This window comes from Eschrichtius robustus, chromosome 16 (assembly GCF_028021215.1).
Source record: "Eschrichtius robustus isolate mEscRob2 chromosome 16, mEscRob2.pri, whole genome shotgun sequence".
Taxonomy (NCBI): domain Eukaryota; kingdom Metazoa; phylum Chordata; class Mammalia; order Artiodactyla; family Eschrichtiidae; genus Eschrichtius; species Eschrichtius robustus.
Window position 1 is genome coordinate 11,995,633 of NC_090839.1, and position 130,710 is coordinate 12,126,342.

General features: G+C 43.7%; 1 protein-coding gene across 1 annotated transcript; it reads left to right on the forward strand.

Annotated features, from left to right (window-relative positions):
- Positions 1-744: 744 nt before the first annotated feature.
- B4GALT5 (beta-1,4-galactosyltransferase 5) lies at positions 745-78,980 on the forward strand. The gene is made up of 9 exons (XM_068524626.1): positions 745-977; positions 60,589-60,723; positions 70,414-70,527; positions 71,502-71,626; positions 72,647-72,763; positions 73,392-73,579; positions 74,313-74,435; positions 77,304-77,405; positions 78,334-78,980. Exons 1-9 carry the CDS (start codon positions 863-865, stop codon positions 78,479-78,481), a joined length of 1,167 nt encoding a protein of 388 aa, XP_068380727.1. The 5' UTR covers positions 745-862; the 3' UTR covers positions 78,482-78,980.
- The last annotated feature ends 51,730 nt before the right edge of the window (positions 78,981-130,710 follow it).

Genomic DNA, 130,710 nt, shown 5'->3' on the forward strand with positions numbered 1-130,710 from the left:
TTAACCTCAGGACCTTTGCATCTGCTGTTCACCGTTTTATGTCACCCCTCAGTGAGGCCTTCCCTGACCACATTAGTCTGCCTCAAACATATTCTCCTGTTTTATTGTATTCATATCACTTACCAGTACCTGACATTATGATTTTTTTTCTCCTCCCATTTGAGTGTTAGGTTCAAGAAGACAGAGATTTTGTCTGTTTTGTTCTATGTAGCATCCCCAGCGCCAAGAACGGTGGCTGGCATATGTCTGGCTTTCAATAAATGGTGAACTGAATGAATGAATGAATGGAGGTGCATACCGAGCCCTCCTGCCTACAATCCCTGCTTTTCTGTCGCAGTGGGTGGCCAGCCGAGTCAGACATCGCATACGGTCCCTTGGCTCCCAGGTTGGGGGCGTCCAAGAGCGGACCGACGGGCACTTGAGCGACGCTCCCCAAAAGCCAGGGCGGTGGCCGCGCCGGTAGAGGGGCTGTCGCCATTTGGCGACTTTCCCTGCGGGCCACTGCCCCGCCGCGGGGGCCAAACAGGGGATCGCTCTGTGAGCGCGCGCGCGCGGGTCTTTTGCGACGGTGCCCGGCGGCGCTAGCCCCGCCCCCGCCCCGCCCCCGCGGCCCTGCCCGGCCCGCCCCGCCCCGCCCCCGCCGCTGCGCTCTCTACCGGGCCGCTCAGGCCCCCGCCCGCTTCATGTGGCCCGGCCCGCGGCGGCCGGCGGCTGGGAGCGGCGAGGCGGCGGCGGGCGGCGGCCGGCGAGGCCCGGGAGGTGGCCGAGGCCCAGGCGGCGGCGGCGGCGGCCCGGGAGGCGGCGCACGGAGAGCGGCGGGAGCAGGCCTGGCCCGGCCCTCGAGCGGCCGCCTGGCTGCAGCATGCGCGTCCGCCGGGGGCTGCTGCGGCTGCCGCGCCGCTCGCTGCTCGCCGCGCTCTTCTTCTTCTCGCTCTCGTCCTCGCTGCTCTACTTCGTCTATGTGGCGCCCGGCATAGGTAGGAAGGGGACCTGGGACCCCGGGGGTGCCGCTCTGGCCTCGAGGGGACCCCGGGAACCCCCGCCCCGCCCTGAGGGGACCCCGCCTTTCAGAAGACACCCGGCTGGGAGGCGACCCCGAGCCTGGCCCTCAGAAGACTACGGGTACTCCGGCCCGACCCTCGGGAGACCCCACGCCTGGCCCTCGGGGGGCTCCAGGACATTCCAGTGCCCTGCACCCCGACGGGCTCCAGAACCCCCCTCCCCCCGCCAGCCTCCCGCCCACCCCCTGCTCTCCTTTAACCCCTTCCCCGCGGGAACCCGACCATGCCTTCACACACACACACACACACACACGTGCTGGGACGCCCCCTTTTTTGCCCTGGCCTCCCTAGAACCCCCACTTTCCGCTCCTCGGCTCGAGAACTCTCGCTCCCCCTCCTCCGGGGTCTCCTCCATCCCCGGTTCCGGGCATTCCGCGGCCCCCGAACCTCCGCGGCCCGCCCGCCCCTCCTCGCGGAGCCCCTGTGCTGGGGTCTCCAGGAGTCCCACCTTCCCGGTTCCCATCCATCCTTCCCCTCTCTCCTCCCCGGTGACTCCACCGTTTCCTGCTCTCCCTCCTACCCTTTTTTCCCTCGACTTTCCCTTGTTACATCCACCTTCAGGTCCTCCTCCCCAACACACACATTCTCCTCTTCCAAGTGGCCAGATCCCTTTCCTAGCAGGGTGGCATCCCCCACCCCGCAGGGAGGTCCACCCCCCCCCATTCAGTCTACGAACCCCTGAGCGTCCCACGCCTCCTCTCCATCCCCTCCCCCTGCCCCGCCTACCCCCAAGGGCACTCCCTGTCATCTCTGCTCCCTTATCTCCTATCCTTCCCCCGAATCCTCAACACCCCGCTCTGGTCATCAGCCACAGTTTCTTTCTGATTGAAGACTTGGGGAAGGGGTGCTGTCTAGGCTCTTCCTTTCTCCCCTTTCTTTCACTTCTGCCCTCTCCTAGCCTTGAGGGTAGAAGGTGGCCCTTCAGTATCCTACGGGGCCAGGGCGGGGGGGGGGGGGGGCATTTAAATTGGTCCTAGAGGAGGAGATATGACAAAGGCCTTGGGGAAATGGTGCAGGTGGGAAGGAAGAGCATGGAGAAAAGGTGGAATGGGTACTCATTCTTCTCAAAGGCATGTCCTTTAAAGGAAATACAGCCCTGGAGAAACTGAACCCTGCCCAAGCATAGGCTGTCTAAGAGCACAGAGCAGACATTTAGGACGTGAAGAAAGATTAGAAGGAAATAACAGCATGAGGGTTAAGGTCAGAGGACATGGAAGTCAGACTTGGATTCTAATCCCTGCCCTTCATGACCTTGAGCAAGTTACTAAGCCTCACCTTTTCTCCTCTGTAAAATGGGGGTACTCATCCTAACCTCATAGGTTTTTAAGGATGGAAGTAGATAAATTCCCTTTTAAAGCACTTATCATTGTACCTGATGCTTAGAGAATTTTCAAAAAAAAAAAAAAGCTATTATATGTAGCTTTCAAGAAAGAAGGGAGTAGATGGAAGGTTTAAGGTATGTATTTGCCTGACTTGGCATCACCATGAGGCCCTAGAGAAAACCTCAGTTTAAGGTGAAAAATGATCAGAAAATGCTGTTGGGGGTGGGGCAAGGAGAGTAAATTTTGCTGTAAAAAGTCTGGATCATTTGGATGTTAGGAAAAGGTTGATGGTTTAACTCTAGGGAAATACCCTTTAGGATTGTAGTAATGATTAGTGCCATTCTCTGTTGACCTGTCAACACTGAACTAGCTGAAGAGAGAAATTTCCAGATAGAGCTGGAGATTGTCTCCTGATTTTTTTAAAAAATAAATTAATTTTGTTTATTTATTTTTGGCTGCGTTGGGTCTTCATTGCTGCGCTCGGGCTTTCTGTAGTTGGGGCGAGCGGGGGCTACTTTTGCGGTGCGTGGGCTTCTCATTGCTGTGGCTTCTTTTGCTGCAGAGCACGGGCTCTTGGCATGCGGGCTTCAGTAGTTGTGGCACGCAGGCTCAGTAGTTGTGTCTCGCGGGCTCCACGAGCGCAGGCTCAGTAGTTGTGGCACACAGGCTTAGTTGCTCTGTGGCATGTGGGATCTTCCCAGACCAGGGCTTGAACCCGTGGCCTCTGCATTGGCAGGCGAATTCTTAACCACTGCACCACCAGGGAAGTCCTCTCCTGATTGTTTTTTTTTAAGAGCATATTTCATTTGATGGTTAATATTGATGATTTGTAGTACAAACTAGATCTAGTTTGTACTACAAAGATAGAACAGGTAACATCCTACTGCCGTAACATTTTATGAAATGTCTTAGGAAAAGCATCCCTCTGGGAAGGTGTTGTATGTGGCCTGATGGATTGGATGAGGGGATAGGAGTCTGGGCAGAATAAGAACAGGTGAGTAATTAGTGGAATTAATTGAGAAAAGAGTTCATTAGCATATTGGATATTAGACTCTAATAAAAATGGGTGTGAAATGATGGATTTGAACCTAGAGGCAGTCTTGAAGCCATAACCCCTTTTGTGAAAGTGATGGGTTTTTTCTGGTGCGGGTGCATAAATCAGCTATGTCTAAATGGAAAAATATATCCCACTGGGATAGTAATCACCCTCTTGATTAGAAAGATTAGAAGCCAGATTCTAAAACAAATGGAACGTACAACTTAATTAAAATTCTTCAGCAGTAGATTTTTAGGTCAGTGGAACCCCAGTGTAAGGCAATGGGCTTGGGGCTTCCCTGGTGGCGCAGTGGTTAAGAATCCGCCTGCCAATGCAGGGGACACGGGTTTGATCCCTGGTCTGGGAAGATCCCACATGCCGCGGAGCAGCTAAGCCCGTGTGCCACAGCTACTGAGCCTGCACTGTAGAGCCCGCAAGCCAAAACTACTGAAGCCTGCACGCCTAGAGCCTGTGCTCTGCAACAAGAGAAGCCACCGCAATGGCAAGTCCGTGCGTGGCAACGAAGAGCAGTCCCGCTCCCTGCAGCTAGAGAAAGCCCGCGCGCAGCAACGAAGACCCAACGCAGCCAAAAATAAATAAATAAAATAAGTAAATTAAAAATAAAATAAATAAAGCAATGGGCTTCTACCACACTTAGATTCCTACATCACTGATAACTGAGAAAGATCAAAGCACTTAAATATTCACTAATTTCTTCTTAAATGTGGGTCTTCTAAAGGGCAGATCTACTTAAGATTCATGTTCTGTTAGTTGGAAAGGGGAGTGGTGGGAAGGATGTGAAGTGGTTTTAGAATGGGTACATTGAGCAGTTTGGCGATTTTATTTATCTTGGCTTTCCTGTTTACCAGCTTAATTTTTTAAATAATCAGCTTTGGACAAGGGGTGGCAAATCTTTTCAAAAGGTTAAGGCAGTCTAGAGAAATAGAAGGTTTTATATGCCTTGGATTATGAAGACGTTATTTGAGACAATTGTTAAAATGAGCTTAGAAAATAATACTGGGTTGAACCACATGAAATTTCCATTTTTTGCAGGTCAAAACCAGTTGTATGTTGGCAGTTTGATATAGCTCAACCTAATACATTTCCAAATAATGACAATCCTGTTTTCTGGCATAACGGGAAGTGTCAGACTTGTATTTCCTTCCAGGTTTAATATTTTTCCAGTCCTGCTTTTGATTTACTTTGTATACCCTGTGGCCACGCTGTGCTCTAGGGCTGAAGAGAAATCAACCCGAGAGTGTGTTAACAGCTATATTCGGAATTAGGTAGACTTGAATTTGAGATATGAGAAAAACCATGTTAGTTATAAATGTTTTCAAGTTGCTCATGTGTAATATAGCCTAGCTACAATTTCAACCTAACTATTGTTGGTATTTTTGAGATCTAATGCCAGCTCTTAATGTTAGTGTCCCATAGTCTAACAGCAAAGGGAAATTTTCCTGGACTTGAGGGTCATCTGAAATGGAGGTAGTGGTACCATTTGACTTAGAAAATTGGATGTGAGGAATATTACTAAATATGACTATAATGTGTTTGTAACAAATACAAAGTGCGCTTAGCTACTTTAATAATCCCCTGCCAATCCAGTTAAGTAATTTAAAAATATGACTTCATTGGCCATTATGTTTTTGTTATTAAATCAAAAGTAGTGTTTTATATCAGCATTTTAAAAGTAGAAATGAAAAGGATGGGGCAGAAAGTGTGAGGGAGGTGGTGGATTTGAAAAAGGAAGAGGAAGGGAATATGGTTATAAAAATGCATACGTTCCTCTTCTCTGTAGCCCCCTGCCCTCCACAGCCTGAGTGATTATCATTTATTTCATCACTTGTTTTACCTGCACTGTTGAAATATCCCTATTCCTTTCAGGGTTCCGAAGAGAACTTTGAACTTATTTATGATCCTTTAACTTAAAAAATCTAAGAGCTCGGAGTACCTCCATATTCCAGTCTGACCAGGTCTTTTAGAAGATAAGAGAAGTGAACTATTTACGGATGGACGTACATTTGAAGGGCTGATTTTTAAAATCTTCTTAACTTTATGGTGCTGTCACATGGCAAGGTTGTATAGAGGTTACTGACCTTTGCAAATTGTTTAGTTACTGATTTTGAGAGAGATGCCTGTGCATGGTTAGAGGCAGTAGTGTATATACTGAGGAAATTTTATTAAAGTTCCACTATTTAAATTAATTTTTCTTTTGTCTTGATTATTGAGGAAAGGAAATGGGGAATGATTTTTCCCTTTTGGCCTGCTTGGTTCCAAGAAAAGTTTGATTCATGGCTGGCTTTTGGAAGACAGGAATCAGTAATTCTAATTTGACCAAATGACCTTGAGCAAGTCACTTGATTCTCTGATCTTATACTTGGCCAGAAAACAAAGCTGTTTGAAAAACTAGAACTGCATCTTAGCCAAACTTGTAGTGAGAAGTTTTTACGTATAGAAAGTTGATAATTCATTCACATTCTATGCAAATGTTGGACCTAAGATTTTAGATAGGATACATGTTTTATATAACTGAATGCAACTTTTTCTAATAACCCCAGGAAAATTTCAGATTCCCCCCTTGTTTTAAATATATATATATATATAATATATATATATTTTTTTTAAATAAATAAAATATATATATATATATATATATATATATATATATATATTTTTTTTTTTTTTTTTTTGGCTGCGTTGGGTCTTTGTTGTTGCGCCTGGGCTTTCTCTAGTTGCAGCGAGCGGGGGCTACTCTTCGTTGCGGTGCGCGGGCTTCTCCTTGCGGTAGCTTCTCTTGTTGCGGAGCACCGGCTCTAAGGCGCGCAGGCTCGGTAGCTGTGGCGCACGGGCTTAGTTGTTCCGCTGCATGTGGGATCTTCCCAGACCAGGGCTCAAACCCGTGTCCCCTGCATTTGGCAGGCGGATTCTTAACCACTGTGCCACCAGGGAAGTCCCATCCCCCATCTCGTTAAGTGTAGTATGAAAATAGCCTTTTTGTTGTTGTTGTTCCTCACATGACAGTGTCCTCTAAATGCTTCAGTGCGCTTAGCTTCTGAGCTTTTCTGGAGTGAAATACGTCGTATTGTGAATGTGGGTTATTTTGTTTTAGAAAATTAAAAAGCCTCACCCTGTTTAAGGACCCCCTTCTCCCCACGCGTGCCTGTACGGACTCACTCACTCACTCAGATGTTTCCTTTGAGTATTGCATCGTGTCAGTCTTAGAAGGAAACCATATTTGGAGAACAGATTGAAGTTATAAAACTGAACAGCACCACTTTTGACCAGGATTTTGGTGATGTTTTAGGTCCTTTCTGCAGCAGTTTGCTATGTCGGAAACAAAGTCTTGGGTTTGGAGTTGAAGTCTCTTGAACAGTGAAAATGTGCTAGTCTTGGACAGTCTTTGGAAGCAGCCATTTGGCCAGTATCAGTTGCCGTTCCAGGGCATCGCTACTCTAGCCAGTAGATAATTCTGCTCCAACCCTGACATTTCCCCCCAGAGCGTGACAGGCCAGTGAGAGCAGCGTATAACATCGCCAGGAAGGAGGGTCTTCTTGTGTTGCCATGACTCTTTAGAGCTCTTCAAGAGAGTAGAAAGCCATAGAAGCCGAAGTGCTACTGACTTACTTGCTTCCCTAATTTTGTAGCGTTTTAGATCATGGAAGATACGTTGTACACATCCAACTATATAAGCAAACAGAACTTTAGTAAGCAAGAAGTAGGCAATGTGATGCTGCAAAGGCCTGTCAAAGAACTAGAGAAAACTAGTGGTTAACATTGGTCAAGATAAAGGTTAATCAGAAGCAAACAGATTGGGTGTTGGCTTAAAAGAAGTTAAAGGAGTTATCGTGAGAAGAGGCAGGCCTGTGTGTACTATTAGTGAAAGGGCAGTTATTCTTTAGTTTCTAATACTAGCTAAATAAGAGTATGCCTTCCTTTGCACACTGTGTGTATTTTTGTAGAAAGCTGTGAGAAAATTAAAGGAATTTAAGATCTGTGGGTCAATAATAATCCAGTATTTGAGCATCTTCCTATCATGTTACCAGCTATGGGAGATATTTGGATTCTAGACTTTTGACTGCTTCTTTCATTTTACAGATGATTGTATAAGCCCAGGTTGAGTCATTAACTTGCCCAAAGTTGAGAATTATAAAATAGCTGTAAAAATAAATAAATAAATAAATAAATAAATAAATAAGATAAAATACCTCTGCAGCACATACTATATGGTTGAAAATACAAGATTAATCATAAGAAATAACTAGAGAAAATAGAAAATAGTATGTAATCAATTGCTGACTTGTATGATACTGATCCTTAATGAGGTGGGAGATTCAGACACAGGCACTCATTCCTTTATTCAATAGGTAGTTTCTTTGGAGTGCCTCCTCTTGTCAGATACTCTTTTGGGTATCGGGCAGTCTAGAAATGAGTAAGGCAGAACGTTTCTTCCATCCTGGTGATTTCATTCTAGTGGGACGTTTTTGCCCTTTGTGGTGCTTTTATTCTGATGGGGAGACAGCCAATATACAATATAATTTCGGATAGTGGTAGGAGTGACTGAGGGTCTATTTTATTATTTATTTATTTATTTATATTATTTTATTTATTTATTTTTGGCTGCGTTTGGGTCTTTGTGGCCGCGCACTGGCTTTCTCTAGTTCTGGCGAGCGGGGGCTACTCTTCGTTGTGGGGCGTGGGCTCCTTATTTCGGTGGCTTCTCTTGTTGCAGAGCACAGGCTCTAGGCGCGCGGGCTTCAGTAGTTGTGGTGCATGGGCTCAGTAGTTGCGGCATGCAGGTCCTACAGCACATGGGCTTCAGTAGTTATGGTGTGCAGGCTCAGTAGTTGTGGCTCTCACGGGCTTAGTTGTTCCACAGCATGTGGGACCTTCCCAGACCAGGGCTCGAACCCGTGTCCCCTGCATTGGCAGACAGATTCTCAACCACTGCGCCACCAGGGTAGTCCCGGAGGGTCTGTTTTAGATAGGGTAGTTAGGGAAAGCTTCATTAATGAGGTGCTATTTGGCTTGAAGGGGTAGAACAGGTCACAGGTCGGGGGATTGGGATGGTGATGGGGGTGTCAAGCATATGTAGAGGTCTTGAGGCAGAAATGTACTTGAGGGAAGGTTGACTGGATTTTTGTAAGTGAGAAATGGTAGGAAATGAGCTTAGAAAGATGGTAGGGGTCAGGCCATGTAGGACCCTATAGGCCATGGTAAGGGCTGTAGGATAGGAGTGAACATTAACTTAGAAATCAGCCACATCTGGGTTTGAATCAACTCTGACTGAGTGGGCACACTATTTTCAATTTTCTTATCTGCCCAGTGGAGGATACCATCTTTCTCAGGGTTGTTGTGAGAATTGAGTGGGATATGCATGTTAGAGGGCTTAGCACAGAGCTTGACACAAAGCTTCATATGTTAATAATTATTATTTATAACCATAGGAGATGTCCTCTTGGCCTAATGCTAGTGCTAAACTGAGAGGAGGATTGAGCTCCAGTTCAGCTTTACCAGTAACTAGATGGAAACCTTTACTTCAGTTTTCTCATCTGTAAAATGAAGCAATGGACTAAAGTACAGATTCTAGGGTCCCTCTCAGATCTGAAGTTCCACAATTCTGAGCAAGTGTGAGTTGAACCTTGAAGGAGAAGAAGGAATAATGAGTTCTGTCAAGTAAAGACACCCCATTTAAAAAAATTCAGATCTCCCATTCACTTAGTGTCCTACCTTTAGTGAAATACTGAGCCATGGATTCTGTGAAGTGTCGGTGTATAACCATCAGACTTAACAGTTTCACTCTGTAAGGTGAATGGAGAAATTCAGACTGTGCAATGCTATTGTTTGAGGACATTTGCCCTAAAAATGAGACAGACGTAGAATGTCTGCACTGAAGTCTATCTTTGAAATCATTGTGGCAAAGAAACAACAACAACAAAAAAGAAATTTGTGTTGTCTTGGTCAAAGGAAAAAAACTAAAAGAATTTTATGGAAATATCTTTGGGATGTTAAGACTTTTTTTTCCTCTTTTTTTCTCTGCTTTTTGTCCCCTGGGTAATCCTTTTAAGTTTTAATCTGCTAAATCAGGTTTTTCCTCTAGCCTCACACTTTTGCTTTTAAGCATGAAATAGAGCCCTGGACTCATTAGCTCCTGCCCCATCTTCATTCCTCTAGGTAATTGGATGTTAAATGAGAAATGAATATTACATTTTGACCCAGTAATTCTTTTTTTTTTTTTTAACATCTTTATAGGAATATAATTGCTTTACAATGGTGTGTCAGTTTCTGGTTTATAACAAAATGAATCAGCTATACATATACACATATCCCCATATCTCCTCCCTCTTGCCTCTCCCTCCCACCCTCCCTAACCCACCCATCTAGGTGGTCACGAAGCACCAAGCTGATCTCCCTGTGCTATGCGGCTGCTTCTCACTAGCTATTTTACATTTGGTAGTGTATATATGTCCATGCCACTATCTCACTTCATCGCAGCTTACCCACCCTTCCCCCTCCCCGTGTCCTCAAGTCCATTCTCTACGTCTGCATCTTTATTCCTGTCCCTCCCCTAGGTTCTTCAGAACCACTTTTTTTTTTTTTTTTTAGATTCCATATATATGTGTTAGTATACGGTATTTATTTTTCTCTTTCTGACTTACTTCACTCTGTATGACAGTCTCTAGGTCCATCCACCTCACTATAAATAACTCAATTTCGTTTCTTTTTATGGCTGAGTAATATTCCATTGTATATATGTGCCACATCTTCTTTATCTGTTCATCTGTCGATGGACACTTAGGTTGCTTCCATGTCCTGGCTATTGTAAATAGAGCTGCAGTGAACATTGTGGTACATGACTCTTTTTGAATTATGGTTTTCTCACGGTACAGTAATTCTTTTTAATATTGTGGCTTATATAGAAGAGCATTCATACCTCCTCTACTGATCCCATGAATCCAGTGTTTTCCCAAGCCTGGGAATCACATTGAATAATTTAAAGTGCTGTCTCTTCTTAGATTCCCTCCCCCCACCCCTTTTGTTAGTTTGAGTAATTACTAGACTATAAGTATTGTTCCGCCTCCTTCCCAGGTTACAAAGATAGCCAGGTACTTTGCAATGACTAGAAGGGAAGCTGGGCATTGTTTCTGAGGTACCTTAGTTACCATCATCAATTATGAACAGTTCTCTGAGGGTTATTAGTGGCATAATTATGATTATGAAAAATGTTGTGGAGTGTCACGTACAGGGAAATGCAGATTGTAGGAAAGCTCAGTGTTGGGTTTTAAAACTTAAATTAGAGGTGCGCTAGTGAGCACAGCTGTTTATTATTTTTATTAAAGAGCTGTAAAACATTTAAATACCAGTAAAGAGGGAACTTTTTTCACCCTCTAAAAGTATGATTAATAGTCATTTAAACTTTTTGCTTAATTCTCATGTGTTGAACAACTGTATGCTTGGAAAAATGGAAAAACAGGAGTATTTTTTTTACTCATAGAACTAGTTACCCCATTTTGAGGAGTTGTGCTTTTAGGCACTAAGCCTAAATTATACTCATGATTGTAATGTATGCGTTTTCAGATTGGTAGACCATTGGCTTTTGAAGGTCAGAAAATAGTATTTTCCTAAATACTGTGTTGGGGTCATGTTTGTGTAGTTAAAAAAAAAAAATCCTTTATTCCATTGCAGAAAAATGAAAACATTGCCAACTTAGGGAAGTTAAACTAGATGGATCAGAGATGATAGTAGACTGACTTTAGCATTCTTGATGTACTTATTATAAATCTTTATATTTTAAATAAAACCATTTAATCGTTTAACTTTTAAAGAAAAACTCATTTTATCCATATCATCATAATCTATAGAGTAATGATAGGGAAGTTCTCTGGGTTGTAATGTCCTTGTGCCTAGCACATTATATGCACTTAAATATTTATTGAAATGAATGAAGAAACTATTGCCTGGTCAAGCTAGCCTCTTTATTGTTGGATTGCATTTAATCTGGGGGAAGGATTGCTTCTTCTGTTAATCCTGATTTTGAAGTGATTTTGAATTCATTTTGCCCAAAACTACTTTGTCTTTTTTTTCCCTTTCTATTTCTTCGTGGTAAAATATAGCATGAACTTTGCCATGTATTTTGGTAATTTAAATGTGCAATTCAGTGGCATTAATTACATTCACAATGTTTTGCAACCATTGCAACTATTTCCAAAAATTTCTATTGCCCCCAAACAGGAAGTCTCTTCCCATTAAGCAATAACTCCCCATCCACCGCCCCCCCTCCCAACTGCTAATCTACTTTCCATCCTGTAAGTTTGACTGCTCTAGGTACCTCATATAAGTGTAATCATACAATGTTTGTCCTTTTGTGTCTGCTCTATTTCACTTAGCAAAATGTTTCCTGGGTTCATTCATGTCATAGCATGTGTCAGAACTGTATTCTTTTTATGGATGAATAATATTCTATCTTGTATATATCACATTTTTTCTCATCTGTTGATGAACACTTGAGTTGCTTCTACCTTTTGGCTGTTGTAAATAGTGCTGCTGTGAATGTGGGCATACAAGTATCTGTTTGAGTCCCTGCTTTCAATTCTTTGGGTATTTACCTGGGAGTGGAATTGCTAGGTCATATGGTAATTCTATTTAATTTTTTGAGGAATTGCCAGACTTTCTACAGTGGCTGCACCATTTTACATTCCCACCAGCAATATATTCCACATCCTTGCAGCCAACACTTATTTTCTGAGTGTGTATTTTTTTTTTTAAAGTGTAGGCATCCTCGTAGGTGTGAAATGGTAGCTCATCGTGGTTTTGGTTTTCATTTCCTTGATGACTAATGAGGTTGAGCATATTTTCATATGTTTATTGGCTATTTGTGTATCTTGTTTAGAGAACTGTCTATTCAGGTTCCTTTGCCCTTTTTAAATTGGATTGTCCGTTGTTAAGAGATCTTTATATTTTTGAATATTATACCATTACCAGATATATGATTTGCAAGTATTTTCTCCCATCCTGTGGGTTGTCTTTTCACTCTCTTGGTGGGGTCCTTTTTTTTTTTTTTTTTAAACATCTTTATTGAAGTATAATTGCCTTACAATGGTGTGTTAGCTTCTGCTTTATAACAAAGTGAATCAGTTATACATATACAATATGTTCCCATTTCTCTTCCCTCTTGCATCTCCCTCCCTCCCACCCTCCCCATCCCTCCCCTCTAGGTGGTCACAAAGCACCGAGCTGATCTCCCTGTGCTATGCGGCTGCTTCCCACTAGTTATCTATTTTACATTTGGTAGTGTACATATGTCCATGACACTCTCTTACCCTGTCACATCTCACCCCACCCCCTCCCCATATCCTCAAGTCCATTCTCTAGTAGGTCTGTGTCTTTATTCCCGTCTTGCCACTAGGTTCTTCATGGCCTTTTTTTTTTTTTTTCCCTTAGATTCCGTATATATGTGTTAGCATACTGTATTTGTTTTTCTCTTTCTGACTTACTTCACTCTGTATGACAGACTCTAGGTCCATCCACCTCACTACAAATAACTCAGTTTCGTTTCTTTTTATGGCTGAGTAATATTCCATTGTATATATGTGCCACATCTTTATCCATTCATCTGTTGATGGACACTTAGGTTGCTTCCATGTCCTGGCTATTGTAAATAGAGCTGCAATGAACATTTTGGTACATGACTCTTTTTGACCTATGGTTTTCTCAGGGTATATGCCCAGTATTGGGATTGCTGGGTCGTATGGTAGTTCTATTTGTAGTTTTTTAAGGAACCTCCATACTGTTCTCCATAGTGGCTGTATCAATTTACATTCCTTGGTGGGGTCCTTTGATGTGCAAAAGCTTTTGACTTTAACGAGGTTCAATTTATTTATATTTTTCTTTTGTTTGTACTTTAAAAAATATACTACTTGGTAAGTTTTATGACTGAACTTTTGCTCCCTGCATTGTAGTCATTTACTTTTTCTGCCTGTGAAAGGTTTCCGTAAGTTACTAATAGGCATATCTTACACAAGCTATTATTGAGCTGATTTCTGAGAAAGCAGGAGGCAAGGTTTTTTGGTTTATCTTTCTCTTACTTGTTTAAGTTTGATGCTGGTTTCTTGATTTCTTTTTTTTAATTAATTAATTTATTTTTGGCTGCATTGGGTCTTCATTGCTGCGCATGGGCTTTCTCTAGTTGCGGGGAGTGGGGGCTACTCTTCGTTGCGGTGCGCGGGCTTCTCATCGTGGTGGCTTCTCTTGTTGTGGAGCACGGGTTCTAGGCGCGCGGGCTTCAGTAGTTGTGGCACGTGGGCTTCAGTAGTTGTGCTCGCGGGCTCTAGAGCGCAGGCTCAGTAGTTGTGGTGCACGGGCTTAGTTGCTCCGCAGCATGTGGGATCTTCCTGGACCAGAGCTCGAACCCGTGTCCCCTGCATTGGCAGGCGGATTCTTAACCACTGAGCCACCGGCGAAGCCCTGATTCTTGGTCTTTAAAATGGTTACTCCCTTTGCCAAACTTGACATGCTCTGCAGATTCCATTGAATATTTCAAGTGTTTGAAGAGTCCTGTGACTCTTCTGATGAAGGGAGGGATCCATATCTTATTGATGTCTTTGTTGATTATTTTGTTCAGTAGGACTGAAATGTAACTTAAATTTAAATGTTTTCTGTTTCTAATTGCAGTTCTCTGATAGTCCGTGTAAGACAGGGCCAGAAGTTGGCACACCACATTTTTGGTGTTGGGGACAATACAGTTTACTGATTAAACATATGATATAGAAGAGAAATTTAGAAAATTTTATAGATTGATGAATATAGTCCATGAAACACTGGGCTCATTTTTTTTTTTCCATACAGAAATGAAAGTATATGATGATTTTGAAGACAGGGAAAAGTAAATATCACTTGGCATTTTGTTAGCCTCCAATCTCCATTAACCAGCACCTTTTATGTTTTGCTGTTTAATAAGTGGTGATACTCAGAATGTAGACCCGGATGCATGACTTTGAGTTCGGTGTTAAGTATGATTTTTTCCCTTCTGAATGTTTGAAACAGAGCACTGTTTCCCCATACCTCCCCAGGCCCCCGCACAGGCACAGGATGGCAGGTAGTGATGAGGAGCAGCCTGCTAAGATGCTGCCTGGCTGACTAGGAGGTGTGTGATGTGAACACAGGATTTGTTTTCTCCCTTTATCACATTTTTTTAATTTTTAAAATTATTTTATAACATTTTCCCTTTATAACATTATCAGAAAGTGAAGAGACTGTTAAAGAATGAGGAAACAGAAAAGTCTAATGTGTAAAAAACCTGCTGGACTTCTGCAACTGTGACATGGTAAAATTTGGCACTTCGATTTTTTTTTTCCTGGTATCAGCTGAATTTCAAATGTATTTATCTAAATGCGAGTGATAATGGTAGTGATTAAAGACAGGTGGGTGCTTAGAAAATTTTTGTGTTTTGGGGCCTGTGATAAAAGAAAAAATCTACAAACTTGCCTTTGCATTTGCCTGATTTGGCTGTTTTCTTAGAGCTAACTTAATCTCTATGTGTTAAACCCTTAGAGTGTGCTAGGTTTGGGGGTACAGTGATGAATGATGTGGACACCGTACCTCTGTCATTTTTTAAGTCTTCAGCAAGGGAGCATGGCTTCATTTTAGGAAAAAATTTTCAGAATTTTGAGTGATTTTATATTCCCAGAAGATGTGTTTAATTGAGGGTCAGTTCAGTTGATGTTAACGTACCTTAATTGCCAGGAATAACAGTGAATGTATTTTAATTGTAGACATTTAAGACAGCAAAAAAATTTTAAAGAAATTCTTGAAGAGGCATTTAGTTTAATTTTCTACCCCACTGGGCCCATTGGCTGTACATGTTCTTGGTGGTATTCATATTTACATGAATGTTTTTGCTGTTTATCTCCTGAACAGAGTCATGGCAATGGTGGTGAACAGTGACCTGAGGTTTCTTAGTAACATAGATGCTCTCTGGACCAGTGGCGGAAGGATGCATTTATATGCTGAGGCCTCTTCCCTTCCACCTGGAAGAGTGTCAGTCTTAGAATAGAGGTCTGGCACTGAGCAGGTGCTCAGAGAGCATTCGTCAGACAGGATCAGTCTGTCTTCTACCCTTCCATGGCTTTCATTGCTTTTAGGATGAAGTTCAGATTCCTTATTGTAGTTTATAAGAATTTTTGTGATCTGACCTCTACCTCCCTCTCCAGCTTCATTTATGCCACTTCTCTCCCTCCAGACACAAGGGCCTCCCCACCTGGTTTCCAGTGTAGACTAGGCTCTTTCCTTAAGCTTTTCACTAGCTAACTCAAATATTCCTGCCCATCCTCAGACCTCTAAATCAGTGGCAAATGCATGGGCCTCATTTCTTGTTCATTGTTGTATCCCTGCCTGGAACGCTGGTCTGGCACACTGTAGGTGCTCAATGAATACTTATTTGTTAAATAGGGAAGTAAGGTGGAGGTGGACAGATCTGAGGTCCTGAAAAGTACAACTAGCCAATTCCCTGCTCATTTGGGTATGTTGAAGGTTGCTGTGCTAACTACCAGGACTTCAAGGTGAAGAACTAAAAAGGATCAAATAAAAACACAATGGATTTGTAACAATATTAATTGTAATTGAAAGTATGATTCCTAGCTCAGTCTCAGATTAATTATGTCCAATCCAGTCAGATGTTTGGTTTTGTGGGGACCTGGTTTGGTGGGCAGATGACAAGTAGGAATTTTAAAGTTTTACCCACTTAAGATTCAACATGGATTTTAACCCTTTTAAGTGCTTTTTGTATCTTACATAGTATGTGTATGATAATGTTTTGAAATTGCAGATCACAAATGAATGTATTAATGGTTAGTCTTGTTCCTCAATTTGAAATCTAGATGAAAAAATGGATAAACAGGGAATTCCCTGGCAGTTCAGTGGTTAGGGCTTGGGGCTTTCACTGCTGTGGGCCCAGGTTCAATACCTGGTTGGGGAACTAGGATGCTGCAAGCTGTGTGGGGTGGCCAAAAAAATAAATAAAAATAAAATAAAAATTAATAAACAGGAAAACACTCAGTCCTGATTTAGGAAGAAGTAGGTACAATAATTCTTATATATTGCTAGGAACATTGTGTCTAATTTTTAATTAGACAGATATTTAGGTTAATGGTTTTGGTGTTTTCAAATTTATGATAAAAGCTATACTTTTATGTCTTGAATATGCTTGTCAGTCTTTGAGAGGTAGTCTTTGCCTAGGAAATGAGAAATTGTTGTATATTTTACTTCTTCCAAGGAGCAATGAGGAAGAAACAATTTCTGGAATTGGAAGTCCATATGGATGGTATGGAAATTAAGTCTGTTATTCATAAACAGCTAGTCTCTTGTGCTCTGTGCTGTTGGATGGAAGGTGGAAATAGCCTTGCCTCTGTTGCTGAGATTATTTTTGAGCTGACTCGTGCTAGGCTGGCACCCATCAGTTGCTTTGTCTGGAAGGGACAACTGGAATCCTTCATTTTGTGTATGTGTGTGTGTGAATGTGAGTGGGAGGAAGTGAAATGTTTGGTTTTGGTATTGGCTTGATTTTTCTGTTTCATTGTTGACTTGGCATGCCTGGCTTTTTCATTCTGCTTTTAAGTATTCAGAAATCTTAAGATATGTGTGAATTAGAAGATTTGGATTTATTTGAATTTCATTTGGCACTACGGGAAATTAACTTTAGGTAAGAGCTACTTTTTGGGTTGGCTTTATGTTAAAGATAATTTTTTCCCTTAATTATTTTATTTTATTATAGAAAATTTCAAACATATACAAAAGTAGAGTGAATAGTATACTGGACTCCCATGAACAAAGGTATTTTGATGTGACCTTTATATTTGTGAAAAATATAAATGTGAAAGGGCCCAAAGACAGCCCCCATTCCCCCAACAAAACAAAACAAAAGTACAAGCTTAGGCTAATTAATAACCTGTATTTTTAAAACCTTTGGATAATTGGATTTCATTTTTGTTCAGATGTTTTGCTGATCCATTTACCTCAATGAGAGTTTCTTAATATGTAAAAAGGGAAGACTAAAAGTATATAAACATAGGCTTATTGTGAGGATTAAAGGAGAGAGTATTTGTCAGATGTTTGCATGGCTTGGTACCAGTTAGATGCTCAACAGGTAAATGTCCCCTTGCCCTTTCACAGTTCCTCAATCACAGTGCTCAATTGGAGTAGAGAGGGGAAGGGACACTTGGATGAACTGGTACACGGTGGAGAGTTGATTACAGCGAAGTTTCCAGAGGATTTATTTATTTTTTCTATTACCCCGTCCTTCATTTGAACCCTTGAAGTTTAGAACTGGAAAAACAAGGGTCAGATGTTTGCCAAGAATAAACCTTTCTGTACTGTGGTGGTACCTCTAAGGCACTCCTTAGCTTGAGGAGCAGGTGCTCTGGCTGAGGATGCTGAAGTCTCGGAGGTGCCCTGGGAGCAGATGATTACTGCTCGAGTGTGTAACACCTGTGTTCTTTTGCTTCTCTTGGCCTATTTTTCTGAGAATATATTGCTGAATTCTGTCACGATTTACATCAGCTTTGACCAAAGCCAAGTGCCAAGCTTGCAAGGGAAAGAATGGCAAAAATACCTCTTTTAGGATCTGTGTTGGCACAGATTTTGTGCTTTGTGTTTAGTAACAGGTGAACAACACCACCGATTTAATTTTAGTATTATTAGTTATATTAATTTATTAGTTCTATAATTAAAAAAGTAAAACACTCTGCATAGATTGAAGCTATAGTTTTGGGTTGTATGTGTGAAAAACTGACTCTCTTCATTGTGAATTTTGAACAAACTTACCAGTAGATTATTTATGTAAGCTTGTGTCATCAGAAGCATTCCAGAATGAATCATGTTTAGTTAGGATCTAACAAATGTTACCACCTTGTTCTGTTAAGCAATATTTTTAAACTATTAAATCAACTTTAAGGATAATAAAGGAAATTACAGTAATTTATTCATAATCATCTTTTCATCACAGGTGTTTTCATTTCATTGTTTCCTTCTCATCTTTGTATACACACACAGAAATTTGAAAATTTTGTACCTTAGGAATTGCTAGGCTGAGAGAATTGACGTTATAAGGGTGGCAGCAATTTAGTAAACGCTATGAGTGTTTGATTTAGAATAATCTTGTACAGTCTCTTTGCTGTAACATCTTTTCCTGGTTAGTTCTGTTCTCCTCACTATAACTAAACGTAGTGTCTTTTTTTTTTTTTTTTGAATTTTATTTTATTTATTTTTATACAGCAGGTTCTTATTAGTTATCTATTTTATACACATCAATGTATACATGTCAGTCCCAATCTCCCAATTCATCCCACCGCCACCCCCAACGCCACCTTCCCCCCTTGGTGTCCATACGTTTGTTCTCTACATCTGTGTCTCTATTTCTGCCTTGCAAACCGGTTCATCTGTACCATTTTTCTAGATTCCACATATATGTTAATATACGATATTTGTTTTTCTCTTTCTGACTTACTTCATTCTGTATGACAGTCTCTAGATCCATCAATTTCGTTCCTTTTTATGGCTGAGTAATATTCCATTGTATATATGTACCACATCTTCTTTATCCATTCGTCTGCCAGTGGGCATTTAGGTTGCTTCCATGACCTGGCTATTGTAAATAGTGCTGCAGTGAACATTGGGGTGCATGTGTCTTTTTGTATTATGGTTTTCTCTGGGTATATGCCCAGTAGTGGGATTGCTGGGTCATATGGTAATTCTATTTTTAGTTTTTTAAGGAACCTCCATACTGTTCTCCATAGTGGCTGTATCAATTTACATTCCCAGCAACAGTACAAGAGGGTTCCCTTTTCTCCACACCCTCTCCAGCATTTGTTGTTTGTAGATTTTCTGATGATGCCCATTCTAACCCGTATGAGGTGATACCTCATTGTAGTTTTGATTTGCATTTCTCTAGTAATTAGTGATGTTGAGCAGCTTTTCATGTGCTTCTTGGCCATCTATATGTCTTCTTTGGAGAAATGTCTATTTAGGTCTTCTGCCCATTTTTGGATTGGGTTGTTTGTTCTAGTTCTGTAAAAAATGCCATTGGTAATTTGATAGGGATTGCATTGAATCTGTAGATTGCTTTGGGTGGTATAGTCATTTTCACAATATTGATTCTTCCAATCCAAGAACATGGTATATCTCTCCATCTGTTTGTGTCATCTTTGATTTCTTTCATCAGTGCCTTATAGTTTTCTGAGTACAGGTCTTTTACCTCCTTAGGTAGGTTTATTCCTAGGTATTTTATTCTTTTTGTTGCAATGGTGAATGGGATTGTTTCCTTAATTTCTCTATCTGATCTTTTGTTGTTAGTGTATAAGAATGTAAGAGATTTCTGTGCATTAATTTTGTATCCTACAACTTTACCAGATTCATTGACTAGCCCTAGTAGTTTTCTGGTGGCATCTTTAGGATTCTCTATGTATAGTATCATGTCATCTGCAAACAGTGACAGTTTTACTTCTTTTCCAATTTGTACTCCTTTTATTTCTTTTTCTTCTCTGATTGCCATGGCTAGAACTTCCAAAACTATGTTGAATAATAGTGGCGAGAGTGGACATCCTTGTCTTGTTCCTGATCTTAGGGGAAATGCTTTCACTTTTTCACCATTGAGAATGATGTTTGCTGTGGGTTTGTCATATATGGCCTTTATTATGTTGAGGTAGTTCCCCTCTATGCCCACTTTCTGGAGAGTTTTTATCATAAATGGGTGTTGAATTTTGTCAAAAGCTTTTTCTGCATCTATTGAGATGACTGTATGGTTTTTCTTTTTCAATTTGTTAATATGGTGTATCACATTGATTTGTGTATATTGAAGAATCCTTGCATCCCTGGGATAAATCCCACTGGATCATGGTGTATGATCCTTTTAACGTGTTGTTGGATTCTGTTTGCTAGTATTTTGTTCAGGATTTTTGCATCTATATTCATCTGTGATAATTGGTGTGTAATTTTCTCTTTTTGTGGTATCTCTGTCTGGTTTTGGTATCAGGGTGATGGTGGCCTCATAGAATGAGTTTGGGAGTGTGTCTTCCTCTGCAATTTTTTGGAAGAGTTTGAGAAGGATGGGTGTTAGCTCTTCTCTAAATGTTTGATAGAATTCACCTGTGAAGCCATCTGGTCCTGGACTTTTGTTTGTTGGAAGATTTTTAATCACAGTTTCAGTTTCATTACTTGTGATTGGTCTGTTCATATTTTCTATTTCTTCCTGGTTCAGTCTTGGAAGGTTATACCTTTCTAAGAATTTGTCCATTTCTTCCAGGTTGTCCATTTTATTGGCAGAGTTGCTTGTAGTAGTCTCTTAGGATGCTTTGTATTTCTGTGGTGTCCGTTGTAACTTCTCCTTTTTCACTTCTAATTTTATTGCTTTGAGTCCTCTCCCTCTTTTTCTTGATGAGTCTGGCTAAAGGTTTATCAATTTTGTTTATCTTTTCAAAGAACCAGCTTTTAGTTTTATTGATTTTTGCTATTGTTTTCTTAGTTTCTATTTCATTTATTTCTGCTCTGATCTTTATGATTTCTTTCCTTCTACTAACTTTGGGTTTTGTTTTGTTCTTCTTTCTCTGCTTCCTTTAGGTGTAAGTTTAGATTGTTTATTTGAGATTTTTCTTGTTTCTTGAGGTAGGGTTGTATTGCTATAAACTTCCCTCTTAGAACTGCTTTTGCTGCATCCCATAGGTATTGGATCGTCGTGTTTTCATTGCCATTTGTCTCTAGGTATGTTTTGATTTCCTCTTTGATTTCTTCAGGTATCTCTTGGTTATTTAGTAATGTATTGTTTAGCTTCATGTGTTTGTGTTTTTTACGTTTTTTTCTTTGTAATTGATTTCTAATCTCATAGTGTTGTGGTCAGAAAAGATGCTTGATATGATTTCAATTTTCTTAAATTTACCGAGGCTTGATTTGTGACTCAAGATGTGATCTATCCTGGAGAATGTTCCGTGTGCACTTGAGAAGAAAGTGTAATCTGCTGTTTTTGGATGGAATGTCCTATAAATATCAAATCTATCTGGTCTATTGTGTCATTTAAAGCTTGTGTTTTCTTATTAATTATCTGTCTGGATGATCTGTCCGTTGGTGTGAGGTGTTAAAGTCCCCCACTATTATTGTGTTACTGTTGATTTTCTCTTTTATAGCTGTTAGCAGTTGCCTTATGTATTGAGGTGCTCCTATGTTGGCATATCTATTTATAATTGTTATGTCTTCTTCTTGGATTGATTCCTTGATGGTTATGTAGTGTCCTTGTCTCTTGTAACATTATTTTAAAGTCTATTTTATCTGATATGAGTATTGCTACTCTAGCTTTCTTTTGATTTCCATTTGCATGGAATAGCTTTTTCCATTCCCTCACTTTCAGTCTGTATGTGTCCCTAGGTCTGAAGGGGGTCTCTTGTAGACAGTGTATATATGGGTCTTGTTTTTGTATCCATTTAGTGAGCCTGTGTCTTTTGGTTGGAGCATTTAATCCATTCACGTTTAAGGTAATTATCGATATGTATGTTCCTACTACCATTTTCTTAATTGTTATGGGTTTGTTTTCGTAGGTCCTTTTCTTGTGTTTCCCACTTAGAGAAGTTCCTTTAGCATTTGTTGTAGAGCTGGTTTTGTGGTGCTGAATTCTCTTAGCTTTTGTTTGTCTGTAAAGCTTTTGATTTCTCTGTCGAATCTGAATGAGATCCTTGCCGGGTAGAGTAATCTTGGTTGTAGGTTCTTCCCTTTCATCACTTTAAATATATCATGCCACTCCCTTCTGGCTTGTAGCGTTTCTGCTGAGAAATCAGCTGTTAACCTAATGGGAGTTCCCTTGTATGTTATTTGTCATTTTTCCCTTGTTGCTTTCAATAATTTTTCTTTGCCTTTAATTTTTGTCAATTTGATTACTATGGGGTGTTTCTCCTTGGGTTTATCCTGCCTGGGACTCTCTGCACTTCCTGGACTTGGGTGGCTATTTCCTTCCCCATGTTAGGGAAGTTTTCGACTATAATCTCTTCAAATATTTTCTCGGGTCCTTTCTCTCTCTCTTCTTCTTCTGGGACACCTATGATAAGAATGTTGTTGTGTTTAATGTTGTCCCAGAGGTCTCTTAGGCTGTCTTCATTTCTTTTCATTCTTTTTTCTTTATTCTGTTCTGCAGCAGTGAATTCCACCATTCTGTCTTCCAGGTCACTTATCCATTCTTCTGCCTCAGTTATTCTGCTATTGACTCCTTCTAGTGTATTTTTCATTTCAGTTATTGTATTGTTCATCTCTGTTTGTTCTTTAACTTTTCTAGGTGTTTGTTAAACGTTTCTTGCATCTTCTCGATCTTTACCTCCATTCTTTTTCCGAGGTCCTGGATCATCTTCGTTGTCATTATTCTGAATTCTTTTTCTGGAAGGTTGCCTAACTCCACTTCATTTAGTTGTTTTTCTGGGGTTTTATGTTGTTCCTTCATCTGGAGCATAGTCCTCTGCCTTTTCATTTTGTATGTCTTTCTGTGAACGTGGTTTTCGTTACACAGGCTGCAGAATTGCTTCTGCTGTCTGCCCTCTGGTGGATGAGGCTATCTAAGAGGCTTGTGCAAGCTTCCTGATTGGAGGGACTGGTGGTGGGTAGAGTTGGGTGTTGCTCTGGTGGGCAGAGCTTAGTAAAACTTTAATCTGCTTGTCTGCTGATGGGTGGGACTGGGTTCCCTCCCTGTTGGTTGTTTGGCCTGAGGCGACCCAGCACTAGAGCCTACTCGGCTCTTTGGTGGGGCTAATGGCACCTCTGCAGGAGACCCTCCAACACTAGAAGGTAGGTCTGGTTCAGTCACCTATGGGGTCACTGCTCCTTCCCCTGGGTCCCGATGTGCACACTACTTTGTGTGTGCCCTCCAAGAGTGGAGTCTCTGTTTCCCCTAGTCCTATCGACGTCCTGCAATCAAATCCCGCTAGCCTTCAAAGTCTGATTCTGTAGGAATTCCTCCTCCTGTTGCCGGCACCCCAGGTTGGGAAGCCTGATGTGGGGCTCAGAACCTTCACTCCAGTGGGTGGACTTCTGTGGTATTAATGTTCTCCAGTTTGTGAGTCACCCACCCAGAGGTTCTGGGATTTGATTTTATTGTGATTTCACCCCTCCTACCACCTCATTGTGGCTTCTCCTTTGTCTTTGGATGTGGGGTATCTTTTTTTGGTGAGTTCCAGTGTTTTCCTTTCGATGATTGTTCAGCAGTTAGTTATGATTCTTGTGTTCTCGCAAGAGGGAGTCTAAACGTAGTGTCTTGATATAAGATTGTTTCTGGCAAGGGACTCTTGAAATGAAAGCTCTAAAGAAAACCTACTTGTTTTCTTTACCAATATGTGGAAAACTTGATGGGAAATTCTAGCCCTTGTGGCGTCAAGTCAATTTAATCTCATTCTTAAATACTATTAATAAAGTTAAATAGAAGAACCTTAATTTTTATTAAATGTTATAGCAGTGTGGCTAATCTAATGTGAGAGTGTAGTATTTGATCTGTCTCCTCCCTTGATTGGATTCCACAAAGTAGAAATAAAGTCTTTCTCAGAAACCTATTTGTACTTAGTGGTTATTTTTCTCCAGTCTAGTATTTTTTTCTCCAGTTTGTCAAGAGTAACTAAACTTTGAATGAGTAAGAAACTGTTCAAAGACAGATCAGATCAACTGAGCAGAAACCAAAGTGGGTAGGTTGGACTGCCCTGGCCACACTATAATCATATACATTATTGCCATTATTTTCTTTGTTTTTCAAGTGTAAGCTGTGTGACACAGCTTGCCCTCTAAATCTGTAGTTAAAGGAATTAAATATGTAAAGTTAATTTGTGTGGCCTTCTCTAGGTTGACCTGGGCTTCCTTTAGCCCTTTGGAAGATCCCACCTGGGAGATCCCCATACCTATATGTACAGAAGGGGGACACCATTGATGTCATGCAATTCATTTTTTTCTGTAAAGGTGATTATATCAAATGCAATTAGCTCTGCTCTGACATGACTTAAGTGTTTCTAAAAATCACTGTGCTGTACAAAATTGTTGAATAAAAACCTAGAGCTTATGGGAAAAATGGGGTTAAGCACATAACACTTAAAAACTAAATTAGTGTCATATTAAAAAAGAAAAAAAAAGGAACCTAGTGAAACCAGTACAGTTTTACACATGTTAAATGGTTAAGAAACACCATAAGTAGGGCACTCTATGTTGATAAAGACCTGAAGTTTGCTTGTGGAAGTGGGCATCAGAAGGATTGCAACTTGTGAGTTATTGTGAAGTGGAGGAAGGAGAGTTGTGCTAAAATAGTACTGGATGTTGTAACATCCAGATGTGTATGGGATACTCACTTGGTGAACTGAGGTCGCTGGTAGATGTTTGAAGTGTGTGCATAGATGTGTGTCTGTTTAGCGAGTTGTAGTTTTCTGGGTGTCACTCATGGGTGGAATTGCGCATAAGCAGATGCAAATCCAGTTACGCTCAGATTGTTCCCAAATATGTCAGTTGTGTTGGAACAAATGTGTACTTTCAAAATAAGCGTTATAGCGGAACTGACTGTGAGACAAAATATGATGTAATTTGTATAAATATGTGAAACTTAAAAAAAATGATTAAAAAAAGTTTTGAAATCTCAAGCTTACAGAAAAGTTGCACATGTAGTACCGTGACTTTTTCTTGAACCATTTGGTGACATTATGCCCCTCACCCCCAAATATTAGAGTGTGTTTTTCAACAAAGAAGGATATTCCAACCAAGGACAATACAACCATTAATGTTAACATTGATACTTCACCTTTATGGCCATCTAATCCTCTGACCTCCATTCAAGTTTTGCCAGTTGCCCCAGTAATGTCCTTTATGTCAAAAGGATCCAGTTCAGAATCGCCCATTGTGTTTGTTGTAATGTTTCTTTAGTCTCCTTCAGGAAAATTTGGAAAAGTTCCTCAGTCTCTCTTTGAATTTCATGACCTTGACACTTTTGAGGATGACAGGCTATCTCTTTTGTAGCATGTCCCTTACTTTGGGTTTGTCTGATGTTTCCTTATAGTTCGATTAGGTTATGCATCTTTGGCAGCAAAATCACAGAAGTGGTATTACATCCTTCCAATGCATGTCAGGTGACACAGGATTGTGATTTGTCCCATTGCTGATGATGTTTGCTCTGATCACTTGACTGAGGAGGTATCTGCCTAGTGTTTCCACCATAAAGTGACTCTTTTCCCTTCTGTAATCAGTATGTATTTTGTGGAGAGGTACTTTAAAACTATACAAATATCTTTTTCTTCATCAGACTTTTCAGTGTATTTATTTATTTATACCCATGCTTTTTAGTTTAAAGAGTTTATTATTACCAGCATGGGCTTGTGGTTTTAATCTGTTTACTATCATTATCTTCATGCTCAACTGTCCTCATTAGGCCAGTGGGAACCCCTTTGCCCTGGCATCTGTCCTTTTGTCCCTCTCATTCTTTTTTTTTTCTTTTTAAAAATTGTTTATTTATTTATTTTTGGCTGCGTTGGGTCTTTGTTGCTACGCGCGGGCTTTCTCTAGTTGCAGGAGCGGGAGCTATTCTTCGTTGCGATGCGCGGGCTTCTCATTGCGGTGGCTTCTCTTGTTGCGGAGCACGGGCTCTAGGTGCACGAGCTTCAGTAGTTGTGGCTTGCGGGCTCTAGAGCACAGGCTCAGTAGTTGTGGCGCATGGGCTTAGTTGCTCCGCGGCATGTGGGATCGAACCCATGTCCCCTGCATTGGCAGGCGGATTCTTAACCACTGCACCACCAGGGAAGTCCCTGTCCCTCTCATTCTTGAACGCTTCCTTACTTTCTGGAATAACAAGGTGTTCTAGGCACATTTTATGCTTTTTTTAAATCCCGGACCTGGAATCAGCTATTTCTCCAAAAAACTCTGATCCTTTTTGGTGGAGAATGGCTAATTAGAAGCCAAGATCCTGGTTCTGGATGTACTCATTGCTTTTGGAGTGTTGTGGTGACCTCTAGGCTTTCTCGTCAATGTATAGAGCTTTGGAATATATGTATGTATACACACACTCTTACACACCCACACATTACATCTATATTTATTTCTCCATTTATGTATATAGAAAATGGTGAGTTCACACCAGTACCCACAATTTAAATCTGACAGCTAAGGGGTTCATTCTAGTTTTTTCCCTTTCCATATTTGTAACTCCTTTCTCTGACAGTGAGAATCCTAACTCCCTTTTTCCTTACTGTATTTACTTATTTGATTAATCTCCCCATACGTAACCATGCTGCTCTTGTCCAGTCCCTGTTTGGACATGTTTCTCACCCCAAATATAGTTCAGCTCTCTTAGCTGGGCTGTCTTCCCTCTTCATCCCACTTGGGTTCCTACAAGCCTGCACCAGGCTACTCCGTCCTCCCTGTGTGGCTCCTCCTCTCACCCCTGCTTCAACTCTGGAACTCCACCCTGGCATCCCCTCTTCCCTGTTGCATGCTTTCCTCACCCTTTCTGGCTCTGACACTGCATGCAGGCCAGCCCCCATCCTGCTGTGCTCAGACATACCTCCGTGTCTCCCCTGTCTACCCCTGGCACGGACATCTACCTAGCTTGGTCCCACCTAATGGCTTCCTTTAGCACTGAAAAAAAAAATTTTTTTTTTTCCAGAAAGAAAGGAAAAGGGGAAGGCATTATATAAAACTTCTTGATAAGTAAGTTCACATTTTGGGGGAAAAATTTATTTGCCCTGACCATGTCACCTAGTTTTGCATTTTGAAAGTGGAGTCACCATAGCTGTCTGAAATTCTTTTTAGGCTATTTTCTGTGTCTCCTGATGCACAGGTTACTCTTGATTTCTTCCTATAGACTCTACATTTTTCACTAACTAGAGGGTGACAAAGTGACATTTAGCCCACATAATTATGATGACTCTTCCTTCCCTCTTGAGTCTTTCTTATGATTTAGGGACTGGTATTTGAGAAACCCTATTTCCCAGAAGTGATTATCTCAGTGAGTAGTTTGTGTTCCATCTTCCCTTCTTCCAGCTCAGCAGTCTTCCTCTGTCTCCCAACGAGACAGTGGCAGCAGGTGCTGCTTCCACTTGTTGAGCCTTTCTAGAAGTGTTTTGTATATTTTATCCTATTAACACCCTAGCTCTGTGAGACCTAGATGTTTTATAGATGAGGAGACCAAGGCTTGGAGAAGTTAAACTGTTCAATGTCACAGAGCTTGTTTTGAGCCCAAGCTTGCTTTTTCTCTAGAACCTATGCTCTTGAATAAGCCTATGCTACCTCTACAGTATGAAGATAAATTTGATTATATTTTTTCAGTCACTGTTTTTGATTCCTTTTGATTTAGGAAGAAGAAGTGTAAACTCTTTAAACTTATAGTTGGGAGAAGAAAAATAGATGCCATTAGCTGTGTGGAAATACTGACACTTAAATGACTGTATTACTGGAATAGGCCCAAAGAAGTGGTAGGTGTGAAGCCTAGATAAACCCTTTTTTTCTGCCCCCCCACCCCCACCCCGATCTGGGCACAGTTCATCTCTTTGTACTTAGAAAGGGCACTTTGAAGTATGAGGATCAAAGCTTTTTGAACTTCTTTTGGGAAACTAATGTGAAAATTAAGTTCTTAAAAAGTATACTTAGGGACTTCCCTGGTGGTCCAGTGGTTAAGACTTCGCCTTCCAATGCAGGGGTTGCAGGTTCAATCCCTGGTCAGGGAGCTAAGATGCCACAAAAAAACCAAAACATAAAGCAGAAGCAATATTGTAACAAATTCAGTAGAGACTTTAAAAATGGTCCACATCAAAAAAAAAAAAAAAAGTATACTTAAGCTGTCTGTTGCTTTTTAAGGAAGAGCAGTTTAGACTTCTGCTTATTTATCAGCCCATCTCAGTGCCATCATTTTTTGGTGAACGGAATGATGTGGCTAATTGTTATGTTTTGTTGGTTTATTTTTTTTTCAGCTCCAGAATTTCTGCCTGGTTTGTTTAAAAATTTTCCATCTCTTTTTTGATATTCTCATTTTGTTCATACATCATTTTTCCTGCTCTCCCGTAGTTTTTTTTTGGCTGCATTGGGTCTTCGTTGCTGCCCACGGGCTTTCTCTAGTTGCAGGGAGTTGGGGGGGCTACTCTTCGTTGAGGTGCGTGGGCTTCTCATTGTCGTGGCTTCTCTTGTTGGAAGGAGCATGGGCTGTAGGCACGCGGGCTCAGTAGCTGTGGCTCGCCGGCTCTAGAACACAAGCTCAGTAGTTGTGGTGCATGGGCTTAGTTGCTCCCTGGCAGGTGGGATCTTCCCAGACCAGGGATCAAACCTCTGTCCCCTGCATTGGCAGGCAGATTCTTAACCACTGCGCCATCAGGGAAGTCCTCATTGTTATGTTGAAAGTGGGTTTCCATCATGTGGTTTTGAGTTATTTTCCAGGTACAGAGATGAATTGTTTTGTGCCTTTGTCCCCCTTTACAGCAGCTCTCCCTTGTGACTGGTGTTAGGTATTTATGAGGTAGCTGTCAGGAATTGGGGAACTTCCCCCCAGGCTACTCCTTATGCAAAGAGTTGTTCTCTATGCAAAGCTGCAGGACTGCATTTGCACTGCTCTCTAACCATGGAGCTGAGCTAATCATATCTGAGCATAAACACAGTCAAGTCAGTCAGGCTTTTTGAAACTGGTGAGGAAAGTAAACTTGTTTCTTGATGATGTATAACCATGAGAATAGTAAGGATGTTTATACTTAGAATTCCTAGAGTCCTAAAAATCAGAGGTATAGAATTCTTTCTTTCCTTTATCTCTCTCTCTTTCCCCCTTTCCTTCCTCCCTCCCTGCCTCCCTGTCTCTTTCTCTATCCGTCAATCAATCATCTGGCTTACAGGCCTTTTAGAAATACAAGTTATGTTGTATCGGCCGTTGTGCTCTATTTAGGACAAGGCCGTTGTGCTCTATTTAGGACAAGGGGAATTCGCCTGCCCCTGTGAGATGTAAACCCGCAATGAGTTCTGGAGTCACACCTGAGCTCATGTCCCATCTCTGCAGTTTGCTGGTTTTGTGACTTCAGGCAAGTTTACTGAACCGTTCTGTACTTACTTCAGTTTCCTCATGGGATAATATCAGTTCCTACCTCATAGTGAAGTGCTTAGCAAGGTCCCCGGCAATGGTGAGCATGCCCAATAAATGTTAGCTGCTATTATGATTGATAGTCTGCCTATTGGGAGATTGTAATCTTAGATGTGTTTTCAGGACTAAGTCACACATACAGGATCACAACTTAAGAGAGGAAGAGGATATTCAGGGTTACTGGAACAAACTCTGTATTGTACAGGTGGGGAAATGGAATCTGAGAGATGTTACAGGATTTACTCAGTCTCCCAGGCAATACCAAGCCTAGAGCTGATTCCCAGTCTGGTTGTAATACCAGGGATTTTCACCAGTCTTATCAGGGATTCTTATAAAGTTGGCATTGAATGATGATGGTATGATGATACCAGGATTTTTTTTTTTTTTTTTTGGTTGGGGATAAGGCAGAGAGACATTTGTGTATAAATAGAAAAAGCACACTCAACATACCTATTGTTTTTATAATGCAGACTACAGTGAATAAGTTTAAAAAAAAAACTTGGCAGGTGGGAATACACCAAAGATAGTGAGAAAGCATGATTGTAGGGGGCATAGGTTTAAAACAGTTGAATTACCGTCTGTTGTCCTTACAAACATGGGGTAAGTGGGATGTCAAGGTGCTTTGCTGCTGGGAGAACCAGGTTATGTGCATCTTTGGGGTGAGCAGAAAGATAAAACAGGTACAAAGAGCATTGTAAGTCTGTAATCAGAGTGAGATGGGGATCACTACAGGTCAGTTGCTGCTAGGGGTTTTGTATTATTTTTTATTTTTTTAAGTATGTATTTATTTTGGATTATAAAACGAATACATTCACTGTTTAAATTTGGAAAGTACAGCAAAGCATAAAGAAAATAAAGATAGCTTAAAATCTCAACCCAAAGATAATTTGCTGTTAACATTTTGGTGCTCTTTCTTTCTTTCTCTCTTTTTTTTTTTTTGGTATGTGTGTAATTTTTCAAAAACATAATTGAGCTCACATTATGTACAGTTTTATATACTTAAAGTGTTAAAACAATCTAGAGGCAAAGTGACTGTCACGTTTTCAGTCCTGTAAGAAAATCTGGACTTTACCTTATGCCATAGAAGAACATTCTTTGGTGTGTGTTTCATGTAGTAGTAATGCCTAAAGCGGGCTGATTGTGCCGCACCTTCACTTTTATCAGAATGACTCATATTTCCCCACCTATAGGAAGTCTCAGAAATGAAAAGAATAGTAATTAATTCTTAAGGAAGTTTTGCCGGGTTCAACTAGCATCATTGGGTTCAACTAGCATCATTTGATCGCTTACTTACTTAGGTCTTATCTGCTATCTGTCTAATAATATTCTAGGACCAGAGTACAGGCATAATCTGTTAATTTATGTTAAATTAACTGGTTGCTAGATAACGCCAGGTAACTACAGTTCACAGCAGAGAGAGCAATCCATTCTTGCCAAGAAAGATTCACTTTGGTCATATGCAGAAAGGAAAGCAAATATTCAAGGAATATAAATTACAGATAAATTGGAAGTCTGAAAGTAAGGATTCTTCCCTAGAATATTTTGTGCTTCCATGAATTCATAAAAGTAGAATTTCAGAAAACAAGAACAGTTGTTAAATAATGGGTACATATGTTGGACATACCAATCATTGTGCCTTCTTTGGAGCTAAATATTATCACATTGAAAGATACTGGCAGTAAATTAGCTATTACTAATACCACACTTTAAGTGGTTTATAGGAATTGAAAGATGTCTCTTTCCTACTTTACATGTATAGATACATTAAATTTAACTTCAGGAATGTGCTTCCATTTAATATTTTATAATGAAAATGCTTGTCCTTTTTAAACATTACTTTTCTAAGATTGACTCTTTACACTAGAGACTTGAAAATGTTTAAAATGCAGTTCTGTAACATAGTGGGTTAAAAGTAACACTTGTTCTGGGAGGGGGAAGTGATCATGGGGACTGACTAGGAGGGGGCTTGAGAAACTTTCGGGGTGATGGTTGTATTTCATATCTTGATAGGGATTTGGGTTACACAGGTGTGTGCATTTGTCAAAACTCAGCAAATGTATACTTGTTCATTTTATGGAATTTTACACCAAAAGGGGAGTATTTATGCAGATATTGATCTCTTATTAATGATACATATGTTGAAGTATTTAGAGGGCAATATACTGATCTCTGTAATTTGCTTGGAAATGCATGAAAAAATAAGATGAATTGATGGATAGGTAGATGGATGTATTTGTGATGAGAAAGTTAAGAGTAAGGGGGGGCAGGAGAGGGTTGGATTGGGTGTTAGGGATTAGCAGACGCAAACTATTATATATGGAATGGATAAACAACAAGATCCTATTGTATAGCACGGAGAACCATATTCAGTATCCTATAATAAACCATAATGGAAAAGAATATGAAAAATAATATGTATATATGTATAACTGAATCACTTTGCTGTACACCAGAAACTAACACAACATTGTAAATCAACTATACTTCAATTAAAAAAAAAAAGTTTAGTAGAATCAAGATGGTGAGTATATGGGTGTTCACTGTAAAATTCTTTCAACTTTGCTGTATGTTTGAAATTTTTCATAGTAAAATATTGGTTAAAAATGTTACAAATTAGTATCTTTTTTTTTTTTTTTTTTTGGCTGCACTGCTCTGCATGTGGGATCTTAGTTCCCCAACCAGGGATCGAACCTGTGCCCCCTGCATTGGAAGACAGGGTCTTAACCACTGGACCTCCAGGGAAGTCCCATAAATTAGTATCTTTAAGGTTCTAGTTACCATAGGGCAGAAATGGAGCCATCTGAATCTGACCACTGACTTGATCATTTTAACTTTGAGATTGATAGAGAGCAAGCTAAGAATTGTTAGATTCTCCATCTTTACTGTGTTAAGGCTCTCACAGTCTTTCTCATTAAGCCCAAAGATTATTTTTCTGATTATTGTACTGTCTTGGATGTGAGCAAGTAACATAAATCCTGTATAATTGTCAAAGGTAGCACCTGTGTTTGTTTCTACATACAGTATCCAGTGGGTCCATAAACACTACTTTGCCAAGGCACTTTCTAAGGCTAGTGCTCAGTACAAACCTGTATTTTTCTATTCTCCTCCTCTACTCTACAAACTTCAATCTGGATGTTTTCTATTTTCCTGACTTCTAGTTCACTAATTCTCCTTTTTTTTTGCTATGTCTAATCCAGTATTAAACTTGTCTACTAAATTCTTAATTCTTAAATTTTTATTTGATACTTTTTAAAAAAAATTTTTTGGCTGTGTTGGGTCTTCGTTGCTGCGTGCGGGCTTTCTCTAGCTTCGGTGAGCGGGGGCCACGCTTCGTTGCGGTGCACGGGCTTCTCAGCACGCGGGCTTCAGTAGTTGTGGCGCACGGGCTTAGTTGCTCCGCGGCATGTGGGATCTTCCCATACCAGGGCTCGAACCCGTGTCCCCTGCGTTGGCAGGCAGATTCTTAACCACTGCACCACCAGGGAAGTCCCAATACTTTTTTATAGATTCCATTTATGGTGAAATTCTTCTTTTTTCTCCCCATCTTTTTTCTTAATTTTTTTCCTCTCTTTTCTCGACTGTACTTATTTTTAAAGCCCATGAGTGATAACTCCAATACCTGGATCACCTGTGGGTCTTTTCCTATTGTCTGGTTCTTCTTTTGATATTCAGTCATCTGGTGTCCTGTCACTTGGCATGCCTGGTAATTTTGATTGAAAACTGGATGTTGTGTATAAAAAATTGTAGTTGGCCTTACATGATTTTATTCTTTTCTAGAGAAGGCTCACTTCACTTGCTACGCAAATAAGATGAGAGCTGATCCCATTTATCCTATTGGGCGGACCAAAGCTAGGGTGTGGTTTTTGTAAGGCTCCATTTACTTCTGCTTTGCCTGCTCTTAGGGAATAGCCCTGCAGGAGTTCCAACTGAGAACCTGGGCTGTTTACCATGGCCCTTCCTCCATGGTGTGTCCTGAACTTTAATCTTTGTCTCCTCAGCACATGGGATGGATAAAAAAAACCCCAGCTGTGCTCTTCAGAGGCTTTCGGCTTGGTTTCTTAGCCCCCTGACCTATGCAGCGTTGGGATTCTACAAAATCTCATAAAGGGACAACTGGCTCAGTTCTTTTCATTAGGATCCTGGCCCCTTAAGTCTCCATTTTTGTTTCTTAGACCTGAGATAACTGCCAAAAGCGCTCCTGGTTTCTCTGCCTCTTAGTAGTGGCTTCAGTCCCGTGCCCAGACTGTTTGCCTGCTTCTTCAGCCTTGTTCTTGGTACCCAGAATTGGCGAATACCTGGAGGAACAAACCAACTGCAGCGTGTGGCTCACTGCCAAGGGATTCTCCCTTCTCCAGGATTTTGTCTCCTCAAGTCCTGGTTGCCTCAACAACTCTCCAAAGTCTTCAAACTTTTTTTTTTTTGTATTTTATTTGGCTTTTCTAGTTGTTCTCTGAGGAATCCCTGGTCTACAGTAAGCTACTCAGTAATAGTCAGAAGCAGACACTACTTTATATAAATCTTGCTCATGTGTTTTTTCCTTATGTTGTAGAAAAGATGGTATTAGTCTTTGCTTCATTTATAAAGGAAGACATGTTCAGTTCAAAGGGAATTGAAAAGAAATATGATCTGTTTATTAATCTAAAAGTGGGGGCTTCCCTGGTGGCACAGTGGTTAAGAATCCGCCTGCCAGTGCAGGGGACACGGGTTCGAGCTCTGGTGCTGGAAGATCCCACATGCCGCGGGGCAACTAAGCCCGTGCGCCACAACTACTGAGCCGGAGCTCTAGAGCCCATGAGCCACAACTACTGAAGCCTGCGCGCCTAGAGCTCGTGCTCCGCAACAAGAGAAGCCACCGCAATGAGAAGCCCGCGCACCGCAACGAAGAGTAGCCCCCAGTCACCGCAGCTAGAGAAACCCCGTGCACAGCAATGTAGACCCAACGCAGCCAAACAAATATAAAATAAATAAATTAATTAATTAAAAAAAAAATCTAAGAGCGAACTAGACATTAATAAGCACACTTATGCATTACTACTATGCTTTTTGTCTAAACATATTAATGGTTAATTTAAAAGTAAGTGTTAGGCACAAACAAGTTAAATGAGTTGTCTAAGGCAGACTTTCTCAGTAACGGCACTAGTGACATATTGGGTTGGGTAATTCTTTGTCGCTGGGGGCTGTCCTGTGCAGTGTGGAGTGTTTAGCAGTATCCCTGGCCTTTTCCCCACGAGATCCTATAGCACCCCCGTCCCTCAGCTGTGATGACCAAAAGTGTCTCCAGATACTGCCAGCTGTCCCCTGGGGAGCAAGATCACCCCTGGTGGAGAGCCACTGGTCTAAGAGGAGGGATTAGTTTTCCTAATTTGATATATTACCAGAGAAGTGGAATTGAATTTTGAGTTGCCCGTTATTGTCTTTCACCACTGGACTAATTTCCAGCTTCATTCTTGCCTGCTCATTTTATGGTAGACACTGGGGCCCTAAAACTGTTATAAGAGTAAATAGATTTTGTCCCCATTAGCTTGCCTGCTGTGAATTTGGAGCTTAGGTCACATGAGAAGACAGACTTGGTTTTCAGGTGACAGTAACTGTCCAGCCCGTGTGTGGTGTCTCCTTGGGCTTCTGCAGAGCAGTACTGTTGCCCTCTGGCTTCACGGTGATCTAACACATGTACAGTCTAACCTTGACAGGAGCAAATTAACACAGAGAAGTCCACTCAGAATGTAAATAACCATTGGGGATTTAAGGGACACAGAGCATAAAGAGATCAGAATTAGGGCTAAAACTAAGGGTTAAAAGTGGAAAAGACAGCTTAGAAGAAAAGTGAGTTGGAGTGGACGTTTCTGACACTGGCAAAAATGATTTAAGCTGTTTGCTACTCTTTCTCTGCAGACATTTCCCTGTTTTCCAAATCATTCTGCTTTGATGCCAAGGCTCTTATTAATAATGCATGGCTTTTTGGTGGTACTCCCATCGTGCCTCTTAGGTGCTGAGTCAGAGAAGATTGTTATAGCAGCAGCTCAGCACTGGTGAAGAGGAGAAACCCCGCTGCAGTGCTCAAATGCTGCCATCTTTCAGGCACACATATCTTGTAGCAGCTTTTCCACCTTAATTACTCTAAAGCTTCAATTCAGAGGATACTTTTTTCTTATTCTTAAAGGCTTTAAAAACTATCCAGAAACGTCTATGACATAAGGTTTTTGAGAGCTCTTAAAAGCGGGTCTGAAAAAAGAAAAAAAAAATTGGTCTGAATGTTAGTGTGAACTGCATTCGATTTCTGGGACAATAGCTGTTGTTTTCCCACTTTTCTAGCTATTGTCTGGATATGTCTCTTCTGAGTTCCCTAATTTCTATTTTGTACAATTTAAAACGATATTTTTCACATTACCTTTATGATAGGCAGCTGCTAGGAGTCAGATATAAGAGAATAGAACAAGTAATTAATTGCTCGGTGAGCACTAGGGTCCAGGCTTGGAGCCAACATTTTTCTCCCCTGCCTTTGCCAGCCCACAGCCTTCTGGATGGCCACTCAGAGTCTGACCTTCAAGAGCCCAGACGCTGCTGTCCCTGCTGTTTTCAAATGCAGGTCTGTTTGGGCCACAGAGTTTTATTTCTGGTTGGTTAGGAAGTAACCGTGTTAGGATGGGCCCTGGAGAAAAAAGGAATTTTTGAAGCCACTGGGTTTGTGGTACGGGTTGAGGGGATACCCCGCACGCCTGCTGAAGCTCCTGTTGGAGATGGTCACGTGGAGAAGGGGTAGTGAGGTCTGCGGTGAGCGTCATAGCCTCTTACTCAGGTCAGCCTTTAAACCATGACACATCTCAACAAACTTGTTAAATCAGTTTATTGATGTGCTGTGGTGCTTTGAGTGCTTAAATCGGGATTTTCCCAGAGTGATAGTCCTCATTGTTGCCATGGGTTTTAAAGGTAGCCTAGAAGTTGTTTACCTCTCTTCACCACCAGAATAACAATATGGATAAAAAAGAATAATTGTATGGGAACTCTTTGTAATATCATCACAATTTTTCTGTAAAATTATTCTAAAATAAAAGGCTTATGAAAATAATAACTGTGACTCAGCAAAGGGCCACTCTGTTCTAATCACTAACTTTTGGGTCTGACATTTGTTATATCCAACCTTCACAAGACTGTGAGAAGTTCAGTCTTGATCTTAAGACCACACTGCTGATCAGGGTCCAGACTCAGACCTTGGTCTTATCTGAATGAAAGACTAATCCTACCCCATTTCGCTTCCTCTCTGTTTATAGGGGAATGGGGATAGAATTATTTGAACAAGTGACTCTTCAGTGCGTCATTTAAGTCTACACATAAGCCTTGATTTCTTTCTGTTTTAGCGCCATTAATATTGCATGGCACATAATTGATTTGCATGCTCATGTTCTTGGTATGTGGCCTCCATCAGTTCAGGGACCAACTTTTTCTTTTTTTCTTTTCTAATTAAAATTAATTCTAAGCTAACATGTGAGTGCTAACCATACACAAGGTTCTGGTCTTAGAGCTTTGCATTTGTTACTCATTTTCCTTACCCGATGATGTAGGTGTTGTTATTTCCCTCATTTTATAGGTGAGGAAATTGAGGTACGGAGAGTCTAAGTAACCTGACCAAGGTTCTTCAGTTACCATGTGATGAAGCCAGCACTCAAGCCCAGGTAGTCTTATTCTGGAGGCCAGGCTCTCAAACACTAAGCTGTAGTCCCATTTTAATGTCTTTGGATCCCCATTGCTTCGTAGTAGACACTTAAATGTTGATGGGTGGTTAGATTAATAAATTAATGAATATAAAAGCAACTCCTTGGAGGGTGGAAACAATGAAATTCTGATTTTATAAAGTATTTTCCTTTTTCAGTTTAGATCAGAGGGTATAAACTCAAATGCTGGTGTCTGTAAGCACTAGACAGGCCCTGGTGAGGATTAGAGTCAACTAAAAAGGTGTATTCTGTTAAAAGGAGAGAGCCACTAGGCTACTCAGCACCTGATGATTGCATTAAGGTGGGAATTGCATGCCCAATTTTGCTAGATCTTCCAATATTTCAAGAAAATCTAGAAATCTGGACTTTTATGTGAATAATAATAGCAAATATTTAAATAAATATAGTGCTTATTGTATTCTGGGCTTTATTCTTAGTATGTGACGAATATTAACTCATTTAATCCTAAATGAGGTAGGGATATTGTTATCCCCATTTTATGGATGAAGGAACTGAGGCACAGAATGGTTAAGTAATTTGCCCAAGGTCATTCAGCTGACTAGGATTTATCCCTAGGTAGTTCTGCTCCAAAACTGATACTTTTAACCACTAAACTCTCTGGAAGTTAATTCACAGTTTGAAAGTGAAAGGAAAACCGGAAGACACCTGATAGGCCAAACAAAACACATTTGTGTGTAGTTTGCAACTTCTCATCTGAACATTAGCTATTTGTGAGATGAAAACAATTTATTTCTAAGATAACTGCTTCATTAATCATTTTCAGTTGAGAGTTTTTACCTGCTGTATACAAACTTATTTCTATATCATTTCTCTATATCTTTATTTTTCTCTTACAAAGGAATATAAGGTTATATAAAATGCAAACATTATAGAAATATATAATCTTAAAAAGTCAAAAATTCTGCATAATCCCACCTGTTGCTCCAGGTAACCGCTATTTAAACAGCCTGCTGCATGTTCTTCTAAGCTTTTTTCTAAACAAAAACTAATGTGTTATTAGTTTCTGAGTCATTTCAGGTATACTAGTGTTGTTAAATATCAAAATTGTATTTGTTAAACCCTCTGCCTATAGGGCTGGTTTGTTACTTGGTAAATTCAAAACCTGGAGTTCTTACAGATTTCCTTTCAGGTTTCCTTAGTATTCTTGATAGTGGGGCAAACAATTTACTATCATTCTAACGTCCTTGACTTTACTTGCATGATACATTTTTCTTCTTTAAAATATTGCTTAGAAAAACTAGAGTTGCCAATTTTGTTAGCACGTGGTTGGTTGTTTTTTTTTTTTGCAAACATATCATTTCTTTAACCAACTTCATCAAAGCAGGAGTTTTTTTTACTAGTTCTGGTCTTTTCAGCTAAGAGGGTAATATGAAAAGCAGTATTAACGGGATATTGGAATAGTATAATAGGAAATGTATTGAATATTAATTAAAATGTCGATTTTTGAAGATTAAAAATAAAGTTCAGTAGGATATGAATAAATTGGAGATTACAGCTTAAAACAGGTTTCGCATTGTGAGCACATATATTTATTACTTAATTGCAACTCTAGACTGGTGTTTGATTTTTTAATTGAGAAATTTAACTTTGGAAGTATTTGTCTGTATTTGGATGTGTTAGAAGCCAAAATTGTGTTTTCAGATTCTTTTAAAGTACGGATCCTAGTTTTTCCCATCTCTTTTGTTAATTATTTGATTTTTACCCCCTACGATTAGAATAGAAATCTTGAATTTAGCCTTAGGCTCACAAACTATACCATGCATACTCTTCCAACTATATTTAACAAATATTTATTGGGCTGCTACAGTATGCCAGGCACTGTTCTAGGCACTGGGATACATGAACAAAACATACAGAAATCTCTGCCCTCATGGAGCTAATATTCTAATGTATTGAGGTCAAGTCAGACAAAAAAGAAAATTACGTACCATAATAGGTGATTGGTGCTATGGAGAAAGATAAACAGGGGGAACGGTGTGGCTACGTGGGTTTTTTGGAGGGTGCGGCAAGGGCTGCTGTTTGAAATATAGTTTGGTTAGGGAAGGTCTTGCTCTAGTTGCACAAGCAAAGCCGTGCCGTTGTCTGCGGGAGAGCAGCCCCGCCGAGCCGCGTGGGCGGTGGCCTTGAGGTGCTAGCTTGCCTGGGGTGCCCGCGGAACAGCAAGGAAGCCACGGTGGCTGGCGCAGAGTGAGTGAGTCAGACAGTGGAAAGAGAAGCCGGCAAAGGGGCAAGGAGAGGTGCAAATCATTGCGAGCAGGCGAGGACAGACCGATGCTGTAAAGGGCCAGCGGTAAATGTTTTAGGCCTTATAGTCTCTATGGCAACCCCTCAGCTCCGCCCGACCTGTAGCTTGTAGCGCTGAAGCAGCCACAGACAATACATAAACCAGTAGGAGTGGCAGTGTTCCAATAATACTTTGTTTACAAAAACAGGCAGTGGACAGGATCTGGCCCCCCAACGTTTGCTGACTCCTGATTTAGAGCCTTGTAGGCCATTGTCCAGAGTTTAAGTTTACTCTGAGAGAGATGAGAATTCATTGGAGGGTTTTGAAGAGGAAGGAGTGAGACCATTTGACTTCTGTTTTAAAAGGATGCTGCTGGCTGCCTGGTTGAGAATGACTGTAAAGGGGGTGAGGGTGAAAGGGTAGAGTTACCACTAAGCAGGACAGGACGACTACAGGTGGAGCAGGTCTGTGGGCGGGAAGGACAGTGATTTGGCTTTTGACCAGGTAAGTTTGGGAGGACTGTCGGACATCCAAGTGGAGATGTGGAGGATGCAGTTGGTATACAGACAGGGTGTTTGGGGAGAGGTCCAGGCTGGACTTACAAACCTGGGAGTTGTCAGCATAGATGTGGTACGTGAAGTCCTGAGACTGGATGAGAGAAGCAGGGGAGCAGCGGTAGCTTTGTCTGCACTGTTTTGGCACTTTGGGAGTGTTGATTCTTTTGACTCTTAAATGGATTTTATTTATTTATTTTAATTTTAATAAAAAGATTTTTTTTATTGAGGTGTAGTTGATTTACAATATCATGTAGGTATCAGGTGTACAGCACAGTGATTCATTTATACATGTGTGTATATACTTTTTGAAATTCTTTTCTTATATAATATTGAGTATAGTTCCCTGTGGTATACAGTAGGTCCTTGTTGGTTATCTTAAATGGATTTTAAATACAGAACTTTTATGCCCCTTTGGTTAGGTTTATTATTTATCACCTGTAATTTTATTTTTATAATTCTAGTTTTTACATACAGCTTTTAAAAAATTGTGGTAGGGGCTTCCCTGGTGGCGCAGTGGTTGAGAATCTGCCTGCCAATGCAGGGGACATGGGTTCGAGCCCTGGTCTGGGAAGATCCCACATGCCGTGGAGCAACTGGGCCCGTGAGCCACAATTACTGAGCCTGTGCGTCTGGAGCCTGTGCCCCACAACAAGAGAGGCCGCGACAGTGAAAGGCCCGCTCACCTCGATGAAGAGTGGCCCCTGCTTGCCACAACTAGAGAAAGCCCTCGCATAGAAACGAAGACCCAACACAGCCAAAAAATAAATAAATAAAATGAATTAAAAAAAAAATTGTGGTAACATAAGCAAACTTAAAATTTCCCATTGTAACCACTTTAAGTATACAATCTAGTGGCATTAAGTAAGTACCTTCACAATATTGTGCAACCATCACCACTGTCCATATCCAGAACCTTTTCATCATCCCAAACAGAAACTGCACTCCTTAAACAACAATTCCCCAGTTCCCCTTTCTCCTGGCCTTTGGTCATCACATTCTACTTTCCATTTCTATGAATTTTCCTGTTCTAGGTACCACATGTGAGTGGAATCATACAATATTTGTGCTTTTGTGTCTGATTTAGCATGTTTTCAAGATTCATCCATGTTATAGCATGTGTCTGCTTTTATTACTTTTTAAAACTTCTTTGAATAATTAATATCTCTTATACTGAGTCTTATTTCTAAGAGGAGTTCTTTGTTACAGAGCAACCTCAATAACCCAGCCTCGTGTCCCAAAATACTCATGGTCTGTGTGTCTGGAAAGCTTTAAGAGTTTGTGAAGTGCCTCTTCAGCCCATGCAGCCTTCTTTCTTATTTGTGCTACTAGTAAAACAGTGACGATGATATTGAGGAGCTGGATGATTTACTCTCTGGCCTACATGATTTGATGGATTTTCTGATATTATATGGCGTGTTTAATCAGAGGATAAGCTTGTCTCATTTGGAATAGATAGAAAACCTGAAAAAGTGTCAGCTTAAAGGCAGCAACCAAGTCAGAATAGATTCCTTCTGGTAATGGGCGGAGAGGTATTTGGGGGAGGGTAATTTTACGCTGGCTCATTTGACAAATTGCTGAGCTTAGGGGCAAGTCCTGTGAGTTTGCCTCTCCCTTCAAAGCAATTACAGTGTTATTTGCCACATCTCCTAAATAACCTCTTCACTCTGCTTGATAGCAGCAGTGTTTATGGCAGTGAGTGCATTGAGGAAAAATCTGGCTCTCCTTTGGGCTTGGGGGGATTGAGTCTGCTGCAAGCTTAGCTGACAGGTGAACAAGGTGTCGTTTGTTTAACCAACATTCGGTCTCATAGGCAAGGCTCAGTGATGTTCCTGCCTGGAGTGAGAGAATGACTAAGGATAGAATGAAAATTAATGTTCAGCTTCACTTTGGGACTGGCAATTGCAGAAAAACCTTTGTTAGTTAAAAAAATAAATAAATTAACAAAATTGGAGGCAAGAAGTCTTTTTCAAGACGAAGTCCCCGTTTAGTCATTACCAGTGGACCTTTCAGGTCATTTCCCATAGTTCACTGAGCCATCCCAGCAGTGCTGAAAACAGTCAGCTGTGATGAGAGTTGAAAAGGAAGATCAAAGTATCCATTGTTCTCTCCTTTTGAATTGTGGTTGGCTTTGGATCTTGGCCCTAGGTTTTATTTTTTAATTTTTTAAAAATAAATTTATTTATTTATTTATTTTTGGCTGCGTTGGGTCTTCGTTGCTGCGCGTAGGCTTTCTCTAGTTGCGGCGAGCTGGGGGCTACCCTTTGTTGCAGTGCGCGGGCTTCTCATTGCGGTGGCTTCTCGTTGCGGAGCACGGGTTCTAGGCGCACGGGCTTCAGTAGTTGTGGCACGCAAGCTCAGTAGTTGCGACTCGCGGGCTCTAGAGCGCAGGCTCAGTAGTTGTGGCACACGGGCTTCGTTGCTCCACGGTATGTGGGATCTTCCCGGACCAGGGCAGATTCTTAACCACTGCGCCACCAGGGAAGTCCCCTAGGTTTTAAATTTTTTCTTTTTTTTTTTTTTTATGTCATCATCTAGTGGGCAAGGGATGAAATTAGTGTGTCTGGGAGGTTGGAGAGGACTCTGCTTTGGGCTCCAGGAACCCTGAGAACTTTCCATTTTTGCCCCTGTTAGCAGTAACAGTGTCTGTGTTAAAGTATTTTTGGAGGCCAAGGGTTTCCAAGGTCTTAGTAGCAAGCTTAGTGGGAGCTTTTAAGCCAGGTCAAAGCAGTGATTAACTCCCAAGTGGTTTTTCTTTTTCTTTTTTTTTGTAATAAATATTTATTTAATTAATTTATTTATTACTTTTGGCTGCATTGGGTCTTCATTGCTGCACGTGGGCTTTCTCTAGTTGTAGCCAGCGGGGGCCACTCTTCGTTGCGGTGCGAGGGCTTCTCATTACAGTGGCTTCTCTTGTTGTGGAGCACGGGCTCTAGGCATGCAGGCTTCAGTAATTGCGGCATGCGGGCTCAGCAGTTGTGGCTCGCGGGCTCTAGAGTGCAAGCTCAGTAGTTGTGGCGCACGAGCTTAGTTGCTCTGCGGCATGTGGGATCTTCCCGGACCAGGGCTCGAACCTGTGTCCCCTGCATTGGCAGGCAGATTCTTAACCACTGCGCCACTAGGGAAGCCCTGTTTTTCTATAAAATGGAAATAATAATACTTACTTCAGCAAAATTAAATGAAACCCCTTGTCTCTTAATTTTCTTCTTGATCAAGGCTTGTGCTTAGGACGAAGTTTGAGAGGAGTGTCCTTGTTACACTGTTGTATCTGTCTCACTTTGCCCTTTCAAAGACCTGGTGAGCTCCTGGATGGCTTCCAGGGCTCAGCGATTATGTATCTTATCAAGTATACATTGGTAGGCATTTTTCAAGACCTCATGGCCAGCTGATTATAAATCTTGCCCTTCAGAGGTAGTGCCTGCCTATACCAGAGGGTGTATCCACTTAAGGACTCCTGGCTGATGTCTAGCTTGTGGCTACAAGAGGAAGGCATTTGCATTCTTTGAACAGTAGGTGAATAACTCAGGAAAGGGCCTAAACTCTTGTCCAGCCAAATTATTACCCACCTGTCCTGGGCTATAAATAATGCTATGATATGCATTCAATCCTATTTGAGTCCCAGGGTTGGTTCTGCTTTTCTGTCTTGCTTCCCTTGGGCTGTCTCTGGGAAATTAGTAACCAAGTTGACCTTCATCTTCTAATTTAGCCCAGGAGCCCTAGGCTGTATCTGATTGGCATCTGAGGAGGGGTGAGATCTAGGCTCTCTTCCAATGTCATCTGATTCTCTACCTTGCCATTCTCCTCTGCTCTGAAGAAGTAAAATTTGTTTACTCTGAGTCCTAAGATGGAAAATGTCTTTAGAGCATATGCTAACATTTGATTTAAAAGATATTTCACCTACCACATTAACCAAATCCGTATGTAATTTTGGAGGGTATGACTCTTGTACTGTGTTCTGGTTATATTTAATTTTTGTTTTATCTGTTCAGCTGCATCATAAAAAAAGCAGTTTCAACTCTTTTCCTCTGCAGAGAGTTCCACTTCAGAAATCAGATAAAGATCAAATAGAATTTAAAAAGCCTGACTTTAACATAATCACCAAGGGTTTGCACCTAGCATTTGGGATTAGAGATTTGTGTGTTTACAGTCTAAATGGTGTGAAAGGGAATTAAAAAAAAAATAGAAATAATAGTACACTTCAGCCAGTGTTGAAGTTTCAGTGGATTAAAGAATCGTGCTGTCCTGGAAATGCTGCTTTGGGGAAACTGGAGTGGAGGTGTGGTGCTGAGGGGGGAGGCGGGGTAGAAGGAGATTGTGAGCATTTTACCCTATTCAGTGTCTAAGGTGTGATCTTAGGGCCAGACTTTGGGGAGGGAGATTACTTTAAGACTTCTCATACTCAGGGTGAACTTGTACTTGAGTGTGGATCATCTTTGCATGATAGGTGGTGAGGCTGTGGTCATCCTTGACGCCTTGTGGTTCCCTGTCTAGCCCACGCTCCCTGACTGACATCAGAAAGTTGTAGCGCTTTCTGGCTAATACTCTAAGGTTCTTCTGAAAAGATTGCAGAAATGCCCCCGGGAACAAAGAAGTCATCAACACTGTAGCACCTTTTAAAAGCTAGGCACACACACCTCATAGGCTGGTTTTAGGATACCCAAGTCCCATAATTAGAATGATGATGGCTTTTATGTTGTAGAGGAACACAGAAGTAACTCTGTTTCTCAGGATGACTCCCCTTCCTTACTCACCAGAAAGCAGCAGCGGCTAGTCATCTTAAACACAGAGAACGAATGTCATTGAACCTTATTCTTTTAAAGAGTGAAAACTATTGTTGTGTAGTTTTTTCTCTGTCCTTCCCTCGAGATGGGCCAGGACAGGTCGTTCACAGTCTTCTGTCCCTTGTGCCTCCCCTCTCTTCACCTGGCTTCCTACTAGTTTTATGTGTGCCAGCTCTAGTCCTAGTACCAGGAGGCCTTCACAGACTTCACAGCCACTGCACAACTGCCAAGTGCAAAAAGTGTGCCCGTAAGAGCAGCAGGGCTTTTTAAAGAAGGAAGAGATCAATTGGCAGGTACATTTGTACTGGGTCTTGAAGGGACTCATTCATCCTTTTCTCTCTTTCTCTCTCTTTTTGGTTGGGGGGAAGAATGAGGTTGGTACTGTCTTCAATTAATAGCTTAACTTCATCTCCGCTTTTATTACTGCTCCCAGCATAAATTATTTAGCACAAAGGCAGGCATAATCTTATAAAATTACTTAGTATTAGTGTCCTGCTGTGAGCATCATTTTCTTGTGTTGTGCTCTAACCACAAATTAGCAAAAGACACTTCAAGAAAATCTTCTGTGGATCCACTTAGAGGGGTCATGTGGGTAGAAGGTTATAGTTGGTGCTACCCGATCTTTCTTTTTTTTTTTTCTTTTAGGTGAATTTTTCTATTATTCTTATGTACTTCACAGCTCTCCTAGAACAGTTTTTTTTTTTTAACTCACTTTTTAACCTGATAATATTTCAATTCCTTAAAAATTTGCCAATGACCCCATCAGTAGACTGAGTCATTTTATGAGCAGGGATCCAGAAAGTGCCAGGCTTTGTTTGGGGAGCTAGAGTTGGGGTGGGGGGGAGAGGCAGTAATAAAACTCTAGCCAGAAGATTCAGAGCCTACAGTTGAGTTCAAGAATTAGGTTTGTTTTAGGGTGGCCTCAGAGTACAGGAACCCTACTCTAAAGATGAGTCACTCACTCACCCCCTTAATGATTTGCTCGATCGTTGAAGTAAAGTCTAGAGCTGAAAATTTTGCTCCTCTTTAATAGTGATCTAATTGTGAAAAGCACAGATGGCCACTGACAGTTTATGAATGTTATGCGTTTGCTGATTTTATTTTATTTTATTTTTTGAATATTTATTTATTTGGCTGCATTGGGTCTTGGTTGCGGCACGCGGGATCTTCGTTGCAGCATGTGAGATCTTCTGTTGTGGTGCACGGGCTTCTCTCTAGCTGTGGTGCACGGGCTTAGTTGCCTCACAGCATGTGGGATCTTAGTTTCCCGACCAGGGATCGAACCCGTGTCCCCTGCATTGGAAGGCGGATTCTTAACCACTGGACCACCAGGAAGTCCCGGCATTTGCGGATTTTAAAAATAACTGTGAGAAGGGAAAACCAAGGTGAGAAGAGAGACTAAAAATCAAATGGCCGCGTTAGATTGTGGATTGTCAGCAAAAGACAAAAAACAAAATCCGGGCAATACTAAATTTACTCAGGTAGTTATCTCTTATCGTTCAGGTTTTCCTCCCTGTACACTGAGCCCCTAATACATTCATTGTAATAGGTTATTGGTCAGAGGCACCTGCTGACAAACCCACAGGGTCATAAGCAACTTTGAACGCCTGGAGAGCAGAGTTGTTGGGCGTGGTGAGAAATGTTAATTGGCCTCTGCTAGGATTCTTATCCCTTGATAAACTTACTCCCTCTGGCAGCCTTGTTAATACTTAAAAATAAAGTGCTAAATCTATTACAAAGGACCGTAATTTAATTTTTTGACATTTCAGTGCTGTATGGTTGCCGGCAGAGGGTCAGTGTCATAAGGTCTTTGGACGTACTGCAGTGTTTTTGATTGTGGGGTGTGCAGGCCTAGGAATTGTCTTTTGTCTGATAATAAATGCAATCTCAGGAATTAGCCATTTTTCTTTTGGCCAACCTACAACTGTAATTGAAGAGAGCTGCAAACAAGCCAACCTAAGGAATATGTGAAGGGAGAGGGAGGTACAGCTGGGTTTGGTCTTCACTGGAATCTTTTCTCCTCCCCTCCCTTTTCATCCCAAGCACATGCTTTTTCTGTGATAGTTGGTTTCTCCTGGGAAGCTTTCCTTGTTTTCGTGCCTGTAAGATCCAGGCAGTAGGAGCAGAGTTGTCTGAGATCCTGGAGAACTGCTGATGTCCATTGTGGCTGGAATTGGGGAGTGGCAAGATCTGAAATTGCAGAGACAGGGGACAGGTTTTATGGACTCAAAAGTCATGCTAAGCATGAGGAATTTGAACTTGACCTTGAAGGTGGTAGAAAGCCATTCAAAGATTCAGTGAGGGAGCAGGAAGATTTATTATTTATAATTTCTCTTCAGCTTTCCTGAGGAAAGGAGTAAATGCAACTTTTGTTTCCAAAAAGAAAATAAAGAATTGGGGAAGTGGGCATAGAATAGCCACTGAATGCTTTAAGTTTTTATGTGACCATCACTAAGGGTATTTACTCCCTGTATTATAATTTTTGACCCATTTACAGAATTCTTCGTATAGTATTAGTATACTTTAATTTAGATTTAGTTGGCAGTTGTGATACATCCAAAATCAGACTTCGCCCCCAAATTTTTATTATGAAAAAATTCAGACATACAGAAAAGTTAACGGAATAACACAGTGAACATGTTACCCTCCATCTAGAGTCAACAGTTATTACCACTTCGCTTTATTTATTTTAACTCTGGCTTTCTTTTTTCTTTTTCCTCTGAGCCATGTACAATTAAATTGTAAGTAGACATCAAGGTTTTTTTTGTTTGTTTGTTTGTTTGTTTTGCCATGCCGTGCGGCTTGCGGGATCTTAGTTCCTGGATGGAACCTGCGCCCTTGGCAGTGAAAGTGTGGCATGCTAACCATTGGACTGCCAGGGAATTCCCAGCACCAAGATATTTAACTCTAAATACCTCAGCAGGCATATCTTTAAAAAATAAGGATGGGGCTTCCCTGGTGGCGCAGTGGTTGAGAATCTGCCTGCCAATGCAGGGGACACGGGTTCGAGCCCTGGTCTGGGAAGATCCCACATGCCACGGAGCAACTGGGCCCGTGAGCCACAACTACTGAGCCTGAGCGTCTGGAGCCTCTGCTCCGCAACAAGAGAGGCCGCGATAGTGAGAGGCCCGCGCACCGCGATGAAGAGTGGCCCCCACTCGCCGCAACTGGAGAAAGCCCTCGCACAGAAACGAAGACCCAACACAGCCAAAAATAAACATAATAAATAAATAATAAATAAAAAATTAAAAGAAAAATAAGGCTGTTCTCCTGTATAACCACAATACTATTATTGCAACTAACAAAATTAACAGTACTTTCATAATATCTTCTAATATCCAGTCCATATCCAAATTTCCCCAGTGGTGCTGAAAATGTTACTTATAGCTTTCCTCCCCCCAACTCACATTATTATATCATTATATTTGATTATGTCTTTTTGGTCTCTTAGTCTGTAGCTGCCTGCCCCGTCCTCCAAGCCCCCAGTAACTTTCTGAAGAATCCAGGCCAATTGTTTCATAGACTGTCCTACGATCTGGAATTGCCTGGTTTGAGTTTGATGTCTTCCTTAATCCCCTGTATTTTTTGTAAACCAGAAGATCTAAAATCTTGATTAGATGTAGGTTAAAAGTTTTTTGGCAGGAATTCTCTTGAAGGTAATGTTACCTTGTTTTAATGTTAGCAATGCCCAGTTTGATCCCTTGGTCAAGGACGCCTGTCTGATCTCCCCATTGTAAATGTGTACTTTGCCCTTTGCAATCAAGTAATCTGTGGGCAGAATTTGTTTTTAATGTTCCAGAATAGTCTTACAAGTTTGAACACGATTTACACTTTACAGCATTCCCTTGTAGAATAGGTTGGCCCTTCTGTTTCTGTGGACTTGGTGGGCCTTGCATTGCTGTAACATGTGAGCGTCACTTAGCTGGATCAAGTGAAAGGCAAAGCGATATCATAGATGACAGCAAATGAGTGGCTCAGAAGACCCCTTTCTAGGACTACAGTTTGATGTTTGCTAAAGACAAGCCATCTGGTCTGGACGGAGGGTTTCATACCCACAGGGTGTTAAGGGAAGACCTTGTTTTGCTGAGTGTTTATGCCTCAGAGTCAAGACATTTTCAAGTGCTTTCTTTAGTAATTTTTGTCTTTCTGTAGAAATCATGGCTCTGATTTCATGTGTTTGACAATTGGGTTGCTAATTTCAGCTAGAATGATGCCTTCTGGAAACACTTAAGTTCCCAAAGAGTAGATAACCCTATTAGTCTGTTACAATCTAATAGGCTAAAAATAATACGATTATCATATATTATCCCCATAGGACATGGAGAATAATCTCCTTTCCAAAAGAGGATCAGGAGGGAGACCAAAGAGCTGTCTATGGAAAAATACTTTGGGATCGTGGGATGGATGGAGAAAACTTGCTTGATGAAATTATAACTAGAAGCACCAGAAGTTTTAGGATAATTATGAATCATTTGGGGTTAGGCGAAAGTAGAATAATGGTTTGGGGTTGGGGTAATTATTTGGGTCTGGAGCAGTAAAGAGGGGGGAATCCTTAAGAAGGCAAAAGCTTGGTTGTGTTTTTGTGTCCCCCCCCCCCATATAAAAATGTATGATCATTGTTTAAAAAAATGAAAACATCATTGTTTAAAAAAATGAAAAGAAAAGGACCATGTCCTAAGGCAGCATTCCTAGAGTTTGTTCCTAGATATTAAATAGGTGCTGTGTGAGAAAGGCATTCTTAGTAATTCTGGAAACTTTGAAATTTTGGATCAACTCAAACAGATTTGGTTACTGCAAGAATTTCCACTGCGGGAACAGACACTCTCTTTATCATACCAGGGTTTTTCTGACTGTCATGGAAATGCTGCCTTGTAACAACAGCAAAGGAAGTACAGAAGACCCATAATTCTACTGAGCAGAAATGGCACTGTGAACTTCTTGGTGTACAATTTCCAAAATTGTTTTATGCATTTATTTAACTCTGTGTCTTTTACTTTAACACAAATGTGATGTCCTGTATACATTGTTACACAATATGATTTCTTTTCATGAAGTAATGATTGCTTAGTTTTCCATGCTATGACTCTGCCACAGTTTTTTCCTCTAGTCCTTTTGTTGCTCATTTAGGTAGGTTTGTGTTTTGCTTTTATAAATGATACTGAGATAAACATCCTTGGACATACTTCGTATTTGTCAAGTTATTTCTTTAGGATGAATACCTGAAAGTGGGTTTAAAGAGTGTGAACATTTCACTTTGACATAGTACATCGCCAGGTTGCCCTCTATGGGTTATATCAATTTATGTTCCCTTCAACAAGGTAGGAGAAGCCTATTCTGCCACATCCTCACCAACATTCATTATTGTCAGTCTTTTGAATCATTTAGACAAGCAACTTTTAGCCTGATCCTAAAATCTTATGTTATATATTTGCAAAGGGATAGAAGAAACTGAGTTGTAGGCAGATAGCATTTCAGAGTTAAAGAAATTCAGCTCTTTACTATAGAATTGTTTTCTTTTAAATCATCATGAAAATGCAATTTTTCAACATGATCAGAGAGGAAGAGAGGAAATACAGGGAATTAGAAGCCCTGTGTGGACCCATGTTCCCTCTAGATCACTCCAGTGTGTATGGAGAAGGCGGTGGCTCTGGGAATGTGCTTTCCCATCTCATTCAGGCTCCACTCCCAGCTTTATCATGAAGAGGGCTAAAGCGCCGTTGTTCTGGAAAGGAAGGCCGACAGTGTAAGGACAGCCAAACCCTACTCCCTATGGAAAAGAAGGAGTGAGAAGGTAGACAAATGTAAATCTGAGGTGTTTCTAAGTCAGTTTTTCCCAAATGAAGAGAGGAGAAGACAGTGAGTTTATAATTCTGGGATTTTGAGCTGAAAGAGACTTTGCAGTCTAGTGATTCTCAAGATCCAAAGGGAAGGGAGAAGAATCAGAATTTACAGGGGTTTGCGTGATTTGCAAAAGCACATTCAATATTATATGAGTTTATGTCTTGAAGATATTCAGTGTAAATATAAACATTTTTATTTGCAGACGATCTCCTATGTATATCAGTGATGGGGGTCAGGCTTGGTAGAAAAGGATAAGGAAACTGCATCCAGTTCAGTAATGCCATCGTACAGATGGGGTGGTGGAGGTCCGGAGAGGACCACAGAGCCAGCCAGGGACAGGAGTTGAACCAATGTCGTCGGCCTACTCAGTCTAGGAATTTACCCTCTACCTTTTTCCCTTAGAATATGAGGGGTTTCTTCTCCTTCCCCTCACGTCTGTTGTTTGTGCATTGTAGATACACTCTACTCCCAAGACAGAAAACTAGAACACCTTGTCCATGCGTAAATTCTTGGTTTCTGTAGGCAGTTCTGGGCTAAGAAGCTCTCCTGGCCTTCAAGGTAGGGAGGACTTAAGGAGAATGTGGCAGCCATTATTGGCAACCTTTCTAGAACAGAATGTGGATGTGGAGATAGTTCAAGTGTGGCAGCTGCACACTTTATACACCCACCTACCCCCTCTCCCATTAGCCTGACAAGCAAAGAACGGAATTGTGAATATCTTGTTTATAAATGTCGTGTTAGATAAATTCAGTCTGGCTGGAGGAATCCTTTATTTTTCCCTACTGTATATTAACAACAACAACAAAAAGCTGTTATAGAGAAAATTGGAAAAACAGAAGAAGGAAAAAAGTCAATTCATATCACTGTTACCCCCTACCATCTAAGCATATTAGTAAATTTGCCTCTAGTCATTTTTTGCCTTATGCATGTGCTTATTCTTTAGCAATAATTACCATAATATAACAGAACTTTTTTTCATATTGTTAAGAGTATGGTAGTCTATGCTAGGTGTTCCACATTTATTCCGTTTATAAGGTTTCATGGCTTTTGCTTTTAAAGTTGTATAAGATTCTACCAGGAATATGTATTACTGTTAACTTATCTGTTCTTTAATTGTTGCTTTTGAGTTGTTTTCCAAGTTTTTGATTTTAGGAATAATTTAATTTAAAACTTCGTGCATAGAATGTCCTCATATTTAGGATAATTTCCTTGAAATTGCTAGATCAGAGGATACGAGTATTTTTATGGCTCTTTGTTGAATTTGCAAATAGTTTTCCCAAAAGGTTATACTTTACACTTACACCAGAAAAGTTAGTCAAGTATCAGTTTCACTATGCTGTCTTCTGGCTTATAGAATCTTTCTTATATGGTTGCAGAAAAACCAGTCTGCTTCTCATATGAGAAAACAAGGTTCACCTCCACCAAACGGCCATAACAGCATGCTGTGTGCTGAGCTGTAATTCAGTAATTTAATAAGTAGCTAAGTGTCTACTGTTTGTCAGATATTGTAGATGAAAAAAAGAGTAAGACAGTCTGTACTCCTGAGGAGTTTACAGCCTGCTGGAAGAGATAGGCTCACATTTATAGGGGTCATGGTAAGAGTTTACGTATCAGCTGGGAAAGAGTCAAGACAGTTCTAATCTTGGGGGTGGGATGATATCAGGAAAAGCCATGAAAAGAGCCATTAAAGCTTAGTATGAACAGGTGTCACCAGAGAGCATTCGTACAGAGGAGTGTGAAAACTGTCACACAGTTGCTCCAGAACGTTAAAATAGATGTGCCGAAGGGTGTAAATTTATTGTCAAAAAATTCCTTGCGTCTTAAAAAAAAACCCAAACAGCTTTCTTTTTTTCTTCAATGTTTGTCACTGTGTACCCACACCCTGGATCTTCATCTCTCTCTGTATAGCATGAGTATCCAGCATTTTAAGTAGATCTGAAATGCAAAAATTCGTGATTCATACTAAAGCTTCAAACTGATAAAATTTTAATAAAACTTAATAAAATTCTAGGGATGTACCAGACTATACCATGATCATTGGCACCACCACTGAAGTGGAATATTGGCCAATCATGTATGAGTTCAAGGTAAAGATTCAGATGAAAGGAATCAGCGAGTAGAGTGTGGTGATGACAGCTGTGGGTTCACAGGACTCCTGGGCATCCAGAACCTGGGAGATGATAGAACATATTTGTTAAAAACCTGGACTCTGGAGACAAAGACCTGTTGGGAAACCTTGGCTCCAAGTAGTCAAGTTACTTATATCCAGACCTCAGTCCCCTCATCTATAAAATGAGAGTAATAACCTACCTCTCAGTTTATTGTGAGGATGAAATGGGATAACGCAGAAGGTATTTAGAAAGGCACTGGCACGTAGGGGACTCAAGAAATGCATTGCTTTTTACAGGAATCTGTCTCTTTATAAGCAGAATAAGTGGATTCATTCTTTACAGAACACCTATTGTGCGGAGCAGTGAACACTGATAATCTCTGATTTGGGGAGTAGAGATCAGTTATTTTTCAGGTTCTGGTATTTCTCAGAAAATATTGGTCCAAAAAAGCCGTGCAGGTTTTGCAGATATTCTAGCATGGCAGAAATCAAACTTCAACATTCCTATGACATATTCTGTTCTTTGTTTCCCCTTGATTTTTATTATATCTCATTGGTGTATTTTATATATGGGGGCAGGAAGAGAGAGTGAGCAGCATTCCTGTTTTCTTCTATTTATTCCTTTTCTACTTCTGTTCCCTTTATATTCTCTCCCTTTCCCCATCCTTTATTTTATTTTGAAATCATATGAATGTGAGTGGGGTATAATCCTTGGTCCATCGATTTGTTCCATTGTTTTCCTGGAATGTACTTGACCCTGTTAGAAATCATACATTGTTTGGCCTGTAGGGGGTGTTCAGAACAGAGATACCAGATGTGAGTCAATCCCGGGAAAGAACACCTAGTCTGATGGGCCCACTGAACGCTAGGCCCACATTTGCCCGCCCCTGCCCCAGCTCTCCCCGGCTGTGTATCAGTAGTACCGGCTTTGTATCTTGATGTCTGTCACTCCATCTGCTTGCTCCAAGATTTGGCAGACAGGGTATTCCTGCTGCTGCTTCATGTAGAGCGAAAATACAGTCTTTGGTAAGATTTGGCACCCAGCTTGTAGTAACCAAATGGGATTCTACATACAGCACCTTATTCAGTTCATCCAAAGAAGTTTCTCCCTTTAAGGAACTTAGGTCTGGATACTAAAAAACTCAGTCTTTTATCTGGAGCCGTGAATTTGAGTAGGGGTGTATTCACTTGTTTTGATTGATTCCTACTAGTTGGCCCACCTGAAATGTGATCCTGGACCGTTTCTTCCATGTCACGGCCCTAAGTATAGCACCTAAAGCCCTTTGTCATTCTGCTCCCCTCTGCTTTTCTAACTCCATCCCCACCCCACCGCGTCCTCGCATTTTGGCCATACATACCCTTCATTCCAGCCATGCCCGACTGCTTTTAGTTCCTCAAATGTATTTTCTCCCTTTGTGCCCCTTCATTTGCCCTTCCCTTTCCTATTTCAGCGCTCTTCTTTCAGGAACATATCCTAGAGTCACCTCTTCTTGAGAGTGTGTTCTGATCCCCCGCGTCACTATATGAGTTACAGCCACTCTCCTGTGCCCCCTTACAGACAACACTAGCTACAGTTTCCTTGTCTGGCTCTTTGACTGAAGATAGTGACAAGGACTGTATCTTATTTATAATTATCATTTTATTCACAGAGTGAAGGGCAGTTCCTGGCACACAATAGGTGTATAATGAATGTTTACCTGGTTTGCCTTTCCCCTGTTTCTTCCTATAAAAATATGTGTATAAAATTTCACCTTATGTCTTGAACAGCCAGCATAACACACACATGTGCACACACACACACACGCTATTGCTCTTTGCTTTTTTCCAGTTAACAATATATCCTGGAAATTAGTTCATAGATTTTCCTCTTTTTTTTTTTTTTTTTTTTTTGGTAAATGTTATGGAAGTACAGCGTACATATTAAAATGTGCACAAGTAAGTGAGCAGCTTGATGACTTTTTCCAAAATGAATATACCTATGAAACCAGTATCCAGGTCAAGAAATAAAAGATGACCAGAAGCCCCCTTTCCAACCCTCCTCCCCTGCCCCACAGATAACTCTTCCCTGGCTTCTGACACTACAGATTAGTTGTGCCTCTTCTGGGGCCCTGTGTACATAGAATTACACCATCTGTGCCCTTTGGTGTCTTTGTTCCGTGTGATGTATGAGACTCATCCATGTGGTTGCATATAGTTGCAGTTTGTCTCTTCTGGTTGCTGTATAGTTTTCCAAGATTCAAATAGGCTACACATTTTTAATCTGTTCTACTATAGATGGACGTCTGGGTTCTTTCCAGTTTGGGGCTATTTTGAATGGTTCCTCATTCTTTTGTGTAGCCTCAGGGTACTCCATCCATGTGAATGTACAGTAATTTATTCAACCAGTCTCCTTTGGGTGACATTTAGGTTTTTTCCCCAGTGTTTTCCTATTACAAATAATACTGCACAAGGTTTTGAATAAACTTGTGCATTATATTAAGGAATATTAAAAAACCAAACAACTTCATGAGGAGTGAGAGTACCAGAGAACATTTTTAGGGAAAAGCTAATCTATTTGGCAGCTCTGCTCAGTTGGTGAAAAGGAATTGCTGAACTTTTCTTAAGAACAGGTTCGTGCAATGAAGCTGGTTAACTCAAAACATTTTGAGTTCCTCTCATAAAGGAGAGAGAAAGGCTTGAAATCCCATATCCATGCCTTCTTGGGCACAGCTGAGTTTAGAAGTCTCCACTGTTCATTGTCCCGACTTAGATACTCATTTATTCAAGTGTTCATTGTGCATCTTCTGTGTTCCAGACACACTGTTCTAGCCACCAGGGGCATAGATCCTTGCCCTCACGGAGCTCACATTCTAGAGGGTGGTAACAAGACAAATAAGAAAAGGTGTAATAGAAAAATAAAGCCGGAAAGGAGGCTGCAGGTGGGGCTGTGTGCACACGCACACGTGTCTGGGTGTTGGTGTTAAGACAGATTTTAGACAGTGGTCAGGAAAGGAATGGCTTTCTTTTTCTACTTCTTAATGCTGTTTTAGCTTACCAAGCCAGATGTAACAAACATTAAGGATACACATGTTTAGCTTAAAACAAATTGTGAACTGTTAAGTTCATAGAATCTTCTAATTGTCATTTCCTCCTGGGTTCGTTGTGTCAAATGATTCTGCTAATCTGGAATGTCAGATTTCATTATCTAGTGAGGAATTTTTTATGAGTCAGAGTCATTTATTAATGTGTGTGTTCAAGTGAAAATCTTGTTACTTGATTCATAGGGATATGGAGGCTGACTGGAATTCAGATGGAGAGAGGAGAGGATGCCTTCCTGTTAGGAGGCCAGTGCTTTGCTCCCGGAAACTCTCCAGTTAAAGCCACGGCCCAAGGCTGCTTACATTGGCATCTGGACGGAAATTTCCAATTATATAAACCTGAATGGGGCTTATTTTTCTCAGCTAAGTTATGATCATAAGAGATGCCTCAATCTAGAAACAGGGGCTGGATAATAATTACCATTTCTCGTGAAAGTGTAAAAAAGCTACTAGTAAGCCTGGATTTGTAGTAAATGTTATTTTAGCATTTATCACACTGCATTATACCTTCTTATTTAATTGTGTCTGTACCTTATTCTGTGTGGTCCTGCTCATCCTTGGCCCACAGTGGCCTAGTACTGTGTGTAAAAAAATAAAAAGCACACGGGAAAGTTGGGGCTCAGTAGGTACTTGTTGACACAATTGAGGACTTAAGAACCATGTGCCAATTAAATTTTTTTTTTTTTACCTGTGATTCAGCTACAGTTGATCAGGAACACATTATTGGAAAGTACCATTTTTCAAAGAACGTCCATCAAAGTGGTATGGAATGCCTAACCTCACCTCTCTCTGTTTTTGACTTCACTAACTATGTGACCTTGGGTAAATGACTTCTGGAGGACTTGACATCTTTATCTTAAATAGGAAATCAAGATGATATCTACGTCACAAAGATGTGAATTTTAAATGAGATCATTTAGATTGAAAGCAGCGTGCATATACACTTCCTAGTTTAGGCCAGAACCATGGGCTAAATTTAGTAACAAGACTTTTAATAGGGACACTTGTAAGGTCCTACAGTTTGGTCTGTATAACCAACTGCGTGAGCACAGAACAGAGGAAGTGTAGCTTAGCAGCTAAAGGATTGAGTATTTTGTTTGCCTCTAGCAAGCTTAATGTGAATCAGTAATATGGTGTGACTGCTATTTACCAACAACACTCAGCAATTATCGATTGATTATCTACCATGTAATGGAAGTTTTAAATTCTATTAATAAAAATACCCAAAACAATTTCACAAAGTGAGTTCTGCAGAGAATCACTTGATGCTACTAGTTATATTATGTGGGGGAAAAGGGGCTGGTTTGGGAAATGGTGGATTAGATTATTCAGCCTCTCCGCTGTAGGATTTCTTTGGCCTTGAGTTATTGTGCACTTGCATCTCCAGGAGGGGGCTTGAGTTGACAGCGCTTTGGTAACAGATGGAATATGGCTGCTGGTAGTTCTGCTTCTTTCTGGGCTCATCAGACTGCACCTGGACCACTGTCAGCACGGGCACCGCTCTTTGTCGAAGTGTAGACCACTGGGCGGGTATTCAGAGGAGAGCAGCCGGGATGGGGAGGGAAGGTGTGGTGATTGCAAGGGCAGGGGGCTCACAGAGGAAGTGGGGCTGTCTAGCCTGGGGTTGCAAGAGGAGGTCAGGTGGGGTAGAGGTGAGGGTGGGAGGAGGTTGAAAATGCCTGTCTTCCAATATCTGAAGTGTGGGAAAGGGACTTCACTGTTCTGTCAAGGGGCAGGATGAGAACCAGTGGGTAAAAGTGACTGGAAAGCATTTTGGACCCAACCCAAAGTAGAATCTTCTTTGAAGATGGCTTTATTTTACTTACTGACTCTGTGTTCTTGGAAGGCATAGTTTATGGGTGGTGTATGAGGAGGTATTGAAAAGTGTTCTTTAAAATCCCATCCAACCCTGAGTCTGTGAATTTGTGATTATTTTCTTTTGTTTGGCAAAATTTGTGTCTTCAGCCTTTTGTTTTTTCAGCCTTGTGCTAATTCCTGTGGATAATTAGAAAAAGCATTGATAATACGTGGTTTGTGTAAATTTGTTAATTGAATGACAAGACTAACACACGAGACAGTTGTTAGCAAACTAAGACAAAACGTAAACAAAAGACAAATTTTTGACAATCTTTAACAGTACCACAGAAATTCTAGAAGGGGAAGACTGGAGAATTATATAAACTGGGGTTTGATGGATTAATGAGATTTGGATGGCAGAAAGGAGAGCAGAAGCATTGCAGATCAGCAGAAGCCCAGGCATGCAGACAAGAGACGTAGAAGGCTTTTGAGAAGGAGCAGTGTGGCTAAATCTGTAATTAAGAAAGATCCACCTGGCAGCTTTGTGTAGGAGATAAAGACTTGAGAGCTATCTCCTTAAGAGCAATCATTTAAGTCATGTGGGTGTGTGAAATCTTTGGGGGACAGGGTGTGGCTAGAATATGGATGAGCAAGTTCTTAAGCTCAGTGGTTAGAGTGTAGGTACACCTGGTTCAAATCCATCCCTCAGTGACCTTGGTGAAGCAAGGTGGAGAAACTGAAGCCTAGAAGTTGACTCTAAGTTGGATAGTATTACTTGCCTCTTAGGTTATGAGGATTAAATGAGATAAAGAATTAGGTAATTAAGTGCTCAGTAAATGTTACTCACTATTATTTATTAGGTAGGTGAAGTCTCCCTAGAGCCTTGGTTCTGGAAATGTGGTCCTCTGACCAGCCACACTGGTATCACCTGTGAGCTTGTTACAAGTGCAGATTCATGGGCCCCACTCAGACTTACTGGATCAGGGTCTCTGGGGGTGGGAGGCGTAGAAGCAGGCTTCAGAAAGCTCTCCAGGCAATAGGCAGGGAAAGATTTGAGAACTGCCCTAGAGGAATCCTACAGAACTAAGAAAGGGAGGGAATTTTTAAAAGAGGGGCTAACAACAGTGCCCTTTACAGTGTAGAAGATAAAAAGCTCAGAGAAGATGAAATTCGGGAGAAAAGAGGTAGTGTTTTTTTGCAGTGCCTAACTGACAGCCTTACACACAATGTTCAATAAATATTTGTTTCTATATTATTGAAGACAGCTGGTTTAGTAGTATATTGGGGATGGAAGGAAGATTTAATATAATATGTATAATATACCTAAGTCTAAGTGATTAAAAAAATGGTACAGAACCACATTAGAAATATGATATTGGAAGAAGTTTAAATCTTAGGCTTAACTGCCTACCTGCCTACTATGACGGGGCACAGTGCTCTCTGCTGTAAATAGAAAATGAGGTGCTACTGTTTTTTTCAGAGGCTTCACAGCATGATACTTTCTTTAAGGGTTTGAAGCTAATTTTTTTTCCTGTAACTTTTTCTTGCTACAGAGAGTAAACACTGTATGTGATCTATTCTCAGCCAATGCCAGGAGTTAAGCATGCAGTTGTCTTCCAGTCACAACCAGGCCTAATCTGAAACTGCTCCCTCATTTCTAAAAGCATTCTGAACATTGATTTCTTTTGTTAATTATTTTACGGCTCTGGATTTACCTTAGAGATGATTAGAAATCTTTCGAAAGAGTTTATGTCCCCGTTTAATGTGGGCCACCTGATGTTTTCCACATTGAGAGTTGTGCCAGTTGATTTGTCCCTGTCCCCACCCCCATCACAAGTACAAGCACCACACACAATAGCTTGAAATAAAGTAAATAGACTTCTAAGCTTCATCCATTTAGTCATTATTTACTGCCCATTATGTGCAGGACACTGTGATAATAATGATGAGACAGTGTCCACAGAATATGTCTTGCTGAAGAACCAGGACCGCCCAAGGCTGTGTGTATTGAGTCTGGAGGAGTGGCCCAGCCTCTCTTGTTGCATACCTGCCTGGGGCCTGGTTGGAGGTCAGTCAAGTGTTCAGATGATCCCTAGCACACGCCAGAGTTTAGACTTATAAATGTGCCACCCCTGAGATCACTTTCCAAAGATGACAATGATTGGGCAGTTAATATGTTAAGAATATGGTTTTTTTTGTTTTGCTTTGTTTTTATTGAAATATAACTTGCATATAACATTATTTTAGTTTCAGGTGCACAACATAATGATTGGATATTTGTATGTATCATGAAGGGAATATGTTTTAACTGACACCTGGACCAAGCCCCCTGCTCCTTTCCCATTGCTTCGAACTTTGGGGCTGAGGTGGGTGGGTAGTGAGGACTGCTAACATTCTTCCGTTATTTTCTTCTTCTCTCCAAATAGCGCAAAGAAAAATAGCTGGAACCTTCATCCCCACTTTCAAAAGATAGCCAGGACCAGACCTACATCTAAGTGTTTCCAGAAGGCAGGGCAGTTGGTGGTTTCCTTTCTCTGAGGATAGCGATTGAGTATTGAGAATGTGAACTTAAAGAGAGCAGAGATCTTTTTCAGAATGTTTTAACTGATCCATAAAGGTCTTTCTGATCATAACAGTGCTAGAATACAGCTTGGGTATTTGAAGACCAGGTAGAATATAATTTTTTTTTTCATTTATGGTTTTTCTAAAACTGCTGAATATGGACAGAAATACCCCTAAGTTCTACTAGCTACCCAAGGAATATTGGTGTCCTGAAAACATAGAACCCAGTATGGAAAATAGAAGTTACGGCATTTGTAGGGGTTTAGAGCTGAAAGAGGTTTCAAAAAGAAAAGGGGGAAAAAAAAGAAAGAAACCCAAAGTTACGTGGGGTTTTCTATGTGTTTTATGTTACTGATTGCTTTTGAATTAACCTCTTTTCCCTTCCCGTCTGTTTCCTGCAGTGAACACCTACCTCTTCATGATGCAGGCTCAAGGCATTCTCATCCGGGACAACATGAGAACGATCGGCGCTCAGGTTTACGAGCAGGTGGTTCGGAGCGCTTACGCCAAGAGGAACAGCAGCGTGAATGACTCAGGTATATTTTTAGTAAAGAGGTGGTCTGCTCAGAGGGCCTCCTCCCAGGAGTTCAGCTAAGCAGTAATGATGGACCCAGGAGTGAACATTTCTGCCTCGATCTTTGGAACTTTTACCTGTAACTTTTATTATCTTATAAGCACTAAGTATATAAAGAGGGAAAAAGAACACCGAGGTTAGGTGGCTTGCCTAACATTATATTGTAAGAACTTGTTCCTGAATCGTGGTTTTGACTTTAACTACTTTTACAAAAGACTGTACATAGCAAGTTCTTCACCTTTGAGAGGAGGCTGTCTTTTTTATGTCTCTCTTTTTAACTCTTCCAAAAATTGAACAGAGGCAGTATTTCCAGATGGTTAAATGGGTCTGTCGTGAGGCCTCTCCAGTCTCCAGCCAGGGATGGTTTTTATTTAGAAAATAGATTCTGAGATTTCATTTTGCTTCGCATTCATGATTTGCCACTTGTTTCTTTAACTGAGGACTAATGTGCTTTCCCCGTGGCTTCTTACTGATTTCACTCAAGCCTAGTATTATAAAATATGTATATTTTTAAAAATATTCTTTCCTCCAAATCAATCCTTTTTTCTTCTCTAGTAAGTTCTAAGATTGTCCAGAGCTCACCATAGAATGTGAAATTGCTTTGCAACCGTTGCAGGTGAGAATTATTCTGGGGTTTTGGGATCTCAAGAGAAAGCATTGCCTCTGAAAGGGAAGTTAAATCCTGAGAAGAACTGACCACGTCCTAATTTATCAGTCTGTCCTGCTGGCCAGTTTAGCAGCAACCGAGCGCTACAGTTAGCAAACCCATAAGCTTCGGTACTTCCTTTCTTCTTGTTCACAAAAAGCCAACGATCAACTTTTCAGAGCTTTTCAGCCAAATTGTGGCCTCACGGGACAAACTGCCTGAGCTCTGTACCGTACCTGGAAGAGGAGTCCCTGCAGCTCCTGAAGTCAAGGGAGAAGGCCAAGCACATTTTTGTTTCTTAATTCATCCTGTGTGGTGTTCGGTTTTAACCGATGATCCCACACACATTGTCTCACTTGACTCGGATATGGCTCCATCGGGTAGGCAGGATTTTGTTACTTCCATTTTTCACATGTACAAGTAATCTTGGGGGTGTTGGAGTGGCTTGGTCATGTGACTTCCCCTAAACCCTGCCCGAACCTGCTTCTAGTTGGGTGATAAAACTCGGGAGTCCTTTGACTGCCATTCAGAGCTCTTTCCCCTGTATCACTCCAGATAAAGGAGCAGGTGTGGTGTCATGACCTTTACCCAGTCCAAGTGTTCATGCCTCTCCAAGGTTAGAGGATGCTGGGGCTTCTCTCTGGGCCACTGGTGAGGTGGTCTGTTTTCTCGCAAAGTTAGAGGGTGCGCAGCAGGTCTCCATCTCTGCACCACTGCTGGTCTTGCAACACAGGTCACGCTAATTCCCTGAGGGGTTGTTTTCCCTGGAAGTTGAGCAGAGAGTGAGTTGCACCCTTGCAAGGCCTATCCAGGGACCCATTGTTACTTGAATTTGCATGTGTTTATCCTCAAATTATCATACACTAAAATAATTCTTCCCAGCATCCCTCTGGTTGGACTAGTTAATCATCCATTTTGTGTTTAATGTGTCTCTTTTCCTCATAAATTGGAAGTCTTTGCTGTCGGGGCCTGCTTGTGATGGGGTAGATGATTTTTTTTTTTTTTTTTTAAACTTGGAATCTTTATTCTTGATGATTTTGTAATAGGCTTACCCTTAGTTTGGTTAAGCAAACTCTAATTTGGCTATGAGAACTCTTTCAAATTTGCTAAAGGAACTATGATGATAAAATTATACAGCAAGTTGGGAAAAATACCCATGAAATAACACAGCTTTTTATAAAATTGTCAGGTTTCAGTTCCAGTAACCCATAAGACAGGGCCTAAAGCCTATTCACAGTCACATCATTCCAGAATGAGGAGCTATCGCCAGAAAGTTTTTATGGGGTGGGAAAAGGAATAAAAGGTGGTCAGTGCTGATAAATACAGGTTTAATGATACAGTGCTCTTCACAGACAGCTACAGAGGCTATAAACTCTTATCCAGAAACTTACAACCATACAACACAGACCACTTAGCCAGATCTAAAATAAACTGGCTTCTTGTAACTACCCTGTAAACACTTCAGCCCTTCTTCCATCCAAAAATGACCCTAATCTCACATGAAAACGGTTATATTGTAGGGGAATCAGAAACCCAGCTTTGTGGCCCAAAGTAAAAACCAAAGGAAAAATAGCAGTTCAGTGGTTAGCTGGTGAAAGCGGGAGATCTGGTGCCCTTCACCGCGCTGCCTTGCTCTTCTTACTCTTGCTCTTTTTGTCCCGCTTCTCCAGCCCATCCATGGTAGCTCTCAGTAGGTTTGAATAAGCTGTCTGAAACTTAATCACTTCCTCGGAGCTCACCACAGTGCTGATCTTCCTTTTCCCATCAGTAGCTCTTAACAGACACTTGTCGTCTGAGGGCTCAAAGCCCTCCACAGAACCCTTCCTTGGAATGGGTTTATTAGTTCTACCATCATCTGCTCGCTCTCCAGTGGCACCATCCTGGCGCTGCTGGCTCCGCTCCGTCGGCATAAACGCCCTGGGGTAGATGATTTACTTGCATTATCTCATAGGCTCCTCACAAGAACTCAGTAAGATAACGACTGTGTCCCCCTTTCAGGGATGAAGGGGTCGGAGTTATAGGACTCTATGCAGCAGTGGGGTTGGGATTTGCTGACCTCTGAACCCCAGCAGCACTCCTCATTGCCTGTGTTGCCTTTGTACTACCCCTGGTACCTGGTACACTGCCTAGCACATAGGAGGCATAGAGTAAATGATTTTTGAGTGTGTGAGTGGATAGGTTTAACAAGAAAACACATTTTAAGCGTTGTAACCTAGTTCTGAGATTACCATCTTGATTGGCTTCTATGTTATTGGCACATCCTTGGTGAGTAAGTGTTGAAGAGGAAACATCATTTCATTGGAAGTTATCCAGTAAAAACCAACTATTTTTATTCATTTCAAAGTAATTTTCTGCCTAGCACAGTCAGAAAGAGCATTTGGGGCCTAAAGCTACTGAGACAGCCAGATGACCACCACCGCTGACCTGGCCACTCCCGCCAGGAGCGCCGTGGGTTGGGTAAGAGTAGCCTGGACTGAGGTAGTTCATGAACTGTGTTGCCCCGCTCTGGAAAAAAAGTGCTGTGGCACACGCCCATGTTCAAAGGCCTTCAGGAGGCCAAGGGTGGCTAAAAAGCTAGTGTGTCGTTTGAGTAATGCTAGCTTTCTTTATGCTTGAAAGCTCAAATGGCTGCTGCCTAAAAAGAAAGTACTTGGAGGGATCAGGACTGGGACCTGGAACTAAGCCTGAGATAATGACCTGGAGAAGCTTCTTGTCACTGAAAGCCGCTGGTATGCGAGATTGTGAGTCCTGTAAAATTTACTCAGAGCACTGGGGGGAGACGCTCAAGACAATGTTGGCATCAGGAGAGAATTCCCGGGTTCATCCAGCCCAGCCACTTAGTTGTGTATTTGAGGTGAGTGGTTGGGTGGCCTGGCGTTTCTCATTCTTAAGTACGAATTTCCAGGTGTCATTCTACGCAGTCACTTTTACCCAGAGGGAGATTTCTTCCCTGTGTATTCACGTGCACATGCACACCAACGTCCCCGCGCTGATGGCCTCAGTCCCCTTCTGGTCACATACTCAGAAAAGTATTCTGTTGCCCACATCCTTCAAAACAGGTCTGTTGTCGTAGACAAATAAAATGAACAGAGTCACTGCCAGTACATTTCGTACTTCATTCAGTGAGGTCGATATTCTTAGGCTCTTTCTCTCTGGTTTTTGGCTGCTCAGTCCATAGTTGTCTTTACGTCTCCTCTCCCAGCAGGTAGTCAGCCTTAAGCGTGCTAACTCTCGAAGAATGCAAATTCTTTCCATTTTACAAATGCTTGTCCTGATGACGTCTTTCTGATATGTATATATTTCCACTTTTTTTCAGTCAGAGAGGCAAGGGTTTGGCCTTTTCTCAAATGGGAGGAGAAAGTAGTGATTCTTCTTGGCATCTGTTAGTCAGCGCTTTTCAGTCCCCGCTCAGCTGGATTTGGTAATTTGAGGGAGAAAGCAGAATTTTACCACCGCCGTGTACTGGGGTAGCCATGTCAACCTGGAGGCACACTGGACTCCCCTGGGCAAATTTACAAGATGCTGATGCCTGCCCCCACCGGGTCTTATTTAATTAGTCTGGGGTATAGCCTGGGCATAAGGGTTTTTAAAAAGCTTCCTGGATGATTCTAATATGCAGCCAAGGCTGCTGAACCACTGATGCAAAGCAAAGTTGACCGAGCAGGCCATTTGAATCTGCAGGTAGGAAGGATGTCTCTTGTGGTCCCATGTTATAAATGTAAAGGCAGCTGCCTTCTTTGCCGTCTACCTCCCTCGCTGGAAGAACATGTCCTGATTTGAAATGGATTAGATTTAAATTAAAAAGTAAAACCGTGACCATAGAAATTCAGCAGGCTGGCTTTTTCTCTCAGCAGTTCCCTCATGCAGTAGGGTCGTGCTTTAGAAGACGAAGAAATGGGTGTTTGGAACCCCTGAGGAGAGTATGCAGTGTAGTCCTCCCATTTCTAGGCGGCTGGAGGAGAGCTAAGGACTCCACAATAACCAGGCACAGTTTTACCAGGTCGTGAGCAATTAATTTCCTCTGCCTCTTCCAGTTTAAAAGGCTTCTACTACTAGTGGAAAGGTAGATTTTGCTTAAATTTTTATGTAAAGAATTTAAAATTAGAAATGAGGAAATTAGTGTTTTTGGGGTGTGGGTGTTCTCCACGGTGTAGGGCAAGGTTATGGAGGACTTTCACTTAGGAGTTGTGTGTTTCAGGTTTTCTTTTTTAAAAATGACATTATTAATTTAGTAACCAGAAGAAAAGAATAAGTGGTGTTTTGTTTCATGCTAGCTGCTAATGAAACAGGAGGGAAGGGGGCAGGGCACAACCTTTAAAAGAATGACATAGCCCTTGGGATACGACATAAACTGGTTAGAACCAACTAGGTCCAAGGTGGCGGGATTCGACTTCCAGTAGACCTTGAGCCTCATTATATACTCTCCGTAATACATTAGCTAAATGACACACCCACAGGCGCGTGACAGTTCCGAGGCTGACCATAAAATGTCAAAAAGGAGGCGGTGGCCCAATTCCTGGAAATCTCTGCCCCTTCCGCCAAAAAGTTGGAATTATCCTCCCACTAGTTAGCCTATGAAGTTACCCAGCTCAGAAAGACTAACAACCCCATATTTCGAGGCCTCGCACCTTCTGAGATGGTCCACACTCTGTCTGTGGTGTGTGTTTCTTCCAAGGCCATTCTCGCCTTTTGCGATGGACTGCATTCTGCCTATGGAATGTGTATCTCTAAACAAATCCACTTCTTACCTATCACTTTGTCTGTCACTGAATTTGAATTTCTGTGCTGAGACATAACCTGAGCTTCAGTAAGTCCTGAGACGAGGTGTGTGATCTCAGTTAAAAGACAGTAGGTTCATGGGACTTCCTGGCGGTCCAGTGGTTAAGACTCTGCACTTCCAATGCAGGGGGTGCGGGTTCGATCCCTGGTCAGGGAACTAAGATCCCACATGCTATGGGCATGGCCAAAAAAAAAAAAAAAAAGACAGTGGGTTCAAGTCCCAGTCTGGGTTGTACAGTTTCACTACCAGGCCTATTATATACATCAGTGTTGGAAGGAAGTAGAAAGGAATTTATCTGTGTCCTCAAACAGACCCCCAAAGTAGGATCATTAAGGTTAGACCGTGTCTTGTCTCCTCTCCCACATGTTTTTTTAACTTCTTGTTCCCTACTTAGGTTGTAGCTCTAAGGCTTGGTTCTGTCTTTGCCCAGAATTATTATTCTGTTTTTGTTGATTTGCTTATGAAAATACCTATTGTAATACTTCTGGGAATCTCTTTGCCAGATTACTATGATGCCGTTTCTTTTTTTTTTTTCCCCTTAAAAAGTATTTATTTATTTATTTATTTTCACACACACACACACACACACACACACACAGTATTTTATTTTTACAAGACATAAATAAACTGACACCAAGCGTTGTAAATGGATGACCAAAGCAAAAGCAACAATGATTGCAATTACCAAACACGAAACACACTCATACTATGTCATAATATTGACATTCAGTCCAGTAATCCTCCACTGTAACAGCTCCTTTACTTTGCAGTGAAAATTGATTTGTATATTTTACATGGGACTGAGTGAACTGATGAGGATGATTATAATTTTTGTGATGCCGTTTCTAACCAATTTCTCCCTCCACACATGCGCACATCACAGACCTACACGTTTTCTAGAACACGTGAAAACCGCTAATTTATTTTCTTAAAAAGAATCATTTTATGTACAAAAAATGTGTGTGTATATATATATGTATATAATTAAGCAAAATGAGAATCACCCAGAGTAATGATTAGCATTGGAGGTTCTTGACGTAGCTTTTTGAAGTGTTAATACCTTCAGAAAGGGCTCGATTTAGGATGGATTTGCATGTGTGAACTGAGGACTTTGGGCTAATTTCTGTGTAAATGTAATTTTACCTTTAGTGTTCATGCTGACTTGGTTTATGTCTTTATATAAATGCAAGCTTATTGTTTTTCAGGAAAGCTGCAACTAAAAAGGACAGAAAGCATTCTGTTCCTTTCCTCCCCTGTTAAGAGACTTAAATATTATTGTATTCATGAGATGATATGAAACCTATTATATATATATGAATCCTTGTATTCAGCCATATTTATAATAAATACTCATAATATAAAAAAAAAAGAGACTTCAAATTCTCTTCAAGTTGCCTCTCATTGAGTTTCGTCCTCTGAGTACTTGTAGAATAGGCAGCCATGTGTCTGTATAAAAGGATTCACTGTATTAGCCATTTGATTCTTGGAAGCCCTTTCATAGTGCTTTTTAAAAAATATCCTTGTTGAAGATTCTAGAATTCCAGGGTGCAAAGTGAATGTGAATAGGAAGTTTTAATTTTCATAGAATCAGCATGAATCCAAAAGGACTGGTGAAAGAGATTTTCATACTCTGAAAAAATAGTGCAGTGTAATGGAAAGATCACTAACCCAGAGTTTAGTCGGGTCTCTGTTATGCACTAGCCAGGTCTCCTTGTACGAGTTGCGTATACGGTGCCTCACTCTCTTTATCTGTCAAAAGATAAAGAGGTTGGAGGACCCCCTTCATACCTCCCCCTAAGAAAAAGGCCTCTGCTTTACTCTTTAACACGTCACTAAAATGACAGTAGATAAGGGTGTGTGTGTGTGTGTGTGTGTGTGTGTGTGTGTGTGTGTGTGTGTGTGTGTTTAATGGCGTAAACCCCTGAAAATGAGAACAAGAAAGGAGGCCACAGCAAAAAATTTTGGAAGTTGGAAAGCAGATGGACCAGTGATAAAGGACTTAATGGACCCAAGAAAACTGACTGCTAATGTGGCAGCAAGGAAAGCCAACAACCACTGCGGTTTATACCCCAGAATCCCTCAGAAGCTCAAGAATCAGCAACATCAAGTACTTTTGGAGATAAGAATAAAGGTGGCAACTAAGATAAAGGTTGGTTGAAAGCTGTTTAAAAAGCAGTCAGATACCCAGATTCCTTCCTCCATCCTGGCAAAGTACTAGAGACTTGATAACCTCCAGAGATGGTAAAATAGAGGGTACCTCAACTGGGGGGACCTGGCTTGGTTTAGGGTGCCCTAGCCTTTTCCTCTTCCTCAGTTTTAGGGTGCTTGCAGCAAAGACCATATGATTCTGGCAGGAGATTAGAATAGACTTCTCTGGGGAACCTGACTGGACCAAGAGGAAAGACCCAAAGATATTGACACTGGAGGTTTCCAAACCAAACTTTTGGCCAGAACACCCTCCAGTGAAGAACCTCAGTCCAGACCCTTCAGTCAGCTTTCGTTCCCCACTCTTAAATATTAGCAGATGGCCAAGCATCACTGCTAGAGATCAAAACAAATAAGAAGCAGCAAATTGGAAGAAACAGAATCTGCTGGGAGGAGAAAACTTAACTATCACATATGTTCTCAAGGGTCAGAGGAAAAGGATTGCAAACATGGAACAAGATATTGAAAAAAAAAATGAACATTCAGAAAATTAAAGGGACACTTTGAAATAAAAACTATAACAGCAGAAAATGATAATTAAAAGAAGGACTGGGTAAAATTGAGGAAACCTCTCAAGGTAGAGCAGAAAAATAGCAAGATGGAAAGTCAGAAAAGATGAGAAAATTATAGGGCCAAGAAGTCCAACATCTGAGTCCTATTTTCTGTTCTCCAGAACGATAGCACAGAATACAGAAGGGAGGAAATCATCACCACAATAATACCTCCTCCCCACCCCAAAATTTTAGAACAGGACATGAATTTCCAAACTTTAAAAGCCCACCAAAAGGTCAACACGGTGGGCCAGGCACACCAATATGAAATTTCCTGAACAAAGAGAAAGTTCTTTACACTTCCAGAAAGAAATTACTTCACCTTTCACAAAGATAAGGAATGGGAATGGCTTCGGACTTAACAGGCACAGGGGAATCTAGAAGGCAGTGGGATAGCACCTTTACAATTATTTCCAGCCTTGAATTCTATAAAACCAACCAACCATGTATCAAATGAGGAAGAATGAAAATAATCAGCTCTACAGGGTTTCAAAATCACTGCCCTTTCCCTCTTCTTAGGAAGCCACTGGAAGAATGTGCTCTACCAAGTGAGAACAAGGGAGAAGCTGAACTTAGGAAAACTGAGGTTTGATACTATAGGAAGATGAAGGGACTCCCCAGGACACTGAGGAAGGGAGATCCCAGAGTAGCATGTGCACATCAGGCTCACAGGAAAGCCTGTCCAAACTGGAGTGGATCGGGAGGTGCTGGACCTTCTTAAGGAAGAGGAAATTGAGGGAAGACCTGATGCCTGTGTCTTCAGGGGAAATGAAGTGGTAAAGGGCACGATGTCAGGTTGTCATCATTTCACATAAAACTAAGCAAACAGGAAAAAACAAGACAGTCGCTCCAGGAAAAAAAAATTATGCAGGAAAGGAAAAGTAATCATAACTTTCCACATTTCTCAGCTACAGTGAGTATTTATCGAATCGTCATAATATAAATACTGAAGGTTGTCCTAACCACAATTATCATATTTGACTGTAGGGAGACTGGAGGATGGAAAGCGTATGTGTGTGGTGGGGGCAGGGGAGGGAGGGAGCGCAGTCTTCAGCCCCCGCAGTGAGAAGTCAACAGATGGATCTAAAACCGAAGCATCGAGATTGGGTGTGCAGGCTGATGGAGATAAATACTGAGGTAGTCGGCGGCGAGGAAGTGAGAGCGGTGCCTTTAGGAGAAAGACATGGGAGGGGGCCCTGTGTTTTTTTTAAATTACGTTGTAAGGTTATTTGACTGTGAACTGCCTGCATATAAAGCTATAACAACAGTAAGAATAGAAACACTGGTGAACTAGTATCATCTGGTTAACATTTTTATTGATGGGTTCAGATTTTCGCTGAAGAGCTAGACCAGCGGCCTGCCTCCCCAGAAGATGATATCTAAGAAAAATACTCCTTTGGTAGGCATCGAAGAGTTGCAGGAGTGATGGCATGTACCAGTCTGAGTTGCCTTTTTTTCTTACCTCTCTAGATTATCCTCTTGACTTGAACCACAGCGAAACCTTCCTACAAACCACAACTTTTCTTCCTGAAGACTTCACCTACTTTGCAAACCATACCTGCCCCGAAAGGCTCCCTTCCATGAGTGAGTAGAGCTCTTCCTTATCGTCCTCTGCTTTTAAAACTGTTGCCTTCTTATTTGAGTAAACTAAAAGGGAGAGTGTTCTTGAGCTCTCAATGTGTCTACTTATACAAAGATTGTAAACGCCTCCCGGCCGTTGGAAACAGGGATTATGAAAGTTACTTGTGCCCTGGCTCCTCTTCAGCACTTCTGTAGGGTGGCCTGTGTTCCTGGTGCCGTTTTCTAGCACATTTTTCACTCTTTGCTTTACACATGCCCCCTCCTTTGTAACTCGGGGTCTGTTAAGATGTCCTAGAGAAAGTGTAGGCAACCAGCTTTGTCTTTTAGTATAAATCACACTGATTATATGACTTGTTCGCTATGAGGGAAGTTATTTTCTTAACAAAGTGCTAGTGTAGAAAATTCTTGGATCTTTTCTTTCTCTTCCTTTTTCTTCTTCCCCTCCCCTTCCTCTTCCCCTTTCCTTTCCTTTCCTTTCCTTCTTAGAATCTCATGTATAATCTGAAGCAATGACAATGTACTGTTACACCTTTTCTGTACTTTGGGGCTTCTTGGACAGTCCTCTTCTTGACTTGAGTCCGAGATGATGAGAGTTCTGAGTTTGGATGTGACCAGTCGGGGTCACTGATCAATGAATTGGGACAGTGTGTCTATACGTGCCTCAGGAGCACACAGCGACAGTGCCAAGCTCAGCTACTTTTCTCCTTCCATTTTGAGAAGTTCAGCTGCTGTACACCCTTGGCAGAAGCAGAACTCAAAGGCTCAATTTCTTGATTTGCTGCTTTACCCAGTAATAGTAATAGTGATTTGCTGAAATGCAATGAGTTGGAAAGCAGAGGAAGGGACCCCCATCCCTGTTAAAAACACAACCCACTGAAAAAGCACTGAACTGCTCCAGAGATTACAACCCTGAACATAAGAATAAGACTACCATTTTCTGGCCTCTTAATTATTATTTTTTTCCCTCCTCTGTTCAGAGGGCCCCATAGCCATAAACATGAGTGAAATTGGAATGGATGCCATCCATGAACTCTTCTCTAAAGACCCAGCCATCAAGCTCGGAGGTCACTGGAAGCCATCGGATTGCATTCCTCGATGGAAGGTAGGGGGTGAGGTCAGACCCCAAGTGCTGGAAAGCCTACCTGCCATCATCTGAACCACCATGGGTTTCACTCTGACCTTTTGTAATTTGCACCCTACTTACTACTTAATGCAAAGTATTTGCATTTGATGGGAACATACTGGAGGAATGGATTTCCCTGAGGACTCTTCTGTAGCCACAGAAATTCACATTGTTCTGATGACTGAGCCAGGACCCTTTTTCTTCCTTACAGGAATATTGGCTAAGCAGGGGGTGGGGGGTGGTAGGTCTCTTGTGACACATTTGCAGAAGCCATCTTCACAAATTCAGTGCTTCATGCCTCATTTGGCATTGTTGCCATGAGTCTAGCGGAATAAAAAGTGGAGTTATCTAGCCTGACACTGAGAATTGTTTAGTTTTTTTCTGCGTGATTCTAATCAGGAGATATCGGTAGTGTGGATCAAGCTTATGACACTGGCTTAAGTCCATTCTTTCAACAAGTATTTAGTAAAGTGCCTGTTCTGTGCCAGCCCTGTGAGATGCTGTGGTGCAGCAGTGATCCAAGCATGTCTGGAACAGATCAGTGTTTCCAGCCCATCACTGGGTTATAAAATCAATTTAATGACCAGCATTTTTAAAAAAATGTATATATATATATATATATATATATATATATATATATATATAAAAGTGCATTGCATGTTTTAAGGGGAAGTACTGTTTTGTGAAGCGTGTTTTAGTTGTATGTTTCTATATTTGTGTACTGGGTCACAGTGAATATGAATGTATGTCTTTCTCTGGGTTGTGGTCTCGAATTCATTTGCAGGCCCACTATGTACATGGTATGGCACATGTAAGAACGAGGTCCACTTACTTCCAAGGGTCGACTTGCCACCACAGGTCTTCATTTAGAGAAGCTGAGGATAAGACAGCTCCCAGAACTCCCCAAGAGCTGGTCCCCGATTCTGCAGAAGTGCCCTGCTGCAAAGCAACAGATGAGGGGACTAACAGGGCGGCCTCTTTTGCTGTGACCCATTGCAGGTGGCAATCCTTATCCCCTTCCGGAACCGCCATGAGCACCTCCCGGTCCTGCTCCGACACCTGATTCCCATGCTCCAGCGCCAGCGCCTACAGTTTGCATTTTATGTGGTGGAGCAAGTAAGTGGTCCTTTCTTCTCTCTTCTTTCTCTTCTGAGACAGCAGTTTAGAGAGCTTCAAGCTAATGCATCCTTTGTGTAAAGATCCAGTAAAACTGAAAGCTCACGACTGAGTCGCCCTGTGGCAGGAAGGGGAGCAGAGAGCAGTCCTGCTCCTGGTTTGAGATGTTGCTCAATATCAGCAGATTTGAGTGCAGCGTGGAACTTTGTTTACCCTTGAACAAAGGCCTCTTGTGGGCTGGTTTTGCTAGAGCTGCTTTAAGTGTTGTCTTTAGGCTCCAGACCCAGGAAATTCCCCTTAAGATAAGGAGCCACAGGTCGAAATGGCAGTGTTGTTCTTCCTTCCGTATATGGGGCTGGGTACCCTTCTAAATGCTGTTACATGGCTGACTGTCTGCCTTTACAACAGCCTTGGGAGAGAGGAGCTTGGGTTTATCTTTATCACCCCTTTTTATTTCCGAGGAAGTCAAGGCCAGAGGTCAAGGGATTGTGAGTCACTGATGAGCTGGGCAGGACCCACCTCCCTTCTGGCCCAGTGATCTCTCAATAAGCTCTCCTTTAGGCAGGGCTGAGGCAGCAAAGATTGTGCTTCAAGAGTCCTTTTAAAAATAAAGGTCTGCTTCTTTTAGGTTGGCACCCAGCCCTTTAATCGAGCCATGCTTTTTAATGTGGGTTTTCAAGAAGCAATGAAGGACTTGGACTGGGACTGTCTTATTTTTCATGATGTGGATCATATACCAGAAAGCAATCGTAACTATTATGGATGTGGACAGATGCCAAGGCACTTTGCAACTAAACTGGATAAGTATATGTATCTGTGAGTATCATTTCCTCTTAATTAAAGAGGTTAAATCTAAAAGGATGGTGAGAGATGCAAAGATGGCAAAATCCAATTAGCTCCAACCTGAATGGCAATCAACTGATGAATGGATAAACAAAATGTAGTATATCCATCCATACAGTGGAATGCTATTTGGCAATAAGAAGGAATGAAGTACTGATATATGTGACAACATGATGAACCTAGAAAACATTATGCTCAGTGACAGAAGCTAACTACAAAAGACCACGTATTATATGATTCCATTTATATGAAATGTCCAGAATAGGCAAATCTGTAGAGACAGAAAGAAGAATAGTGGTTGCATAGAGTTGAGGGGAATAGGGGGAAATGAGTGACTGTTGATGGTGGGTACAAGGCTTCTTCTTTCAGGGGGGTGATGAAATTAATTAAAATAGATGGTGGCCATGGTTGCACAACTCCATGAATATAGTAAAAACCATTGAATTATACACTTTTAATGGGTGAATTATATGGTATGTCAATTCTGCGTCAATAAAACTGTTATTAAAAAAATCAATTAGAAAAATTTCAATTAGCTACTCAGATTGATGCGTCTCGTCCTGAGGAAACAGTTTCAGGTGGTTCAGGGCAGTAGCACAGAGTATTGTTTTACTTGAGACTTAGTTCTCCAGTGAGATGGCCTGTTCTAGGGGAAAAAAATCACCCTTTAATGCACAGATGATTGATACCATACATCTCCTTTTAGGCTTCCTTATACCGAGTTCTTTGGCGGGGTGAGCGGCTTAACAGTGGAACAGTTTCGGAAAATCAATGGCTTTCCTAATGCTTTCTGGGGTTGGGGTGGAGAAGATGACGACCTGTGGAACAGGTACTACCCTTCTTCTGATGTCTTCTAGAAATGCTACCTCAGACTCTCCAGACCATCACTGTCTAATAGGAATTTGATGTATTAAGCCATGTATGTAATTTTCAATGTTCTAGTAGCTACATTTGAAAAGGTTAAAAAAGAAAAAGGTGAAATTAATTTACTATATGAATAAAAATATTTTGACTATTTATCACAGTATATCCAAAATAATACCATTTCAACATGTAATCAATATAAACTATTAATGAGATATTTTACATTCATTTTTTTCTGACTAAATCATAGAAATCTGGTATGTACTTTACACTCATAGCACATTTTACTGAAACCTCCCCAAACCAGAGGTCAAATGTTAGTTATGTGTACACAGATTTATCCATGCCGTCAGATCAGGCTTGTATTATGTAAGTTTGTATGAACAATCCTGTGTGTGAGTAGTGTAAAATAGTATTTTTACAGAGTAAGTAAATAGTAACCTAATAAGGAACAAATAACCAAAAGAATTTCTACCTTGTATCCACTTTCTATCTCAGCTTTAAAAAAAGAAAGGGTGTGTTGGTTGTTAATACAAAATAATATTTGCTGGTAAAAATTCAGATGATACAGACGTGTCTAAGCCAGGGAGTATAAGTCTTAATCCCCATTGTTATCCTGTTTCCTTCCCAGGAAGTAGCCATTTGAACAAGCTGTTTCTTTCTATAGACTTCTTTCTATTCATACATAAACAACCCAGACACATCCCTTCTCCCCTTCCAACCATGTTAGAGAGCCACTTTATTATTTTTAACAATTGCATGGTATTTCTTTATGTAGACAGACAACAATTTATTTTAATTCTCTCCTGTTGATGAACAACGTTTAATTTTGAACATGTTTTGTTCACATGTGTGAATATATCTTTAGATTAAATTCCTAGTTGCAGAACTGCAGAGTCAAGAAGTAAATGCACTTTTTTTTTTATTTAAAAATTTTTTTTATTAATTAATTTATTTTTGGCTGCATTGGGTCTTTGTTGCTGTGCGTGGGCTTTCTCTAGTTGCAGCGAGCAGGAACTACTCTTTGATGCGGTGCGAGGGCTTCGCACTGCGGTGGCTTCTCTTGTTGCGGAGCACGGGCTCTAGGCACACGGGCTTCAGTAGTTGTGGCATGCGGGCTCAGTACTTGTGGCTTGCGGGCTATAGAGCGCAGGCTCAGTAGCTGTGGCACACGGGCTTAGTTGCTCCGCGGCATGGGGGATCTTCCTGGACCAGGGCTCGAACCTATGTCCCCTGCATTGGCAGGCAGATTCTTAACCACTGCGCCACCAGGGAAGTCCCAAGAAGTAAATGCACTTTTAAATTTAACTATCTTTGATAGTTATTGTCACATTTTCCTCCAGAAAAGATTGCAAAAATATTCTGACCAACAGCGCATTAGCGTACAAATTTTCTTACACCACCAGCAACATTGGATGTGAACAACCTTTTAAATGTGTGCCGTGTTTCGGCTCTAGTAGCTCCATGTGGCTTGTGGCTGCTGTTAGGCAAAGCAGCTCCAGGCAGTTCTTTCTCAGCGTGTTAGGTAGAAGTGGCATCTCATCCTTTTAACTTGGGTTTCTTAGGAACCTAGTGAGGATGAACAGCTTTTCCAGACATTTAACTGGTTTGACTGGTTTTTGAATCCAGTTGAGCTCCCCCAGGATATCTGTCATAACTCTCATCTTGCTCTTTCCTCAGCTCAGCAAGGAGCCCCTCAGTGCAGGAACCTACAGCTGGTTTTACCCAGCGCCCCGCACAATTCCAAACACACAGTAGGCATTTCATACATATTTATCAAATGAGAGTGAGAACACATCTTCACACAGTCGGCCCTCCGTACCCATGGGTTCTGAAGTTGAGGATTCAACCAACTGCGGAATGAAAATATTAAAAAAAAAAATTCCAGGAAGTTCCAAAACGCAATACTTGGATTTGCCACATGCTGGCACCTATTTACATAGCATTGTATTAGGTATTATAAGTAAGCTAGATTTGGTTTAAGGTATCCTGGAGGATGTGTGTGGATTATATGCAGATACTATGCCATTTTACATAAGGGACTCGAGCATCCACAGATTTTAATATCTGTGGGCCCGGTGCTGGAACGAGTCCCCCACCCAGAGACTGAGGGCTGACTATATATCAAAATGAGAGTATAATTTGGAGTCGAGGAGGATGTTGAAATATGAAAATGATCATAAATATCGCATAGATATCCAGAGTCTACCCCATGTATTGAGTATTTCTTGGGGTCCTATCAAGTTTCCAGTAAACCCAGCCTGGGAAATCTTACATTTATCATATTAAGAATAAATATCCTGAACACCTCCTCTAAATTCTTCTTCCCTCGTAGTGACTTCTCATAAATTGTGAAGTTTTACATCTATATCGGAGGACGTCATATAAATTAGTTCATCTCCCTGGTGATGGGGGAGGTGGGCGGACATAAGGTCTCTCTAGGGGGAACACACTGTGGCTCTGACTTTGCTGACTTGCTCTGTAGTAGGTCATGGAAGGACAGGTGTGCCCACTGGGGAGAACATGTTTTTGATAGGAGCCAAACAAGCCGGCCCAGAGGGAGTGTGGTTGTACCTGTCACTGAGACCCTGTGTCAAACCTCAAGAATTTTTAATTTCTTTTTGAATTTCAAATTTCTTTCCTTCTTCAAAACGTTTTTGTATTGTAGACTTCTTTTCTAAAACCGTGAACTTATCCAGAGGGGAAGCAATATGAATATTTAGATGCAGAAGTTCTGTTGTTCAGCTTGGGGTTCTTCAGCCTCAGGATAGGTTTGGTCACCTATGGGACTTGATCATTTTACCCAAAAGCCCATCCTCTTTGTCTTGGACAGAGTACAGAATGCAGGCTATTCTGTGAGTCGGCCGGAAGGTGACACAGGGAAGTACAAGTCCATTCCTCATCACCACCGAGGAGAAGTCCAGTTTCTTGGAAGGTTGGTGCAGTTTATTTATTCCTTGTACAGATATCCTGTATACTTCGCATTTCCAGGTGTCCCCGAGCATTACAGCCGCTTGTCTTGCTCCCCACCCCCTCCAAGGTCTTGTTCGGACAGCTGTTTTAGAGTTCCTGTATATATTTTAATTTAAGTGTGAGGCAGGCGTTTGGGGGCAAAATCATACCATTGGTGAAAATTTTTGTCAGTAAGATCTTTTAAGGAAATCACTCATTCTGTGTCTTAAGCTTTGTCGTCTCCTCTGTAGCCTTCAGGGAGATGGGGAAGAATCCACTCAGGTAAAGGTTTCTGTGTAACTCACAGTCACATGACAAAAAGTTTGGCACCCTCTCTGCAAGCTCTGGTTCTGGAAGGGTGTCCCTCAGCTTCTGTTTGTGTGGTTGCAGCTGCTTTATGACCCTCTGTACGTTCAATAAGGAAATTCCAGATCGGACTGAGCGGGGCATGTGGGCGGAGTGGCTCTTTCTGTCTTTTGCTAGTAGTGGGGAGCAGTATTCTCTAGACAGTCGATCTGGCTGCGTGAACTCTCTTTTCATGGGAGTAAGCAGGCACTGAATACAGACTGAACTTTCTCATCCCGTGTGTCTAACAGCTTACCTCCCACTTCCCCACTCTGTGGTCTTGGGCAAGCCATTTAATATTGAGAGCCTTGGTTGCCTCATCTGCGAAGGGGCCGGCACATTAAATGAAATAATGCTGTAAGTAAAACACCTCGCATGAAATAGGACGTGTTTCTAATTCTAATGATGACATGTAGCCTGGAGGAGCTGAACGGCCAGTCACCCGCCATGTGGGCCAGGAGCATCGCTTTGGGTTGTGCCGCCACCTGTGGTCTGCCCTGCTCCGTCCGTGCCGTGAGGAGCTTGGACCCTCGCTCAGAGCCACCCCTCTGTTCTCTGCTTAACAGGTATGCATTGCTGAGGAAGTCCAAAGAACGGCAAGGGCTGGACGGCCTCAACAACTTGAACTACTTTGCAAACATCACATACGACGCCTTGTATAAAAACATTACCGTCAATTTGACACCCGAGCTGGCTCAGGTGACTGAGTACTGAGACGAGGGGAGAATATATGTTTGCTTCACCCACCGCCCCCAAGAAAGCAGCCTGACGACATGTATCGGGGCTCCGCAGAGGAAGAAAACAGAAATCCAGTGTGGATCCGTGAGGGATCACAGGGTTCAAGGAAAAAATGTGAACAGAGCACACGCACATAACGCCTTCACCGTTTGGACCCACTGGGCTTGAGGGAGTCAGCCGGGAACTGACTTTCTCTTTTCACAAGACACGTCTGTCCTGCTGCTCTTCTCCCCCATCTTCTGCCCTGACGTCCCATCTCCTCCACAATCTCCAGAACCGGAACTGTGATCCTCCGCCATCCTGCCACGAATGGCCTTGGGAGCTTCTTGGCCTTCAGAGGAAAGAGGCAGACCCAACCACAGGGCAGCTGTGTTTTAGGAAGAGCAAAGGAAACTCCACACAACCATTCTTCTACGTCTCTGGTGTTCTCTTTGGTTTCATTAAAAAAAAAAAAAAAAAAATTACCTGCTTTGGGTGGGGGTTGAGGGGGGAGGGGGGAGGGATTGGGGAAGATAAATAGACATATAACAATCACTTCTTGAAGAAGTATAATTGTAAATAAGCCATGTAAAATGCCTTTTTTAAATTTAATTTTCTAGCTGGCTCCAATTCAAACCGAGGGTTTATACATTAGATCCCGTATTTGTTTGGCAGATGCAGGAACTCAGCTAAAATGGAATAACATCATCTCCCAAGTTGCTGTCACTCTGGAAGGGAGTGGTTATAGGGCATGTCACAAAAGAGCAAAACAGTCCAGTCTTTATCACCGGTAGCTAACTTCTTGTGCCCCCCTCCCGTTCCCTTTTCCAAAAGTCTTGCTCCCGACTTTGGCTCTGGATTCTCTTCCCTGCTGGGCACGTCCACTCTCATCCCAGTCTTGTGCTGAACAAGAAGCTGCCGTGTTAGAACTGCTCCCCCGCTTGAAGCAAACCCCTCAGGTGGGCCCACTGTGCACACACCCCTGGATCTCTGGACTTTCTGTCTTGTCCTTTCATCATCATAAAGAGAGAGTGTGGGTGTTGGTTTTTCCTACTTCCGTCTCTCTCTCTCTCTCTTTCTTTCACTTGCTCTTATGGAACTTGGCCACAGTTTCTGAAGTCTGTGCCTAAATTACCAACCAGCTTCAACGATTCCTTTGAATATTTCCCTTTTTGGTTTCTGGAAAGATTTGTTGTTAACACTATTAACTAAGACATGGAATAATGAGCAACTGAATTATGAAGAATTCAGCCAGGGAGCAGGTGACACTCGTGTGCTATGGGTCAGCTGGGATCCAGGTTAGACCAAATCCAAGCTTTGGGTTAGACTAACAAAGCTGCCGGACGGCCGCAGGAGCCCAAGTGCTCCATTCACGCCCCCGTGTGCTTTTTGAAGTCAGACTCTAAATCACATGTGAATTTGTGCCTTTCTGTTTTCGCCTGGGCCAAATCCCTCATCTCATAGTCCCCTTTGGCTTCTGCAGAATTCTGAAAAATGCCAGGTTTTTCCCCTCCTTTTCCATAAAACATATTTATATATCATTATTAGGAGTACTTTCTGAAGTGTACTTCATGTTTTTCTTAATTGCCTTGTTTGCCTTCAACTTCCTTAATTTTCATGGTTTACATGGATGTGTGTAGAGGCTGTATTTGTGTATATACACATGGGTTGGGGTTTCTTCCATTGCGTGTGTTGGTTCCATGGACGTATGATCCCCACAGGCTGTGGGAGTGATTGGCCAGGCCTTGTTTTTTTGTTGTGTTTTTGTTCTTTCGAAGAGGAGAATGCTATTTAGAAAATAAACTGCATTGCAAAGCTCTTACCGGCTCATATGAGAGAGCAGGTTCCTGCCCTTGAACACGCTGGTAGTTGTATCATAATGTTTTAAAAGAGTTTTGAGCATTTCTTGCTTTAAAAGACCTTCACAAGGAACATGACACACAGAAGTTCTTTTGGCTTTCCTTTGATGTATGGTGCATAAAGCAATAAAGATTTCTTTCCCCCCCTTCCTTTGCGCACCCCCAGGCCTCTGGGCTGGCCTGGCCTCTTCTCTCTCTGAGGGCTGTGAGCTGCTTTCAGTGTGACAAAATTATGATGTCATTTGGAAGAATTTGCCAGGACAGACTGATTCTTGGTCAAGAATGGCTTCGTGTACACTCGGCAGCGTTGTAAAATGATCTTGTTTGAAGCCTTTCATTAACGCATTTACCATCAAGAACAAAATGTTGGCAAAAGGCTAACACCTGATTTGAAAAAGAAAATGCTGATTTGAGGACAAAAGGAAAAGTCTCTTTCCACGGCTCGAAGTAGGGTCATTTAAATCATCTTGCAGTCATGTGTGAGTTTGTTTTATTCGTGTGAAAACTCTTGCTGTGCACTGTTAAGTCATTTATCCACCAAGCTGAGTATCGTGTGGGGAAAGGTAAAAGTTAAAAACACAGCCAGGCCTGTGTTCTGTTAATAGTGTGAAATTCTCATGTTAAGAAAAAAAGAACAATAAGAACCAAATGTGACCTTGCATATATTTTGACAGCTGAAATTCTTTAAGGCTACCAATGAATGACCCCTTAAATCAGTCTTGTCTTTTGATTGCTGCGTATAGGAAGAAGTTTTCCTTTCACGCTGTTTTGGGGGGCGGGGGGTGGTTATCAGCAAAACTATTCATTGTGACGTTGCAGGGCCTCTTGTGATAGCCTCTCTACCACAGACATGAAGAGCTAAGCAACAGCATACGTACTGATTGTATCCACTCACCGATGACCATTACATTGAACGTAGCTCGCTTACTTCCATCACTACGAGTTTTTTGAGCTTGCTCTTATGTTTTAAGAGGTGCCAGGGGTATATTTTTGCACTGAAATCTAAAGATGTTTTAAAAAACACTTTTCACAAAAAATAGTCCTTTGTCATTACATTATTTACTCATGTGTTTGTACATTTTTGTATGTTAATTTATGAATGATTTTTTCAGTAAAAAATACATATTCAAGAACCAAACCTTGGTGGTCGTCTGTCTTTGTCTGGAACAGTTTGACTTCTTAGAGCCTTGGCTTCCAGTTTGCCGGGCTGACCTCCAGGTGGTCCTGGGAGCAATACTGCCAGCCCGAGCCCTGCAGTCAGACCAGTTGAGTGAAAAACGCTGCTCATGTAGCCAAAGCATCGAATCCCACCGTGCTACCAGGCATCCGCCCACACTTGGGTTTTCGTTCAAGAACTGGCCCAGGCGATGCCCATCAAGTCGAATAAGACACCTGGGCAAGGGGTGGGGTGAGGGAGTTTGCCTCCAGAAGGTCCTCTGGGGCCAGTCCAGAGTTTGCCGTCTGCCTGATACTGCGTGGAGTATAATCGTAGCTTCTTTTTGTTGAATGTTCACCGCTCACTAATACTTATTGCGTGGAAAGTTCTGTGCCCAGGTGCTAGGGATATAATGATTAGCAAAATAATAAAGGGTCAGTGGCTTCATAAAGCTTACTATCCTCTTCTCCTCCTGCACTCCCAGATGGAGGGTATGATTTAACTACAACCACGGTAAGTGCTATAAAGGGGTGACTACGGACCATGAGTGCACGGTAGGGAAGGCGTCCCTGAGGTGCAGTGGGTGAGCTGAGGGGAGATGAACAGGGTACCCCGGGAGCTGCGGGAACAGAAAGCCGGTAAGGCGGGAGCAGAAAGGGCGAAGGGGCGCAGCGGGCAGTGTTAGGCTGGGGAGGCAGACGGGGCTGGACCTTGCAGTGCAGGGCCCTGTGAGCCAAGATAAAGCTTTCGGGTTTTATGTTTAGAGCAGTGGATTCAAGCGCTTCCAGGAGGTGGGGCTGTGTGTGATGTGAGTTGAGAGTAATTTGAACAGAGGCCTCTGGCTGCAGGGAGAATGGCGGATTGTAGAGAAACAAAGGAGTAGGAGGACCAGGTAGGTGAATGCAGTCATGGTGGGGCGTGGTGTGCAGGACGGAGGAGAGGAGATGGAGGGTTGCTGACGTAATACAAGACCTGGATGTGGATTGCTCTTGGGATGGAGGAATCCACTAAGCTTCTAGCTTTGCCACTTGTGTGGATGGCAAGGCCATTTTCATGAGATGAGGGCACTGGATGGAATTGGACCAGGTTCATGGGGAAGATCATGAGATCAGTCATGAGTGTGCTGAGTTCAGGGGGTTTTGAGACAACCAAGCCGAAACAGCAAACAGGCTGTTCTGCGTGTGCTGGCTCGGGGACTCAAGGGAATAGTCGGGACCACAGATGGATTTGTGAGTCTCTGGGGTAGGAGATAAGTGAAAATCTAGGAGTGGATGAGATTGTTTAGGGACGGAGTAGAACAGGACGCATAGAGGGAGCACAGAAGGTGGCCTTGACCCAAGACTCTAAGATCTCCATTAATAACAGTTGGGAAGAAGAGGCTTAGTGAGTGGGGCAGAGAGGAAGAGTGATAGGAGGAAGACAGGAGTGGATAGGACAGGAAGGTCAAGGGAGGAGAGATGTTCAAGGGAGTGGTCAATAGCACTGAATGCAGCAAAGAAGGGATGCCAGATGAGGCGTGAAAATTAAGGATTAGCAGCGGGGAGGACACTGGTTGAGGCTAGAGCCATTTTGCTGAAGTGGAGGTGCAAGGGGAGCCGCACTGGAGAAGACCCAAGGAAGGAGGAGGTGGAGTAGCAGCGAGTGCAGGCGTTTCTTGAATTTCCTATAAAGGGATGAAAAAAGGCTGGTACCTGGAGGAAGTGTGTGAGGCTCAGGGCGGGGGTTGATTTTGGCTTTCCAACAAGAGAAACTTCAGTGTGTTTTTGAACCCCAGGGAGACGCCCGCCAGAGAAAGATAGCTGAATATACGTGAGACAAGGAATAATCCATCAGGAATGCTCCTGAACTAGTAGCAGGGGGTGAGATCAAAGCAAAACCCAGGAGGAATTAGGAGCCCTTCCTGTGCCATCTCTAATTGGCAAACAGCCCGTGAAGACCCATGTTGCTGTTAAAAGATCCAGGATCCTTTCTAGTAAATCACGAGAATCGGAATTTGGCCGAATTGATTTCTGGTTCTACCACTTCCTCCCCACTCAAAATTTTTTTTAATTTGGGGTAAGTCCAGTCATAAAAATAGTAGTTCCCATTTATTGAGTGCTGCTTCTGGGTCAGGCGCTGTGCTAATTAAGTGCATTGTGCACTCTTAATCCTTAGCCCTGCAAGGTAGACCCTGCCCCTTTCTCTAAAGTGGGGTTTCTCAATCTCTCCTCTTGACACCTGGGGGCGGATAATTCTTTGTACGGGATGGAGAGGGGAGGGTTGGCATCCTCTCTGCAATGTAGGCTATTTAGCTGCACCCTTGGTCTCTACCCTTTAGATGCTGGTAGCATAGCACTCCCTCCTCCCAGTTGTAACAACCAAAAATGTCACCAGGCATTACCATATGACCCCAGGGAGAGCAAAATCCCCAATTGGGAACCATTGCTCTAGAGCTGAGGAACGGAAGCCACCAAAGCCACCACTTGCCTGAGGTCACAAAACTAGCCGATGGAGCCAGCCAGGATTTCAGCACCAGGTCATTTTTACCCCAAGGTAAATGCTCTTAACCCCTAGGCTACTTGTGATGCAACTTCTTTTTCTGCATATGTGCTCTTACTAGCTTTTGTTCACAAACACAACTCACAAATATTTTTATTATAAAAGTAATATGTGAGGGCTTCCCTGGTGGCGCAGTGATTGGGAGTCTGCCTGCTGATGCAGGGGACACGGGTTCGAGCCCTGGTCTGGGAAGATCCCACATGCCGCGGAGCAACTAGGCCCGTGAGCCACAATTACTGAGCCTGCGCGTCTGGAGCCTGTGCTCCGCAACAAGAGAGGCCACGATGGTGAGAGGCCCGCGCACCGCGATGAAGAGTGGCCCCCGCTTGCCGCAACTAGCGAAAGCCCTAGCACAGAAACGAAGACCCAACGTAGCAATCAATCAATCAATCTTTAAAAAAAAAAAAAAAAAAAAGTAATATGTGAGCACATGCTTGCTGAAAAAAATGTTTTAATTCTCCCTTTAATGTTAGCAGTTTAGCTGGTGTCTGTATGTACCTATATGCCTATGTGCATGTATAGGGAGATAAAGACATGTATACTTTTAAAGAAACTTAAATTGTATTACTTTTGGCTTTGTATATTACTATTTCTTGGTGACCTCTTCTCTGTGAATGAAGAGCTGTCTCAGGGTTCAAATGTCACTCCCTCCGGGAAGCATTCCATGGGCACCCAGTCTACTGTGTGTCAGCCCTCGTTCACCTTTCTTTTGCTTCACAAGATTTCTTACTCTGAATCCTACTATATGGTTATTCGTTCTTTGTTCACTGACTGTCGGCCCCACTCAAATGTAATCGCCATGAAGGTAGAGACTGTTTTATTCCCTGCTCTATCCCCAGTGCCAAGAACCAGTCCTGGCACATCGTAGGTGCTCAATGAATATTTGTTGAATGAATGAATGAACAAACCTATATTATTCCTTTGAATGGTCACATGTAGTATGGATGGATGTAATTTATTTACCTATTCTACTCCTGATGGACATGGAGGCTGTTTCCAGTTTTCCACTATCACATTATGTGCACCACAGTGAACACAGCTGCCCATAAATTTGGGTGCATATATGTAAGCAGGTCAACTTGAGAGAGTCCAAAAAGTGAAATTACTGGGGTGAAGAATTTGCACATTTTAAATGTTGATGGAATACACCAATTTGTCCTACAAAAAGGAAGTCTGAATTAACCCTTCTACCATCTATGAATGACCATGCCCTTTATATCTTTAATCCCCTGGAATTGATATTGTGTATGAGACGAGGTAGGGGAGAGGGTGCACATTTTTATTTTTTTCTGAATGGACTGCTAATTGTCCCAACAGTATTTATTATAATATGTAATTTCCTCTTTTTTTTTTTTTGAAATACCATGTCTCATACATTAAATTCTTTAACAAGATTCTTCTTTTTTTTTTTTTTTTAGTTAATTAATTTGGTTGCGCCGGGTCTTAGTTGCAGCAGGCAGGCTCCTTAGTTGCGGCTCAGGGGCTCCTTAGTTGCAGCTCACTGCCTTCTTAGTTGTGGCATGCAAACTCTTAGCTGCGGCATGCATGTGGGATCTAGTTCCCTGACCAGGAATCGAACCCGGGCCCCCTGCATTGGGAGCTCGGAGTCTTAACCACTGCACCACCAGAGAAGTCCCCTTTAGCAAGATTCTTGCATTCCACCAAGTTCTTTGTCTCATTCTGCTTTACATAGTTTATATTTATCCCTATAGTATATTTTCAGAAGACAAGTATCTCTCATCTTCCATATCCTCCTCGAACTTTTAAATGTAAGCTTTCCTAGAAGTGGAGTATACATACGGAAAAGTCCATAAATCATTAGTGAATAGCTCTTTGAATTGTTAGAGTGAACATATCCATATAACCTCATGATTGTTTATTATTAAAAATTTCTTGGCTATTTTTATGTATTTTCTTAATCCAGTGAAATTTAGATTCATTTTGTCAAGTTCTATTAAAAAATCGATATAGGATTATGATTGACATGACATTGAAGTATTAGTTTGGGAAGTCTTAGTACCTTTACAGTATTAAGTCTAATCTCCAGAATTACCAAATCCTTTTGCTCAGAGGAAACAGGAACCATTCCCTCTAGCTGCGACCAACTCATGATCCTGCAACTATGTTTTTATTAGTCAGTGGATTCACAACCAAAATACTATGAAAAAAGACAAATCTCTAAATGATAGGCAAACAAATCTGATGGCATCTTTCTATTTTGTTGTATTATTTTGTATTTCATTCCATTACAATTTTTCTTTTGACAGAAATGTCTGTGATCTTGTCACCAGCTAGAAATCTTGGCTCCAAGTTACTTCTCCTGTGGGGTAAGTTGGTCTTAAGAATTAGGATTTACTAGGGACTTCCCGGGCTGTCCAGTGGTTAGGGCTCTGTGCTTCCACTGCAGGGGGTGCGGGTTCAATCCCTGGTCGGGGAACTAAGATCCCAACATGCCGTGTAGTGTGGCAAAAAAATTTTTTTTAAAAATTAAAAATTAAAAAAAAAAAGAATTAGGCTTTACTAATAGTAAGAACACGTTAGATTTATACACGGCGCTTCATGGTGCAGCTGCCACTATGAAAGAGGGTGCATCGGCTGACCACCTATTATGCGCCAAGCATTGTGCTAAGTAACTCACATGCCTTTGCACTTACCCTTCACAATGACATCATATGGAAAGTATTGTCACCTCCCTTTTGCAAAAGAGAAAACAGGACCAGAGAAATGTGACTTCACTTAAGGCCCCAAGCTCCTGAGTGGGATTCAGAGATGGGTGTGTCTGGCTCTTTCTACATTCATCTTATCTCATCTGATATTTTCCATGTCGAATTGAGATGGTTCATTCTTTCGTTCATTCAGGAAATTTTTGAGCACCTACATGATACCTTAGGTCCTGCTGTATACAAGTCCTGGACTGGGTGCTGGAGATTGAGCAGTGAGGAAAACGGAGTCCATATTCTCCAATCCAGTTGGGGAGAAAGACAAACACAGACAAAACCCACTTCATAGTATCTATCAATATATCATGTTAGGGAGTGACAGGGTACAGCTAAGGTTTCAGTTCTAAACTGTTTTGCCTCCAATAAGTGTTGACAAGGATGTGGAGAAATTGCATCCCTTGTGCCCTGTTGGTGGGAATGTAAAATGGTGCAAATGGTATGGAAAACAGTCTTTCTTTGAAAAATTTAAAATGGAATTACCACAAGATCCAGCAATTCCACTTCTGGGTATATATCCAAAAGAATTGAAAGCCTCAGAGAGATAGTTGTACTCCCATGTTCATAGCAGTGTTGTTCACAATAGCCAAAAGGTGGAAGCTACCTAAGTGTCCATCAACAGAGGAATGGATTAGTAAAATGTGGTACATATAATGGAATATTATTTAGCCTTGAAAAGAAATTCTGACACATGCTATAAAATGGATGAACCTTGAGGCCATTATGCTAAGTAAAATAAGCCACTCACAAAAAGACAAATACTCAATGATTCCATTTATATGAGCTTCCTAGAGTAGACAAAATCAGAGACAAGAGCTAGAATGGTGGTTGCCAGGGACTGAGGGGAGGGGGAAATGAAATTTTGCTGTTCAGTGATAACAGAATTTCATTTTTGCAAGATGAAAAGTTTTGGAGATGGTTGCACTACAGTGTGGATATACTTAACAATACTGAACTGTACATGTGAAAATGGTTAAGATGGTAATTTTTACTGTATGTATATTTTACCACAATTAAAATTTTAAAAATAATAATTATAAAATTCTGCTTCTCAATAACCCCATCCAATAGGAACTGCCATTTTCCCCACTTTAAGTCTTGGTAGCCCCTAACATAGTAAGTCCTTATTAAATATTTGTTGAATCCATTTGTAAATTAAAAAAAAATCTTTTGCCTCTGTTCTGTTTTTGATCATCTGTTCAGATGACAAACATAAATGTTTGTCAGACATAAAATAGCAGACATAAAGACAGAATGACAGACAAAAGCACCATGTCCCCCATTGCTCTAAATCTCCGGTTAGCTCTCTCCAGCCATGGGCCAGGATCAAGGAATGGACAGTTTAATATTGTAATCGGCACATCCTTCCTGTGGTGCACCCTTTCTTCACTATCTGGCTTGCTTTTCCGTGTTTCTGTGTAATCTGTCACTCTTCGCTGTCACTTCCTTTTCCTTTGTGTTGACAGAGCTTAGCATGTTTGTCTATTCTTGTTGGGCGGTTTGATTTCCTTCTGCGGGATTGCTATTACGTGTTACATGGTGATAAACTGGCCAGTACACATTGTTAGCTTTATTTTTCATGGACTTCTTTTTTGTTCTGTGATCTTCCTTCACCATTCATATTTCTGTTAATTTTTAGCCTAAAATTTTTTTTTCTTTTTTTGGCCACGCCACTCAGCGTGTGGGATCTCAGTTCCCTGACCAGAGATTGAACCTGCACCCCTTGTGTTGGAAGCACAGAGTCTTAACCACTGGACCACCAAGGAAGACCCTTTAGCCTAAAAATTGACAAAGGTTGGCAAACTCTGGCCAGCCAGCCTCTGGTAAATAAAGTTTTATTGGCACACAGTCATGCCCGTTGGTTTACATATTGTCTACGGCTGCTTCAAGTTACAATGGGAAAATCAAGTGGTTGAGTTGTGACAGGGACTACGCATGGCCCCCAGAGTCTAAAATATTTACTATCTAGCCCTTTACAGGAAAAATTTTGCAAGCCTCATGCCTAATTAATTCAGTTTAAAAGATTAAATTTTGTAGGTGTATCTGGCATATCTTAGGTAGGGTAGTAAGTCAAGAATTGGAGTGCATTTAAAGGTGACGCTGGGGACATTAGCTTTGGGGAGTTTTCTCTTGTTCCTGCCTCTGCTGGGAACACTCCATCAATTTCAGGTGTCTTCCCTAAACACCCAGTTTGGAGCGGCCGACTGTCCCAGTTCTGTGTTATTTTTCTTTATACCACATCATTAGATGAATCTGCTTGTTCATTTATGTGTTCGCTGGTTTATTATCTTTCTTCCCCCTCTACATTGTAAACTTCTGGAGGGCAAGAATCTCAGGTCTCCTCGCCGTCCAGGGTAGGGTGTGACAGTAGATGGTCTTAAAATATTTGTTGAATGAGAGAGAGAGACAGAGATGCCTACCCAGCTACCCAGGCTTCTTGGCTTTTCAATTTGTCCTTCTTACAAAAATATGAACCACTGCTAAGGAAATGGAGCCCCCGAGACGTGACATGACTTCCCCAGGCTGTGGAGTTCTAGCTGTGGAGCTAGTTGTAGAAGTGGAATCCAGCTATAGAGCATCTTTCCCAGTCCCTCTTCTTTCTAGAATTAAGAGCAGAAGATTTACATCTCCCTCTCCCCTATTCCTTCCCCCCGCCTCTCCACGAAGCAGGGACCTCTTTCGCATTTGGCTACTTCACCAGGCCACCCACCATTGTCCCCGAGATCAATCACACAGCGCCTGTCAGGGCCACATGCAGCAGTAGTGGGCAGCTGAGGGGGGCAGGGCAAGGTGGCGGGGAGGCAGAGAAGGACGCAGAGCTGTGCTCTCCTGAGCTGCACAGCTCATAACCTCCCAAGGAAGTTTTCTGCCAGAATGGGGAGCAGAATTCATTTCACAAGTGGCATAAATTACCCTTAACAGGTTTCCCTTGAAGCTGATTCGCAGGTGATGGTAAATATGAATCGTTACTCAGCCATCATGACCGTTAAAGGAGCCGTTCACCCCCACTGTAGCGTGGGGTCCTGGGGCCAGGTTAGGAGGGCGTGCTGGCATCTGTCACGTCAGGCCTGGGGTGTTAGCATGGTCAGTGGTAGTGTCAAGGGCTGGCATCAAGGGCTGTGGGAAGTGCCTTTGTCTCTTCCCCATAATTTCAATGCCTCCAAAGCCACTCCAGATAAACACGTAACCTAAGACAAGTTTGCTAAGCCACAGTGGCTTCGCATAGCTGCTTCTCCTCCATCACAGCTCTGCTCCCATCCCACCTGCAAATCAAGAGATTTGAAAGGGTCTGAGAGGTGTGCAAAGACCAGAAGAACGCCAGCAAGACCGTAAGTCCCAACAACCTTCACTGCCAGGGCTGTGGGTCTTTATGGTTTTGGTCAAAATCACATGAGAGTGTGTTTTTACTAATCTGATGCTGCACAGCTCTTAGAATTGGAGGATCTGATAATTATCATTCAAATCATCCCTTCCTGGGACTTCCCTGGTGGTGCAGTGGTTAAGAATCTGCCTGCCAATGCAGAGGACGCAGGTTTGAGCCCTGGTCCAGGAAGATCCCACATGCTGTGGACCAACTAAGCCCATGCGCCACAACTACTGAGCCCGCGTGCCACAACTACTGAAGCCTGAGCTCCTAGAGCCCGTGCTCTGCAACAAGAGAAGCCACTGCAATGAGAAGCCCACGCACCACAACAGAGTAGCCCCCGCTCACCACAACTAGAGAAAGCCCGCGCGCAGCAACGAAGACCCAAAACAACCGAAAATAAATAATTTAGGGGAAAAAAAAAGAAAAAGAAAAACAAATTATCCCTTCCTGAGAGACACTGCCGGGCTGATTGCTGGTAGTTTTCAAAATTTCCACAAAGCCCCTCCTTTACATACTTTTGAAACCCTGACCAGGAACAGTGACCTGAAACAGTGAAACTACTCACATATTCTAAATTTGGAAAGCGCCGCTCTCTGAGTCTGAAGCTTCCTGTGTCTGAGCCTTCTCCCTTGCTGGCTCCCCAAGTCACAGTGAGGCCACTTTCTCTCACTCACTCACTAATTCTTGTATTTATTCATCAAACGTCTCTGATGCTGCTGACCAAGGGCTAAATGCCAATAGACCAAGATGAAGACCGCCAAGACCCCACTCTCAGATGGCTCTTGGCCCGGTGTGGGGAGACGGACAGCTAACTGATCTGCTTCCTAACAGTCCAGTATGAATGATTTATCTTCTGGGGGTGCAGTGAGTACCCAATGTGGGACCAGTTCAGAAAGCTTTGAATGTCACAAAGAAGAGTTTGCTGTCTATTCTGTAGACAGTGGGGAGCCAAGGAAGGTTCTTGAGTGGGAGAGTGGCAAGATTAAATGTGTAGTTTAGGTTCATTTTTCCGGTTGCTTATGAATTCATCCATCCGTCCAACAGATGTTTACTGAGCATCTACTCTGTGCTACACACTGTGCTGGGTACCTGGCTTCCGTCTTTAGCAGTGAACAAGACAGATATAAATCCCTGCCTTCGTGGAACCAACTTTCTGGGGAGGAAGGGTGGATGGACAATAAACAAACAAATAAATGACTGAGTTCCAGCTGTGCTTAGAACTGTGAAGGAAATAAACAGGGAGATGGGGTCGAGAATGACCAGGACACAGGGTGGGGCTCCTTCAATTGGATGGTCGGGGAAGAGACCCCTGGGAAGGTGACAATTCAGCTGGGGTTAAAAGAAGGGCAGTTATGACAAGAACAGGGGAATGGGAAAGAGGAAGTGCAAACGTCCTGAGGCAGGAGAGAACTTGGCTTGTTGGAAGAAGTAGAAGGAAGCCAGAGCAGCTGAAGGGGAGAGGAGGAGGCAAAGACGGGGCCTTGCAGGCCGTGGTGAGGACTTTGGTGATTGCGGAAGGGCAACCAGGAGCCACTGGAAGGTTTCAGCAGGCGAGTGACATGTTTGGATTTACGTTTCCAAAAGTTCCCTCTTGGGAGCTCCCTGGCTGTCCAGTGGTTAGGACCCGGCGCTTTCACTGCCGAGGGCCCAGGTCGGGGAACTAAGATCCCACAAGCTGCGCGACGTGGCCAGAAAAATTTTTTAAATAAAGTTCCCTCTGGCTGCTGTAGGGAGCAATGTGGCGGCAGAGGAACAAGCAAGGAGGTTGTAGGTGAGGATGGTGGTGGCAGTGGAAGTGGACGATTCAGGACACATTTTGGAGGTAGCGGTGAGGGGCACAGGAATCAAGAGTGATGCCTGGGGGGGTGGGGTGGGAGGGAGGTCCAAGAGGGAGGGGATATGTGTATACATATGGCTGATTCTCTTCGTTGTACAACAGAAGCTAACACAGCATTGTAAAGCAACTATACCCCAATTAAAAAAAAAAAATAGTGATGCCTTTGGAGCCTGAGCCACTGGGTGGTGTCACCAGGAGCAAAGACTGGAGGTTTGGGGTGGGGCTGGGGGAGGAATAAGTGTTTGGAGAAATGCAAGATGTCTTCCTAGGATGTTTCAAGTTGGCAATTCGATATTCCAGTCCAGAGCCCGGGAGAGATCAGGATGCTGATGGGAATGTGAGATTCATCACGCATGTTTATTTCAGGCAGCAGAATGGGTGAGGTCACCAAGGGAGGGGGAGGAGCGCCACCGGCAGGGGTCCAAAGACAGGGCTCGGAGGGGACATTGCTGAGAAATGATAATGAGCATGGATGCCACGATTGGACCTGGCAACAAGGATTGTGACATTGAGAGCCATTTGGTGGCACAGAGGGTGGAAGCCTGGTTGGGGGACACCGAGGAGGGGGTAGGGTGTGGAAGTGGGCCAGGGAGTGTGGACTCTCACCAGGTATGGGGGGGAGTGGAGGGAGGGGCGCTCGTGGTAAGGTGATGGGGTCAAGGGAAGGCATTTTATGTTTTATAACGTGAGGTCCTGGGAGTGGGGAAAACTGAGGCTGCACAAAAGAGGCAATTGTTGGAAGAATATCCTGAGTGGGCAGGAGGAAAGGGCACTGCACCCCCTGTTCCCTGGCTGTGTCTGCTCTCCCCCTGTGTGACCCTGGGCAAGTTACAGGGAACTTCTGGGCCTCCCACCCCAAAATGGGCCACACAGGCCCCAGATGACTCCTATGTTGAGATGGGCTCCTCCTGGGTGGGTTGGGTCCCAGGGACAGAGTGGCCTCCAGCATGGTGGCCAACAGCCCCAGGGAGGCCACCAGGCTCCCCCAGGCCCACCTTGCTGCACTGACCAACGCTGCCCTGCTCCAAGGTCCACAGCCAGGCCTGGCTGGCCCCTGGAGGCTCAGTCCAGAGTGCTGTACTTTGTGGGGAAGAAAATGAAAGCTTAAGAGTCTGAGGGGCTACCAGGCCCAGTCAAAGGGGCTCTGGAATGAGAAGGGCCTGGATTTGATCCTGGCTCTCCCCCTTCCTGGCTCTGGGACTTTGAGCAAAGACTTTTCCTCTTTGGGTTTTAATTTTCTCATCTGTAAAATGGGTATCATCATCATCATTGGTTGCTATGAGGATTAAATGAGATGATACCACTAGAATCCTTCCTTCCTCCCTCCATCCCTTCTTTCATCCCTTCCCTCCTTCTCTCCTTCCTTTCTTCCCTCACTCCCTCCCTTTCTCTCTTCCTTCCCTCTTTCTCTTATAGAAGCCAAGTTCTGCCACAGGAGTCTCCCTCTTCTTGGGTCATGCTATCTGTGTGGGACCTGGGCACCTGAGCTTCTGATGAGGTAGACTTGGCCTCTGCTTCACCCACAGGAGTCTGGGCTAGTGGGGTCCACAGGGGCTTCCCACTGCCTGCATTTATCTGTCCTGCCCTCTGCCCTCAGGCCTGGGCCCAGTATCAGCAATGGGCCAGGACTCCACACAGGACAACACGCACGCTGAGGGCTGAGGTAGTGTAGCCGGAACTGCCGGGGGATCAAGAGGGCAAGGCTGCACTTCGCAGCCACTGGGGCAGGACACCAAGGAGTGACCCTGCGAGGGACACCTCCCCGGGGAAGCTCTTGGCTGCTAGAAATTAGCTCTGGGCCCAACCTGGTGACTCAGGAGACCTGTGTTGGGTCCAGCAGGTGTCTTTCAATCCGCCTCCAGCCCTGCAGGCCCCAGAGACAGACAGGGTGGGGAGTGGGGAGGGGGGGTTGAGCCCTGGCTCTGCCTCTTATTGGCCATATGACCTAAGGTAAATCATGCAAACTCTGGAGGCTGGGTCTCCTCATCTGTAAAATGGGGATAATGGTGAAGCCCTTTGACTAGGAGGATATAAAAGGCGAATGAGACCAAGCCAGTTCCCTGCTCACAGCCCTCCGGGGCGCCCGCTGCATACGGAGGGAAGTCCTGTCTCCTCGTCCCACAGGCCCTGCAGGCCCTCCTGTCCCTTCATTTTCCCTCATCAGCCATTAGGGCCTCCTCGCCGCGCCTCTCACTGAGCTCATTCCCACCTCAGGACATTTGCACTTGCTGGTCCCCCGGCCTGGCATGTCCTTCCCTCAGCTACTCCCATGGCTGTTCCTTCAACTATCCCCTCAGAGCCACCTCTTCAGAGAGGCCGGCCTGACCCTCACCTCATCACTCTGTCTCACTCCTGTTTCATCCACTCCAGAGCACATCACGTCAGACTCACATTTATTTGTTTACCTGTTCCTGGTGTGTCACTGAAATGTGAGCTCCACAAACGCAGGGACTAGACCTGTTTAGTTCTTGGCTCTTCCTAAAACCGAATAGTAGATGCCCTACATGTGTTAGCTACTATAATCTTTTCTAGAACTATATCTAAGTCCCTCGAGGTATGTAGTGCTATGTGGGTGGGGAACGGCAAAATAAGGGCCAGCTGTTAAGTGGCTGGTTCCCCATGCACTCATTGTTTCATTTATTCATTCAAAACCATTTCCCTGGGCACCCACTGTGTGGCAGGCTCCAAGCAGGGTGCAGGGGATGAAGCGCTGAAGCGGAGGATCCTAGCTATGCCAAGTCTCATGCAAAGAGCGGTTGGGCCCTCAGTTCCCAAACCTTCCATGGCTCCCTAGTGCCCCAGGCCGAGTCCACACCCCTTATCTCCACATGTCCGCTCTCCTTTCCCTGGGTGCAGCCAGCTTTTCTAGTAGGACCTGAAGCACCCATGGCCACTGTGTAGTTTTCCAGCCTCAGGTTCTCTTCTCTTGCTGCTCCCCAGCCTGAGATATGCCTTCTCACCCTGATCCGCGGCCGAGCTCATCAGTGTGTCCACACAACACACGACTGTTGCCTACTCTGCTCCACGGCCCTTCCAGGCCCTGCTCGCATCCCCGTTCCCCTCCCAGCTCCTTGGAGCCTTGATGCCTACTCAGTTATAGGTCATCAAATCGGACCCTCAGCCTGTCAGCCATTCTTTGTCTGAACCTTCTCCCATCAGGACCTTACACCTACCCCATGGCCTAGTGGGGATGATCTTACCCCTGTTTCACAGAAGAAGGCACCAAGGCACAGAGAGGTTTTGTAACTTGCCCGAGGACACACAGCTAGTACAGGGGACTTGAACCCAGCGGGCTGACCCAGATGCATCATTCTTCTGCCATATCAGCCATTTAGCCGGGCCTTTCCAGAAACCCTTCCTGCTGTCGGCCTGTAGGGAACATGCCCTTACACTTCCCACCTGCCCTCCTGAGGCTGCCCTCTGAAGCCCTGGACCCCCATCTATAACCACAGGCCCCCATGCTGGGCTCTTTATAGCCATCGTCCTGTGTATGGCTCTCATTATCCCTTAACCGAGGCAAAGAGCAGGGAGATCACACCTGCCCCAGGCTGGAAAGCAGGAGATCTGGATCAAACCCGGGCTCTCTGAACTAGAAACCCATGCCATGCTCCCCTGCTGGTCTTCGTACTTAGTACCACCATAGCCAACCACCACGGCCGGCCACCTGCTATCAAGCTCCTACCGCTTAACACCTGGTTCCCACGTGGCCTCACACTGTCCTGTTTTTCACCCCATTTTAGAGGTGAGGGAACTGAAGCCCAGAGAGTGGGATGATGTGGCCAAGGTCGCTCAGCTGGCGAGGGGTGGGGGGCTGGACTTAGAATGGGGCCGTGGGACCTCAAAGCCTTTACACAGCTGCCCGGTGTGTCCAAGTGACCAGGCTGCCCATGTTTCTCTCCCCGACCCAGGGAAACTTGAGTCTCCTGGGAAGCTCCAGACTTTCAATTGTTTCCAGCCAGAGCTTCCTGGGAGCTGACAAGAGGGAGCCACCCACTTGGGCTGCCCCGTGTCCTTCCCATCTGGCCGTGAATGAGCCTTTGTGTGACCAGGTGTAGCCCCTGTCCACACCATCAGGCTTCCTGACGACTCAAGTGCTCTCAGCTGTGCGTGGCCTGGGAGCTCACCACCCAGTGAGCAGACAGGCCTGCTCCAAGGCAGACTCTAGGGGTTCATCAGCCCCCGGGCCTTTGCACTTGCTATTCCCTCTGTCAGGAGAGACCTTTCCTCAGTTTCTCCCACAACCAGTCCCTTCTCATCCTTCAAGTCACAACTCAAATGTCACCACTTCAAAGAGGCCCTTCCTGACCATCTGGCTCACCAGAACTTGAGCTCTAAGAGGGCAGGGGTTTGTCTGTTGTGTGGGGGGAGATCAACAGTAAAGGAATTAACATTTCAACAGTATCCTTTCTGCTAGTGATAACGCGCTGTAAAAATATTCAGGTAATTGGGTAGAGAGCGTCTGGGACAGCGGGCCTTTGAGGTGGTGGTATCTTTTTTTTTAAAGTTTTATTGAATTTGTTACAATATTGCTTCTGTTTTATGTTTTGGTTTTTTGGCTGCCAGGCATGTGGGATCTTAGCTCCCTGACCAGGGATCGAACCCGCACGCCTGCATTGGAAGGCGAAGTCCCAACCACTGGACCACCAGGGAAGTCCCTGATGTGGTGAAATCTGATCAGAGACCTGGATGAAATGGAGGAGCCATGCCAATATCTTGGGGGAAGAGAGTTCCAGACAGAGGGAACAGCAAGTGCAAAGGTCCTACAGCAGGAATATGCAGATGAGTGGGAGGAGCTTCGAGGAGGCCAATGCATCTGGCACAGAGTGGTTGAGAGAAGATCGGGGTAGATTTTTCCCTCTAGGAGACGACCTGGCAATGTCTGAAATCAATTTTGGTGGTCACCCTGGGGCATCAGGGTGTGCTGCTGACATCGAGTGATCGGAGGCCAAAGATGCCGCAGTGCACAGGACAGCCGCCACCACAGAATGAGCCTGTCCAAACCTGGCTGGTTGAGAGATGCTGGCCTGGGGTGCTGTGTCCCCGGGTAAGCAGCCTCAGGCCTGCCTACTGTGCGCTGGTGCCACCTGGTGGCCTCGTGAGGCACTGCAACAGCTCCCGGAGGAGCCAAGACTTCAGAAATGATCCCTCCAGCATTCCTGTAATAATAATGCCAGTAGTATCGAGCAAGCGCTTGCCCATGGCTCACGGTGTGCCAGGTCAATGCAAGATGTTTTATCCAGATGAGCCCAAACTCCACATCCACACTAACAGGCAACTGAACGGACGCATCTGAAACTGAACTCTTCCCCCAAACACTCAGGGAGTCAGTTGTCTCCGACTTCTCTCTGTCTGTCACCCCCATGTCCCTCTCCTGCTCAGAACCTTCCATGGTTCCCACTTCTCATTCACAGAGAAATCCGAAGTCCCTTAATGGCCCCAAAGGCCCCTGCCCTTCTATTTAAAATCAAAAGATACCAGCTTGCTTTCCCCCCCCTTCTCACTCTATTTTTTATATACAGCAAGAATCACCGAGTGATATATGTTTATTTTGCCCATCTCCTCTATGTGAACAGCTCCCTGAGGGCAGAGGCTGTCTGTTTGGTCACTGATCTCTCTCCAGCATCCAGCACCATGCCTGGTACCCAGTAAGTGTGCAACAAATATTTGTTGAATGAATGAATGGATGAATCTGCACAACCCTTCCCACCTCGCACTAGAACTTTGTGGGTTTTAGTCTCACTTCCATCACCAAGGCTGTGTGACCTTGGACAGGCTCCTTAACCTCTCTGGACCTCAGTTTCCTAACAAGAGTAAAAACAGTACCCTCCTCATTGCATTCTGAGAGCGTTAAATGCGTTCCTCCACAAGTGTTTAGAACAGTGTGTGGCACCCAGTGGGTGCTTAATAGAGGCAGTCCTGTACTTCAGTCGCCATTCCCGGCCTCCTTCCTCCTCCCCTCTCCACCCCTTCAGCCCCTGAAGGGAAGGACTTGAGTCTCAGTCTCCTTCTTTGTCCTTTGCACATAGTAGGTGCTCCTTAAACGCTGGTGTTGAAGGAAGGACATAGATGATTGAGTGCCTCCTGTTTGCCATGCACCGTAAGACAGGCTCTCCTACCCCATTTTATGGGTGAAGAAACTGAGGCTCCCACATGTGCAGAAGCAGGACCTGTCCCTCGAAGCTGGCAAGGTGCCCTCCTCCCGTCCAGCTCTGAGGGTGAGGGTCAGGGACCTTTGGGAGCAGAGGGAAGGAGTGTCATTCTGCAGAGTGACCAGCAGGGGGCAGCAGAGATCTGGGCCTCCTCTGAGGCTCCTGAGAACCGGGTCTTCGTGGCTCTGCGAGTGAGCGCCTCCTTACATTTCGCACCCTAGGCACCTCGCTTGCCTCACCCTAGTCCCAGCCCTGGTCTGAGAGGTCCTGTCCTACCAAAGAGATGCCTTTCTCCTCCCCTGCATCGAGCGCTGTGCTCAGGGCTTCCCACATACGTTAACTCAGCCCTCAGGACAGACCGAATGAGGGGGTCACTGTTATTGCACCATTATTCAGAGGCAGTAACTGAGGCCAGACAGCTGAGGTCGCTAGCAGAGGCGACGCCGTTCCACAATGCGTCTTCAGTGTATGGAGGCAGATCGCGCACCTTTGGATCATAAGCTATGATTGCACGCATTTGACATTTGCGTGGTCTCCTTTGGGGAGGGGGTGAGTGTATCCACACAGTGAAAAAAGGGAGGCAGACATTGTGCCAAGAGCATAATTATTTGTTTAAAATATTCATGGACCCTCCATCTCAGAGAATCAGAAACTGTGGGAGGACTGGGGAGCTGGGATGGCCCAGAGAGGGGAAGCCTCAGGGGATGCTTCAGGGGAGGGCAGGAAGCCTACCTGATTTTTCCGGAGGAGCAATAGTTACCCATCTGGAAGCAGGAGGATATTTCAGACGGAAGGGGCAGTGTATACAAAGGCCCCGGGGTGGCTCAAGGAACCTCAGTAGCCAAGTCTGGCTAAAATAACATCAAAAAGATGGGGCGGGGGAGGGGGGGGGGACTTCCCTGGTGGCGCAGTGGTTAAGAATCCGCCTGCCAATGCAGGGCACCTGGGTTTGAGCCCTGGTCGGGGAAGATCGCACATGCCGCGGAGCAACTAAGCCTGTGTGCCACAACTACTGAGCCCGTGTGCCACAACTACTGAAGCCCGTGTGCCTAGAACCTGTGCTCCGCAACAAGAGAAGCCACTGCAGTGAGAAGCCCGCGCACCACAACGAAGAGTAGCCCCCCACTCGCCGCAACTAGTGAAAAGCCCCCGGGCAGCAATGAAGACCCAATGCAGCCAAAAATAAAAAAATAAATTAAATTTAAAAGAAAAGATCGGCAGGGAGTCAGGATGAGGTAGATGTTGGGGCTCAATTCACTGCGACTGAGAGGCAGGGACAGACACAGGACACGCAGTGTGCCATGGGGTCTCAGAAGGCCACCCTCCACCTCCTGCAGGAACCTCAAAGGACTATCAATGTCCCCCTCTTACAAATGGGGAAGCTGAGGCTCAGAGAGGTGGGGCAACTTGCTTGGCCGGTAAGCCGAGGGTTGGGATTTGAACCTGCTTTTTGAGGAAACATCATGAACTCAGGAGCGACGTTCAGTGAATTTTGGCTGAATGAATAGATTGAGTCCTTCGTGTGCCTGGCGCTGTGCTGAGTGTTTTCCCAGCAATGTCTTACTGAATCCTCAGAAATAACTGTGATACTAATGAGAACCTACCGTATAGCACAGGGAACTCTACTCAATGCTCTGTGGTGACCTAAATGGGAAGGTTTTTTATATATATATATATATATATATATATATATATATATATATATATCTGATTCACTTTGCTGTACAGCAGAAACTAACACAACATTGTAAAGCAACTGTGCTCCAATAAAAATTACTAAAATAACCTAAAAGTTTCCTCAAAAAAAAAAAAAGAAAGAAAGAACTGTGATGGAAGTGCTATTATTTTCCTTTCTTTTACAGATTAAAAAACCCAGAGCTCAGAGAGGGCAAGTGATTTTCCCGAGATCACACAGCCCACAAGCGTCAGAACCAGGATTCAAACGCAGGCCCTCAGGCTCTGGAGTCTGCCCTCTTAACTGTGGCACCAGAGTCTCCCAAACTCTAGTCGGCTCTGAGTTTTGTGTTATTTGTGCTCTCTGCCTTCCTTAATCTATATTTTAAAGGGACTGCCCACCTGCCTTTCTTCTAAACTAAACCTGTTTCTGTACAAAGGAAACTATATATCATTAGCAGAAATGGAAAACCTATGTAATGAATTGAAGATAATGATGAAAATAAATACAATAAGAGCTAAACAACACCATTGCATCCTTGCCGGATGCTTGCTTGCTCGCCCAGTCTGGAAGCAGAGCCTGCTGGATCTTGGTTAGAAGGGATGAGAGGGTCGGCTAGATGATAAGGAGCTGTTAGCAGCAAGGAAGCATTTTCCTTGAGGTGCTCAGAGCAGTGCAAGAGAATCCCTGTGGGGAAAACTGCCTTCCTCTCTGACACCTGATGCCCCATGCGACCTAGAACAGCCCACAGCTCGACCCCAGCCCAAACCCTTCTCCTCCGGTCATCCAGGCCCTCCCAGGCCCTGCATGCAGAGTCTGTGCCCAGGGTGGGATGGGGGATCCTGGGAACAGAGCCTGACTGTCCCTCTCACCTTCTGCTCCTCCCTGGCAGAGCCCCTCAAGGAGGGTATACAGCTGGCACTCAGCCAGGCCTCCAGAGCCTGGCCTACAATAACTCAATGTTCGGTGTCTGGTCTCGTTTTGTTGTTTTTAATAGAAAAATGTTCCCTGCACCACCAACTCTTTCCTGGGCGGGGTTTGGAATCCATTTCCAGATGGGAAATAATTTTAGGGAAGAGGAACTGCTAAAATTATGGGCCGTTCTGCTGCCAGCTCCCACTGGGACGAGCCAGCCTTGGTCCTGGAACTTTCCTGAGGTGGGGAAGCTTGGTCTGAGTCGGGGAGAGAAGCCAAGATGGATTGTTGAGACTGGATGTCTCGCCTGGCTGAGCTGTGGTCAGGTTACATGGGCACCCGAACCTTCTCGGATCCTGCATTCAGGGGCTGCCCCCTGGTGCCAGGCTCCTCTCCCGTCCTCATTCCTCACAAATATCCCCGATCAAGCATCTGAATCTGGCTGCCATTTTGCAGGAAATGCCAAGGCTAGAGTGTGCTGTGTTACAGTCAGCCCCAGGGAAATCAACAGGTCAGACGGCCCAGGTTCTGCAACAGGTGAACTGTAAGGAAAAGAAACAAATGGCAGGGGAAACAAAAATTAAAAGACTGAAAACATATCAATTTTTGGGGGGCGGGGAGTGACCACGCTGCACACGGTTTGCGGAATCTTAGTTCCCCGACCAGGGATTGAACCCAGGCCCTCAGCAGTGAAAATGCGGAGTCCTAACCACTGGACCGCCAGGGAATTCTCAATCAATTTTTTTTTTTTAATGGGCGAGAAAAAATATAGCCTAGGGATACAAACAGAAGTGATAAAACTATAAAGAAACACAAGAGTTAATGCTAAAAGTCAGGGTCGTGGTTCCTTTTGGAAGGAGGGAGGGGCTGTCCCGGAGTAGGCCAGGGCTCCTGCAGGGGCTTCTGGGGTAACTGGCCAAGTTCTGCTTCTTCACCTGGAGGTGGTCACAAGGAAGTTTAGTTGCCTTACCATAAATCATTAAGGTATATGTCTGTACTGTGTGGTTTTCTGTATTTGTGTTTTATTAAAAAAATTAAAACAAAACAAGACAAAACAAACCACAGACATGTCCCCATGCAGATGAAGGAAGGGAGGTTTGGTGGAGTGAAGTGGCTTTCCCATGGGTGAGTGAAGAGCTGTGATTTGAGCCCAGCCTATATCCTGAAGCTTGTTTATTCGCCATATATTTGCCAAGCCCATGGTCTGTGCCAGGGGCCTGGGAGTGAGAGAGACGCATTCCTGCCCTCACAGTGCTGAGAGGCTGGGCATTGGGACAGGTCAGGGATGGGGACTCCCTTCCGCCAGGACACCTAGGGGTTCTGGATAAAACATGGCAAGGAGCCTTTTAAAGGGACGGCTGGGCTCACAGAATTGAAGGGAAATAAACCTTCAGGGGCTACAAGCAGAGAGGAATGGAACAGTGTAGGCTGGGCTCATGACACGGAGGGTTTACCCCCCACAGGGGGATGCTAGGGACTTTGGAAAAGATTGTTAATTTTGAAAGAAATGAAAGTTGCAAGAATGGTATAATGAACTCTAAAAACCCCTTTACCCAGATTTACCAATTGTTAACCACATTTTGCTACATTTGTTTTATCATTCACTCTTTCTCTCTCTCTTCTGGAGAAATCTTTTTTTTTTTTCCCCTGAATCATTTGAGAATACATTGCAGACATGATGGTCCTTTACCCCTAAATATTTTAGTGTGTATTTCCTGCGAACAATGGCATTCCCTTATCCAACCCTGTAGCCATCAAATTCAGCAGCTTTACTAGAGATGCTACCCAAAGCCCATAAACATTTTGCCAACTGTCCCAGTGGTGTCCTTCATAGCAATTCCTCGCCCCCCTCCATCCAGAGTCTAATTTGGATTGTGCGTCATACTTAGCCGTCATGTCTCTTCTGTCTCTCTCTCTTTTTTTAAAATTTATTTTATTGACATATAGTTGATTTACAATGTTGTGTTAATTTCTGCTGTACAGCAAAGTGATTCGGTTATACACATATATACATTCTTTTTCATATACTTTTTCATTATGGTTTATCAAAGGATATTGATTATAGTTCCCTGTGCTATACAATAGGACTTTGTTGTTTCTTTAGTCTCTTTTAATCTGACAGATTCTGTCCTTAATCTTCGTAATTTTTGAGGAGTACAGGCCAGTTATTGAAATAATTATTGATTGTCATTATCATTTATCGGTTATGTTAACTTCGATCAGTTGGTGGAAAAGGGGCTGGGGGGGTGAGGGCAGAAGCAGGGAGGCTGAGGAGGGGCTTGTGGCAGTTGTCCATGCAGTGGTGGCAGGAGAGATGGAGGGACTGAGGAAGGTTGAATTTGGGACTCTGGGGGGAAGGGACCTCCTTTTTGCTCAGTGGTGCACCCTGCCCTTCTCCATTGCCCATAAGCTGTGTGACTTGGGCAAGTTACTTCACCTCTCTGTGTCTTAGTCTTCTCATCTGTGAAATGGGGATGACAGCACCTTTCTAGAGGGTGGCTGTGGGTTTAAAGGAGTTAACATGTGTAAAGCACGTGGCTTCTAGTAAGTGCTACAAAGTGTTGGCCTCTGTTACTCTTATTGTTGGGATCATCATAATCATCACTTCACTCCAAACTTCCCAGCAGTGAATCCAGACTCCACAACTCCATGTAAATCTGTTTTTTTGTTTTTTGGCCACGAGGCATGTGGGATCTTAGATCCCCAACCAGGGATTGAACCTGTGCCCCCTGCAGTGGAAGCACAGAGTCCTAACCACTGGACCGCCAGGGAAGTCCCAAGAACTCCAAGTAAATATGGAGTTTAACTCTTGAAACTGAGTCCATTATCCATGCTTCTTGCTCTGACCTCAAGAGTCCCAGCCCCTAAAATCCGGGACCCTTGTACCCACTCCTGGTACTCCGTGACCCCCATCACTGAGTTTCTGACTCTGACTCCAGTCTCCCCAGTCCTGTCTGGGACCGACACACTGGTGTCCACTAGGACATGAGATCATGGCACATCCTCCCTCCTGTCCCTACCTGCCCTCTCGTCTGACTCTTATACTCGTCTCCGGAAACCGGCCACTTCACTGTTCCACAGCCTGTCCAGGTCACCATCTCTTCTCACCTTTACAACTACAACTGCTTCCTTGCTGGTCTCTTGAGTTAAAAAAGAAAGCAGTTTCATGTTTAATTTCAAGTCATGCAGCCTGTCGTACAAATTCAAACAATACAGAAGCATGTCAAAATTTAAGATCTTATATTAAATCTGGAAAGTGGTTAATAGTAGTGGTTTCAGGGGGAGGGTTAGGGACAATTGGTTCATACTGTTTGTATTTCATTGTTTAAATTTTGTGATCAATTGAGTGTTGCTTTTTTTTTTTTTTTGAGTGTTGCTTTTTCATGTAAAAAAATTACATTCAAAACATAGGCAAGACACGTAAATGATAAAAATTCAAATGGCGCATAAAGGTAAGCAGTGAAAATTGTCTTTTCCCCACCCTGACTCCCAGCTCTCCCAGTTGTCTTTCCCAAGGCAACCCTGTTTCCAGTCTCACGTGGGCTCCTCCAGAGAAAGTCTGACCGTGACACGACCACAGACACTCTTTATTTACACCAATAGAAGCATAATACAACCCATGTCTTGCATCTTGCTTTTTCCTCTTGACATATCTTATTGATCTTCCTAATTCATCAGATAGGATGATGATGTCTTGCATCATCCTTTTCCACAGCTGCATAGTATTCCATTATGTGGCTGGACCGTATTTTACTTAATCATTCACTTATTGCTGGGCCCTTAGGTTATTTCTAGCTTTTTGCTCTTACCAGATAATACTGTAGTAAGTGTCTTTCTCCTTAATATCTTTCTTTGTGTGTGAGATTTTCTGACACATTTGTGCATTTTACATTTTGATCTGTATGATCAAATTGCACTTTGCAGAGATTGTACCAATTTACTCTCCCACCAATGGTATGTGAGGCTGCCTCTTTCCCCACAAACTTGCCAATACCGTGTATTATGAACTTTTGGATTTTTTGGTCACTCTAATAGATGAAAGCAGATATCTTGTATAGTTTAAACCTCTCTTCTTAAATTGAGAGTGAAGCAGACACCTTTTATCTGTTGAGTTAAGCATGCTATCAGTTGGTTTGTGTCAGGGAACTCCATGGTTTTACTTTGTTATATTTTGTTGTATTTTTTCCCTTCATCCTTAATGCCCAAGCCTGTGACATCTGTCTCTGGGCATGTATGTGTCTTTGTAAAACAAGTAATATTATTTTACACGTGGGTGTTTTTAATTTACAGACAAGTTCTTCTTCTGTTTCTCACTTCTTTCACTCAACATTCTGTTTCCAAGGTCTCTGCGTGTTGCTGGGGATGAGTGTCTCCTGCTACGCTGAAACACCGTTATCTCCACTGCCTTCCTAGCAGGCCTTTTGCTCATGTCCTTTGGGGCGGAACATTTTTTTGCCATGAGAAAACCTGGGCCCTGAGCCTGTCTCCTTTGAAGGCAGGAGGGCCTGCACCGCTGGAAGGAGGAGAGAGCTCCAGCTGCTACGTGACTAATGGGGTCCTGCTGGGTCCCCCCACCCCCCGCCCCAGATGGACAGGCTGGGGCTGGGCAGCTGTCTGCACACGCCGCCTGGCACGGCCTTGGGAGGAGAGCTCTTGAGGGTGGGGGGCGCCGGCAGAGAGGGGGTCAGGGCTGGGACTATCCCCTCTTGGAGCCGCCCAGAGCTCGGGCCTTTTCTCTGGGCCTCCCACATGCAGCCCAGGGCCTGTCAGAGAAATGAAAGCTCAGTCCAGGAAGGGGATGAGCTAAGTGGTGAGGGAGTGAGACCACCCACATCCGTCCTCTTTCTGTGGGCTCAGGATGACAGAGTGGGAAGTGCTCTGGCGGGTACAGCGAGGCCAGGGGCTAAGTCACAGCGCCCCAGCCCTAGGCGTGTTGGGTTCCTCTGAGCCAAGGTCCCATGAGTAAGATGGGGAGTACCCCTGGGGTGTCTGAGTCACCTCTCAGGCCTCCCTTTCCGTCAGTCACCACATTCTGCTCTATCCACCCATCCAGTCACCAAATGTTATTGAGCACTGATTAAGCACCAGGCACTAGGCATAAAGTAGTAAACCAGACGGACAACAAGCTGTGCCCTCCTGGAGCTCTGCTGGCATGTGTGTGTGTGGTAGGTAGAATAATGCCCCCCCACCCCCATCCACGTCCATTGAACCCCTGGAACCAGTGAATATGCTAGTTACATAGGGAGTTAAGGTGGCAGTGGAATTAAGGTTGCTGAGCAGCTGACCTTGAGCTGGGAGATGGTCCTGGATTATCCAGTGGGCCCAATTTAATTGCAAGCATCCTTGTAAGTACAAGAGGGAAGCAGGAGAGTCAGAGCCAGAGGGATGCGGCACCAGACAGACCAGACCTGCCTCTGCTGGCTTTGAAGCTGGAGGGTAGGGCCACGAGCCAAGGGATGCAGGCAGCCTGTAGAAGCTGGAAAAGGCAAGGGAGCAGATTCTCTCTCTGAATCTCCCCAAGGAAGTCAACCCTGCCCCTTGATTTTGGCCTAAGGAGATCCAGTTTGAACTTCTGACCTCCGGCACTGTAAGATAATAAATTTGTATTGTTTTAAGCAACCAAATTGTGATTTGTTACAGCTGCAACAGGAAACTAATACATGATAAAGAAATGAAACATATAATATGTTAGGTGGTGATAAGTGCTGTGGGGAAAAATAAAGCCAGATGGAGGTTAAGGAATGTAGGGATGGTTTGCAATTTTAAGCATGGTGAACAGGCAGGTTCAACCTGCTTACAATGTGACCTTCCCTGAGAAGGTCACATTTAACAGGGGCCTGAAAGAGGTGAGGACATGAACCATATGGATAATGGGGGAAAGTGTACCAGGTGGGGGGACCCACAAGTGCCAAGGCCCTGAGCTGAGAGCATGCCTGGTATGTTGCAGGCACAGCAGGGCAGCCATTGTGATGGGAGGATGGAGGGAGGGGGGCTCAGGGAGACCGTGGGGTGTCAGGTGAGTTCTGGTGAGATGGGCCTGGCACATCTTGTTGTCCTCTCAGCAAGACCTCTAAGGGCAGTGCTAGGCTGAAGGTCCCAGCCTCAGCAGCAGAACATACTTCTCCAGACAGGAGCTGAACCGAGACCTGCCCCTTGCCTGGCTCTGCCCAGGCTGAAATGGTTTCCAAGTCACTGAAGTGAGGAAGGAACATACTCCCTTCCACTCCCATCCCACCCCGGGTCTTGCTTCCTGGGCCAGCCTGTTGCTTGGAATTATTCTCTGGATCTCACAGCCTGATACAGCCTGGTCTAGGCAGGTTGGGCAGAGATACCATGACCTCTCTCTCTCACCCCAGAACTGCCAGGCCTGGGAGGTGAAGGTTGCATTGCCTCCCTTGGGATCGTGGCGAGCAGGCCCGCCTACACCCTAGGCTTGGGCAGCTGGGCTGCAGCTGGGGGATAAAGGTCGCCATTTCCCCTCTACTTCCTGTGCTCTGTGACTTGGGGCTGGTGGCTCACCCTCTCTGGGCCTCAATCTCCACATCTGAGGCACAAGAGGTTGGATTAATCAGGGGTCTCAAATTGACAGCCTGCAGTCACATCCTTCCCGCAGAAGCGTTTAAATGTTTTAGATTAGCTGCCAGCACTTAAGAGTTGGGAAACTTCTCGTAAACTCTAGATTTCTGGCTTCTCTTGAGAAATGAGAAGATCTGGCAGCTGGTGACTGGAGCTGACTAGGGGCTATCCTAGTCTGCGGCCAGCCCACTCCATCATTTCTCACTTGTGTCTTGGGGTGCTGGGATGTCTGAGTTCACAACCCTGGACCCTATGGCCCTTCCAGCTCATTGCTTGAGCATTTAGTATTTGTAGGACCTAAGAGGTAAGCTTTACACTGCCCATTTTACAGATGAGGGAAGGGAGGCTCGTGGGGGGTGGTGGGGGAATGTAGTTTACTAGGCTCACAGAGTCAGCACTGGGGCTGCCTCTGAGCCGCAACTGACTGATTAACTGACAACTGATCCCAAAGGTCTTTGCCCAAAATGTATTGAATCCTGACATGGGCCTGGGCCATGCATGGCCCTGAACTGGACAGACCAGGTCCTGCCTTCATGGGCTGATGTAATTCCTGGAGCCACAGTGAGCAACAAGGAAAACCTGGGCTTTCGGGAGAGATGTAGATGAACAGGGTGGTGACAGGCCGGGGACGTGGGAGGGAGGAGGTGAAGTTGTAGCTGTTTCCCACAGAGCGAGGGTTTGAAGCCAGAGCCCCAAAGTCCCCCTTCCTCCTCTCGTGTCCATCGTGGACACCTTGCTGAGACCCGTCCTACTCTATGAGCTTACTTCCACTAAGATGATGGTGACATGTGGCTCTGGAGTCCCAGCACTGCTGCTTACCTGCTGTGTGACCTTGGACAAGGGACTTAGCCTCTCTGTGCCTCAGTTTCCAAGTCTGTAAAATGGAGACAACATGGGTGTCTACCACCCAAGGGCGTTGGTGGTGACATGAAATGAATGATGAATTATAGTCGCCTGGGGCATAGCTGGGGCTCAGTCACGGGGATGTGTGACCAGAATGTCCTTCCACTAGGGAGAGGCCAGAGGCTAAATAGACTACAGAGTATCCATTCCCTGGAGGATGGGGTAGCAGGAGGAAGGGGGGATGTGGGACACATCACTGGGGGACCCCATGCACAATGGCGGGATTGGAACCCATCATTGACTGTACCTGCAGGAATTTTCCAACACAGCAGGTGGGCCCAGGCAGCCCCTTGGGCAGACAGGGGGCTGGGGTCAGTGTGAGGCTCTCTGCTATCTCTCCCCCACACTCCCACCCGGAAGCTCCCGGAGGAAATGTTTTCACCACCCATGTTTTTTTTTGGTTGTTTGTTTGTTTTCGGGGGTTTTTTGGCCGCTCCACGCAGCATGCGGGATTTAGTTCCCTGACCAGGGATCCAACCTGCATCCCCCTGCAGTGCAAGCATGGAGTCTTAACCACTGGACCTCCAGGGAAGTCCCAACCACCCACGTTTTCACTTTCAATGCTCCAGGAGCCCAGCCCCACTGGCCTCAGTCCTGGGAGGAAAACCACAGGTTTTCACTTTTTCCACGTGGTGAGAGGGGCCAGGACTTCTGAGAGAGACACCACGAAGCCCTGATCCAGCCCCCCTCAGCTCCTCCAAGTCCCTGGATCTCCCAGGACAGGGATTTTCCGGAGAAGGAGAGGAAAGAAGCAGGAATGAGGGAGGGTGGGGCTGAGAAAGGCCTGTATGGTCCCCACTTTGTCCCTTATTCACAGCGGAGACACGCAGTAGGTCTTCAATAAATGTTCAATGAATGGATGGATGAGAAGGAGGGAAGGAGAGTGGGTGGGTGGGTGGATGGATGGTTAGGACTTAATCCTAAGAACACTAATCTTGGAGGAAAGTTACTGGGTCATCGTGATCCCCACCACAGACTCATCCAGGCCCATTGCAGCTCCCCTCCCTCCTGGCTCCCTCAAGTCCAAGCATCTCCAGGGTGAAGATGTGTCTTCCTTCAGAGACTGAGCCATGTGACACCCCGGCTTCTGTGTGGGTTATAATCCCCCACAATACCTAGTACAATGCATTCGTGCCTGTGACATGCCGAGTAAATAAACACACCTGGAGACCACGAAGCTTAATCAGCCATCTCTGGTGTCCCAGGTGTTATACAGTCAGGGTGGCATCTAGTCACAGCAAGCCTGCGAGGGGTAAGATTACTGACATTCTACAGATGGAGGCTGTTGAGGCTCAGAGGAGATCTCGCTAGGAAGGGGGCAGGCGTGAGCCTGAGCTGATGTCCTCTGGCTCCCAGGTCAGTGCTTTTTCAGCCATGTCTGCTGGTCTCAGAATGACCTCAAGACGAGATCTGCCCTTTTAGGTGAGGGAAGAGGAGTGACAGAAGCCACCACAATGGTGCTGGTATTTCTTGAGCATTTACTATGTGCCACACTTTCTAAGTATTATTTCATTTATCCTTCCTGAATCAGTCAGGTTCCACCAAAGAAACAGAATGTACGAAATAGATGAATGAATGAATCAGTGATGAATGAAAAACCTCCATCTCCAACCCAGTCCTTCCCACACCCCCCAGAGGTAACTGATCTTATTTCTTTGAAATGGGCTCTTCCAGATCTTATTCCAGTGGTTCTAAACCAGGGGTGCTTTTGCCCCCCCAGGGCACATTTGGCAATGCCTGGTGACATTTTGGTGTCACACCTGGGGGAGTGGTACTGTCAGCATCTAGTGGGTGGAGACCAGGGATGCTGCTAAACGTTCTGAAAGCACAGGACGGCCTCCACAGCAGAGAATTATCCTGCCCCAAGTGGTGCCCAGGTTGAGAAACCTTGTCTAATTCTTATTCTATGCAGCCACACAAATTTATACAGATTTGTAGAAGACATCAAGATTTTTTTGTGTGTGATATACTATTAAAATAAGTGGTATACTATTGTATATATCATATAAGTGATGATACTATTTTAAATAAGTGATATACTATTGTATATATCATTCTGTGCTTGCTTTTCTCTCTTAATAATACATCTTGGAGACTTTTCAGGTCGGCATACGCAAACCTCCCCAACCTTTTAAACAGCAGGACGCGTGTAGATTGCTTCCAGTTTTGGATTATGACAAACATTGCTTCAAGAAATATTTTTGGTTTCTCATTTACATGAGCCAATAAGTCATTATTTAAAAATTTTTTTTCTGCTTTGGCCGGGTTGAGCTGGGATTTTAGCTCTTACCACAAAAGCACCTGGAACTCTGAAGACAGTTGAAGGAGATTATTTCAAAGATCCTTCGAGCTTAGATATTTCCTGAATCCTTAAGCGGAGCACGTACCAGCTGGAGGAAGTGCTCTGTCTGGCAGGGAGCTCACGGAGAGGCTTAGCAGAGAGAGGGAGGGCGTGCCAGGTGGCAGGGACAGTGGGAGCAAAGGTCTATCGGCAGGGGCACGCACAGCACACTCGGTAAACAATGATAAAGCTTGCCCCTGGCAATGACCTCAAGCGTCATGCCATGTGCTAAGGACCCGCCTCTCTAAATGTAGCATCAACATTGCCGGGGAGCCTATTAGAAAAGCAGAATCTCACGCCCCGCCCCAGACCTACTGAGTCAGATCCGCTTTTTTTGTTGTTTTTTAATGTTTTCATTGGAGTATAATTGCTTTACAATGTTGCGTTAGTTTCTGCTGTACAACAAAGTGAATCAGCTGTACGTATACGTATATCCCCACATGCTCTCCCTCTTAAGCCTCCCTCCCACCCTCCCCATGCCACCCCCCAGGTCATCACAAAGCACCGAGCTGATCTCTCTGTGCTACACTGCAGCTTCCCACTAGCCGTCTATTTTACACTTGGTGGTGTATACGTGTCAGTGCTACTCTCTCACTTCATCCCACCTTCCCCTTCCCCCACTGTGTCCTCAAGTCCGTTCTCTACGTCTATGTCTTTACGCCTGCCCTGCCACTAGGTTCATCAGTACCGTTTTTTAAGATTCCATACATGTGCGTTAGCATATGGTATTTGTTTTTCTCTTTCTGATTTATTTAAACTGACAGCATGAGGGCCCTTATCGGTCTCCACCGCCTGGAAGAAGAACCCGTCGGAGGGGCCTGTCATCTCCGATGGAGAGCAGAGCCCACTGTGGCTTAAACTGTCAGGACCTTGACTATGATTACTCAGCTCACCCAGAGGCCCCTCCAACACAAATACACCTTCTTCAAGTGCTCAGAGTCAGGCCTTTGACAGCAACCATCTGTATAAACAAAGTATTTTGGGGTCTAGAAAAGTGGTTCTTCTCTGGGCATACTTTTTTGACTTAATTGTCCCCTCATCTCCAACTCCCATGCTTAAAAAGATCAAGACTGGGCAGAAGAAACATATCATTTTCTTCCACATCTCTTAAGAAAACAAAAACACATTTGAATTCCATGCCTCCCTGAGGGAGAAGACTGTTGGCACCGGGTCCCGCTCTGGAAGGCTTTGGATGTCAAGCTGAGGAACGGACATTTATTTCTGGTCTCCAATCTCCTGGCCTGTAGCCTCAACTCTTTCCCTTTCCCTGGATTCTGTCTCCCCATATCTCCTGGACCCATCTCTAAGCGTCCATCTGCCCATGCGGGAAGGAAAAGAGAGCTCACAGTATAAATATTTAGCCTGAAGGTCTCAGACAGAGTTTTGGGAGGCTCCTGGCAGCAAGGTTCCAGGCCCCAATGACCTCACAGCTTCTCCCAACGGCATCATCTGGGTCCTTTCTGCCCCTTCAACGCCCATCTCGCTCAGCCCCACCGTCCAGGGCAGTCAGTGGTGGCACCTAGAGGATGCTCGGTGGTGATGGGTGAATCTGGCTCCCCCATCATCTCCGTCACCCCTCCCAAAGCCACCCCCAATAAACATACGATCTAAGTTAATGCAACTCACATCCCTAGCAGGCTGCCCCTTTGGACCAGACCGCCACCCCCCAGCCCCTCCCATATATACAACCTGGGTCTGCCACTGCAAAGAGTTGACCTCCTTCACAGCAGAGGTCAACATCCAGGGCTCTGAGCCAGAATTCGAATCCTGCTGCTTCTTAGCTGAGTGACTGTGGGCAAGATGCTTTGGCTCTGAGCCTTTTTCTCCTCCTTGTACAACGAGGATAACACACTGGGACTTAACTGGGGGTGATTCTGCCGCCTGGGAAACATTTGGCAAAGTCTGGAGACATTTTTGGTCATCACCACTGGCAAAGGGTGCTATGGGCATCTAGTGGGTAGAAGCCAGGGATGTTGCTAGAACATCCCACAGTGCAAACCTGGCACCACACAACAGAGTTACCCAGTACAAATGTCAGTAGTGTGGAGGTTGAGAAACCCCTGGATAAAGTGATCCTCACATCATAGGGCTGTTGTGAAGATGACGTACCTGAAGCAGCTCACACAGGGTCTGGCACGTGCTAAGCACCGAGTCTGTGGTTATTATTACTCTCCTCTGTTTACTCCCCCCTCTTCTCTCCAGCCCCAGACTATCTCCTAGCAGGATGCCGGGCGGCGCTGTTCACAGTGCAGCGTAGCTGAAGGCACCACCTGGTGCTATGCAAAGAGGACCTCGTCCAAGCTGTTTCCACATCCCAACCACAGGCACATCCTGCAGCCACCCTCACTGGTCTCCCTGCCTCCACGCTTGCTCCCTTCCGTCCCCTCCTCCACATGGCCACCACGGTGAATCCCTAATCACATCACTTAGTGTTTTTTGAGCACTAAGAAGGTTCTAGACCTGTGTTGAGCACTTTTTGTACATTATCTTACTTGGTCCTTAGAAGAACCCTGAGAGGCAAAGACTAAGATTGTCTCCATTTCAGAGAAGGGGAAACAGGCTCAGAGAGGTGCAGTAACTGGCCTAAAGTCACACAGCAAGTGAGTGGCAGAGCTGGGATTTGAAACCAGGTCTGACAGAGTCCAGATCTTTAAACTGGAATGTTACCCAGCATTTTTGGACTCATTGGAACAGTGGGTGTGCTTCAGAATCACCTCGGAGTAGGGTCTGTTAAAATGAAGAGCCTGTTATAGGGGACCCCAGAAGTCTGTGTTTTGACAGCCTCCTCCTCGTCCCCACTGGAGGTGATTCTGATGCTGATGGTCTGTGGATCACACTTGGAAAAAGACTCTCAGGGCTTCCCTAGTGGCACAGTGGTTAAGAATCCTCCTGCCAGTTCAGGGGACACGGGTTCGATCCCTGGGCCGGGAAGATCCCACATGCCGCGGAGCAACTAAGGCCGTGTGCCACAACTACTGAGCCTGCGCTCTAGAGCCCACGAGCCACAACTACTGAGTCCACGTGCCGCAACTACTGAAGCCCACACGCCTAGAGTCCGTGCTCCACAACAAGAGAAGCCACCGCAGTGAGAAGCCTGCTCACTGCAACGAAGAGTAGCCCCCGCTCACCGCAACTAGAGAAAGCCCGCGTGCAGCAACGAAGACCCAGTGCAGCCAAAAATAAATAAATAAATTAAATAAATAAATTTATAAAAAAAAAAAAAAAAGACTCTCAGATCTAGTTGCTCCTCCTCCTAAAACCATCAATGGTTCCCCTTTCTCCTCAGAATTGAGTCCAAAGTCCTGGGCATGTAATGTAGCCCCCTCTCTCTCCTCTACCCTAGTTTCTGACTCTAAGTCCCGTCTCTCACCCCTGGTCATTTGCACATGCCTGCAGCTTTCCCTCTCCCTTTGCCTGGTTGGTTCCTGCAGGTGCTGGCTGGATCCTGCATCTTAGCCTCATTGGGCAGCATAACTTTGGACAAGGTCTTCACTCTTTTTGGTCTCAGTTTCTCCACCTGAGCCACAAGGATTTGAGTAGATGCTGGCTCTGTGAACAGAGACGGCCAGAGCAGATTCTAAAGCCAGGCATCTGGGACGTCCCTCTTGGTTGTGCGTCAGCGGCCTGTTTTCCTGGCAGGTGCTAAGCTCCAAGTCATGCTGCTGAAAAGTTTCAGGGAAGTCCAGACCAAGCGCCTTGGCTACAGCTTTGGCCAAATCAGTGTTTCCCCACCTTATCTCCAACCGGCTTGCTCATAATATTTAGACAGTTAGCTTCAAGTTGAGAAATCTGGTGACTCAGAGAGAAAGCAGCTGCAGCCATCCCCTGACCCCCAAACCCTCTACCCCCAACAGGGACACACCCTTCCAAACAGAGAAATGTACTTTCCCCAACAGCAGCGCTCATGGAGGCATGAGGAAACCAAGGCCCAGAGAGGAAAAACAACTTCCTTAAAGCCACACAGCCAGCCAGTTGCACGTGTGCATTAAATATTTACTGAGCGCCTACAGTGTGTAAGTCCCTGTGGCAGGTGCTGCGAAGACAGTGGTGAACAGGACAAAGATGGGAAATGTCCTTACGGGGATTTTAGTCATGGCGGAAGCGTGTTGATCATATTAAAAGCTGACACAAAGCTCTTGTCGTGTGCTGGTCACCCTCTGAAGTGCTTTATGTGATTAATTTATTTAATCCTCATAATAACCTACAGAGGTGGCTACTGTCATTTTACAGTAAGGAAGCTGAAGCACAGGAAGGTGAAGACACTTGCCCGAGCTCACACAGCTGGTGCAGTGGGCTAAACGGTGGGCCTCCAAGATATCAGGTCATAATCCCTGGAACCTGTGAATGTTGTGGTAAAGTCTTTGCATTTGTGATTAAATTAAGGATTTTGAGATGAGGAGATTATTCTGGATTATCCAGGAGGGCTGTAAGTGCCACTACATGTGTCATTATAAGAGCAAGGCAGAGGAAGAGTAGATGAACATGCAGAGGAGAGGGTGACGTGAAGACAGAGGCAGAGGTTGCAGTGATGTGGCAACAAGCAAAGGAATGCCAGCAGCCACCAGAGGGAGCTCTGCCCAGCCAACTCCTTGCAATGAGGTTTTGACCCCGTGAAACTGATGTTGACCTTCTGGTATCCAGAACTGTGAGAGAATGAGTTTCTGTTGTTGTAAGTCACCAAGCGACAGGAAACTAATACAGCTAGTAAATGGCCAAGGCGGGATTTGAACCTTGGCAACCTTTCAATTTTCATCTTTACAAATGCACCCGACCTCTGTTCCCTTGGCTTCTGTCAGTCCCAGTCCTGCCAGAAGGTAAATAAGATTACTCAGAAGCAAACTCTTGCTTTTTCCCATTTTCTTCTTGTTGGAAAGCAGGCTTAAAGGCAGGAGCCAAAGCAGCCACCTGGAACCCAGAGATTGAAGCTGCATGGGAGGAATGGCTGAGCCAACTCACCAGCCCTGGATCAGTGATCTCTAAATTGTCACACTAGAGACAGAAATAAACTTCTATGTTGTTAGAAATAAAGAAAGAGAGAAAGGAAGAAAAGAAGGAAGAAAGAAAGGAGGGAGGAGAGAGGAAAGCAAGAAAAAGAGAGAAAGGGAAAGGACCTCATTACCTGAGTTCCTCCCAGAAATGCCTGTGAGTTCACAGACTGCCTTTAACTTTTATGGGGAATAAAATGAGCAGCATCTACCTTAAGAACCATTTTTTTTCTGTTAGATTCCTTATGTAAGGAGCCCTCACTGCCATCTTGGAGTCAAGGCTAGAAAAACATTTGTCTTTAGACAACCTTGTATATAGTCTCTTTTTCTCTTTCTTTCCTTCTCCTCCCCGCTTCCTTCTTCATTAAATATCAGGTGAACAGACTGAAGCAACTCAATACATTTCCCTTTTCACCTTGGCTACCAGGAAACTCAACTAAAATCGGTATTCAACTGCCGTGACTGATTCATCTCAGGTGCGTGGTCACATTTGCGTCCATGCTCCACTGAATCTGGGTTCATCACTTAATGTTTGTACTTATTCTGGGAGACTTGGTAGATTAGGCCAAGGCTCAAATTCATCTCTCTCTCACTTACCAGTTGAGGAGACTCTCTGAGCTTCAGTTTCCTTACTTGCAAAGTGGGGATGATAGTTGTAGAGCAATAAATAATAGATTCCCCAAGATTCATCCTGCCTTTCTGATAATAGAACCCATGTCTCATTTTAAAAAGCAGTCCTCCTCCACTCAATCCACATGGTTCTGGTGGACCAACTCCTGTATCTGTCAGTTTTGGGTACATAAGTTGACCTAAGACTCAGTGTCTTAAAATAATTAGTATTTATTGTTGCCCACAAGTGAATAGACCCACAGGGCAGTTTGGGTCTCAGCTGGTCTCATGCATCTGGGGTCAGCTTCGGATTGGGTAGGCAGCTCTGCTGACTTTGGCTGGGCATGCTTACATTTTGGGAGGTCAGCTGGCTGTCTGCTGTTCTAGGACAGCCTCTGCGGGGGACTGGACTCTCTCTCATGTGGTTTCTCATCCTCCAGCATAGTCCGGCTTGTACTCACGGTGGTTCCAAGAGAGAGTACAAACTGCAGGGACTCTCGAGGCCAAGGCTGGGAACAGGTACAGCATTGCTTCCCGGCATTCCATCGGTCAGAGCAAGTCTCAAAGCCAGAACATGTGGAATAAGCTCATGTTGCACACTTGAGTCCACGGAGGCCGTTAATTACTCCACACTGTAGTGAAACTACTCCAGTCTCCAGCTCCACCTCCAGAAGTTGGCAGGAGATCCGGGCCTGGCCCATGTGAGCATCCCATACGGCTTCAGGGATTAGTAAAGGGATTTGCATCTGACTTAAATAAGGCCAACCTGAATCAGTCTCAGACTTTCACTAAGACTACTTGACAAAGAGACTCTCCTCCCACTGGGATTGCTGAGCTGGCAGGATATAAGGGCTGCTAAACGCCATCATGATACAACACAGGGACAGGCTGTCTATGGGTGAAGCCAACACAGAGGAAAGAGAACTGAAAGATGGAGCGAAACAAATCCTAACATCCTCGGAGTCCCTGGATCCTGCTTTACCTGAAGCTGTCTGCCCCCCCCAACCCACAACTCCCTGAAGCCAGGATTCCAACCCTGGACTTACGCTGTTTGAGCCAATAAATTACCTTTTTTTTTTTTTTTTTTTGCCTCAAGCCAATTTGAGTTGAGTTCCTATCGTTTGCAAAGAAAAATGTAGACAAATGGACACACTTTGTGGGTAAGGTAGAGAAAGTTTTTCCTTTAGAGATCAAGTGATATGGGTCACTTGGAGCATACAAGCTTCTGAATCTTGTCCCATCCCCGGGAATGGGAACAGAGTTGATAGGAGCAGAGAAAAGCCGGGCTTCGGAGTCAGACATCGTGGAGTCTCATGCGCTTCCATTGCTTGCAAGCTCCCCAACACTGGTTCAGGGAGTCTCAATTCCTCCTGCCCAGGAGTGGTTATGAGGATTCCCGGAGCTCGGGCATCTGTATCTGCTAGTGCAGAGGGGACACTCAGTAAATGTCACTTACGAACCTGACCTTTCTCCTTGGATAAGGTACGGGCAGATGCCATCTTGGAGAGGAGCAAGGAGGGAGGGGAACTGAACAGCCACACTTGTCCCTGAAACACCTGAGTGAAGCTGGTCTTCCCTGAACAGTTTAAATGATTAGCCTGGTTTAAGGTTTTGTATTTTTTACCACGTGAAGCTCATGAAAAGATCAGACCAAGGACCGAGGACAGTAGCAGAGTTTTTTTGTGGTATTTACTATATGCCAGACACTGATTACATGTGTCCCCCCAAGGGAAACTGTGGCCCAGAGAGGTTAAATGACTTGCCTGATGCTACACAGTAAGTGGCAGAGCTGGAATTTGAACCCAGGTCCTCTGGCTCCAGAATATCCCTCACTCCTAATCATGGCACTAGATTTTTCTTTGCATATCCGAATTCAAAGTGAGGAAGTTTGCAACCCTAGTGCAACCCTAGTAGTATCTATTTAAACAGAGCTTTAATTTTTGTGTGCAGAAAGGAGCATTCCAGGACTTACAAACTAGCCATCCTTGGGCTGCCTCCAACCTGGACATGTTTTATTTGGTCCATGCAGTGCTTTACATATTGGAAAAATAGGCTTTTTTCCCTGGCTTCTCCTAAAAACCCTAGGGCTGGAGTTGAGGGGCAGGGCCACATTTGAAGGGGGGGGGTCTGTTCACTGTAGAAGGAGCCAGAAGAGGAGACCTCGACTCCTGAATGCAGCTCAGTCTGAGGTGGTTTCCTGAACCACGGAGGCCTCATATGGGTCAGGGTGCGTCCCCAGGAGCCAGCCATTCATCCCTGCCAGGAGCACACTGTCCTCTTGTTCCCCTGCCAGCCTGGAGCCCAGGAGGGGAAAGGCAGCTGGGGCCTCTGGTTGGATCCCAGAATCCACTGTCCCTGGGCTCTGTGGCCTTGCCAATCCCTGTCCCTCTCTCGGCTTCCCTTTCCTCATCTGTAAAATGGGCATATGGCCATCCCTGCCCAATTATTAACCTTCCCACCCCACTTTCTGGTCCTCCTTTGGGGACTACCACCTTGTTTGACTGTCCATCCAGATCAGTGGGTGGGCATATGACCCAAATTCAATGAATCCGACACTCTCTAGGGAGAACCAGAAACTCAAGGGGAACTAACGCTAAGAAGAGAAATAGTTGGTACCCCGAAGACCCCATCCTTGGGCTCCTACTCCCCAAGCCCCTGACTCCTGCTTCTCAAGTCCCTGGAGCTGATCTGTTACTATCCTTTCCAAATATTTATAGAAAATACAACCTGCCCCATTAACTTTATCACATCCTGAATTCCTGAATGGATTTGGATCTATGTCTGGGCTTTCAGTTTTCTTCATCAATCTGTCTATTGATATAGCCGAGTACTACAATGTTTGAATTACTGAGATTTTATGACATGGTTTAACATCTGATAGTGCTGTTTCCTTCTCTTCCAGAGATTTCTTGGATATTTTTGCTTGTTTAATTTTTCACAGGATTAATTTTAAAATTATTTTCTCTGGTTAAAAGGCTGATGGTACTTTTATTATAGTAACAAGGAACGTATAAATCAATTTAGGAATAACAGACATTGTTTTCATGATGAAACTTGCCATCCAAAAATCACAGTATAGGGCTTCCCTGGTGGCGCAGTGGTTGAGAATCTGCCTGCCAATGCAGGGGACACAGGTTCGAGCCCTGGTCTGGGAAGATCCCACATGCCACAGAGCAACTAGGCCCGTGAGCCACAGCTACTGAGCCTGCGCATCTGGAGCCTGTGCTCCACAACAAGAGAGGCCGCGATAGTGAGAGGCCTGCGCACCGCGATGAAGAGTGGCCCCTACTTGCCGCAACTAGAGAAAGCCCTCGCACAGAAACGAAGACCCAACACAGCCATAAATAAATAAATAAATGAATGAATTAATTAATTTTTAAAAATTCAGATTGCCCTGGAATCTGCATTTAAAATAAATAAATAAATAAAAAATAAATAAATTAAAAAAAAACTTTACAAAATCACCATGTACCTTTTCACTTCAAGTATTTTTTTGTAACCTTCCATAGTGAATTCAGATTTTCTTCATGTAGGTCTTACACATCTTTTGTTTAATTTTATTACTAGATATTTAATCTTAATTTTGTTATTGTAAGTGGAAACTTCTTTCAATATATCTTCCAACTGATGGTTGCTTGAATATAGGAAAGCTACTGATTTATGTATGCTAAATTTGTATCTTGTTACCTTACTGAATTATCTTGGGTTTCTTACACACAGAATCATTTCATATGTGTAACACTGGCAATTTTACTTTCACCTATTCAGTTTTTGTATCTCTTTTTCCCTTTTGCCATCCAATTGTACTGACTAGTACTTCCAATACTATCTTTTTTTAAATAAAGTTTTTAAAAAATTTTATTTATATTTTTGGCTGTGTTGGGTATTCATTGCTGTGCGCGGGCTGTCTCTAGTGGTGAGCGGGGGCTACTCTTTGTTGCGGAGCACAGGCTCTAGGCGCGTGGGCTTCAGTAGTTGCGGTGTGTGGGCTCAGCAGTTGTGGCACACGGGCTTACTTGCTCCGTGGCATGTGGGATCTTCCTGGACCAGGGATTGAACCTGTGTCCCTGCATTGGCAGGTGGATTCTTAACCACTGAGCCACCAGGAAAGTCCCCCAGTGCTATCTTAAATATCCAGCTCTGTGTTAAACTGGAAGCTTTTGTCTCCGTCCTTTAGTGGAAATGCCCCTAGGGATTTTTCAATAAGCATGATGTACTCCACAATATATTTTACCACGTTAAAGAGGTAAATATCTATTTCTGTTATACTGAGTATTCATGATTCTTATTGAATACATGTGTATGAATTTTTATCAAGAATGCATGTTGGACTTTCTCAAATGTCTTTTTAGCCCTAAACAGAATCATATGACCTTTCTCCTCATAAATTACATTAATAGATTTTCTAACATTGAATTAGCTTTGCTTTCCTGGAATAAAACCCACTTGGTCATGATGTATTTTTCTTTCTATTGTGCTTATGGTTGTGTTTACTAACATTTTATTTAGAATTTTTGTGTTGATACTTACAAGCGAAGTTTGTTACTTTCTTTGTACAATTCTTGTCAGGCTTCAGTATCAACATAATACTTGCTTCATAAAAATAATTGTAACGTTTTCTTTCTTTACCTTGCTCTCAAACAACTTAACTACCTTAGAATGATCTAGTCTTTAAAAGTTTCATAGGATTTGCCTGCAAAGCTAGGTAAGATAGGTTTTTTTTTTTTTAATAAATTTATTTATTTATTTTTGGCTGCATTGGGTCTTCGTTGCTGTGCGGGCTTTCTCTAGTTGCGGCAAGCGGGGGCTACTCTTCGTTGCAGTGCTCGGGCTTCTCATTGCGGTGGTTTCTCTTGTTGCGGAGCACGGGCTCTAGGCGTGCGGGCTTCAGTAGTTGTGGCACGTGAGCTCTAGAGCACAGGCTCACTAGTTGTGGCGCACGGGCTTAGTTGCTCCACAGCGTGTGGGATCTTCCCAGACCAGGGCTCGAACCCGTGTCCCCTGCATTGGCAGGTGGATTCTTAACCACTGCGCCACCAGGGAAGTCCATAAGATAGGTTTTTTGTGGGCAGATCTTTGTCAACCTTCTCTGTTTTCTTCTATGGCCTTGACACTCATGTAGACAGCAGCAGCAACTGGGAACTTTATAGAATTCAGGATCTCGGGCAAAATCCCAGAACCAGAGTCTGAAGAACTTCAGGTGATTTGTGTGTCCATTAAAGTTGGAGAAGCACTTCTATGGGACCCCATCTATTTTTTCTTTGTTCTGAAGCCAAATAGTAAATTATGTTTTCCTGATAAATTATCCTTTTCATCCATATTTTCAGTTTTAATTATATAGAGATGAACAAAGTAGACCCTTGTGATCCTTTTAATTTTCTCTTTTTCTCTGTGGTAATTCTGCCCTTATCATTTCTTATTACATATCCTTACACTTTGTCCATCTTTTCTGGATTGTGGGAACTAATGGTTTCTCTGTTTTATTGTTGTTGCCTCCATTCCCTGCCGTCACCAAAAGAACCGGCTTCGGGGATTTGTTTATTAGCCTATTTTTCTTCTATTTTGTAACTCATCAATTTCTGCTTTATTCATATTAATTATTTTGCTTTCCTTCAGTTTGTTTTCTTCAGTCATTCCTTTTCATAAAACTTTTGAATCAAATGCTTAATTCAATTTCTTCTTTTTCTTTTTTTTAGTGATACTTAAGGCTAATAAGGATATTTATAGCTGAACACTGCTTTAGGTGAAGCCCCCAGGTTTTGATATATAGAACTTCTATTATCATTGTGTTTTAAGAATTCTTCAATATTGGTTTTATTTCCTCTTTAGCTAAAGAGTTAAGAGATCGTTTAAAACTTTTTCTAGGTGAATATGCCCTCTTAAATTATATTATTATTTATTTCTAACTTTATTGCATTGAGACCTGAGAGTATCATTTGTACTGCTCCACTTTAAAAAAAATTATTGAGGCTTTCTTTGTAGCCTAATATATGGCTTGTATTAGTGAATGTTCATTATGCTATTTTTGCCTTCTATATCCTTATTTTCTGTCTTCTCAATCTTTCAAGGGCTGAGAGAAGTGACAAAGTCTCCTTGACTTATAACTACATGTTTTAGGGCAAGACGAATTTAGGGTTATTTGGTACATGGATGCTCACATCTTTCTATCTTTAATGACAATTGTAGCCTTAGCACCATACAGAGCTCTTCTCTGTCTTGTTTACTACTTTCCTCCTCTAATTTCATCTCATAGAAGGCTGCAGTCCCTCCCTTCATTTTGTTTGCATTTGTCTGATATATTCCTTCCCTCCCCCCTTCATGTTTAATCTTTCTCAATCACTTGTTTTATTTATTTATTTATTTTGGCCCTGTCACAGGGCATGTGGGATTTTAGTTTCCCTATCAGGGATTGAACCCTCACCCCCTGCGGTGGAAGCAAGGAGTCTTAACCACCGGACCACCAGGGAAGTCCCTACAATCACTTGTTTTAGTGACTCTCTTGTATACAACATAAAATCAGATTCTGCTTTGTGATTCAATCTGAAAAAATTTTTTTCTTTCCACAGCTAAGCATGTTTATATTTATTGCTTTAGTGGTATAGTTAGTCAGAATTCTGCCATTTTGGGTTTTTCCTGGGGGTGAAGGTAGTTAAAAGGCTTTCACTATGCAGTCTGCTTTTTTAAAATTTGCTTTATTTTCTGTAGGTAATTCTTCCAACATTTAGGAAAGTTTGGAGTTTTTGCCTAATGGTTCCCTTTACGCATATAATACGATGTGATGTCCTTAGTCCTTTATTTTTTAAGAGAGTGTCTATTAGTTCCCTTTCATAAAATTACATTTTCTCGTTCTCCCTTCCCTTTCCCTCTATTTCCTAATTTTAGTCAATGTTTTTTACTGCCTACTTTTGTACTGTTAAATACGCTTGTAGTGCCATCACTTGATGTATCCGCTTTGAAGGCTATGTTCCAGCTCCCAGGTGTTGCAAATGAGACCATCTGGTTTTTGTCTGGTTGTCTAAAGGATTCTTTCTTTATCTTTAACATATAATAACTTTACTGGCATATTGCTTAGTGTCGGCCACTCTGGACACTGGCACATAGTGTCACCTTTCAATGTGTAGATTCGAGCCTTCTTTCATTTCAAGTTTTCTTGGATTATACCTTTATGTATTTGTTCTGTTCAATTATTTTGTATTTCTCTTTTGAAGTCTCCAATTATGCATACGTTGGCTCTCCTTTACCTATCACTTTCTTTCTAATCTTTCTACTGCTTTCTTTACTTCTCTTTTATTTTTTTTTTTCTCTTTTCTCATTTCTGTCATCCATATCCCTCACTGTATTTTCTGCAAGGTCTGTTCTCCTTCATGTTCTTTCCAAGTCTGTCTTCACTTGTGCAATTTCTCCTTTCTATTTCTTTCATGAGCTCTGCCAGCTCATGTTCATTACCTCCTTTTGCCTGCCATGTTCTTCCTGAGTTCTTTAATTATGTCTGCTTTTTTTCTTTTCCTTCATAGAGGTAATTGCTAGTTCACTTTTTTTATTCATGCCAAAATTATTTGGATATAATTTTCATCCTCTCTGTGTTAACATTTTTCATCTGTTGGTAGATTTTTATGCTCTTTTCTGCATAGTTTATTATAATATCTTTGTTATCAAGGCTTTTACACTTTTTTTTTTTTTTTTTTTTAATGGCTGTGTTGGGTCTTCGTTTCTGTGTGAGGGCTTTCTCTAGTTGCGGCGAGCGGGGGCCACTCTTCATCGCGGTGCGCGGGCCTCTCACTATCGCGGCCTCTCTTGCTGCGGAGCACAGGCTCCAGACGCGCAGGCTCAGTAATTGTGGCTCACGGGCCTAGTTGCTCCGTGGCATGTGGGATCTTCCCAGACCAGGGCTCGAACCCGTGTCCCCTGCATTGGCAGGCAGACTCTCAACCACTGCACCACCAGGGAAGCCCCTACACTTTTTAAAAATATTTATTTATTTAGTTAGTTGCGTGAGGTCTTAGTTGCGGCAGGCCGGCTCCTTAGTTGTGGCATGGGAACTCTTAGTCGCGGCAAGCATATGGGATCTAGTTCCCTGACCAGGGATCAAACCCGGGCCCCCTGCATTGGGAGCGCGGTGTCTTATCCACTGCGCCACCAGGGATGTCCCTACACTTATTTTTAAAAACTTGTCATTGGAAGGGCTTGATTTTCCTGTGTCAGCTATTTGCTGACTGTTCTTGTGGGTGCTGGGAAGGAAGAGGGTATTTTCTTAGACTTCGTAACTATAAGGTTCTCTCCTCTCTGCCAAAAAGACAGACTGTTCCCTGCAAATATGTCTTCTCTCTCATTCTTTGTTATACCATCTCTGTTTCTCAGAATCAAACCAGATCCAAGAGGGCTTCTGCTACTCACCCCAGTTCCTACATTCATTTTTATAAATAAGGAAAAAACCCAGATGGTCTCTTGCCCTTTTCACCTCAAGGCAAGCACTCATCCCCAGAAAGTACATTTTTGCTGATGCTTTCTGAGATTTGCCAACACTGAACCCACTCACCACCTCCTGTATGACTTCTGCCCCATTTCAAAGCTGCTTTTGGAAAATTTCACACATACTATGAAGTCTATGGATTATAACTCTCTCCTGGTTTTGCTAGAAATGAAGTTTGTGGGTTTTTTTTTTTCATTCTCTTTGATGCCTTGGTATAATTTCTAGAAGGAGGAGGGGAAAATATTAACTTCTGCAGCCATTTTCCTACCCCCATTCTCTTATTGGGTCCTTTCAGTTCCTCTGAGACATAAGCAGAGCAGTTTTGAGTGTTGTCCCCATTTCTGCATGAGAAAACAGAGGTTCTGGGGCTCTCGCGGTGCTGTAGGTAGCAGGAGGGCCAGCACTTGAGGTCTGTCTGTGTATCGGATCAACGTGGGTTTTTTTTCTCCTTCTCTTCTGGGTCAGGCTGGCGCTCAGGCAGGACAGCAGGGAGTTGAGGAGATTGAGGTCTGGCTGCCTCATTTTTTCCAATCCAAAGGGCCAAGGCAGCTGGTTGGAAGCCATGGGGCCACCTACACCCCTGTCCTGGGGATATCAAAGGAGGGGGGGCTTGCCACAGCTGCTCTGCTCCAGCACCGTCCCCTCGGACAGATAGCCTGGAACGCGGGCAGGACCACTCCGGAACATTACCTCCAGCCTGAGATGAGGCCTGCCCCCAGCCTCTGGGCTTTTTGCCGACCACATTCCTTACAAAATCCTGGCTCTCTCTGGGGAAGGACGCTGGAGGATGGCTTTATTACAGCTGAAATCCTTGTTTCTTAGAGACCCTCAAGTCTCCTAACCCACAGATATGCCCCCATCATATAGACAATTCAGCCCCAAGTCCTGGATGTCAGAAAAGAGGTCATTTCCTCCATCCCTCTGCCTCTAATCCAGACGTGGTTTTTCTACTCCTGTTTGAAAATGACCAAAATCGGGGAGGTTTGCCTTCTTTGCTTCCTCCTCTAAAATTCTTGACTAGAGGAGGCTAGCACAATGCTGGGAAATAAGTGTTCAGCAAGTGTGCGCTGAAAGAATTTCACCTCTTTAATAAACTCCCTTTTATTAAGTGCCTACGGTATGCACTAGACCCATGATCTTCTCGAGTCCTTCCAACCACCATGGGAGGGAGGCCCTGTCATTTTCGCCTTGTACAGATGCGAAAACCAAGTCCCAAAGCGTGGAAAGTAGCCTATTCTGTATCTAACTGGCACAAAGAACAGCTAACCAAATTGACTCCAAACGTTGAGAGACAAAGCCTAGATCAGTCAGCTTTTGCTGCCTAACAAAAGCCTCAAAACCTCCATGACTTTTTTTTTTTTTTCCTCCATGACTTTTAATAGCAAATTCTCATTTTTCTCACTCAAGGGTCTGCAGATCCGCTGGGGAATCTTGCTTCAGGCTGCTGGCTGAGCTCAGCCTTGCTCCATGTGTCGTGGCCAATGGCAGAAACCAGGAAGGTCACATGGAGATACAGCATTTCTCTCGCATCCTTACTCAGAATGGGTATTCTCTGGCCATAGTGGGAGGCTCTGCAGACGTACAGCAAAGCGTATGATTGTCTAATTCCAACACAGGGCAAGTGTCAGAATTAGAAACCATGTTCTTTTTTTTTTTTTTTTAACATCTTTATTGGAGTAAAATTGCTTTACAATGTTGTGTTAGTTTCTGCTGTATAACAAAGTGAATCAGCTATACATATACATATATCCCATATCCCCTCCCTCTTGTGCCTCCTTCCCACCCTCCCTATCCCACCCCTCTAGGTGGTCACAAAGCACCGAGCTTATCTCCCTGTGTAGAGACCATGTTCTAATCTACCACAGCATGGTCCTGGGGTAGTTAATTAATCATGTGACTTGGTGGTGACTCTCCTCAGTGCCCAAGATGGCTGCCACAGCACTGAACCCATCTCCAGCCCACTCACACGCTACAGAAGTGTGTTGATAGTGTGACCAACCTTCGTGGTTGTCCAGGACTGAGGGATTTCCTGCGACATGGGACTTTCAGGACTAAAACCAGGAAAGTCTGGGCAAGTTAGAATGAGGTGTTCACCCTGTGTGTGTAGCAGACTGTTTCTGAATATGTGGGCGCAACTGGGGGTGACGTGTGAGCATGCGTATGTGTGTTGCTATTCCATAGCCCAACACAGGAAACAAATAAACACTCAGTATTACCCGGCTCCAACTTTAATGGTCATTTGGCCACTCCTAATTCCACAGGGAATTTCACTTGGCTGATTTTCTTCACACGCCCCCAACCTGCCCTCATGTCAGCCTGGCCTTCACTGCCTTTGGCTTCCCCCTGAAACTCCACTATCCTTCCTTAATTCTACAGAGTGATTTAGTTCAACCTCCCAACTCCAGATCTGTTTTGCACACCCCAAAATGGCTAAGCCACTGGCCTCTGGCACAACTAAACTCCAGGGCCAAAGTCAGGTGGCAGATGTGTGTTATTGGCCCATTCAGTGTTTTAAAATAATGTGAGCCATTATTTCTGGCTTCTCTTGAATCAGAAGACCTGGCCACACTGGGCTGTATTTCTGCATGGCCACAGTTGGCTGAACTGAGTAGAGGCAGCTTCCTTTTGGATGGGGTGGTGCTCTCCAGTTTTCCACTGTCCCCACTCCTCCCTATTGCCTCCCTGATATGACAGGCTTGCTTCATTCATTTACCTTACTTGCTTGGAGACTTGAGTTTGCCACCCTCTCTTTGGTAGCACAAAAACAATAGCAGTTTTGCACCTTTGGTCTCTCCTTCCCCTCCACTCTCAACCTGGCCCAGCTTCTGTAAGTGGAAGAATTTCTTCTTGCACTGATATGGTTCATGCCTATAGAAGCATATGTAGTCAGCTTTTTTGTTGCTGTTTTTTTGGTTGTTGTTTTAGGTGGCAGATGTACTTCTTCACTTCAGCAGCTGTGAAAATGTACCTCTCAAGTCTTCTGTGTGGAGCCTAGTTGACAGATGGACCATGGATTCATCCTCACAGTTGAGTGGAGGCCATGCTTCCCAGGGGCTTCCCCCAGTTAATCACAGAGGGAGGCAGGGATCCCAAGGCAGGCCCATTTCCTGGAGACACAGGGCTCCTCTAGAGGCTCAAGGACTTCCCGTCAGCCTTACTGAACATTTTTAGAACTACCCTGCGGTCTATAACCAACCAATCCTCCTCCCTTCTTTCCCTCCCTCTTCCTTCCTTCCCTTTCTTCCAGCCTCCTCTGGCTTCCACCTCACTTTCCTCCCTGGCCTTTTCCCCAGTAAATTTCTTGTATGTCTTGTCTCATCTTGGCTGTCTCAGAGGACCTGAACTAACACACCTTCCCATAACAGATTTGGATAAACCAAAAGGAAGAGAAAGAGAAGGCTTCCAGGCAGGTAAACAGCACGAGTAAAGCTATGGGGGTGGGAAAGCCCCTGGTGTGTTCACACCCCAGGGAAAATAGCCTGTCCTCAGAGGGCATCAAAGTCCCAGGCTCTAGTCTATGAAAGGAAGTGTTGTGTGACTTTGGGTAAGTTACTGAGCCTCTCTGGGCGTTGGTTTCACCATTTGCACATTGGGAATAATAACAGTACCCATTTTATAAGGGCTTTGTAGAGATTCAATGAGTAAATATGAGAAAGTGTTTTGAATGGCCCAAATTACCAACTAAAGTTAGAACTATAATTATGGAAGTATTTAAAACTGCCTGTCTCTGATGGGGCTGGTTTTCAGCTTTGAAGAAGGCAACACACATATTTTCCTTTCCTGACACATTTGGTTTGTGGCCTTTAGGATGCAGACGTGAACCAGACCTGGTTCCTGGAAGAGAGGAAGCAGGGCCATGGGGTTGGAAGGGCTGTCCTTTCCCAGGCGAAGCCCCCCATTTTCTGAAGGAGTTGGGGCTTGTCATTATCCTTATGACCTTACAGTAGCCAGATAAGAGAGTGGAGGTCAGGCAGGCCCAGAGACTTGCCCAGATGTCTTGGCTCTAGTGGACAGCGGACATCCGGACATAACCGAGACTCCTACAGGGGAAAGTCCGATGCTTGTCACCGGGTGGCAGCCCCTGGTACAGCTGGATGGAAGGAGGGGTTTCCTGAGGTCCACCTGACATGTGGGCTTCACTTCTCAGATGAAGGCTTAAATGCTGGGTTTGAAATCCCGCTGGGTGCCTCCCTGCCATCACCACTACCAGCAACACGTCCACTGCACAGATAAGGTAGTTGAGGCTCAGAGAGGTGAAGTGACTTGCTTAGGTTTCATACAGCAAGCGAGTGGGCAATGTTGGGATTTGAACCTGGCTCTCAAGCCCTTCACCATGGGCTGAGGGTCACTCTTGGGGTGTCTTCCCTCCTCTTCATTCTTGAGGACATACCAGCCCTGTCCTCTGCAGGGCCCTGTTAGTCCTCACGGGTCAGGGGAATTTGGAATTTCTGCTACTTTTCAGAGCCTGCCTGTTCTTGCAAGATGCCATAACCAGAAAGTTGAATGCCCTATTAGCCCAATAAGCATAGAAAGACTGAGCTGTAAAAAAAAAAACAAAAAGCAAAACTAACGAGATGAAGTGACATTTTTGAATGCTCCTCATGGGCAAGGTGCTTTGGATGCATGATTACCTCACGTTGTCCTCGGCACAGCCATAACTGGAAGTCATCTTAGTTAGGAAAGTTTTTGGCGGCAAGTAAGAGAAAATCTGACTCACTGTGTCTTCAGCAACAAAGGCATTTGATTATCTCATTAAACAATAAGTCTGGAGGTAAGTGGTTCCAGGGATGGTTCTTCTGCAGCTCTGGTTTGGGGTTCTGCCATTTTCCTGGCCTTCCTTCATAATATCCCCACCATCACATCCTTACACAATGGCCCCCAAAGAAAAGGAGGAGAATAGGGAGGGAAAAATTCCCAGAAGCCCCCAACAAATGTCCAGATGGTGCTCACGTGGCCACCACTGGACCAATCCCTAGCAAAGAGGGATGTCCCTGGCTGGCTCAGACCAATGCTGGTTCATTCTGTGGGAAGGGGGTGGGGCCATCTTCCTAAACACCTGCTTGATTCGTGAACAAAATCAGATTCTGATAGCAAGGGAAAAGCCGGGGGCCCCAAAACCTTCTTCTCTCTTTGGTGTGTGAGCAGCTGGCCTCCTTCCCTGGGGGGAATTTTGCCCCTGGGCTGAGGGGGGAAGAGGGACATGTGATTTGGGGGGGATTTGGACTGAGGTGATGCTAGTTTGCACTCAAGCCAGGGGTGTGGGATTGGAGAGCTAACATTTATTGAGCACCTACTGTGTGCCAGGCCCCATGCTGGGTGATTTCATTCTCTCGTCATTTAATTCAGTCGTCACAACTGTCCTGTGAGGAAGGAACTGTTCTCCCCATTTCTCAGATAAGAAAACTGAGACCAAGCCTTGATCTCACATATGGTGAGAGGCTGGATTGGAATTAAGTGCTAATGGCAGTTGACCCCCACTAATGCTCACTGTGCGTCCGGCACTCTGACAATTGTGTCACCTGGATTAGGTCATTTACTCTTCACTTCATCCCCATTTCACCGATGAGGCACCTCGGCTCAGGGAGGTGGAGCAGACCGCCTGGGGTCACACGGTTTAGTATTGGCCAAGCCGGACTGTGAACCCCACTGCCAGAAGGCTGCCCCGTGGGGCTCCCCAAATTTGGAGGAAATCCTCCAGGCCTGTTCTGTGGCCTTTTTGGGATTGTCAGCTTTGCTGGTGGGTAAGCCGGATGAATAAACAAGAGGTTCAAGAAACTCCTTTTGCCTCTTGATGTTCTCAGTCTGCTGAGGCCACATGAGGGTCATCCAACTGCCTTGACAGCCGACATTAAACAGGCAAATAAATGAAGCTCTAATATGATAGCAGGAAATGTTAAGTACTGTCGAGGAAAAAAAAAAAACCCAAAAACAGTTCAAGGCAATAGACACGGCTGATGTGACTGCCTTAGACCAGGCAGTCAGGGAGGGCTTCTTTGAGCAGTTGACAGCTGAGCAGAGACAGAGGGATGAGGGATGTGATGAAAAAAGCCAGCTGTGCAAGTGTATGAGAGAAGAGTGTTCCAATTGGAAGGAATAGCAAGCGCAAAGGCCCTGAGGTGGGAGTGAGTT

What these genes read in the sequence shown, in the direction of transcription:
- B4GALT5 (XM_068524626.1), top strand. Translation starts at nt 863, where the DNA reads ATGCGCGTCCGCCGGGGGCTGCTGCGGCTGCCGCGCCGCTCGCTGCTC. An exon ending in CGAAAGGCTCCCTTCCATGA is followed by an intron (nt 70,528 to 71,501) that starts GTGAGTAGAGCT and finishes TCCTCTGTTCAG; the next exon opens with AGGGCCCCATAGCCATAAAC. An exon ending in ATTGCATTCCTCGATGGAAG is followed by an intron (nt 71,627 to 72,646) that starts GTAGGGGGTGAG and finishes GACCCATTGCAG; the next exon opens with GTGGCAATCCTTATCCCCTT.